Genomic DNA, 144,179 nt, shown 5'->3' with positions numbered 1-144,179 from the left:
CCTTGCATTAATTATTGTATTGTAGTTTTAACAAATTGTATTAATTAATCATTAATAGTGATAGTATTTTCCATTTAATGAAACCTTGCATTAATTATTGTATTGTACTTTTAACAATCGATGTGATGACGTTACACAATTCATCTCCTTCGCGGGAGGAAACTAGCACTTCCTCTTTAAGTGCGTATATTTATTCAATGATCCATTTAATGAAACCTTGCATTAATTATTGTACTAATTATATCATATAACAATAGTGTTAAATGGATAATATTCCCTGTTTGTTGTGCAAGGCCACATTGAATAGATGGAGTCATTTTCGTAATGAGTTGTTTTTACAGCGATATGGGAAACGAATAGTATGGGAAAATTATGAGCGCAGGAACGTCATGTAATTACAACAATTAAATGAAAATAAGCCCACAATCTAGTTAAATGATTAAAAAAAACTGAATGTGATGCACTGCGAACGCTCTACCAATTGAGCTACTCCCTCAGTTATTAAATGAGCACACGAAACAGACATGTTAAACAGCATTCTTTGAATCTCTGGAACTGTCTCATCCTTTTGCATAGATGGCTTGTGTTCATGTAACTAATTATAGATTTTGATTAATGTTTATCGTATTGGCAATTGAGGTGGTGATGAATCATGACATGTAAATTTCCAATTTGGCAGTTGTCTTTATGGTCGGCCACAGAATTTGAACCCATGACCTCAATGCGAGTCTCAAACTCTCTCGATTCTGCATCACTGTTTGTGTAAATAAAATAAATTAAGATGAAATTAGGCACATAAATATTATTTTAAGAAACATGGGAAACGAATAGTATGGGTAAATTATGAGTGCAGGAACGTCATGTAATTACAACAATTAAATGAAAATAAGTCCACAATCTAGTTAAATGATTGAAAAACTGAATGTGATGAACTGATTAATGTAATTAATGATGTGCACTTTGATAAGAATCATGGTTAGATTTAGGCCTATGCATCACATTATTAATAACGCTATCGTGATAATCACAACAATGAAATAATAACAGTAAAGTAACATTTGTTAGAGCAAGAGCAACCGCGGATCATAAAAAAAAATTATTAAAAAATGAATGTCACGTTTTTAAAAAAAACTGAATGTGATGCACTGATTAATGTAATTAATGATGTACATTTTGATAAGAATCATGCGTTAGATCTATGCATCACGACGTGTAATTATAAATGTAAACACCATTTATTTTTTGGAAAAGGATTTATGATTATTATTATTATTATTTTTTATTTTTATTATTATTATTAAATTTTCTGAGGAAGGAGTAAGGTGAAAGATTTTACTTCCTCTGACTGGTTATGTGTCAATCTATCTTCAAAAGTCCAAGTCTTTTTATGTATATCCCTTTGTACTTTAACAACTGATGTGAGAAATTACAGTCCGCTCCGCGAATGTCTGGAATCAGGTAAAAGATATTTACTTCCAGCCATAGATAGAGTATAAATCATGCTATTTATGCCTCTTTAAATACAGCAACCAGGTGACTGTTGAAGTGAGTTTTCTTCATTGTTATTATGCTGTACATTTTATTCACTTCTAGTAATCATAGGTAATTTTTGAAGTGAGAATTGAGTTTTCTCCACATATTTGAGTAATTTTATTTATTTCTACTCACCATTCCGCTATTTCATCTTTTTGAATTCGATTTGATGCATTGTTTTACTTCCACCAAGGTGATACACTTTCTCTTTCAACTGCGGTGAACTGGTTGGGTCCTGCTTCAGACAGCTGCGTCCAGTCAATGTCATATAGTCGAGGACTCACTTTCACTTCCACGTGCGGGATTCACCTCTCACACAGATGGCTAAACCGACTGCGTAATACATACTCATACATATTTCACAACAGAAAATTATTTTCAACTGGCCAGGGAACAGGCGGTGGTCGAAAAAAAATAATACAAGTGTCAAATAAGACCTACAGGAACATGTGTATTCGAAACATCCACGCATATCGAGTGATTTACCTTGGCTCTTACGTAACAAGAGCTTTCATAACAAACAATGGACCTTGAAACTTATGTAACACAGCTTTCACTTCATTTCAACATTCTCTCCATGCTCATTCGTCAATCGCTTTCCCACACCACTGGCTTGCAAATACCCATTCACCAATCACAAACCAGCTCCCCTTATCCCTCCTTTGACCATGCCCCCTTTCCCCTATCCCTCTTTTGGCCACACCCCGTTTCCCCTATCCCTCATTTGGTCACGCCCCGTTTCCCCACCCCTCATTTGGCCACGCCCCTTCCCCCACCCCTCCTTTGGCCACGCCCCCTCCCAGCCTCCCAGCCTGTCACGTGAGCATCATTTCCTTACTACTATCTTGCTAACATTTGTGGACAGTGTAATGGATATGGAACCATGTTTCGTCCAGGTAAATAACGGGCTACTACATCAGAGCGTTCTATTAGATATTTCCTTTTATCTTTACATTTTTTGAATGCAAAACCCATGGATAGTATGAGTTTTCTTGCACCCTTTAAAACCTAGCCCTCTCTTACAAAATTTATGCAACTTTCCTAATGTTTGAAGCTCTTTGTAGATACTATAACATTTATGAACTTCTCTTGTGATACATTTGTCCATGTCGTCTAATTCAACCTTATTTGCAGGAGGTCATCTATCTCTATTTGGTGTCGATGTTAAAATGTTATGTTTTATTTAACGACGCTCGCAACTGCAGAGGTTATATCAGCGTCGCCGGATGTGCCGGAATTTTGTCCCGCAGGAGTTCTTTTACATGCCAGTAAATCTACTGACATGAGCCTGTCGCATTTAAGCACACTTAAATGCTATCGACCTGGCCCGGGATCGAACCCGCAACCTTGGGCATAGAAGGCCAGCGCTATACCAACTCGCCAACCAGGTCGACTTTTGGTGTCGATATTTCTACATTCTTTACTTTCCTTTCTAATCCTACTAATTGTTTCTTTATTTAACTTCACATTAGGTGCAGCACGCTCTGTTGTCTTCGATAGAGGTAGGAATAAACTTCATCACAAAACTTTATAAATAACGCTCCGCGCTTGGCTACGAAACACACGTCTCCCTACATGCGGCATTACGACCAGATTGAAACACTAGGTATTGGATGTGACGACACTCCAGCAGTAAACATACGCAGCGAGCACGGAGTTCCTCATTCTGCCACGACGGGACCCGCCTTGGTCGCGTAGTACTATTTAAGTGATGACAGTTACATGTTTATTTATAACCAAATTTAAGAAGACTACAATGAAGGCAAAGTGAGATTTAATTACTCGAAAACTGTTATATCTCAACATGTAACACTCCTTTTAAACAATCAATGCAACATGAATAGACTTTTACAGCGGAAGACAGTTGTATCTCTTCATGTAACAGTCACCTGGGATAAGGAATATAAAAATGAACTTATCCAAAACCGAAGACCGTTGTAACTCTACATGTAACACCATTAACCACCTCACAACCATGAAAACTAGCAAAGCATCGAGTTATTCCGAAATGTAACACTAGTCGCTCTTCCGTCAATTCCCCAATAAAAAACCGAAGAGCGTTACATGCGCTTTCTAGCGCCTATTTGACGAACTAGAGTTACAACGTTAATTCAGATGGTAGAATACGTTTTTCTGCATACGAAAATGGTGTTATCTCAAAATCGACAATTTCATAGATGTAACACTCTTCTGATAATATTATGCATTTTCTGTTCTTTTATTTTGTGTGTTTTTGGAAAATATAATGTCAGTTAATGTTAATATAATTAATTGTAACTAAAACCTTGTGCATCCCTCGTGTTCATCGTACGGCTCGACCTCCCCCCACGTTACCTGCACTTTGTTTACGTTTTCATTGTGCCTAAACGAGACGCTCTACTGTACACGTAAACACTGTGACAAACAACCTCGAACAACTGTTCACTATGACTGCGCACAGTACTCTGCTGGCTTAGGTTCGGTTCCTACAGCGCGCAACGGGACGGCTGACAGGTCATTTTGCGTTCTTAACAAAATGTACCTACGAGAGTAATGTCACATGTCTAAGCTCCGTTGTGAATCAACCTATTCTACGTAAAGGTATCCCAAGCCCGTCGTCTAGTTGTTAAAAAGTAACAAATATCATTGAAATTAATGCAGGTCTAACTGCCAAACAAATTGAGTAATAAGATCGATTATTAAACGGCTTTGCAATATGTTAAGAATAGATTTAGTCTGTTGTCTGAATATAAAAAAGGCTATGAGTGCCAAGGAGAAAAATCCTAGAAAACAGGGCTATCTTGTGCAACTAATAGTGTCATACATTTTGTACATCTATGGGAAAAGCTAAGTTCTAAGTAAAATTACAATGGAACTTATCCTCTTTTCTTACTGAATTGAGCCAGGGACATATATATATATATATTAATTTTCGAAGATATTGGCACTTACAACATCTTTTAAGTTCAATTTTCTATTGTGTGTATTGACTTCACCACAGAGAGCAAAGCGAGCCTCATTTATACTCAGTATTAGATGTAATCTTTCTAGTTCGCTTTCCATCTGACAAGCAAACATTCTGATGGGGGGCAGATAAAAAGGTTAATTTTTTCACTATGTTAAAATGTCAAAGAATTGCTCATACAAATTTTGGCTATTCGACCGCAATTACGAGACCGTCCAGAAAGTGATTTTCCCTGGGGCCGTTTACAAAAAAGGCACAATTGCATTGAAAGATATGTTGAAACAGATACGGCAATTGTTGCGCTGTGAACATATTCCCCACTGGAATTGAGACATTTGTCATACTATGGGATCAACTTTTGTATCCTTGTGTCGTAGAAGTCAGCCGCCTGGGATCGGAACCAGAGTTTGACAGTCATCTGCACCTCTCTGTCGATCCCACGGCCTAACAAATGTCTCAATTCCGGTGGGAAATGTGTTGAAAAATAGCTCAACAATTGTTGTATCTGTTCCAATAAATTTTTCCAATGACATTGTGTTTTCTTTCTGTTAACGGCCCCTGGCGAACTTATTTTTTATGGCCCTCGAGTGGCCAAAATTTGTATAAGCACTTCTTTTGACATTATTAACATGGTGAAAGAAAAAAATTAACTTTTTTTTTATCTGTCCCCATTAGAATGTTTGCTTGTGAGCTAATACACGTAATAAAAAGTTGTATGCATTTTAATAATCAACGCCATTCAATTCAAACATCATTTGCAGTTTGTAAGATATTTTTCAAAAATGTGAGTAACATTTTCCAAACAGTGTTGTACCCCTGTACGTCACTTGCAAGCGTTTTCTTAACACATTAGCACTTCTAACTGATGGGTTTGCTCTTGATAGGTTTTGCCTTTCATGGAGAACCTCTGAAATCTGAATATCAGTAATTCTTGCTCTTCCCGATTTCATTTTATCATGAACTGAACCAGTTTCTTAAGACTTCTTAATTAATGCACGATAGAAAACATGGTACAAAGACCATCTATGAGATTATTTTGTCCGAAATCTTTTTAATCCGACAGTGAAGTTTCTACCACATCCATAGGCCTAATAACTTCATAATTTATCAAATCAATTCTTTTTTTAACATTTAAAGTTATTTTTTTTTCAAACATTAAAAATATGTATAATAATTAAATAAGCAAACTGGCTAAGAAACTTGTGTATTTTTCAAAGCTTCATTCTTGCATCATGACTAAGCTTAGTATTCCTGCTACCAAAAGACTAAGTTGCGGGTAAATGGTAGGTGGAACACAGGTGATGCAGCAGAGAAAGAGACAGACAAACGTGTTCTTACTGCATGTTCGTAGAGTACATCCAACCTGAAATAAAAGTAGAACAACTACGGACTTTATAATCTAACGGCGCAATAGCCCGAAGTTGGCCAAGGCCTACCTGCGTAACAAATATTTTTTCTTTATAAAGTATGGGTACAAAGTGCTGACGGAGTTGGGGCTCACTTGAAATATGTTCCTTCGTGTACTTTTCTAGAAATTCTTTAAAGTGTTTATTGTTCAATTTATTAAGCGGTATATTGGCATTGACCATCATGGCACATAGATCCCTGCAAAACATGGATTTCTTATCGTACTCTCTCTCAGAGTTTGATGGTACTGTTTGTTTTGAGTTACTTTCAACCATATTTCTATGCCTTTTTGTATTGCAGTGTCTTTCAATGCACTGTTTTCTTGTAACTTTTATATCTACTTTGCACAACTTACATGTAATGTAAATTATTATTGGCTCCGAACTCCTGAATTAAGTCCTCCAGCCTTTCATACTTCGAACTTTTTGTCTTCGGCATTTTGCCTCGTCACAAATACAAATGTTACGTTAAGTAAATAATACGACTTTTACATTTCGCTGGTTTAAAGCACTCGCTATGACCGTGTTCCGGCTTCAACACAAACTAGAATGAGCGTGAGTAAGATGCGGTTCTATGTTGTATCAGACGGGACGTATCCCTGGGCTGTGACGTCAGGTACAGTATGAGAATAGGCAACTGTATTCCAGCTTAGACGTAGCTGAAATACTAAGCTTAATCATGACAATGGAAGCAATCATTTTAGAACGGAATAACTAAATCCCGTTCTTGACACTTTCCATACCATTTTTATAGTCACCAGCGCAGCTCGATTGGCTGTGGCAATTGCCTGCCGATCCAAGGTTGCGCTCGGGCGTGGGTTCGATTTCCGTTTGGGTTAATTACCTGGTTGGATTTTTTCCGAGGTTCTCTCAACCGTGCAAGGCAAATGTCAGGTCATCTACGGCGAATCCTCGACCAAATCTTTTCAAATATCATCTCACTATCATTAATTCCATCGACGCTAAATAGTCCAGTAGTTGATACAGTTCGTTAAAGAAGCAAGTAAAAAATCATCTTTATTACTGAATTGATTTATAAATTATATAAATTTCAACTATGTTAGTTTCTTTGTATTAGCTGTATATTTTTAAATTTAATTTTTTTAAATGCCTTGTATTTGTTGACATTTATATGCCTTCGTCTGACAATATCTTTCAACTTCACATCATAGCCGGCATTCTAAATAATTGAACATGTTTATTCTCCCAAGAATTCTTATTACCAGTGGCGAAGCCAGTTTTTAAAGAGTGGGTAGGCAGAAAGTCTTACCTTAAATTTTCTGTACAATAGTTCCAAACGGCGAGTTTTCTTGGTGGCAAAATTGTCAATGACACGATCCTTGAACTTCTGGTCACTCATCAGTTTTTTCACTAGCTTTTTCTCAATGGCAATGGTACTGAGACAGCTGAGTCTTTCATTGATCAAAATTACGCAAGTATGTTTTTATTCTTTTCAAAGTACTCATACTCCTTTCAGAAAACTGTGGTCACAGGAAACATAAAAAACAAACGAACTAATTTGAACACTTCCACATATACACTTTCCAGGCCATTTAGGACAATATAATCTAAAAGTCTTTGAAGGGAAAATAATACAAAAATGATCTTCACTCACTCATTATTTCGGGCACATTCTAGTAAACTCACACTTAATTCTAACAACAAAAATGGTCTTGAGTAACTTTTGCGCCGACTAAATCAAAAGGAGCATTTCCCACTAAAGCAGCGTTGCCAACAGTGTTTGTGATATAAAGTCCTTAAACAGCAGTAAAAATTCACTATAAATATGCTATCAATGGAGAAAATTTGTACTCTTGTCGCTAAGAGGGCTTTAAAAACTCGCTAAATTAACAAAAAAATAATACAATACAAAATTTTCATCTATGTTGCCGCTGAAAATTAGTTAAAAATAGCTAGATCTAGCTACCATAAATTGGCAACACTATAACTGCAAGCGAGAAAAAGTCTGAATATTCTTTGTTGGTCACTGTGGTTGGTCGTGAGACATGCCTCCTTGCGACGTGGAGGGGGTTGTTAGTAATTCAAACAACCTCGTTTTTTTCCGTCACCTCCAATCCCTGCCGTAAAGCCAAAGCCTATTGAAGTAGCAGAAGAGGCAAGCGAGAAATTGTCTCACTCGCAGATGCCCATCACCCTAGCCGAGCACAACAGATTTTGTAGTTGACATGTGCCGATGAGCGAAGAATCCTGTATAAACTGCTGATTTTCTCAATCACAACAATTATTACGGTCGAGAAATTTATGTTAGTAGGCTTGTTTGTAATTCTTTATCTTGAGGTTTTTTCTGGGTAGGCATTGCCTCAATTGCCTCCACGTAGCTTCGCCACTGCTTATTACAGTTTTACTTCTTAAGGGTTGTCCAAAGAGGATGGTTTGTTTTAAGAAAAAAATTTCAAAGAGCACTGTTCAAAATTTGTTTCTGTTTTTAAGAGTATAATTTATCTTCTGAATTAGGTATAATAAATTACCCTATTTAAGTTGATTGTTATTTTGTAATTTGTCTCAGATATGCATAGTTGGATAGGGCTCTTACTACTCGCATATTTACAGAGTGGGCGGAAAGTAACTCTTTATTAGAAATAACTAATAACTTTCTTAATAATTTGTCTATTGTAATGAAACAAGATCTGTTGTGGAGTGTAAAATGGTAGAAATAATCTGCAATAAAAATTGAAACTCTACATATACCAGCATTTTTCACCAGTGTTTCTGATCTCTTGGAGATAACCTCGACTGATTTCAGCAGGAACTGTTGTGGTACGTTAGTGAGGACATGGCGATTGCGAGCCTCCAGTTCATCCAAAGTTCTTGGGTTGGTGCGGTATACCTCTTCCTTTGACCAACTCCACAGGATGAAGTCACATGGAGTAGGGTCGGGACTCCGTGCTGGTCACTCATGCGGACCACAACGACCCAACCAACGTCCTGGAAAATGTTGATCAAGCCAGGCACGGACGTCGAGTACAAAATGAGAGGGCACCATCTTGCATGAAAATCAGGTCATTGATGTCATCCCAGGTGGACAAAATATGACAAATTAATTTTACAGCATGGCTAGGTACCGTTCTGCGTCCATGGTGTTTCGAAGAATGAATGGACCCAAAACCTGGTTGTTATGCCACACTGCACTGTAACTTTTGGACGACTTTGTGACTTCTCAATCGTGGCCCCCGGATTCTCTCGTGCGAAGTAGTGACAGTTGTAAACCCTCCCACATGAAAAACGGCTTCGTCGCTTCAAATGATGATGGTGAACAAATGGGGCCAGTCTTCGTACCAACCAAGCATGATCTCACCATACTCCTTCCGATGGTCACAATTTTCCGCCGATAGATCTTGACAGTAATGCGGCTTCCACGGACGAAAATTTAATTCGTGTGCCTTCTTGGTATCACTTGTGAGGTTCACACCTGTCTTCGGACTGTTGCAGTAGCGGCTCGCCGTAAAAAGAATAGGTGAAGTGCTGTTCACATACACAAATGCATGAACAGTTTTACCAATATAATGAGTGGGCCCACTCTTCGTAAACTGCATACAGTTTTAATAGTTCTAGAACACATGCAAATAGAAAAATTAATTTATTTCAGGACTCACCCAATTTCTTGCATACCAAGTCAATCCTCCTACATTTTAAAGCAGCAAACCTGTCGATGATGTCTTCATAAAATGTCTGACTTTAACAGAGGGTGGACAGTATATCTCTATGCAAAGCTATGGGGCTAATGAGGAAAATCTCTCCTGTGATGTAGCATTCCGAGTGAAATTTTCTGCTGGTTGAGTGGAAGAGAAGGCCTTACGGCCTTAACTCTGCCAGCTAAAATAAATCATTATTATTATTATTATTATTATTATTATTATTATTATTATTATTATTATTATTATTTTCAAACAGAAAAGCTTCTTTCATCGGAAGAATTTTTAAAGTTATTTTATACAACTTCTGTACTTTCTTAGCACTTTTTAAAACAAATAACAAATGGAACTGTAGGTCGTCCAGAATTTAAAACATCTTTTTTATCCTCATATTTAACTCTACAAAACGACATTTCTAATACATTACAAACCGTGTCATTTTCGGGATACATATTTCGCACTCATTAATCAACATTTTCTACGTACTGGTACCTAATTATTTGTGTAATAGCACTATGATGTAGGATTAATACACTATGTACACTTATCACTAATATATTCTAAATATATTAAATAATAAGTTAATATATACGTACACAATATTAAACTACATGCGTATATTTACGCGCGCGTTAAACTTTCAAATGCAAGAGTTGGAACAAAACTGACAAGATCACGAGCTCATGAGAAAAAATAATACACACGGCGGAAAACTACTTTTAAACTTTGCGAATGTATGTGGGGTGTATTCCTGATAAAATAACATAGAGCTAGCTAATTTACCACTGCAGGGGTGGATGCTTGGAAACAAGAAATGAGGATACTATTCTCGAGTCAGGTCAAGTCCCCATACTGCCGGCTGCGCAGAAGATAGGACTGGACCCAAATTGAAGCGATCGCTCGCCGCCATCTTGGGGCCGTGACGATAGCGGACGGAAAGCAATGCTGATAGAACGCAATCGTAAAACAAACTAAGATTTATTACTATACAACATAAAAACAACCAAACATGAGCCTAAGAGTAACAAGGATAAAGACAAATATAAATAGTAAAACGTAATTACCTGCATTGTTGTGGTATAACATCAAATAATCAAAGATATTAATCCTGCAACTGTCAGTCAATAATCTTCGTCGTCTTTATGAATTGGGCGTATTTATATTTACATAATTCATCATATCCGTAGGATGGGCTTCCTGAAATATATTTCAATAACCGAGTGAGAACATTAACTTAATCTTGCACATTGTGTGCATCTTGCGGTCGTGAAAATAGCGGACGAAAAGTAATCTCCCAAATCAACATACCCAACAAATTCCTTACCATTCCACTCAATGCACTTTTTAATTGACATCTCATCAAACATGAGGACAACCCATATTTGATGAGAAGAAAGCTTAGCACGTTCCTCTAATGCAAGGAAAGCTTCCTGAGTAAAACCAGGATCCCCTCTTACTGTATTGTACTATGTGCGTAAGGTATTGACATGTGGTAAAGAATTATTTAGATTCTGCCTGAGATATTCATATGCAGCTGGTGAATAAAAGTGCATTGTTATGGCAAACTTCTTAAGTATATCAGAATATTCACCCTTCTGTTCACCAGCTGCTCTAGAAATGATATCTAACATCACATCCGAAAAATTATCCTGCATGACTGATAGTGTGTGCTCAGTGGCAAGATTTTTTCCTTTCAATTCTTTTACTGCTACTTTCAATTTGTTGATTGAACCCTCTTGTTTGTAAATTTTCTTTCTGTATGTGGAATTTAGACATCTTAAATTTTCAATTTGTTCATTCTTTCTTTCCAGCTCTTTTTCCATTAATTTACATTTTTTTTCTGGGACTAAGAGCATAGTTGTGCTCTGTTACGACCTGATCAGTATTTATTAAAATAGTACCACTGTTACTCTCTTCATTTGTTTCATGTTTGTCTGATTCTAATGATCTCTTTAATACTCTACGGGGTGGTTGTTCAATCTGAAATAAATTTTAGAAGTGGTAAGAATTCTGAATGTGGACATACGTGTTCCAACACATAAAAAACATTAACTTATGAGCATCTTAATTATGATTTGCAAAATATAGACATGGATCTATGTTATAAGTAACTTTCAGTACCGTACTTCAATATAAGTTACAAATAAATGAACATAAAAAAACATTATTTTAAAGGTCAAAAATCTAACTAGGCTATGGCCTTTTAAACTTATTTTGTGATTACCTTTGTGAGATGAGCTGGAAAATTAAAAACTGATGGAACTGCGTCAGGTTTCAGTAATTTATTACCATTAGTCTTCCAGAAACAAGATTCTATGAAATGAACTGAACAAAGCCTGTGGTGAATTGATGGTATAAATTTATCGCGTTTAACAGCAGATAACCATTTACTGAGAAGCTCAGGCTTTTGCAATGGAAACCTAAAAAGAAAGTTTGGGCTTACTCCTATAAAACATTCTCTTCTATTAACACAATAAATATGTACTAATGTTCTCAGTCATTTTACAATATCCTAATACAATATATGTAACTAACTTACTTGTGAAAAGAAATTTCCGAATCCTTCTTACGTTGATTCATACAGTTGTATGCAGCACAACTATACACCATGATTCCACTTGCGGAATTTATATAGGAGTACGATGAAAATAAACGATAAAAGAACACTCTTTGTACAGTTGTATGCAGCACAAGAGCACACGATGGTTTCACTCATAACATGATTAAAATACTATATAAACACTATATGTATAGGCCTCAAATGTAGCAAAATAGTAGGCCTACACTGTGATTTCACGTATATCACAGGAGAACGATTCATTTAAACTATATAAACACTATATACACACACACTATTGATTAAATTAATACGCACTTACTCCTAACACATTCAATAATACTGAATAACCTTCTATGTTATTTCAAATTAAGCAGAATTGTGATGTAAACATATTGTAATCACATGGTTCTCTGCCCCAAGATGGCTATGCGCGAAAGTGTTCAATTTTTGGTCGAGGAACAGCGTTCGTAGTGAGTCTAGGTTAAACTATAAAACGTCTTTGAGTCAGGTAGTACATACTGTAAAATTTCACAGCCCTTAAACAATAGCCCCAGGCCTTGGAGACGAGTAGCAACCCTTCTCTATTATTTGTACCGTTAGATCTGCAAACTGGTTACTCCACCTATAAGTCTGACAGTTCTCCGTAACTGAAAGACTCAGAAATGCACTTCATTCATACAATCTTTCTTTACTGCGTGACGTCACGTTACCATGGAAACCAAGTGCTGTATGAGAATGGGAGCCCAAATAATTTCACCTGTACAGTATTGTAAGTTCCAATAGTCACCGCTCGGCGCTCGTAACAGTTGACATTATTCTATTCAGCGGACGGTTACAGGCACTATTTATACAACTAAACACTGTTTATAACGACAGAAAAGAAAACGTTTTCTTATTTTAGAAATACGGTATCGGTAATAACTGGAATTAATTATTAATATGAGATAAAATTGTGTTTTACATGTAAATACGTGGAGTGACACTTCACCTACTTCACCTGAATAACCGCCCCTGGACTGTTGACTAAACGACAAGAACTTCAAAACATTTCGGATTGTGTAGCAGATAAGACCACTTTCACGAGCTGCTCGTTATGTTGATTTTTGCGGCCTTCTGGTGAACATATCCCTCACCATTTGCAATGTTGCCTCTGTCACGAATGTCGAAGGACGACCACGTCTGCGAATATCCACTACAAATCTTGTGTCTATGAGTTTGTAATGGCAATTCTTGATGGTTTTGGGACCCAATGAAGCGCGAGGTCCGTGGACTATTCATCACCATCTCTGCACCAGTACAACGGAAGCCACACTTCATAACAGATTGCCACCTGAGTCTCTTCCTGCAGTGTCATGCGAAGTGCCATTATGGATCACTTTCTACCCCTGTACAGAAACTACGTAGGACCTACTTACTTACTTACAGGCTTTTAAGGAACCCGGAGGTTCATTACCGCCCTCACATAAGCCCGCCATTGGTCCCTATCCTGAGCAAGATTAATCCAGTCTCTATCATCATATCCCACCTCCCTCAAATCCATTTTAATATTATCTTCCCATCTACGTCTCGGCCTCCCCAAAGGTCTTTTTCCCCTCCCAACTAACACACTATATGGATTTCTGGATTTGCCCATACGTGCTACATACCCTGCCCATCTCAAAGTCTAGATTTAATGTTCCTAATTATGTCAGGTGAAAAATACAATGCTTGCAGTTCTGTGTTGTGTAACTTTCTCCATTCTCCTCTAACTTCATCCCTTTTAGTCCCAAATATTTTCCTAAGCACCTTATTCTCAAACACCCTTAACCTATGTTCCTTTCTCAAAGTGAGAATCCAAGTTTCACAACCATAAAGAACAACCGGTAATATAACTGTTTTATAAATTCTAACTTTCAGAATTTTTGACAGCAGACTGGATGATAAAAGCTTCTCAACCGAATAATAACAGGCATTTCCAATATTTATTCTGTGGTCAATCTCCTCCCGAGTATCATTTATATTTGTTACTGTTGCTAGAAACTATGTTCTACGTTTCATAAAAGAAAGATTAATATATAGACTACAAACATTATAAGCATTTTACAATAAGGAGTTACTTTCCGTTCACTCTATATATCATAAAATACTTAACATACTATTACTGTAATGTTTGTTTTCCATTACTCAGTGTAATTGTAATATTGATTCAACAATAATATTGTTTTCTTTCTATGATTTCCCCATTTCTATTGACGAACTTGCCTGGAGCTGCAGGAGAAGTTCGCTGTTACAAAATTGTAATAATAGCGTTCTGGAAATTTCGACAAATATTACATTACAAATTACAGTTTCAGTATCTCAATGGTTTGATCAGAACTTCTCAGGATTTAATATGTAATAAAACTTAATTAACAGCGAATAACAAGCACAGATCATCTTCATCTTCCATTATTTTCGATAGCAGTCTGTCACAATTCTGCCAATAGCATAATTTGACGGCGGAACTCTCTTTTTTTTTTTTTTTTTTTTTACTTTGGAGACTAGAAACAGCTGGAATGACATTTGGACCTTATCAAAATTGTATCGTCCAGGCGGAAAATAAAACACAGACGGAAATAAACTGTGCACGAAAAGTGGACTATGAACTGGATACGGAAGAACTTCAATGCCTTATTTAAAATGTGGTTGATAGGCTGGAGAGTTGTAAAGCTGCTAAAGATATCGCTTTCGGACGGATAGCGATTATGCAAAACTCTGTGAACACTAGAATACGGTTCGGCAACAACTACTCAAGCATCCGGAGTTGAAGTACATGCATGCGTTCAACGTTAGTCTTGTTCCGAAAGCTGATTTACCGTATCACGCCTTGCGCTTGTTGGTAATTGAGTATACCTACTGTTTTTTCTTGTCTAAACTGCGTGAAGGATCCACTTTTCCTGACATACGACAATCCTCTTTCAAAGTTAGTCGCCTAAAGAATTTTGAATTAGCTGACGAGTGACGATAGACCTCAATTCGTCATTGGTTTACGTATTTATCAATTGATTTTCACGTGGCTACTTACTCGAAAACTAAAGTTTATATGACTGACGGAGAACGGTTGATTCTTACGAAAGGCCAGATGCATTGACAGTTCTTTAGTGCTCTACAGTGGTTTTTATTTTGATGCTGTTTACAGAGTCACAACATGGACGAAAAATTTTCTCCGGCACCGAGATTTGAACCCGGGTTTTCAGCTCTACGTGCTGATGCTTTATCCACTAAGCCACACCGGATACCCATCCCGGTGTCGGACAGAATCGTCTCAGTTTAAGTTCCAACTCTTGGGTTCCCTCTAGTGGCCGCCCTCTGCATTACGTCATAGAGTCTATGAACGTAGGACTGAAGTCCACACATGTGCTGAGGTGCACTCGTTATGAGTGACTAGTTGGCCGGGATCCGTCGGAATAAGCGTCGTCTTAAATCACGAAGTGATTTATGCATATCATATATATTATTTTAATGTAATGCAGATATTCTGCGTCATCATACGATGAAAGAGTAATGGAACGGAGAAAAATTCTCTCCGGCACCGGGATTTGAATCCGGGTTTTCAGCTCTACGTGCTGATGCTTTATCCACTAAGCCATAACGGATACCCGTTCCATTACTCTTTCATCGTATGATGACGCAGAATATCTGCATGGAAATATCAGATGTACTTCGGTACATTGAAATAATATATAAGGTTTGTTAAGTTGGCATCACCTTAATTTAAAATAATGAATAAAATAGATGCAGTAATTCTATGCACTTCTCTCTCAATTACAAATTCGTGAATTTATTTCGCAGCTACTCTTACATCACATTGGTGAATAGTATGCGAATCGCTATTTTTGGTCACAATTGTGAGCTTAATAACATCATAACACATAATTTTATTATAACAAAAAATTCGTACTGGCATAACAGTAAAAGAATACATTCAAATAACAGTCATAATAATAATAATAATAATAATAATAATAATAATAATAAAAATAATAATAATAATAATAATAATAATAATAATAATAATAATTTAATTCAATTTATTTATATCGAAAATTTATATGGTTATGACGGATTAGATGCATTCCAATTTTTAATCCATCATTCCCAATAACAAATACAAACACAATTTACATTCCATTGTGATCCTACTTCCATTCTTAAATACAGGGTGGAAGGTAAGATAGTACATTAATTGACAGGAGCCATAGAACTCATTATTTAGAGTAAATTTTGTCAAATAAAAAATATTATAGCACTTACGGATAGTGAGATAATTAAAAGTGTTTCGAAAGCGCTGACGGCAATTGCAAGAAATCTCAACGCCGCATAAGTAGCACCCCACACCCCAAGCGGCCAGCGACTTGAAGGGGGTGGGTTAAGTTCAACTACTTTTCACCGTGTATCTTGCAGCAGGTGAGGGGAGGACGGCTGCAATACTTCACGAACTAATCTGGGGATAAATCTTCGCACAAAAGTGACCTACGTAAACTCCGGATAGGGGCGTAACTGTTATTTGTTTAGTTTGTGTAATTTAATGTCAGGAAATGTAAATTAATAACCCGAATGAACAAAATAGCTCGTGTCCGGGCGCAGTTCAACAATGAATGCAGAATTATCAACTTACAATGCCATACACTAACAACGATTCAATACTAAGTATGACGTAATAATTTTAATGTAAGGAAGAAATACGTACAGCAATAACAAGAAATAACGTGAAAATCAGGAAATTATGTCCAAATTAGTGAAAACACGTAGGATTGAAGTTTCAGTTACAATTAATGAAAAAATAAAACTGATATAACTTTGTGAACAAGATGTAATTAACATTACAGTTTGTTGTTTTACGAATCACTAATTCTGGGCGTTAATAATTAAATAAAGAGTAATAAACTCCGTAAACCACATTCCACTCACATCTTACAGGCACTGTTCAAAATGTCCACCATCAGCGTGCATGCAGATTTCACATCTTCTAATTCATTTATGACGAACTCTGGCCAGTAGTTCTTCACTGTTCCGAATTTATTCCGCGGTCTGGATCATGTCTAAGCACTCACAATTTGTAAACTCTGGCATCTCGTAGTTTTGAAATAAACTGAACTGTATCGCTGTACATCCAACTGCAACACTAATGCAATGTAAACATCACAACAGCTGATCAATTGCGAGTACTAGGCGAACTGTCTGCCATCCGGACAGCGATGCCAAATTGTGTACGTGACCCGACAATCAATGTTTCCAATGTTTCTTTAATCGATTAATTTGAAATCTGTGAATTTTCTAATTAAAATACTGCTGCAACGTGAACATAATAAACTTTCTCTTCGGTGTTATACAAGAAATTAAACCGTATTTTAAACAGTATTCGTAAAAATCGCGATCGAAATGTCGGCATAAAAGTATTATTTCTTCAAAAACCTCGCAAAAACGAGCAATATGGTATTATACTTTTTGTTAGTTATATTTCAAGGAATCACATCCTACAATTAATATACTACCTTACTTTCCACCCTGAATATAATGAAAGTATAAATTCACTACATTACAATACCGGTAACTGACTTATCTTTATCTCTGATTTTCATGCAGAATTTCCTTTTCTTTTAACATTATATTCACTTTCAATTCAAAATTCCTCTATTCCTCTATTCAAACGTTCACTTATTTCGTAAACGGTTCGGTGCTAGTTCACACAAACAATATTCACCCAAATTAAATTTGACCCATGGACGATTGACGAATCGGAGAATGCACCCAAATAAATGGACCCAAGAGAAAATTAGAACAAAGAAAATTCACATGTATTTATTTTTTATTTTCTTTTATTGATAATGCAATAATTTAGGTGAAACGAAGTTTTGATTGGTTTACGTATCTCCTGAAAAACTTTAGGCCTATTTTATTGCAGAAATCGAGTCTTGGATGGATTTCTTCAGATTTGAATGTTATAACCACAGGCACCACGACACGTCCTTCGTCTTTGAATTCATCATACCTTTGTAAAATATTTTGCAGCCTTATATTTAAGCTTTCATATTTTCGATGAAAGAGTAATGGAACAGAGAAAAATTCTCTCCGGCACCGGGATTTGAACCCGGGTTTTCAGCTCTACGTGCTGATGCTTTGTCCACTAAGCCACACCGGATACCCATCCCGGTGTCGGACAGAATCGTCTCAGTTTAAGTTCCAACTCTTGGGTTCCCTCTAGTGGCCGCCCTCTGCACTACGTCATAGATGTCTATAAACGTAGGGCTGAAGTCCACATATATGCTGAGGTGCACTCGTTATGAGTGACTAGTTGGCCGGGATCCGACGGAATAAGCGCCGTCTTAAATCACGAAATGGAAATGGAAATATCATATGTACTTCGGTACATTAAAATAATATATATTTCATATTTTCGTTTTTGTGGTTCTTTTACTTCTGTCTTTGTCCCACGTATCTGCTGTCTCTTATCTTTCACGTTTTACGCAACATGTGTCAACACTGTACTGCCCCCAGCACTCTATTGACTTAGGACATATGCCTTCTTAGTCTGAAACCGCTATAGTGTCTATTGAGCTATATTGGAGAGAGAGAGTGACGAGAATTACTACTAAACACCAGGAGAAGACCTCTACCAAGCTGCCATTTCTGCAACAAAATTCATCAGCTCTATAATAGGGTTGTTATATTAGTGATGGGATGGTAATAGTGACGGTGACGACGTAATGATGATTAATTACGATATCTTCTCCATGATAGCTAATGGTTGTTACATGCATCCTATAGTGAAAGTGCAGTATTGTATATCTCTCTGGCTCAAATTCGCTGTTACACTTACAGTTCGCTTTCGCTTTACTTATTTTTTAATTTATAGTTATTCACAATGTAGAGTTATAGCTGTTATTCACAATGTGATGCTGGAAAAATGAATTTATATTTTTTTATTAAAATGCTCGTTTTCAATATCTACACGTCTAGTACTGATTGTTTAGTGATGTTTTCTACCTGTCCATCCTGGCCTTTTCTCATAAATTGTTGGACTTACAGTACATTAATCTTGGAATGTAGGCTTTCACGGCCGGCGTTGATAGGATGCATTACAGTACATTGTTCACACTCAGTATCTTCAGTCAATTCAACCACCACAATATGTTATCATTCTGATCAACGATTGTATTACCGCCCTTAAATATTGATACATTATATTAAACCATGCTCTTAGTCTGCGGTAGCTGAGTGATCCAGACCTTCGGCCTATCACGCAAGGGGTTCGAGTTCGAGTCCCAGTCAACTCTGGGAATCTTAATTGAAAAATCCATAGTGATAATTCAAGCTGTGAGATCAATAAGCATTCAAGTTCACGCCATTCATTTTTTGCAAATTTGAAATTAAATTTTGGATATTTCTACAAGTGTTACGACTTTAAAAGTTAGTATACTACTTTGTCTTGATCTCGAAAACAACCAGAAATATTAGGCTCTGTGCAAAAAATAATAATTAGGTAAGAAATTAAACATTTTTTTTTGCATTTTTCTTGAAACGTGTGTAAATGAACTTGAATGGTTATTGATCTCACCGCTTCAATTTTAGCAGACAAGGACGCATTTGGGATTTTCCCCTAGTTTCTTTTGTTTCCCACATTAGGCATCAACATCATTCCGTCCGATTTCTAATAACAGCAAAGAAGAAATGATTAATACAGGGAAATTAATTTATAATCTATGTCGTTAGTATACATTCCTGCATATACACCAGAGCTTTGTTACGTTAGTGTAGGCCAGTGATGTCAAAGCAAGCGCATTTTTCTGACCTTGAAGTCGTGCGCGGGCAGCAAGCGCTAAGTATGGAAAGAGGAAGGGTTGTGTATATGAATAAGCAACCTGCTGGATTAAGAAAACAGTGGTGCACAAACTTCAAACGGAATGTGAAATTTTATGTCGTTTTTTATATGGCTTCCTTCTGTTTAATATTATCTATATTGTCTGTAAAACAAAAGTACTAACACTGATTTCTTAATATTCCACTTGTGTTTTAAATCTTAATAACATAATAGAGAGTTAAGAAGGAATATTCACTTAAATGCCATAGTAGTATAATATTAAACTGTATTAAGTGGATGAAACACGTCATTCATAAAGTAAGTGATATTCCAAAGAAAGAGATTGAGTATGACATGATAAGTTGGAATTTATATTGATGGTATCTTTAGCCTTACAAAAGTAATCAATAAACTAATCAAAACAATATTACAGTACAAAGCAAAGTTACCTAGGTACTGTATCTGTTTTAAGTGTAACTAATATTACATAACAAAACTCTTATCGCATTATGCTTTTAAGGTGATATTTGTGAGCAACTTCCTATCATCAGAATATTAAATTATTTTCTCGAAAGCTGCTGAAGCTATAGAGCTGACATTTTTATAGCACATGGGCACGTATCTTTTGCTTATGATGTAACAGTAGTTGCTTTGTTAATTCATTTCCTTACAAACAATTTCCATACGAATATTTTCAAAATTTTCAATACACTATCTTCAGTAATACGTATATACGGTATATTAGATTTACGAAAACATTCTGTAAGGCTACTAAATAAATAGGCCTATACCTGAAAATTTCACTTTTCTATACGAAAAGTTGAAAAAATATTTCTTTTGAATAAAAAAATCAAACTTGTGAAAAATGAGCATTAAAATTAAAACTTACATTCTTATAATGCACTTATACTTCTCAGGCAAATCTAAAAATTAACATGGATACAGTTTTAATAAGTTCTCTTCCCTTTATCTATTGAATCAGTGCTGGCCATCCCTGAATATAGCTCGACCAAGCAGCATATACCACCTCTTTCGTCTGTCTCTTTCCTTTCCGCTGTAAAGCGCTCAGACTCTCCTGGTCTCTAAAGCGCGCGCTTGCTCCTGTGGGCATCAATTGACATGCCTGGTGTAGGCGATTCATTCTCTCTTTAAACTTACTTTTTGCGTAAGGGGAAGAAGAAAGTGGACTGAGAAGCTTCCTTCTCTCGCTATGCTACCACTTGCAGCTAGCCAAGGCGTACTTACAAAGTACGGCGTGAGCTAGCTAACTCACTTAGCCCATGTCACTTAGCAACGACTAAATAAACAAAATACCGTTTACTGCAAGGCAACTTGCAAAATGTGTGTTGCGGTTCGCAAAATTTGAAAGCGTAACAACAGTTCAACGTCGTTTTAAACATGAGCATGTTGTTCGGAGAGCTCTGAATTACAAAACGATAAGGTTATGGCACCGCATGTCTGAAAAAAAATGGATTTATTTATTTCAGTAGGTTATTTTACGACGCTGTTTCAACATCTCAGGTTATTTAGCGTCTGAATGAGGTGAAGGTGATAATGCCGGTGAAATGAGTCCGGGGTCCAGCACCGAAAGTTACCCAGCATTTGCTCAAATTGGGTTGAGGGAAAACCCCGGAAAAAACCTCAACCAGGTAACGTGTCCCAACCGGGATTCAAACCTGGGCCACCTGTTTTCGCGGCCAGACGCGCTAACCGTTACTCCACAGGTGTGGACAAGAAAGTGGATCTGTTAACACTTCGTACACTGGTGCCATAGGCTTGCTCTCGAAATCGAAGTTGTTGTTAGCACTGTATGACAGAAAGTCCTAAGAAGAGTCTTAAACGACTGTCCGGAGAGACAGCTATGCCATATACAACTCATTAACGTTACCTGAACTTTACCTTTACCCCACGCAACGTGTTCAAGCATTACTCAGTGTGAATCTCCAGACATGGATGAAATTTGCTTATCATACCACAAGAAAACAACATAGATGTGATGTTCCAACAGGATGGCTCATCACCTTGTTGAGGAAAAGAAGTTCGTGAACAATATTCAACATCAACAATGAGTCGTGGTGGTCAGTTACATAGCGTCCAGTTTCTCCAGAGCTGACGCCACGCGATTTCTTTGTTTGGGATTTAGTGAAGAATGGTGTGTGTATGTACAGCGACTCAGATATCTCGAAGCAAAAATCGTCTCAGCTTTTGGAAAAAAAAAAAAAAATACCCCTGAGATATTACATTTCGGAGAAATAATCTTTACGATGCAATGGTGGCTCGTTGAGGTCTAAATGTGGTCAAACTGCTACCTTTCTGGAATGTACTAGTATTTACAGATTTGCTGAAAAATAAATAGCAACAGTTCTCATGTTATAGCGTTTTTATTTTGTTTTCCCAAACGAATCATCCTGTGTTTCAACATATAAGCACACCTAGTATATACAGTCACGAAGCTTGAGTTGATGAGGGTACTAGGAACAATAGACTGTGCCGGTACTATTTCACATTGTATGTGATGAGGCGATAGTAGCGATCCTAGTGGTTAGCAACTATCTATGGATGCATATTCTGTAAGTATTGAGCTTCGTGACTATATATACTAGATTGTGATATAAGCTTAAACACCAACAAAACACTACCAAACGAGCGAGGTGGCTCAGACCGTACGTTTGACATTCCCGGGTTGAAACCCCGTGGCCAGTAATCTGAGAGAGATTTTCATGGTTTCCTTCAGTCACAAAGGCAAATGATCGGATTGTAAATTTATATATCATGATTTAGCATCATCTCAATCACCAATATCTTAAGCACTAAAGCAAAATATAAATCAGTTATACATCTTGATTACAACAACAACAACACACATACACAACACATCCAACCACCCCACACAACACAAACAAGCTGCATTCCCAACAATGGTACACAGACTACTCAACATACCAATGGACCAACAGGATTACAACGAAGAGCTAAACACAATCAAATACATAGCACAAGAAAACGGATACAACCCCAACATAATAGACAACATAATACGTAAGACAAAACAAAACCACAAAAAACAGAAGAATACAACACAAACACAAGAACACAAAAAATACATCACACTAACATACGAAAACAAAAACACACATAAAATTCCAACCTCATTCAAGAAATTAAATTACAACATCGCATACAGAACAAGTAACACCCTACAAAAACATCTCAACACACAAACAAACAAATACAACCACACAGGCGTATACAAACTCAAATGTAACACCTGCAACAACTTCTACGTAGGACAGACAGGCAGATCATTTCAAACACGTTACAACACAGCCATAACAAAATTACAAAACACCTCACATATGCAGAACACATCACAAATGCCAACCACACCTACAGAGACATCAACACAGACATGGAAATACTGCACATCCAACCAAAAAGCCAGAAACTCAACACACTAGAACAATATGAAATATACAGACACACGAAAACATACCCCAGCGATATTCTCAACACACAACTTAATTTCAAAACACATACACTTTTTGACTCTACACTACGAACACACCCTCACAGGAAACAAGAGGCGCCAACACCAACAACGACCAGTTCTGAAGATGACCCAAAATAGGTCGAAACATGTTAACAAGGTACGTAAAATTTAACACAAGAAAGTTCTTATCATACATAGGCCTATTCCGAAATAAATCAGTTACATGAACACAAGTCATCTATGACACAAGACAATAGAAAAGAAATTCAACAATAGTCAACGGCCTACTGATATAGGCCTATCCAAAGATTCTACCCACGCGATATGACCATAGATGTTTCTTTTTTACTAATGGCGGGTCCTTGACTTACGTCATTCACCCATATGAAGCCAGTTATAGACCAATTTTCCATATAGTCGTTTCCCAGGATGCGCCATAGGACGCTGGTCTACGCTACACCAGCAATGGGATAAGATGATGGAGATTTGTTGGGATGCCACAGGGAAACCGGAGCTCCCGGAGGAAACTCGTGTTACCTGGATCGCGGGCGTGCCCAATACAAATTATAAATTGGGGGGTAAACCGAGGATCGAATTCGGGTCCTAAGGATTATAAGCCCAGTGCTCTAGCCACTAGGCCAGTGGTTGTCAAACACCACGAAATTGTGACGTAATAGAAGTGCAACCCGCACACCACTATCGCAGAGAGAGGGATGGAGTGGGTATCTCCTCAGGTAATGAATAACAGTGCAGAGAAGGACTGTAACCGAAAAACGAAAGCAATATAATATTCTTCTACTTATTAACTATATACACACTTTTTTCCAGGTTAATTTTTTATCCTCCTATTAATTATTTTTATTATTAATAAAATAACATAAATTTATTTCCTTATTTAACATAGAAAGAACGTGTACTTTACATCAGCAGTAATTTGAAATTAGAAAAAACGTACCAAGCTGGTCACGAAGTTGTAAATTACGCTACATACTTCAAAAAAAAAAAAAAAAGTTGAAGTATTTTACTCCGATTAAGACATAGAAGCCGATATTTTTTACTGTTTATTTATTAATTAAATATTCAAATTACACTCATATGTAAAAAAAACGTGGAAGTATTTTACACCGATTAAAACATAAAAGCCAATACTTTTTATTGTTTATTTAGTAATGAAATATACAAATTACACTATATACGTCGAAAAAAAACGTAGAAGTATTTTACCCCGATTAAGACATAAAAGCCGTTACTTTTTATTGTTCGTTTATTATTCAAGCTACAGGTAAGGGCGTGGTAGTCTTCATAACAAGAAAAATAATGACAACGTACATTGTTCTTTTATACTTCATTTAAAATTTTACAACAAATTAAGTATCTTATATTTTTGCCATCTGCACAAAATAAATACTTTTAATTCCATGCTCCTTAAAATTAAGTTTTTACTATCTGTTTTCGAAAATACATGCAAACATATTATCCTACACACTTGTAATATTACATGTGTACGTCCGCTGCAGATAAATTTCTTTACTTATAACGAAGTGATGGCTGTAAACAGAGGGTGGAGGTATGATGCCATGGTTACGCTTGGGTGGAGACAGGGGCATGTGACGCGACACAGCTTTTGGCGATCACTGCACTAGGCCACCGTGGCGCTCTGAAGCGTGTATAAATAATTTCATTGAAATAACATCACACCACAAAATCTAATATTTCAACGAGTTTTATTCTTAGAAGGATTCCAGATGGTTTCCTGGTGCAAAAACATTTTAATGTTTCGTTATCTAGCAACGTCATCTGTTACAGTACCGGCTAAATGCGGTTTATTGAGGATTACAGTCATCCGTGAGGTCAATACGTCACCATTTATGTTTAGCATGTTATATACATTTGTTTGGGTTTGTTACGACAGAATCCCGCCAGGTTTAACGTTCTATTTATAGGCGGGGATTAAGGGTCAATATACAGCGTTACAATTGAAGACTATTTTTTTTACTTCCTTCTTTGAATATAATTGCTGCCTTGAATTTATCAGTACACGGTATTATGTTAAATTTTTAAGTGTGTTTGGTCCATTAGTAATAAGTGAGAATTTCGTTTTCTTGGTCTTAATGTTTAAACCCATATTTCTACTACGCTTTTCTACAAGGTTCAGAAGTTGTTGGGGATTACTATACCAGCAATTAGCACTGTATCATTATAGGTCTCGCAAGCACGGAATACCGACGGAAGGGATGCGAATCAAACACTGCGATAAGGAAGAGCGGGCGACAGGAAAGGTCACGAGATAACTTCAATGATATTCAAGATTACAGTCGGAAGAGAAATGACATCGATAGAATCAGTCTTGCATTGTGATAGTTACATTACGACTTTAGTTTGTTCCATTGCATGTGAATACATATCTTGTATCGCACGGTATTATTATTTCATTCGTAAACAGATGTTGCGCGTTTAATTAGCTTCGAATTTTTCTCTTGCTACGTTCTTTATTTCCACAGCGATGTCCTTATTTGTTCATCTTCTTGGAAGAGACAGTACTTCCATCGGCTCGCACCTCTCCCCCCTCTGCGTGCCTACATACACACGTCAAAACGGGCAGCAACACCACCATTGCTTTTCGGTAATCGTTTCTTGCGCGAGCTATAGCATATCGAATATTATTAATTCATATCCTGCTTACCTTCATGTCCTTTTCAATACCTTCAAGCGTTTCTTGGAAAATCACTCGGAATAAATATTGTGCTACGTTTACACAGCGAGAGTTTAGAGAAGAGAGCTAGAGATTATAGTTGAGTATCATCGTATCATCATCGGTTTTGAGAATAGATATCTCGTTGACTCTAATATCTAAATAGAAAGACTAAATAGAGCGGCCTTGAAAACTGTTCTCGCCGTGTAAACATCCTGGACAGAGAACCCGCATATACTGTCAACTCTCATTATAGCTACTCTAAATTATTCACCTGAGTTGAAGATTTTCATTAACTCTCGCGACAGAAGTAGTGGAAATGGTGCCAAGAAACAATAGTATATATTTATTTCACCTGGTAGAGATAAGGCCATCAGGCCTTCTCTTCCCCTGTACCAGGGGATTACAACTACAATATTAAGAATACAATTACAATTATTGGAAACTGTAGTGTGGAAGAGACGAAGAGATTGACTGAAGCATATTAATTGGAAAGTTGTTTGTGGAATGTGTTGGACAATTATTACAAAAATCGGGCATTGTCAAAACTAGCTGAGACTGTTCAGGCGTCTGTGGAGAAGGTACAGCGAAAGCTCCTTAATCTCCGGTTAAATACGAACTATTGTTATTATTATTATTATTATTATTATTATTATTATTATTATTATTATTATCATTATTACTTATCACTATTATTGTTATTATCATAATTCATTTGATGTGGAATATTTTCTATATTCCTTTAATATTGTTGATAATATTGTTGATATTTAATGATAATAACCCTCAACTGATACATTACAAAAATCACATAATTGGTACAATGGGGTCTGTATCGGTAGACCTATCTTAACAACAATATAGTTATAATTTCACAATAAGAAATAGACTCAACTATTATACTGTTAATAGAACCATTATAAACACAATATAATGAAAGAAGGTGAACAATGTTATGTGAAAAATTATGGTTAAACACTTGGTCTCTTTTGAGTAGCTTAAACACAATCACTCATTTTCACCGCAAATTCTGTATACTTTTTTGAGAAACATTGGAGACAAATTGGACGCTACCTCTTGTAGCAAGGATATTTTGTTTCCTCTTCAATTTGGGGGGGGGGGGCACAACGCACATGTTCTTCTTCTTAAGAACCGCTTCTTCAGCTGCATCCGTTGCCTCTCTTTCATCAGGAAGCCTCAATATCATCCTTATATTTAGTCTCAATTATAGAGGTAAGGGTACTTGCTAGTCTTTGTTTCATGTGGTGCTCAGAGACGTTGCTATGATTTTCATTAAATGTACATATAGCTTGTAACTATTAACAGAATCACGATAGCTCTTGAATAGTACATAAGCATTTATAGTACTTATGTCAAGAATAGCGAAAAAGATCGCCATTGGCCATCTTATTGTGCGCCGAATGAGCTATAATTTGCACATTTTTTATCAAGACTATCAACTCCGCCCTTCGTACCATTATAATATTCTATACGAAGAAATGAAAATGATTCACCCAATAATATTATAGGTTAACAACTGCCAAAACTCCGTTGTAGGAGGTTACTAAACCTTACCGCTGCGTTGGAGGCGGAGTCTTCCTCCATTAATCTGAACCACTGTCGCACTGATTGATAAGTCATCTGATGCATCACTGCTATCACTTAAACTTCTAACGAAATTATTCTGTCAGTTTCACTGTCTAATACATTAGCACTACAAAAATATTGTTCTTAGTTAATTTTAACGTGATCATCACATTTCTGCCACTTGTCTTTTCCATATTCTTCGAAAAGGCGGCGACAGAATCGTTCATTTACGTTAAGTGGGATTTTTGTAACAAAAATCCAATTGAAAATACTTTAGTCTGGTCCTTAAGTAAATGAAACCAATTAAAACAATAAATGCTTATTTTTAAAGCACTGTTGGGTTTTGGAGATAAATAATGTTTATGTACGCGCGCGCTATGTGACGGACCGCGAACACTTAGACATAAACCTTTAACAAGTCATAATATCTTGTAGAATCATTCTAGTAACATGGAGTTTTTTCAATATAAGTATAATGTATGTAGACGATTTCACACACTGCAACTACTCACTTAGACACAGTGCAAGGACATTGAGTATAATAAGATGCAACAATTGTAATTATTAGAAAAAATTGATATAAATCATAGTTAGAAATAAATTAGAATAAAAGTGAGGTGAAAGTTGGAAAGTAATGTAGATATAGAGCAGTCTTGCGATGGTGACTAATATTTGCGGGCGAGAGGTATTTTCTGCCCGAAGCGCGCGCGCGGAGCTCTTTTACCTGTAAACATTGCTAAAGGATGTACAGATCTTACAACACAGCGCATCATGACGGAACAAAAGCACTCATACAATAAAGTTTCAAGGAAGAGTGGAAGATACAATATTTATGCTTCGAACATGGTGATGAAGTCCAGTGTTTGTGTAAAAAAATTATTTGCAAAAAAAAAACAACATAAAACGGCATTATGAGACGCAACATTAAAAAAAATATAGGCATTATTCAGGAGAAGAGAGAAATAAATTGATTTCGGAATTGACATCGAAGATAAATTAATTTACATTTGGGTCAGTAGATTGTATCTAGATTCCTTTCATTTCTTTATTTTAAATGTATTGTTTATGTTTTATTTGTTGCTTCCTTCTGGATATTTACTTTTATTAGACTACGTGTTTCTTTAATTTAGAAATAATATTTTATCTTTGATTGCACTTTAACTTATACTATTACTAAGCTCAAAAAGCCAATTCACTTTTATTCCAATAACTATTTTCAAGATTTTGAGCAAATATGAACTAAACATTTTGAAAACTTTGATGCAAGGAGCTTTTTTAGTAACGTCAATATAAAATATACTTAAAAATATAATTTCAAAACTATTAGACCTAATTGCACCAAATTTTGTACCGTACAGTTATTATTATAGATCTGTTTATATAGTTTAAATTTCACAAATTTTTGGCTGAAAAGTGTGGAAGTTTTAAGTCATACATATCCCCTTAAATAATTGACCCCAAAAATTACGATGGCTCTCAATATCTTAATTTAATCAATTTGTTTGTTTTTTTTTTTTTTTTGTGTTACGTGCATCTCACAAATCACTCTAAGAAAACTCATTACATAATCACGACTGGAGAGTAAGGACTACATTTTCACAATCATACAATCAATATTGTCGTTATTATTTTTTCAACAATACTCAAAAGTACACGTCGAGCAGGTAGACTCTATTAGTTTCTCCTACCCAATGAAGTGAAGTATTTACATAATAAATAATTGCTTTTAACAAGAAAATGGTTTACATACAATTAACTTTTCCTATTTCTCTTTTTGTTCCTAAAACACCATTCCCATTGCGATTTGTTTATATATGTACATGTATATTAAATAACTGAGTAATTAGCCCTATTACATAGCCAGAAATTTAGTAACGCAAGTTATTGTAATAATTGCTGCCTTTATTCGCTGCATGTGCATGTACATCCCTGTTGTCTACGTTACAGTGGATGCGCTATGCGCCCGTGATCAAGGTCGAGCTCTTCTACCGTGATTGGGAGCTAATATCGTCTCATCCCTGATATAGAGGCTCGCAAAACTCTAGAATACAGGTCGCTCATACTTCTTTATTTGGAGTGCCAATAACTATAGAATGTTCGGTCGAGGGCCATGTGTTACATGAAAGATTGATTGATGGTGTTAGATAATTCCTCGAAATACAAATACATGTATACCTATATAATAATTTTGATCCTGCCTCAGCATTTTGTTTATGCATATGTCTCCACTATGGCCCACAGTATCCTCATGCATGCAGCAGATCTTATGGAATGTTTTATTTTCGTGCAAAAATGACCTATATTACTCACTCTCTCCAATATAGTTCAATAGACACTATAGCGATTTGAGGAACTATTGAATCCACTGGAGAAAGCAGCTTGGCAAGCATTCGAAAAAGTTACTCACAGTTTATTGAGAAATCGAAAGGCAGGAAATTACCGTTATATTGTCCACGATCTTATAAACATTTGGGTTGTAATATGTCCTTAAAAGTGCCTACGCTTCCTGCATTCGCATCTAGATTTCTTCCCGGAAAATCGTGGTGCAGTGAGCGATTAGCACTGGGAATACTTTCATCAGGAGATTTCAGCTATAGAAAAAAGGTATCAAGGCAAATGGAATCCTAATATGCTGGCCGATTATTGTTGGACCATCAAGAGGGATGCTCCACAGGCGAAATATAGCAGAAAATCTTCATTTCTTACTTTCGAGGTGAGTCAGAATGTTTGAATATATACTGAATATAATACGAAATATACAAACACACAAAAACACATCCAAATGAAATTCTCAACACACAACTCAATTTCAGAACATACACACTCTTTGATCTACATTACACTACATAAACACACTCCCACAGGAAACAAAACAAAAGCCGCCAAGACCAGCAACAACCAGTTCTGATGATGGCCAATAGCAGGCCGAAACATGTTAACAAAGTAACATAAAATTTAACACGTGAAATATATAATACGTTTTCCAAATGATATAGTGTTAAAAGTTGTGTAATCAAGATGTATAATATTGTATAGTTAAGAATGTAGAAAATATTGAAGTGTTTGAAATTATAAACGCCTGTCTCTCGGAAACCTTGCGTGATGGGGAAAAACCGATATCACATTTGAATTCAGGAGAAAAATACTATGAGAATAACATATTTTTCTTTCTGAGACAAAAAAAAAAATATTTTTTGTTCCTCGGTGTAATAAGCATTATTTACTCAAATTCTGATATACGGGTGTTTCCGGGCTGGTGTTACTAACTTTAAGGGATGATGGGGAAGGACACATGTATCAATTTGAGATAAGGAACCCTGGTCCGGAAATGACTGAGTCGAAAGTTATAACCAAAAATAGTTGTGTGGAAATGAAATTGTAATTTGGCACCATGTGCCCTCTTTCCCTTAACCCTTGGAACAGTCGTGGAAAGATGGTATGGGTCGGATGTCCCCTACGTGGGTACTTGCCCGATACAATTGCGAGCTTGTTTACTGTTCCCATTGCTCATCCATATTCGAAAAACATGTCTGCATATTCCGCTCTCGTGTACTCCTTCATTTCACTAGGACTGATCGACTGGACACTGCAACACACACACACTGCTGTCGACAGCCGTGCATATCAGGACCGACCATATCCTTTACACATTACGCCATCTGCATTGCTTTAGTGTAGTTTCCTGCCCCCACCTCTGACAGCGCACTGAACGGAATACTGTAGGTAGACAACGCAGTGGCGGCTCGTGACCAAATTATTTAGTGGGGCACAACTTATAACACTAATATTGAATTAACTGAACCCATAGGTTCCTCACTACACGAACATAGGCTTGCCATATGGAATAATTGCTGAAAATTTTAATAGCAAAATGTAAATATAAAGAATGCATTATAAACTAACCTTTCTATTTATAGATGAAGTCCATTCTTCGATCCTTAGCTCGAACAAATACTTCGATAACTCGCTGATTGAAGTCGGGTATCAAACGCACCATTTTACCCTCAATTGAAAGCACTGCTAATGCTGTCAGTCTTTCTTGGCTCATTGCGTTCCTGAAGAAGGTTTTTATTCGACTTAAAGTAGAGAAGCACCTTTCACTTTCACAGTTGACATAGGTATTGTAACAATGATGTTTAGTAATCGAACACACTCGTGAAATGTTTCTTGCATATTGTTGCGCAAAAAGAGTTGCAAAAGTGCTGCAGACTGCCTCCGTGGTCTGTTGGTCAGCATGCTGACTTACAGATCGGGAGGTCCCGGGTTCGATTCCCGGGCTCGACTCTCGGTGAATTTTTCTTGAAGAAGAATAATTCCCTGGGTGTCTAGAGTCTGGAAATTTGTATGAATGTGAGTGTGCCCGGTTAATATTAACCAATCATCACAAATATTTAAAAAAAAAAAAAAGAAAACATCAAGACTGTCGCTGGGCAGTAACCTGAACACACGTTTCAGCGTCACATTGTTGACAAGTAACTCCATCTGTTAGCACAACCATAGATGCTATAGAGTTACCAACAATGAAAAACAAAAAAAAAAGTGCTGTAGCTCCTTCGGCCGCACGCAAGCCTACCCTGGAATATAGCACTTCAAGCTCGGTTCTGAGCGTAGATTTATTCACTTTTGAATATGTGTTGACAGTTGCCGCAAAATATTTCTCTGGGAACCGATTACAATATTCTTGAAAACTAGATACACGGAAAAGTTTGGCAGCCGCCAAGTGGCCTGTGAAACGAAATCGTTCTTCTGCTTGCGACACAATAATATCACACGTTTTTAATGCACTGACTCGTTCATGTTGATCGACATTTCGATTTCGTTTAGTAGGGACCGGATTGTCATCATTATGTTCTCCTAAATCAGAACGAATCCTTCTGATGTTGCGTTCTTCTCTTCGCATCCACACAACCATTTCGCTTTATCATACATAGAGCTATTAAATTTTCTGTTGAAATTTCTGTTTTTGCCTTCAGTCTGCTGTATAATGACCATATCGATCCGGGGTGTGCCTAAATTCTTGGCGCGAACTCTGCTGTCGAAATCTAATTGCTTTCCAATAAATTAGTTCACTAACTTTATTCATATTGAAACGAACACTAATGTAACTAACTTCACTACTTCACACTTAAAATAAAAGGAAGAGAATTATTAACACCACTCAGAATGTTATTATTGCCGCTACGAATACAAACGCTGTAATCGAGACATGTATTTCGTACGGTTTCAATGTTGCCAACACTCTTAATAAAAAAGCAGCCTACCATAATTTGGAATATAGGTAAACTACAATTTTAACAATGTTAAACAATTTAATTTTAGTAGCTAAATTAATCAGAAAACATAGTTAAGCATTGCCTCTGATATGAAGAAGGCCTATAGCAGTTATAGTAACTAATCTAAAAAAGATAGATCTAGCTACAGAATAGCTAAGATGGCAACTCAATTGATTCTTCGGGCCATGGCAGTGTTACCATTGTACTTCTATATTATGTAACGGTAGCTTCCTTCTCGTCCGCATAGCGTTCTACACGTTGTTAAAACCATTTGCTCATGTGCAAAGAATGACCACGCGAATTTCTGTGCCCTGGCCCACGCTTCCCCTCTCTTCTTCTCGCCCCGCATCCATCGCATCACATCGCTCTCCACGCACTTGAAACTCGAGTTATTTGTGCGCATGTGCAAAGGATGGGCACTAGAACTACGGAGCCCGAGAGGTGAAATCATTCACATTTCACAGTATGTTTATACCTCTTAAGTCATTACGTTTTGAACAGATAATTTTAAACAAAAATTACTTTATTTTTTTGTGGGAAAATAAAACGAATGGGGTAGGGGGGGGGCACGTGCTCATGTGCCCCAGGCAACGTAAACACCAAACAACGTCAGATGAATAGAGTATGTGTAAGATGTACAGATAAATACACATAAATAAGGTGTACAGAGGAATAAAATTATTTTATTTCCACACAACTATTTTTGCTTATAACTTTCCACACAGTCATTTCTGGACCAGGGTTCCTTATCTCAAATTGTTACATATGCCCTTCCCCATCATCCCTGAAAGTTAGTAACACCAGCCCGGAATGTAGGGTAAAATAATAATTAGGCAAAAGAATAAATTAATGATACCCACAAGAGTTTCACTTATTTCTTGCCAACAGTTGGTTTTCCTGGTTGTCTCTCTATAATAAAATTTGAGGTTGTCATAGATAGGGATATTTTTGTATTTCTTTAATCTTTCCTCCCTTGGTCTGCCTTCCATGATAATTAGTAAACAGAAACAATAAAGGAATTATTAAAGTAGGCCTATGCAAAATTTACACGGGACAGTCTGCTAGATGCCTCCAACAACTGATTATGCGCATGCGCAAAGCTAGCTACAACTACGAATATTGCCTCCTAGGCGATCTATGAAACTTCGCTTAGCTTATCTTGACTTAGCATAGCGCTCTGTGCGTGCCATTCCATACACCTAAGAGTACAATAGAGTTACTTTTTTTTTTCCTTAGCTTGTGTAGCTTAGCTTTCTGTGTGTGGTTGCCTTAAGACCTCGAATTACGAAATAGTTTTTAAATATGAAGGGAAACTAAATATACAACAATTAACTAAGTAACAATGAAAAAAAAATTTTTTTAATTATCATCGATTCATTTCTGGAGCTTTGTGCTGAATACTGAAAAATTTGTCTTCGTTACTTGATTAGTTTTGATAGTGTGGCGTAGCGTGAGTTTTTTTTTTTTATTAAGAGAAGCTGTCAAGTTATGACTAATTTATGATTATTCGTAAAATTAACACAGTAATTTAAAATTATTAATGCACAAGCTTACCCTACTTCTTGTAGACTAGATCAATTCTCTGGTTCTTGGTGGCGAAACTATCGATAATGTCTTCCTCCGATATTGGTTTATATCCCAGCTTCTGCAGGAGTGACTTCTTTAAGTTTAACAGTGCAAGAGATGAAAGCCTATCTCGTCCCAAGAGTTTCGCAGATCATTTTTAATTACCTTTAATGCCAAGAATGAGCGTTCTTCCACTGCACTTGTTGCTGGGATGGTCAGCATTAGCTCACACAATTTATAAGTTTCTGGGAAAACATTTGTTAATTCTAATGACCTTATGTACTGGTACAGGCTAAACACACTCTCCTTTTCCATGTCTGGATCAGAGTAAACAACATTCAGTTCACCATTTAGACATAATTATGATTACATCATATCGTAGTTTTCCTTCAAGCAAGAAAATGGCAAGTCTGGAAATGTTTCCGTATATTGTACGAAGTATTTGCTTTCAAAAAGGTTCAAAAACTTAAGTTTCTATATATTACAGGATCTGATGGAAATGTCTATAATTTCATAAAACAGACGTCTATATAAGGAATTCCTATCTTCGTCAGTAACTGAATCAATACGGAAACTAAAATCTGTAGACGTCTCTTCTACTTTAGACCATAACTGGTCTTAAATTGCCTCTAAGCTTCTATAAATGAGCTTTAAATTCAATTTTTTTTTTTTTGCTGAAGCAAATATCTGTAATATTTGGCTAAGACTTCGAAATGGGTATTGGAAAAAGGAAATATTGATGAAAATACCTCCAGCAAGAAATTGAACTATGGGATAAATGCCATAGGCAGAAGAAATTGTGTCTACATCCCACTCATCCAGCATTTCAATAATTGAACCAAGAAGGCACTGAATATCAGATTTTTCGGCATGAACAATCTCTACTAATCGGCTTTGATATTGCCATCTAGTCAGTGCAACAATTGGAAACTTCTTTTCACCTGTGAATCTAAAGCCTCAGTTCTTTTTGTGGAAAAAAAAATTTCCAAAAGCAGGCAGAGAAACAAAAACGACTAACTAGTTTGATGAAAACCGGCGGACTGAGATAGAACCAAATTTGGTTTGTGCACAAAAATGGCTTGCTTGTACTGGCTAAAAATCTTTGCTTGAAGACCTGCATGCTCTCCTGCTATAACGGCAACGCCATCATAAGTCTTGACTACAAGTTTGGAACCACAGTTGAAGTAATTCAGTAGGTATTGAAACAGAATGTTGATAGAGGGAACTAGCTGATCTATCTGAACTTACATCTGTGAAGTGAAAAATCGTTCCTATATGTTATCAGTCTTACTTACATAACTAAGAACTGAAGATAATCTACAGTTCTTGGATATATCAGAAGTTTCGTCCAGTAGTAAGGCAACAAATCTTGCTTCTGATATTTCTGTTTCACGGGTCATCATCTCAGAGACACAGACTATTAAGTCATTCTGTATATCAGGCGAAAAACCATGAAAAATTGTCGAGTTTTCAAGTGCGTCCGAAGCTGATTGTCATAACGTGCCAACATGTTCAAAACCTCAACATAATCACCTCGGTTCAATAACACTGGTCAACAAAATTTAAACTTTTGTCTGTTAAATGGGAAACAATGGGTGATTCTAAATGACTTTTTTTGTGCTGATTTCAAATCTTTTTACAGAACTTTTCCATCATCCAGGATTTTAGAGTAATCACATGAAAAACATTTTTCGTATCTATACATTTTAGTATTACGATATCTTAGCTGAAATTACATTTATTGACCTAAAATGTATGTGAAGCATATTTTCGGCTGTACTTTGCTTGAGGAACATCTCTTTTCAGTATCCAACATATTTGGACACCATTTACCATGGTAGCGCCTTTCCATTTCCACGATGTCCTGGTGGAAACACTCCCGTGTTCGTTGCTCACAGCCCTTAGGTTTTCAGGAAAGAAATCGAGATGGGATGTAGAAAGTGTATTTTTTAAGACATATTACATCCCATGATCTTGTAGTTCTCAATTATCTCACTGAAAGTTCTCTATAGTTCCCAGAACTGAAGTTTCCTAAAAAGTTCGTGACAACATTTTTGAAATACACCCATGCAGCTGCTTCTTGCATATTTAACTGGTTTTCAAATTGCGTATCTTTCATCACTTCCCTTATTTGAGATCAACAAAAATTCCTTCTTTCAATTTAGCTTCAGTGATTCTTGGGAACTTATTTTTCAGGAAGAGAAATGCACTGCCATCACGATCCATTGCTTTCTCAAAATTCTTAATCAAGCCTAGTTTGATATGCAGTGGAGGCAATAAGATTTTTTCAGAACTTACAAGTGGTTGGTGAAGAACATTATCTTGTCCTGGATTAAAATGATTCTCTCATTGGCCAGTTCTTTTTTATATAATGATTACTTTTGACTCTGCTATCCAACTTGCAGAAGTATAGCCAAGCTGTAACCCAAGTAAGATAGCTATTACTTTCAAATCCCCACATATCTGCCAAGAAAAATTGTCACACTTGATAGTGGTTGGTAAGAGCTTCACATTCTCATTATTTTCCTTCATACCAACTGCATGGGCTAAAGGAATGGATGGATATTTGTTTCCATTATGTAGCAACGCTCCTTTCAAACTGTTTTCGAGGAGTCTATGAACAAACGCCAATCCTCAGGTTTATGCTCAACACCCAGTGACTCGAACAAATTCTCAACATCACTGCAGATAACTAGGTCCTCCTCTTTAGAAAACAAATGCTCAAATTCCTTTTGGCGTTGGCAAAAGAAACTTACTTTGGTGTTACCTGCAGCAGCTTCCAGCCTTTCAATCTTGAGGCAAGTAATTCTGCCTTGCTTTTACTTAAACCAAGATCCCGAACCAAATCATTTAAATCCTCCTGTGTTAGAAAGTGAAGTTCATTTATAGTATCATCTTCCACAAAATCTGGATCATTTTATAATTCATTCTGAACATCAGGAACACTTTGAATTACTTCAATCAATGTTATGTCATCTGGTGGAGTTGGTATGGGAAGTACTGGCCTATGAAGCAAAGGCCGAATTGCAGAAACTAAATATTGATATTTAACAGTGTCTGGACTTCGAATTTATTCCAGATATATTTGTCAAGCAGAAATAACAGTCTGTCAAATGATCCTTAGTTCGCGCCACATCATAGGGAATGCAAAAGGCTTATGACGGGATCCTTTTAACCAGCCAGTTAATAGTGTCATACATTTGGCATAACAGATTTTCGGGGCCCATGTCTTGTTCTGGTCAATTTTGTTGTTAAAATAACAGCCATAAGCTCTTCTAACTAGAGGAATAATATTTGGCCTCTGTCATTTTAAAGTGAGCTCACCACATACTTAACAGAAGTTGTTTCTATCAATAATACATTTTCAAGACATGTTTCTTTTACATTATATATTTATACACTACTCCTTACAATGCACTATTAGGTACGGTATTATATACCTCTATCATAATTCAATTGACAACGGAAGAGAGCACATGATTAGCTTCTTTCTTTAAAGAAAGCTTCTATTCATCTGGGAAATTTACCTTAAAATCACAGTTTTGTGAGGGAAATGTCATTGTTATTATTCGTGAATTCACAGGTAATAATACCAAACGTTATAAGTCACAATGTAATGAAATATAAATGTAAAATACGCCTTCCAATCAGCATGTTATACACCACAAATGCTAATAAACAGGAACAAATTTATTTTCAAAATTAAAAAAAAATGGTGGGTGATGGAAAATTTCTGACTTCATTTTTGGAATCAGCAGATGTCAATCCATAAGAAACACCCGAAATTATTTATTTAACAAAATCATTGTGTAATAGACTGTTTTCATACTGGCCCCTAAAAGAGAGTCCCTGAGAGCATAAAAAGCAAACTGCTGTTATCAGGTGACACATAATAATTTGTGTTCTGTTTAACAGTTTCACTGAACTTTTTCACCGGAATTTTATGCTGCTCACTTAAACAAAATTCAATTAGCTACGTAAATATTAATTTTTTGGTCCTACAGAATACATCTGTTACTGTAACAATTAATATTAGCGGAGAAAAATTCGCTCTGGTGCCGGGAATCGAACCAGGTCCTTGGTTCTACGTACCAAGCGCTCTAACCATTGACCTATGCCGAAGTTCAATCCACAGCACCAGATCGAATCCCTCTCCTCCACTGTTTTTCCCTTTGTGGCCCGACTCCAAATTCGGCCGGAGCAAATTTTTCTCCTCTAATATTGTTACAGTAACAGACGTATTCTGTAGGACCAAAAAATTAATCTTTACGTAGATTCTTCGCCCAACAGTGCATATTACTGTGTAATCCCGGCCACAAAGTCACTCAACTGAGTGCGCTCCTTGTATAATGGCAGTTGACTTAATATAAAAATGTCAACATGCATGTCGAACTTGGAGCCAGGCCAAAAAGAGAAAAACACTGGAGAGGGATTCGACCCGGTGCTGTGGATTGAACTTCGGCGTAGCTCAATGGTTAGAGCGCTTGGTACGTAGAACCAAGGACCCGAGTTCGATCCCTGGCGCCAGAGCGAATTTTTCTCCTCTAATATTAAAACTCAATTAGGCCTAGTCTGTTTTTACCAAACAACTGGAGCTATTGTAGACAAACAATATGATTGAAGGAACACTTCTATGTCGTTTGTCTGCTTTATAAATATTATGTAAGTCATCATATCCATGAATGTTCCACGTGTTCTTTTTTTTTTTTTTTTTTTTTAGAAAATAAGATACAGCGCCAGCAATACAATCAATTTATTTCAGGCATGCCAGAAATGAGGCATTGATTGTGCATTTATGTGCGCTGATCGCTGGTCTGTGTGGACTGCATCATTCAGGCATTGCTCTTTCCCGTTCTTAGCTGGATGTAGTACAATAATCTATTCGGCACTTCTAGTGTTGGATTAAATAGGCATTTGGACATCATAAACACACTTAGCAGAAGGAAAAAAAACAGTTATTATCAGTGTCTACATTTGATACTTGTAATACAAGTAGGCTTACTCAATTATACTTTATAAAGTAGTGGTTTGTAAAGCATAATTTATTAACATGATTTTTATATAGTATTTGAAGAAAAAAAATATTGCAGTAATTTAGATACAAAAAAGAACAAGTATTTCATTTTACGTAGTAGGTACTAATTATTTTAAAGTAACAGACCATACTCTTTCATTGTTCCTCAAGCTTTATTATTTTTTGGGATCATTGGTACACACATGTTGAAGAACATATTATACTTCCAATTAATTACATGCAGTAGAACATTGTGAAGTTTTGACACTGAAATCATTTCCTTGCTGTATGTCAATATAAATTAACAATAATATTAATAAATAATATAAATTAAGCTTAGAATTTAAATTCACAAGTTGGAAGCATTACTGAAAGAAATTAAAAGTGTAGTTCACAATCTGTGACGCGATGACATTCTCTTTATGTCAGGTTTAAAGATTTATTAATGTTAAGTATATTAACACAATATAGATGGAAAATTTGTCATTATATATTTTTCCAGAAAATTTTTCCGCCTTGCAAATAGTTGCTTTCTTCGCTCCTTACAACCTCAAGAGCCTCACATGTATTCCTCACTATATTCTCATCACTTAGCAGCTTATGAAATGAAAGTCGTAAGTTGTCTAATCTTTGATGGCTGTGTTAGTACACACTCCAAAACAACGCCATTGTCAAGTAAGTTTTGCCGTGAGAGTACTGATTAAGAAATAAGCACTGGCAATATCATATTTTGAGAACTTTACTCATCTGATCTAAACAGTCACAAGGCTCTTATCTCGACATGGGCTGATGAAAGCCTTTCATTTTAAAATAATTATTGCTGGCTGAGGAAAACATAACAATTATGTTATATGATTCGTGATTCCTCTTCTTCGTTATATCTGTGGACTCCTCACTTTATTTTTCATAACGCATTCACAGTCACAGTTCAATCAGCACCCATACTGATCTGTGTTACTGAAACAAAAGCTGGTCTGCTGTTGCAGATACTGTATAGCCCTGACGCGCACCCCTCCAACCTGATTCACTCCCTCCAGGTAGGGGAATAGGAACTGCACATTGCACAGAGACAACTGCACAATATGCAGGGTTTTGGCATGCCTGATTTATTTGATTGTTTGCAACTGATTAAGAAATAAGCACTGGCATAGAGTCACAAATGCGCTCGTTAAAATGTCGAGTAAATGATTTGGTTTTTGTTTTTAGACAAAGAATTGGCTTTGGTGGGCCATTTTTTTAAATTTTCAATTTTTGTTCGAAAGGTAACAAAGAGAAAGAGTCTTTACGTAGTTTTTCAAATCAACAGTTACAACCACTTTCTGTATCCACTGCAAGCAACATATGTCACACTTACATCACTTTTGTCTGCTGTAAAGTCATCCACGCTGGGTTTGGGATGTGAGATTCAGTTCATATACATGCACACTATATACACTGTATGTTAATGTTGATTGTAACATTCCACTTGAACATGTGCTGAAATTGAAGTATGCCGCCATCATGTCTGTTGATGTACAACATTTTTTTTTCTGCTTATAAACAGATTTACACCGACAAGCACTAAAATTTTTCTCTAAAAAACTTAGAGAAGGTTTTAGTGATTTATTGCGAAGCCAACTATGATTTGTACATATTACTGACAAATGATATTAAATTGTATAAAGAAATCAAAACTATATCAGATTGTAAGCTACTTAAAAAAGATATTACAAACTTACATATTTGGAGTATTAATAATAAATTGTACAGCCAGTATTAAGCTATGGTAGTGAAGCATGGACTGTGAAGAATAAAGATGTCAGTAGAATAACAGCAAGTGAGATGAGGTTCATGAGAGCAACAGCTGGATATACTCGCTGGGATCATAAAAAAATGAGGACATAATACAAGAACTTCAAATAGAACACATTATGCAGTTCATCAGCAAATATCAACTTCAGTGGAAGGGTCATCTCGAACGAATGGATCGTTGCAGAATTCCAAAACACTGTTTCATTACCATCTGCATGGCAAAAGATCTCTAGGTCGTCCGAAGAGATGGACTGAAAATTCTAGTTTGAGACCATAACAGGCCACTTGGCCTAATACTTGTTAGGAAGACGACGAATAATAAATTGTTATCTAATATTAATAATTGTATATATATGACCTTTTCTAGATTGAAAAATAAAATTAAATTTTATATAAAATAGAGGCAAAGTTTTTACCAGCAGAAAATGAAAAAGATTTAGGTATATTATTTAGCAGTAATTTTACTTTCATAGTCATATTAATAATATTATAAATTTGTCCTATAAAAGTTTAGATTTTGTTATGAGAAATTCTTTTAAATTTAAACTCAAAACTTTAATAATTTTGTATAATTCCATTGTTCGATCTAAATTAGAGTATACTGCGGTTATCTGGAACCCAGTTACTAATAAATATATTGTTACTAGAAGAAATTCAAAATAAATTTCTAAAATGAATATATTATGAAATGAAATGAAATGAAATGAAATGAAATAGCCCAATATGTCCCATGAAGGGCAAAGGCCTCCTACCCTTGGGTAGGGTTAGCTCAGTTTTCCTAACTTGGCGTTAGGTATAATGTTGTTTGGCACTACACTTTTCACCGTTCACTATTAAACTTCCCTCAAACAATGATGCTTGCATGTTGCTGTTCTAGTCGTTGCTCAGTTGTCTGCCTAGCGACTTCCACTCTTCTCTGTCCCTTGCTATCCGTGTCCATTGGTGCCCTGCGTGATCTTTGAAGATGTCCTCCCATCTGCGTCTTGGTCTGCCTTGCGTCCTTTGCCCAATCCGTGTGTCCCAAACAGTACTTTTGTAGGTCCATCTGTTGTCTTGTAGTCTGGCAATGTGTCCTCCCCACTTCCATTTGCTTTGTGTGGCTGTTTGTGCGACGTCTGTTGTCTGTGCTAGTTGTTGGATTGTGGTGTTTGGTATCCTGTCTCACAGGGACATTCCTAAGATTTTGCGCTGCATTTTACGTTGACATATTTGAAGTTTGTTCTTTTGCTGTGATCTTAGCGACCATGTTTGACATCCGTATAATAGCACAGGATATACACATGTTTCTAGGGTGTGAAATTTTATTTTCCGGCTTATCTTTCTGTCTAGGAGTATGAACTTGAGGCCCCAGAACGCTTTCCAGGCTAGGCAGATTCTCCGTCTCAGCTCCTTTTCCATTTTGTCTTGAAATGAAATCAGTTGCCCCAGATATGTATATTCGTTTACATATGCTAGTGTCTCTCCATCTATTAGTATGGCTGTTTGTGGACCATTTGACATTAGTTTGGTTTTTGTTTTGTTTAGTGTGAGACCGGCTTTTTACTTTGTTCATGTAGTTGTTCGAGCATTGTTTGTAATTCTCCTGGAGTTTTACTGAATAGGACCACATCATCAGCGAATCGTAAGTTTGTTAGATAGCTTCCGTTTATGTCTTCGTTCCAGTTCAGTTTCTGGAATCTATGTTCCATCACGCTCGTAAACAACTTGGGTGATATTGGGTCCCCTTGACGAACTCTCCTTTCCAGCTTGAATGGCTTTCCTTCTATTTCAGTTTTGACTTTGGCGCGGCTTTGGTTGTAAATCCTTTGTAGTATTCGCACATATTTTGCTTCAATTCCTTGTGTTGTTAGTGCTTGTACTATGCTCGAATGTTCCACAGAATCAAAGGCTTTACTATAGTCAATAAAGGCAAGATAAATGTTCATGTTGAATTCTTCTGCTTTCTCGATCAATTGAGTTATTGTTTGTAGGTGGTCTACTGTGCTGAACCATCTGCGAAAGCCTGCCTGTTCTGGTGGTTGTTTTTAATCCAACACTTTTGTCAATCTTCTGGTAATTATTTTCGTGAACAGTTTGTATAGGTTCGACATAGGGCTTATAGGCCTGTAGTTATTTATGTCATCCCTAGTACCTTTTTTGTGGAGCAATATTATCGTGCTTGTGTTCCATTGGTCTGGGATATCCTCTGACTCTAGGATTTTGGTGAATAGATGGGAGATTATGGGTGTAATGTGTGGTTCTGCTATTTTTAATACTTCGTTTTGTATCCCGTCCTCCCCCCGGCATTTTTCCTTTTTCAGTTCATTGATGGCAGTTCGTACTTCACTATGCAGGATAGGTAGGATTTGGATTATATATTATAGGATTTATAATAATATATTATCCTACTTATGAGAGTTATGCTACAATGCTTCAACATTTCCATTTTACTAGCTTGCAAATTAGACGAAATTGTCAATCTTTAAAAGTTCTTTGTAAAATTATTAACAACAAGTTGGACTGCATTGGTTTATTTTATTATATAACATTATACGCGCCTAAGCTTAATACAAAATTTCGAAATTTATTTTTCATACCAAGGGCAAATACTTAATCGCACAAAAATTCTCCAGTTTTCCAAATGTTACAATTATACAATAAATTACATCCCCATTCGAATGTTGATATTTTCAATATGACCTTTTCTAAATACAGAATTATTTGTTATATTTTACAGAATATTGTTGTTAATTAATTTCAAGCTACTTTCACACCTTATTTTCAATTTCACTTTTTTTTTCTTTCTTTTCTATTTTGTTTCAAGCCTAAATAAGAGTATGTTTCCTTTTCTTTGTTTATGTTTTATAAATTACTTTGTCAGTCTTGAACACTGTAATAAAATTTGGCTTTGCCTGTTATGTTAAAAAATAAATAAATAAATAAATAAATAAACAAATAAATAAATAAACAAACAAACAAACAAACAAACAAATAAATAAATAAATAAACAGTTGAAACAATTGTTTTGGAGTTTTAAATGCATTAATGTATGTAGGCCTACATATCATTTTAAATGACAGTACCGGGCACCTTTGACAAAGTTTAATCTTACATATACACAGTTTGGACACTCGGGTACTATTTCCTATAGTTTACAGCTTTACGTGTAAGTATAATATTGGTTTCTTTGTCTTTGTTAATAAGTCTGCTAATTTGGTAACATACCGGTAGTACTAATTTTTTAAATATCTATACTGTTTTTCTATCCTATACTTTTAGGGCCTATTTTATGTTTTATGAAGCCTAAATCAGATACTGAAAGAGCTTATTTTTTGTACCTAAAACACATTTTTAGGGTGTAAAATCCGCGGTCTACTTATTAGTAACGGGTTTGAAAACTAGAAAAAAGCAACTCAACATTTTCAAGAACATAAACATTCCTCTCATCTGAGCTCCTTGCAACCATAGGCGGAGTTGGAATAACTCTTCTCGGCTTCTCAGCCAGGTGAGTTGGAGATTAGCTTCCAAGCTTTCGATGGCTAGCTCTGCCATCTTCTTCAGGGACGAAGAAGAAGGCAGATGGCAGAGCTTGCCGTCGAAAGCTTGGAAGCTAATCTCCAACTCACTTGGCTGAGAACCCGAGAAGAGTTATTCTATATCAAACGCCGGGAAAGCCTCAAGTCATACATAGGCGGAGTTATTGAGGGGGGGTAGCATTGCCCCCCCAAACTTGTCTGAATTTTATTTTCTACTAACATCAGAAAATATTGAATTCAAAAGATTTTTTTTTGCTTTTGTGTACGATTAAATTTCTGTTCTTCAATTTATGAATTAATATCTTCAGATCATGTGTCTGGACTATAATATTTATTTTAAATTTCTGAATATATAAAAATTTCTATACCTATTTTGAGGAATGGAAGCACTGTATTGTTTCTTTTGTAACAGCTTGTACAAGTCTGCAGGCATTCAGCCACTTGGAGAAATATGAATAACATACTGCACAATAATGCAAACTTAAAGACGAGATTAAATAAAATAATTGAGGCATGTAGTTGCAAAATCAGATACCTACATCACTTTTTTTTCGAAAATGAGTTAATGTTATATTTCATATCTTCATATGATTCTACAACTGCTATAGTACTGTTATGCTCCAAAGCCAGATACATCACATGGATTTGTATGATTAAAGAATAGTACTGGTTGCAAATCTTTGGTTCCTTGTGAACTTTTTCCTTCATACTGAAAAGTTATGTTTTAGTGAAGTATCTGATTTTGCAACTAAACGCCTCAATTAGAGTTTGAATTTCATAATTATGATATCTTCAGGACGGTAAACTTTATATAAAAAAAATTCTGTTAGCACTGTTACATAGTTTTATTGATGTATGCATGTATTTCTGTACGAAAGACAAAAAGAGGGAGATTGTTTTAAGTTATGCCCTATTATAAGTTGTAGTAAACCTACAATTCAAGCCTAACTCGGTCTGAGACATCGCGGATATGGATGTAACACTGTAAGAAACATCCCCTCGAAAATACCTTTATTAATTAATCATTTTCCGATATACTGTACCACGGTCAAGCTATAACAGGGGGGGGGGAGATAAATGATGTCCCCCATAACTTCGTTATATGGGGATTCTATGGTTTAGCTTTGCCCCCCCCCCAAGGAAATTGTTCTCCTTCCATCTATGCTTGCAACGCTGGCAAAAAGGTTTTAAAATATAAATAAAGGGTAGCAGAAAGGAGTACTTTCCACCACAAAGGTGAGAAAAGCGCAAGTATCTCAAGATTTTGTTTGAAACATTACTTTTTCTTATTAAACAAGGTTTAGCATTAACAGACCATAAAGAAGAATCCTCAGATAACCAGGGTAACTTTGAATTCATTGGTAATGGTTGCACATCGTCATTGCTGTAGTCATTTTGTTCCTGGCTTTCGGTATGGTTGGCAATGTCAGATCATGTCTGTTGTTCTCTAGTAACGAGATCATCGTCAACTTCTACGAAGTCATTGAAGTCGACGCCAACACTTTCCTGCAACATTCTCTCCTGATATTGACACTTTTTGAAGTGAAGTCACTACTCTTGATGCTACGTATTTAAATCTCATTAATTGAAGTCATAAACAACAGCAAATTTCGTTGGCAAAGAGCGCTACCTACATACAACAAAAATCTTTGTCCAGGATCGAAGAAATAGAATGCTTTAAGTGGGAAAGAATCAAAAGTGGAAGCCTTAAACGCGGAATATTTTAACATTACTTCTTATGAGAAGGCTCAAAGGACCATTAATAAATGAATGTTAAAGGCGGGAAATTTTTATAAGTTGGAGCACTATATCGTACAGAGTTGTTCTCGTTTGTAGTGGGGACTATTCTTGCAGTATGTATATTGATGAAACAGAAGTTGTGAAAGAATTGAAACTTTCACAAGGAACACCGCATCACAAGCTCGACTTTTGTCTATGATTAACATTTCTGTTTGAAAGAGACGGATTATATGCAAGGATTTTTATAAGAATTAAACGCTTAATATTGTATTTATTGATATATTATATCGATGGCTAAGAAGTGATACCTCGTGTTTGTAAATTTGCAGGTGAATTAAACAACATTTTAATTTTTATCTAAAAACAGATCAAATTTTTACATATGTTTCTGTTTTGCAAGACAAAATATTAGTTAACTGTCCAATTTCGTGAACATAACAATAAATACCGGTAGTTCATATAAATAATAGTGCAGTTAAACTAAATTACCTTTTTTTTGCAGGTACGAGATACCACTTCGTAGCTATCGATATATTACTATATTATGCTTTATTAATTTCGTGTGAATGCCACTACGGTGGTCTAGTGACTAGAATACTGATCTCCTGCGGACACGGATTCGATCTTTCGTGAATCTTCGATTTATAACTTCTGTTGGGAAAGCCCATGGTCCAGTTAACACAGGACAGTTCCTTTTTTTATATTAAAAGTCTATCAGTTTATTTGCAAATATCTTTTGTCTTGGTAACTTCACATTTGGGACTAATTTGCAGTGAGTTGTGTATTTAATACCGATATCTTATCAATTTTTGAAATGACTATTACACTTTTACTACGTTATACTACTTTTGACCAATAAAACGGTAAAGCCCGATCGCAAACTCGTGGCACCAACATTCACCAGCTTCTTTCTGAGGCTTCAGAGTGGGGGGGGGGGAGAGGTTCTGTGTGCGCAGGCAACTGCTTACTCATAGAGCGTACTGTTCAAACACCCCACCAGCAAGTCTCTTGGGCGAGTCCATGTAAGTGGATGCCAGTTCGTCTTTCACACAGGTGCCACAAGTTTGTGATCGGGCTCTACGAAAGGACAGGTTTCAACCAATCATCGCTGTTTATTGCTACAATTTTATCACTTCCCTAGTATTTGTTTCTTTGTTTGCCACCATTTCAAACTGCAAATTATTTACGGGACTATAAAACATGCTTTGTGATTGACATTTGTTTCCTGCAAAGGTCAATTGAAAATGGCGGTTCCATTCAAACATTTTGGTGAAACTAACATGAGTGAAATAGAATTTTGGTGAGTCAATTAATACCTATTTTATTGTATTAGAGTACTTTATGTCTTATAATCTTATATATTTTCTTCTAATCGTGTAATAGTCAATTAAATCCCACTTCAGTTTTGATTTTCTCTAGATAAATCAAAACCTCTAGGTACTGAGATTACTGTTGATAGAAATTCTTAACATTGTTTCCTTTGCAATAATCCTGTCCTCAAATGGGAGAATTTCGGACAATTTACTGTCTGTTCTTAGCATACATCAAAATTCAACTGTGCTAATAGTCTTTGTTTATCACCATATCACCAACAAGGGAACCGTCCCAGGTCATGGTGCTTGAATTATTTCAATGAAAATGCATATTTAAGCTAATTTTCGTTCGTTAAGAAACATGGTGATAGTCTTTCATTTCGCTTTTTTCTCGTTTACGAAATATATTGACTTGAAAATCGATGTTATTTATGCTGCATCTTGCGCACATTCCAATCCACGTAATTCCGCGACTCAGTATCACAGCTCTTGTATTAATGCTCTAGTTTATTTTCTTTATCTCTTAACTTACATTAATACAGTACTCTTGCTGAAATACAAAGTCAATTTGGATTTTAATATGTATTAATTTTGTGACTCAACTTAAATATGAAGAGTCCACTGCAAGAATGATGGATGTCACTTTCTTGTCAAAAATGAACCAAGACTGTCAATGCATAGCTTAAGACATATAGAATGTACATAGCAGTAGCGGCCGGTGATCGAAATCCTCGGTGAGGCCAGATGCAACTAGTTTAAGTGCCTCCGATAGGAAATGTTTATTTATGATATTAATCATTGTTATATTATTAATATCATGATTACTGTATTATTATTATTATTATTATTATTATTAGTCTATTATTATTAGCCTACTATTGATGAAAAATAATGTCACTCACCAAATAAGCTGTTATGCTGTGAGTTTCAGTGATTGTTTCAGTGTGATGAAGCAACCCATATTATGTGTTGAAAATTCCCTCCTTTCTGTTCTTTTCATTTTTTCCCTTGACAGCAACGAACAAGGCCAACAGAGAAGTTTATTTTGCATCGCATTACCACTTAACCATTTATGTTGCCCATACCAGGATGCAATAGAAACTCACGTTTTAAGATTATCTGTCAGAAAAATTGTCAGCGATGTCGTAGGTATCTCCGTAGACTCTCTCTTTATTTAAAACTTCCTTTCTTTCAATATTATTTCTTCTTGAAAAAAGGACTCTTTAACAATGAATTAACTACACCAGCATTATTTCTCGCATTTATTTCTGTTTATATTTTCCCGAAACATATAACAACACTGGCCTAGATTCACTACTGTACTACGAATTACAATAGTACAACACCCTCGCTTAAGTCATAAAGTGAGACATAAGGGGAGGGAATAGTGTGGGTCTCTGCCTGCCAAAAAGCTGGAATTTGTGTTATTTATGGCCTATTTAGGAAGACAAGTCACCATTGCTATTCCCACCCCACTCTACCCTTGAGGCCGGCCCATGGATGTGAGGAGTGAAACCTGACCAGGCCACGAGGCCAGACGAATTGTGCCTCAGCTACAACGTTTTAAGCGCAAGCTCAAACCCCGCGAAAATACAGGAAATTCAGAAGACAGACCCGGCGCGAACGATTCTGGCCTCAGGAACAAATTTTACTGCAAAACAGGTCTATATACATCACAACCAGACCCGGCACGAGCAATTCTGGCCTCAGGAGTAAATTTTACTGCAAAACAGGTCTATATACATCACAAAGTTTTAAAATGCTTCTACAGCGATACTTCATTCAAATAACTAATACGTTATATAAAAACACAAAATTTGATTTCTGTTAAGCCAAGTGACTGAGGCCCGGCCTCACTTGCCTCAGTCAATCAGCCACCACTGGTACATAGAGAATTATATGGCATTAACAATGATAGTCATTGTCCAGTAATGATCGGAAAATCACAGTTAAGCTTTGAGCGCTAAGCATTTCAAACTTTCAATTGCTTCTCCTGAAAAATGTATTCCAAACAACATCCATCATTCACACTCTTCTGTAACACACACAAATTGTTTACAACATGCAACAATGTTGCAAGAAAGTTATCAAACTTTCTCACGTGTTTCTCCATCACATATCCACACCTCTGCCACATGTATATTAGCACGTCTTTGAGAACAGATGAATGAAAGTGTTAATACAAAATGGAATGTAATGTCATTATGAAGCCCTTATCGTGGAATTTGTCTCTAATGTTTTCATAGATAATTTTATGTCTGAAATACTCATCTTCCCTTCGAATTACAATTTTATATTGTCTAAAAAAAATACACATTCAAGGGCTGCACAAATCTTGTAGTTTTTGGAGAGAATTTTTTGTTTTAATTGTCTTACCATGTAAAGTATTATTCACTTCATCAGCATATATAAATCCCACAAGGGTAGCTGCCTTCAGTAAGGGTTACCAAAAGACACAGCATACTAAACAAATAAAAATAAAAATAAACATTTGTGTTATGATTATTATTTTCAAATGGAAGCTACCCTTGGGAAAGTACATTTATTCAATAATTACACTAGAGAACAACTGTTCCGCAGTAAAAAAGAAAGTCGGTAATTCATATGGAAACCGATGCCCTGAGTCCGAAAATGATTTCATTTTTTATGTATCACGTCTAGTTTTGTCGCAATTTCAATTTTTCGATATTTATTGCCGCGCAATATTCACTATACATTAAGCCGAGGTGCCCCCTAGCTGATGGCACTAAATTTCCACAACTGAATATTTTTATTCTAATATTGATCTCAGAATGATGTTTCATCATCCCATCCCCTATCACCCCATCCCCTTTCTCACTTTGCCGGGAAGTTGTTCTTTACAGAAAACCCTAATATACAGTTCTTAAATCTTGTCAGTTGAGCAGCTGGCTTAGTTCTGTGAACAAGTGTGAATTTTGTTACAGTGAAGTCCCTAGAATCGTAGTGCAAAAGCGTGATTTAAAAAATTGAATATGGCGAGTACATCAGGATTGCGTAGGAGACAGTGTATACAAAATCCTTTGAAGTTTTGCTATATTTGTGGGTGTTATATGTTCGATGGAAAAGTTCGTAAAATAGATTCGTTTGTAAAGAAGCTATATTTTGCTTACTTCAAAGTAAAAGTTGGTGACATGATAAATCATTTGCACCTCAAAGTGCCTGTAACAATTGTGTAGAAGGTTTGCGTTGCTGGTATGCAGGAAAATGGAAAGCAATGCCATTTGCTATACCAATGGCATGGGATGGGCAGAGGAATCACTATGAGAACTTATTTTTGTATGTGTAATGTTACTGGTTACAACAAGGAAAACAAGAAATCAATTAAGTATCCAAATCTTCAGTCAGCTTTGAGGCCTGTTTCTCATGGACTTACCTGTACCTACACCACCAGCAAACTGGGATGACAGTGAATCTGAAAGCAGTTCCCCGAATGCAGATACTGAAATGTCTTCTGATCCAGATGAATTTGACAATTCACCAAAAAAATTTACCCAACCTGAACTGAATGAGTTGGTAAGGCAATTAGGACTCACCAAAAAGAAAAGTGAATTACTAGGCACTAGACTGCATGAGAAGAACATGTTGGCACCTGGAGTTACATTTTCGTGTTACAGGAATCGTGAAAAACTTTTCCGGTAATACTGTACACAGGAAGATAAGTGGTATATTGTACAGTTCTAAGAAATCTACTAAAACAGTTGGGAGAGGAGGTATATGAGCCCAAAAGTTGGAGGGTTTTATTGATTCTTCGAAAAGTAGCCTTAAGGCAGTATTGCTTCTTAATGGCAATAAATTAGCGTCCATACCATTTCCACATTCTACAGTCCTAGTGGAATCATATGAAACATTAAGGTTGGTTCTCGAAAAAAATTAAATATCATGAACATGAGTGGCAAATATGCAGTGACCTGAAGGTTGTTGGTTTACTATTCGGACAACAGGGAGGATACACAAAATTTCCATGCTTCCTGTGCGAGCAGATAACAGGGCCAGGAACAAACATTGAAACATTGTATACTGGCCTGAAAGAAAGCAACTAACGCCAGCAGACAAAAATATTAGCAATGTAAGTCTCGTTGCTCATAAGAAAATAAATACTTCCCCAGTTAACTTACATATAAAACGGAGTCATGAAGCAATTTGTCAAGGCACTAGACAAAATACTTTCTTGCTTCCAGTACTTATGTACGAACTCTTCTTCATTGTTACACGCTGAAATCAGGGAGTGAATATTTGATGGCCCACAAATTCGAAAACTGATGATGGACCATAATTTCACCAGTACTTACAATGAAAGAAACAGAAGAAAGTGCATGGAACGCATTCAAAGAAGTTGTGAAGACATTTCTTGGTGACGTGAAGGATCCATGGTACAAAGAAACTGTTGAAAAATGTTGGACAAGTTCAAAGTGCTCGGTTGTAACATGAACCTAAAGCTCCACTTTCTAATGGACCATATAGATTACTTTCAGGCGAATTTAGGAGCCCTCAGTGAAGAGCAAGGTGAAAGCTTCCACAGGACCTAAAAGAGGTAGAGCAACGCTACCAGGGACGTTGAGATGTAAATATGATTGCCGATTACTGTTGGAGTATTGAAGAGAATACTCGAGGACTTCACACACACTAAGATTCCATGGAAAGAGAAAAAGCGAAACCGAGGACGTCTAACATAGGCTACATTCTGAAGGTGAGCTCTCTGCTCTTATAATTTAGTTTAGTAAAATGTTTTGCTTGTACAGTATATAGGCTTAATGTTCCTGTGAATTCTTAACTGTTTATTTTATTGTTATACATCGTAGAAAAAAATAGATGAACGTGTTAACGAATCAGATACATAAAATAATTATATAATTTCTATGAACACGCTGTAACTTATAATTTTATTTTGTGGCAAAATAACGTTTTGCTACATTGCCAAAAAACCTGACGTGGTACGGCAAAACAAAATGCATTTTTGAATTCAGCAGGCCGAAATTAGTAAAAGTTGCACATTTATATTTATACCGCAGAAAAAAAAGTTCTCATTTGTTCCCTAGTGTTATTAGCAGGGAAAGGATTTATATGTAAATACATATTTACTTATAAAGCTAATATAATTTATATTTTGCATTATCTTTATGTTTCACAATGTGTAGGGTTGAAAAATCCTACTTTTATTTTCCATATTTTCCATATTTTAGAGTTTAGTACATATTTTCGTTAATTTCCATATATTTTCCATATTTCATATAAAACAGTCCATATTATATTAGGTTTAACAATAAAACAAAACAAAATTCCATTAACTTTTAAAAATACATTTCAACAATAGAGATTTAAACACATGTTCAGTAATCCCTTTAACATCAGAGTTATTTGAAAATTAGCAGTCCTATCGACAATGGGAAAGTAAGTTACAAAACTGTATTAATTTAATTTAAAATTTTTAACAGACTTCAGTTGTGCAGCTCAACAGTTAAATGCCAGTCAGAGTACACATAGGTTCAGTTTTGTAAATCATACTATAAAGACGGTAAATATGCCAAAAGTACGTCATTCAGTCAATTTAAAATCAAAACTAACAAGTTACATTTCAGAATTTAAAGAAGATGGTTTATCAACTGACAATAAAATATTATTTTGTAATTTGTGTCAGTGTGCAGTATCATCTACACAAAAGTTCCTGGTGCAACAACACATTACAACTAGTAAACATCAGGCCAACAAACAACTAAATTCCAAGCAGAGACAATTGTTTTTAACACAACCAACAACATCGAATGTAAGATCTGAGTTTAACATCGACCTGTGCCGTTCTCTCATCTCTGCTGATATTCCTCTCTACAAACTAAAGAATAAGGTCTTCAGGGAATTCCTTGAAAAATATACTCAACATACAATCCCGGATGAGTCAACACTTAGGAAGACGTATGCTCCATCCATCTACGATGAGACAATACAGAAGATAAGAGATGAAATTAAAGATAGTTCAATTTGGGTTTCCATTGATGAGACTCCCGACAAAGAAGGTAGACTTGTTGGTAATGTAGTTATCGGTTTGTTAAGTGAACAATATTCTGAACGAATTCTTTTACATTGTGATGTTCTAGAAAAGTGCAATAACAAAACTATAGTTAAACTGTTCAACGAAGCTATGGGTATCCTGTGGCCAAAGGGTATTATGTACGATAATGTGTTATTCTTTATTAGCGATGCTGCCCCTTATATGGTCAAAGCTGGACAAGCATTATCTGTTGTATATCCTAAATTGACTCATTTTACTTGTGTGGCGCATGCATTTCATCGTGTGGCAGAAGTGGTCAGAGACAATTTCCCTAAAGTAGATTTGTTGATTTCATCAGTGAAAAAAGTATTTCTCAAAGCTCCCAGTAGAGTTAACGTGTTGAAAGAAATGTACCCTGAAATTCCATTGCCACCAAAGCCAATTTTAACTAGATGGGGTACATGGCTAGAAGCAGTTGAATATTATGCCGAACATATAGACTCTATTAACAATGTTCTCCTTGCATTGGACTCTGAAGATGCAGTCTCAATTGATACTGCGAAAACAGTTACCTGTGACATAAGTGTGAAGAATGACTTAGCTCACATTCAGCATACATTTTCATGCATCATAAAAACGCTCAAAAGTCTCCAAAATAGGCACCTTTCACTATCTGAAAGTTTTGAAATTATAAATAGTACTGTGGAACAACTGAATCGTGGTAGAGGTAAAGTTGCAGATGCAGTAAGAGCTAAGGTGGACACTGTACTTTCAAAAAACCCTGGATATGAAGAACTACAAAAGGTTGTTGCTGTGATGAGTGGTGAATCAACAGTGAAGATTAACTTGGACTTATCCCCAGCAGACATTGTGAAATTGAATTATGTACCAGTTACTTCTTGTGACGTCGAACGCTCTTTTAGTCAGTATAAATCTATCCTCAGAGACAATAGAAGAAGATTCACTTTTCAGCACTTGAAAGAAATGTTTGTAACCTATTGTTATGGTAACAGACAATAAAAATTGTGTTTTGTTGAAACTACATTGGAAGATAAGGTACGTCCATTATATTTTTTGTTTAGTTTGATTAAAATGTACCAATATTTAACGTACATAGTCATTTTTTTATAATTTTAAGTCCATATTTAATTCCATATTTTGGTAAAAATCCATATTTAATTCCATATTTTGGTAAAAATAACTACATATGTATTTACATATTTCATATATTTTTAGTCCATATAAATCCGTTCCCTGGTTATTAGTAATCAGATAGAATATAAAGAAATTTAGGTGTACAGATGATTGCGTAAAATCTGAACAGAATATTTCGTCTTTTCTTCATTATACATCTTGATAACACAACTTTTAACACTATATCACTTCGGCAAACTTATGTGTCTTTCACATGTTAAACATGTTAACAGGTAATAAAATTTAACACGTGAAAGACATATTATACGTTTTCCGAAGAATATTTCATTACGTCTACAGCAATAATTTTCACAATTTTTAAAGGAATTCCAAAAGACTTAAAACATTCAACTGAGAATTTTGGAATTGTTCCCCTTGCTTCGAACAATAACCCAAATACTTCAATCTGTCCTTGCATATGATAATAATCCCTAAAGTATTAAATTGTATGGTCATAAATGGTCTTTCCTTCATCTACTGCTATGGGTTGTTCAACTGCAGTTTCAAAATGCATGGTGATATCATTTATCTGACCACTCCGGAATTCAGAAGTAGTAGTGTGTCTTTCTTAACATCCAGAAGAAATACATCTCTTACCCATCTCCTCACGTGATTTTTGTCAGTTTACAGGAAGTACTTGCATCGACCACGACATCAAATGGCTTATCTTTGTCTCTAAAAGTTGTTTTACTTTAGGTCCAAATTCTTAAAAGCATATGTACAGTCGTGTTCCAAGACTTCCAGCTGCATACTTGTGTACGAATGAGCAACATGCCGTGGATTGCACTACTACTGCATTAATGTGAATTAAGAGACAAAAATTGACTAGAGCATTCATGCGAGAGCTGTGATACGGTGTTGTGGACGCAAGAACGACTTGTAACAACGACTTTCAAGTCAATATATTTCATAAACGAGGAAAAAGCAAAACAACCGAATATCACCACGCTTTTTAACGAACGAAAATTAGCTTAAATTTGCATTTTCATTAAATTCAATCATCATGATCTGGGTGGTTCCCTTGTAAGACTGGTGAAGAATATTTGTATAATGTTGAGATAATATTTAAACAGTGAAGTGACGGAGTAAGAAATAGTCAAGATGAGGGTTGATGATGATTAGGAAGCAAGGAATAAGAAGGAGAAGGCTAGGGGAGGGGGACAGGGAAATAATATAATAAATTGAAATATACAGGAAGAGTAAATCATTTAAGAGTTAGTAATTGTAAATGATAGAAATAAAATAGAAAATGGAGAAAGAATTAAATAGAGAATAAAATGGATAGGAAAGAAAACCATGAGTAGGAAAAGAAGGTGAAAATATGATGGAGACATAGAATATATAGAAGGTGACTGGTAGAAGAAATGATATGAAAGTGAGAGGACATAGTAGATTAGTCTGTGAATAAGAGAAAATAGGAGCAGTTTTGGTCACGTAACGTGTAAAAATGTTAAAGTACTGTAATGAAAGGATATGCTGGCCCATATACGATAATGTGAAGGGCCAGCAGAACCGAATAATATGTTATGGGACAATAAATCATATATCTTATCATAGCCTAGCCTATCCCATTGTATCGTATCGAATCAAATCTCGTGTATATATATATATATATATATATATATATATATATATATATATGTATATATCATATCGTCGGTCCAATGCCAAAACCACGAATGTGCAAAATCTTACTTTTGAGATAAACGCATTTTAATATTCAAAGAGCTCGGAAAAATCAGGTTTTATAGTTACATTTATGTTTTCACTGCCAACATGTGTAACTAGTTATGCTATTTCTTAGGACATACAAATTACCTCATTTGTTTCATATGTTAAGGACATTTTAAGGGTTTAGGTACAGCTTGCAGCAGTAAAATTTTGGAAATATTCAGTTTTTTTTCTCCTCCATTACTGTATTTTGTAAAATACTGAAAATTAGTATGTGTAAAACACTGTCCTTCTGTTATATGAAAAAAAAAATATTTTTACGATTTAAAAAAATTATTTACATTTTTTTTTTTCAAAATTCAGTTCACTGTGCAGTGATGAAGCATTTCCCACATAACTAAAAAACTATCCAACATTCTGTAATAAATTTTTTGTGTGTATTTATGCATGTCATATCTACAATATGATGCAAGATCACTTCTCTACCTTTGATAGATTGTCTGATAAAAATAAATTCATTTTAAAAAATGGTCAAATATCAGTACAAAACAAAAAAAGTTATATTATTTATTAAGGAGTGTAGTTGAAGGAGCATGACATTGTAAACATGAGTTTCAGTAATAAAATAAAAGAGAGAAAATATGAAAAAGTTGTCCCGCACTGTGGCGTCGCGGTCTAAGGCAGGATTCCTAGGATTCGCGTTACAGAATGCGCTCTGGTTCGAGTCCTCATGGGGGAAGAAATTTTTTCATGAAATTTCGGCCAGTGTATGGGACCGGTGCCCACCCAGCATCGTGATGCACTTGGGGAGCTACAATAGGTAGCGAAATCCGGTTGTGAATGCCAGCTATAACGGCTGGGGGATCATTGTGCTAACCACACGATAACTCCATTCTGGTTGGATGATCGTCCACTTCTGCTTCGGCATGTGGGCGTGAGGCCAGCAGCCGGCTGGTCGGTCTAAGTATACATGGGCTCTGGCGCCAAGGATATGGAAAAGTTACAAATTTATGAGTTATGAGGGAAACTCTTCATCACTGCACAGTAAACTGTCACCATTTTGAATTTTGAAAAAAAAATATATAAATAATTTTTTTAAATCGTAATTTTTTTTTTTTTCATGTAACAGAAGGACAGTGTTTTACACATACCAATTTTCATTATTGTACAAGATACAGTAATGGAGGAAAAAAATGTTGAATATTTCCAAACATTTTACTGCTGTAAGCTGTACTTAACCCCTTAAATAATTGTTCGTATTAGTTTTTTCTTCGCATGGCAGAATTTCAGAATGTTTCAAGTGCTGTTTGCAGACGTAATAAACTAATTGTGAAATTAACAAAATCTGAAACTTCCAAACCTGTACTAAAAGCGCTGGCATTAGAAGCTGTGAACAATAGATACCCACCAGAAGAATGGTTACATATCTACACAGATGGGTCTATTATCGATAACAACTCAGGATCAGGAATTACGTGTGCGTTATTCTCATTTTATCAACCAGCAGGACGTCATACAACAAATTTTGATGCGGAAATAATGGCTATTCATATCTCACTCCAACACCTACTATACAGAATAGATAAATTTCAAAATCCTGTCATTCTCTCTGATTCTAAAGCAGCATTATATGCAATAAATTCATATAAAATTATGTCAATCCAAATTAAAGAATGTCACAAAATGATCCAACAACTTCAAAAACTACAGAAAATAATTCAATTGCAATGGATACCTGCACATTGCGGAATTGCTGGAAATGAAACTGCTGACTTTCTTGCCAAAAAAGGATCCAATTTAATTCAGAATACAAATACAAGCCTCCCTTTTACATCCATCAAAAGACTAATTAAAAATAAATATAAAATCAAGCAAAACCAAGCACTATGTACCAAAGTCAAAGATAAAAATTGGAGCATTTTAATAAAAAAACCAGAAATTATTCCAGAAATCCCACGTAAATCTGCAGTAGCAAAATTCAGACTGCTTACAGAACACGATTATTTGGCCAAACACTTGAATAAAATAGGAATTTACACAAATCCAAATTGCCCTCTATGCAACAAAGAAGAAGAAATGACTGAAGATCATCTCATAACCTGTGAAGTTCTACCTGATGGATCCACCACAGAGAAATATTGGAGAGCAAGAACGCTAATGGCTTCGTTGCCAAAGCCCGGCATTAGATAACAACAACAACAATTGTGAAATTAATGGTTTTCAAGTATTTTCAAGGATAATGGGAGGACTTATTTATGATTACAAAATTAATTTTATAGAAATTTTTCTCTTCATTCTTACTTTCTAAAGAATTCTGTTATTGCTACATACACCGGAAAATACTCATTTGTTCAAGAAAATATAAATCATTATTAAATACGATAATATTCTTCTTGTAAAGAGACAAACTCATAGTACTGAAAATATTGAGAAATATGAGAGAACACAATCACTATTCATACTTAGAGTCCTCATCTGCATAAAGTTCAGGTAAATCATCACGAATGTTTCTGTTGTATTTCAATGAGTTGCAAGATCCATGGTACTCCCTCAGTATAGGCAAGATCCTCACACATTATTTTGAGATCCTGGAATTTGGCTTCAGCAATGGACAGATCTGCACTGTAGACTTTTTGGGAGTGGACCCTCACTTGGCCTGCCTCTTGGTCTCTTCAGATTGACTTGATGGAAATCAGATCTGGATTTATCTTTAAAAAATATTTGTCTTGGTTCCGTTCTTAGATACTGCAACCAACGAACATTTCTTCATAGAATGTTGTTTTAAAGTCTTTCTTACGAAAATGACTAAGCTATCAAAGTCATCATGAAGAAGAAGAAGAAGAAGAAGAAGAAGAAGAAACGGTGAAGGTTTTTTTGGATAATACAAATCAATTTTGCCCATCCGTTAGGACAGGACTAAACTGGAACTTGTTTGATTTCTTATCTATCTTGGAATGTATAGAATCACATTCAATTTCGATATATCCATCTGAAAAAATCTGTGATCTTTGGTTTGTAAAGGAGAGTGCTAGTTCAGGAAAAGAATGCACATACCAATGAAGATAGAATTATTTTGTTGTTTCCTATGACTGTCTGACATCATGATTACTGTGTGAGACATCACATAGTTATAAACACAGGGAGAAATTTCTACTGTCCCACTTTTACGTTGAGTCTTATCCTTGATGTAACACTTTGTACCGTGATTTCCAAATTGTATATTCCCAGATTATAAACAGGCAATTTATGGGGGTAAAATATTGGATCTGCCTGTCCCTTTGGTGTATGTAAGACTGTTTGTAGTTCAAAATTGAAGAACAATATTTCCGATCTAGACAAGATAATGCCTTGTATTCATTCCTAGCGTCTTGTGCAGAGTTCCTTTTTCCATGTGAAATTTATAATCGACATTATACATGTATTTTTTTTAAAGATAGAGTAACATTGTAATCATTGATAACCTGACTGTATTTCTTAATACCAACGAAGGTCTAAATCACACATTTTGCATCTCTCCTTAACTCCATTTTGAGCCTTATTAGTCAAACGACTTGTACTAAAATGTAAAAAATAATGGTATATTTGTTGGAAATACGTGCAACAATACTTATGACATAATTACGGAATCAACATAGCACCACACACATTGTTTCTGATATTAATAAAATGTAAAAATAAATAAATGAATGTGTGTGCTCCATTGTTACAAGTCCAATGCCAAAATCACGAATGTAGCACATTCGTTAATGCTGTCTTATTAGTTTGTTATGGTGTCCAGTGCCAAAATCACGAATGCGCCACATTCGCTGCTTTGGCATTGTACATTTTGATCTGGAAGTACATAAGTGTTTTAAGAATTGCGAATAACTCGGAATTGAATGATCATTCACTTATGTGACTTTGGCATAAGAATCTACACACCACACAGACTCAGAAAGTGCACTTAGGTGAAAATGCAAAATTTTGCACATTCGTGGTTTTGGCATTGGACCAACGATATCATTTATCATATCACTAAGACCACAGAATTTCACCTTATGCTTGTCCCCATCTCAGAAACGAATTTGAACACTGCCAAACTAGCAGACACCTACGCAAATTAAAAACTCAACATTTTTCTCCGAAAATTTTGGAACAAGGAATCTCTGCATTATGTCTTCTCGACTACTACGTTCCTAGTCCCAAGTATGAACCGAAGATTCTCTCTTCTTTTTTATTCTACAATTAGACCATGGAGGTCTGTTGCAATATAACTTACGATTTATTTCATATAATTTTTAAGCAGGTACCCGATAATGTGTACTGCTTTACATAATCTAAGGATTGAATTAATAGTCAAAATTATGTTGATAGACATTTACAAATAAAAACAGAATAAAATGTGTTAGTAAATTATACCCTTATATTATACATAGTGCATATTTTTAAAACTAGTACAAAATTGTATCAACAGACGTGTAACACATTTTAACATTTTACATTATACAGATCTACCTGTGTGAAACCCTAGATCATATATATCCAGATTGCTCAGCCTTATAGCCTTCGACGGTAATAACTTTTGTCAGGTTTACTATTCTGCCATCTAATTGTTACATAGGAGTCACGTCATAACTCCCATTTGAATTGCATTACTCAGAGACATAACAAATTCAAACAAATACCTCCGTCTTTGACGGTCTTATTAATCAATTTTCTTTAATTATCTATTTATATTTCAATTTGTATAATCATATTTTTGTAAAAGGCCAGGGTCCAAGAGATCTGGTACTTTTAATAAAAAACATCTTAAAACTCAACTTTTGAATTGCATTAGCGACTGTACTGCCATCTCGTGTTCATTTACGTCGGACAGGTGGCGATCCTGGCAGTTGTTCTCTTCAAAGTGCTGCCGATTTTAACATAGGGATGAGCAATCTGTTACATATATGATCTAGGGTGAAACTAACATTGTTTCTAATATCAAAACATTTTGTATAAATACAATAAGCAAATGTAGCTTCATTGCGAATATTACACAGTGTAAGAAAACTGTAATAATGAATGTTAAATTCTTATGTAAGCAAGTTTAATTTATTTTCCAGGTGATATAATGGATTATAAATAAACAAAGCTGTAAGTTGTGATAAAATATGACAAATTTATTACAGATACCAGTACCTTTGACTGTGATTATACAAAGGTCAATTCAGAGAACAGCTCCACGAAACATCTCACAAACATTACAGTACCAATATGTACTGGTACCAGTATAGTACGAATTTCTACAAGTTTTATTAAAGTGTTTCCAGCATTTCAATCTTTTTTTAAACTTGAATTTGTTACACTTGGTTCATAGATCTCTATACATTTCTTGGTAATAAACGCACTGCGTCCAGCACGTCTGTTACAATCTTTATTATGTGGGAATTTTAAGATGTGAATTATGGGTACAATAAATAATTTGAATACTGAATCACTGAGTTAAATTACTGAAATTAAGCTACCAATATATGAAAAGATGTAACTTAAAATGTCAATAATTTGAAATTAAAATTGTTCATAACAATTAAGAACTTTGAATTTAAAAAAAAAAACTGAAAACTTTAAAGTACCGGTACACTGTGTGCCATTTTCTGTGTATACTTACAGTACTAGTATACAGGATAAGTCATAACTATGTTTGAAAAACGCGTGAGAGTGCTCCTGGATCAAAAATAAGAACAATTCGTTATATGAAAATTTGATGGAAAATGCTTATTTATTGGAAAAAATAGTAATAGTGGCTTTTGTTTTCATAAGTCTGTTCATATTATTGTATTGCTTTTGTTTTGATTTTGTACCATATTACTGTGTTTTTGTTTTGATTGGTCGCAGTGGTCCAGTGCCTTGGCCACCCAGATCACCCGACCTCACCTCATTAGAGTTTTACCTTTGGAGTCACTTGAAGGCTGTCGTCTATGCTACACCAGTGAATGATGCAGAAGAGCTATTGCAACGTGTTGAAAATGCATGCCAATTGATCCGTGATGACAACATGGTGTTTGAGCAAACTCGCCAGACATGTGTACGTCGTGCTCAGGAATGTGTAAACAGCAGAGGGGGACACATTGAGCACCTTTTGTAAACGTTAAATGACACGTTTCCAAACATGTACTTGTGACACAACAATAAGGGAACAAAACATTTCTCCAATAAATAAGCATTTTCTGTCAAATTTTCATATAAGAAATTGTTCTTATTTTTTATCCAGGAGCACGCTCACGCGTTTTCCAAACATACTATACACCCTGTATAAAAATCCAATGAAAAATTGAAGTGTCTATGACGTCTTCAAACTTATAGGCTGTTCATAAAAACTTCGTTGCAAAAATCAAACATTATTAGAAATAGTAGTTTTAAGTATTTTTAAAATTTACTCAGTTGTATTCACAATAAAAATAGCATTACTTAAAATAGTAAGTTGCCGTAAAATGGGGTGAACAGGAATGCTGTCCTATTCACCCCAATTTATGGCAACTTACTATCAATCAAGTACGGAATCCGGTATTTGTAATGTATTTTCTAACAGATCCATTAATGGAGGGGAAGTTAACGAGTGACTTTCAGTTATATTACCACAGAATTGTTTAAGCTACAGCATTTGTTGTACTACCTCTTTGAGGCAGAAGTTTTGGAGACTTCAGAGACTGTTGCTGTGCTGGCGAACGATGAGTTTCAGCCTGCAAAGTAATAATAATAACAATAATAATAATAATAATAATAATAATAATACAGATAAAGGTAAAGGTATCCCCGTGACATGCCATGAAGGCACTTGGGGGGCATGGAGGTAGAGCCCCATGCTTTCCATGACCTCGGCACTAGAATGAGGTGGTGTGGTCGGCACCACGCTCTGACCGCCTTTTACCCCCGGGAAAGACCCGGTGCTCAATTTTATAGAAAGCTGAGTGAACCTTGGGGCCATTCTGAAAGTTTGGCAACGAGAAAAAATTCTGTCACCACCTGGGATCGAACCTCGGACCTTCCAGTCCGTAGCCAGCTGCTCTACCAACTGAGCTACCCGGCCGCCAATACGATAATACTAATAAGTAGTAGTACCAATAATAACAAAAGTAGCATTTACTGTATATAGCAGCCTTTTTTCAACCTTTCTCAACATGTGGCAAACTAAAAGTTGTAATTTAAAATCCTGTGGAACAATCTAAACCAGTTATTCATAACTACAGATTTATTATCATAAAAAAAGTAAAATCACATTTTTAAGCTTGGTCTTTGTGGCGAAAAAGGTTGGGGTTTATCTTGGAATTCTCCATTTTCTCCATATTAGGTTTCTATATTAACGTAGTATCGAATTTTTTTTTAACTGAAGGTGGCTAGTGCGGAAAAGTTGCGACTTATGGCAAGAAGACTGCAGGAGAAAGAAAATTAAATTTAGTCAATATCTTATGTCTCCGCATCAATATTGAAGATTCGAATTTATAATGCACACGACAGTCTGCATACCTATACAGCTAACCCCGTCAACCAGATCTTTTAAAAGTGAGCTAATAGAGTACAGAAGGGAAGCGTCTGGCCCAGTATGTTCTTGCTGCCAATAGGGTTAAGTGAGACAAGAGAGGGATGCTGGCAGTCAGGGTAGTGTCTGCCCAGTAGTCGTATTTGGTAAGCTACACTGGCCAGGTTTGTATCGCTGTTGTTCCTGTGAAATCGTGCATCATATCAGTGGTTTAGTGTAGATGTAATAGCTTTTATGCCCGCGTTGTCATGAGTGGAAAAAAAAATAATTCTGTACTCGCCGTGTTGATGAGAGTACTTTCTTCGCTACACCAGGACCGATAAGATAGTCACAACTTCCAATCTCTTATAAGGATGTGGTAACACATTTTCTTTGGATCAGAGAGTTAAAGACAAATGAACTAGGTGGAAAACACCCTTCAATAAAAGACATCGCTCATGAAACTTGAGACGGTTCCTCGTATAGGATGAGATTTTCATTAGATTAGTATTTCGTGTTAATATTCTTATATGGATAGTAAGAAGCATGGACGTGTAAGTTAGTTTCAAAATCTGAGACGGAAGTAACAGGTGGACAGGAAGGCCGAAAGGAAGCCAGGCTGACAGGAAACATGTGTCCAGGCGTGGAGTTGACTGATGAGGGAATGTATGGACTTTGCCTGCGGGTGGTCAGTAAGATGACGCCAAGCCAGGTTCCACAAGAGATGATCTGGTATATGTCAGAGAATTGGCAGGACGCCGGAAGTAGGGGGATGTTCTAGTTAACGAACAATTTTTGAAGAACGCGTCTTAAGTGACGTAAGTGTAATCATGGCCAATCAGGATTCTTAATAGAGACACGTGATATATAGATAGGAGGGCAAAATTCTATGTTTGGTGGTTGAAAGTAGGGGATAGATTTGGCAGATAGACAGAAGGCAGAGAGAAGGCAGATAGACAGTGTTCGGAGAGGTCGAACTCCACATATTCTCGGCAAACCTAACTCGGAAGTATAACAATTTACGGACTTAGAATTTTTTTAGTGGGTGTAGTAAGAAGTCGTGTGTTGCATTATTATTATAAGTCTGAATTCTTTCCTCTCATCACGTTATCAACTGTCCGTTACATTACTGGTGTTTTATAGTACAAAATATATAATTACGTGAACTCAGAAATTAGTATACCAACTTGCGGGAAGTGAGAGCGAGATATTATACACTTGGACGCGCATTTCTGCTAATCTGAAACGAACACATAGTAATAATAAACGCTTTCATAGTTCTTACCAACAACTTCTGGTGTGCGCCTACATCATTTCAACCTACGAGCACGTCTCCCAAACCCCATGTCCCGACCGTTTTGCAGCTGACCTGGGAACCTCATCCTCTACCGGAGTAATCTCGAGGAGGCTGGCGCCCAAATTAATCAGTGTACGTAGTTAATTATTGACATCGACGTGTCATCCTCGAGATATTTTCCATATTTCGGAGCTGGCAGCCGAGGGCGACGACGACCAACAACAACGACGGCGACCCGCATCAAATTTGGCGTCCCAACGTGGGGCACGAGATGGCAACAATGACCACGGCGGGGATCGACGTGAGAGCCGACAGCCGACGCAGGGTTAATGCGGCTGATGGCAACAATGATCGCGGCGGGGATCGACGTGAGAGCCGACAGCCGACGCAGGGTTAATGCGGCTGATGGCAACAATGATCGCAGCGGGGATCGACGCGAGGGCCGACAGCCGACGCAGTGTTAGTAGAGCAGCTTGCAGTATCATGCAGTGTCAACGACCGACAGCCACAACACCATGCAGACCCCAAACAGCTGAGAACAATGATGGACGGTGGGGGAGACGATCACCCAGGCGTAACCTAGAAGACGTCGATACGTAAGCATAAAGGGTTTCATTTCAATTGTTGTGTCCATATATATGTACATGTGTGTAATTCATTTTGGTAGGGTTTATTTTGTTTTTTTTGAGTTTAAGGGGAATTGTTGAGGATATATTATATATTACATGTTGCTAAGGAGCCAAACTAAAAGTGGAAAAATGGAGACTACAGCAGGGACGAGTACTAGCCAAGATAAAGAAAGTTCGCTAGGTTCGGACAATGTCATGTCGAATAATGTGTTAGAGCGGATATTGGAGCAGATGAATCAGATGAGGAACGAAATGATAGAAACTAGTAATAATTTGAAGAGTGAGATGGCTGAGAATAGTAGCAGGCTAGAGAGCCAGTTCGTTAATTTGAGAAATGAAGTAGCCGAGAATTATAGGAAATTGGAATCTATGCTGGTCTGGAATTGTAGTGAATTGAATATTAAGATAGCCGAGAATAGTAATGAAGTGGAAAGTAAATTAATTGAGAATACTAATGGATTGAATAATAAGGTAGCCGAGAATAGTAATAAAGTGGAAATTAAATTAATTGAGGATATTAGTGAATTGAATAATAAGGTAGACGAGGATAGTAATGAAGTGGAAAGTAAATTAATTGAGGATATTAGTGAATTGAATAATAAGGTAGCCGAGAATAGTAATGAAGTGGAAAGTAAATTAATTGTGGATACTAGTGAATTGGATAATAAGATAGCCGAGAATAGTAATGGAGTGGAACGTAAATTAATTGTGGATATTAGTGAATTGAATAATAAGATAGCTGAGAATAGTAATGAAGTGGAAAGTAAATTGATTGAGGATATTAGTGAATTGAATAATGAGGTAGCCGAGAATAGTAATGAAGTGGAAAGTAAATTGATTGAGGATATTAGTGAATTGAATAATAAGGTAGCCGAGAATAGTAATGAAGTGGAAAGTAAATTGATTGAGGATATTAGTGAATTGAATAATAAGGTAGCCGAGAATAGTAATGAGGTGGAAAGTAAATTAATTGAGGATATTAGTGAATTGAATAATAAGATAGCCCAGAATAATAAAGAAGTGGAAAGTAAATTGATTGAGGATATTGGTGAATTGAATAATAAGAGAGCCGAGAATAGTAATGAAGTGGAAAGTAAATTAATTGTGGATACTAGTGAATTGGATAGTAAGATAACTGAGAATAGTAATGATGTGGGCAGTAAATTAGCTGTGGATATTGATGAATTGGGAGATAATCTAGATGAAAATTGTAATGTATTGGATAATAAATTAGAAGAGAATATTGATGAATTGAATAATATGGTAGCCGAGAATAGTAATGAAGTGGAAATTAAATTAGCTGTGAATATTAATGAATTGAAAGAGAAACTGGATGAAAATAGTACTGAACTGAAAGATAAGTTAGCTGAGAATATTAGTGAATTGAGTAATGAACTAGCTGAGAATAGTAACGAAGTGGAATTTGAATTAGCTGTGAATATCAATGAGTTGAAAGAGAAACAAGATGAAAATAGTACTGAACTGAAAGATAAGTTAGCCGAGAATATTAATGGATTGAATAATAAGATAGCAGGGAATAGTAATGAAGTGGAGAGTAAATTAGCTGAGGGTATTAATGAGAATATTGAGGAATTGAATATTAAGGTAGCCGAAAATAATAATGAGGTGGAAAGTAAAATAAATATGGATATTAATGGATTGGACGATAATATCGATGAGAATAATAATGAATTGGAGTATAGGTTAACCGAGAATAGTATCAGTCTAGAGAGCCAGGTGTTAGAAAGTTATGGAGCATTCAAGGAGCAAGTAAATAGAGTAATCGAAAAGTTTGATGAGTTTGGGAGCTATAGTGGACTTGAGAAAGAGAATGCGGAAACCATCACAAACATGGGGCGGAGGGCAGAAGAAGCCTTCCCACCCCACAGAGGGTACAAAAGCAATGACCATAATGACGGTTGGAGCAGGGATCGGCCACACAGTGCTGGCGGTCATGGTTTACAACCCTACAATAATGACACGCGGTATTTTGTGAACCGATTTTCTAACAATAGGAAGCGGTACTGCAACGATCAAAGAAGTGAATATAGGAAGGGCTATTGGAGGCCTCATTTTTCTGCAGGAGGAGAAAAAGTTAAGTGGAAGCATGCTGGTAGATTTAATGTGAGGAGAAGTGTGTCTCCACGTGTAAACTGTCAATTTAAGAATGGCACAATGACATACTATGAGGAAGGCCGCAGACGATCCCATTCGGAGAATGACGATCCGATTCATGATAGACATCCAGGCGACGTACCAGGTTAATAAACGAGAATTTGTGTAAAGTTGAAAATAATATGATTTTAATTATAAAAAAAAAAATAATAATAAGAATGTGTTTGCTTTGTGCATGTAGTATTTGAGCGGTATAAGCAACTAGAACCAAGAACTGATTTCAGTACTGAAAATGTTTCCTTGGGAAAAATTTTTGTTACTTTTGTTTTCTTTTTGCCACCTTCAGAATTAGTTGTTTTTGTGTGTTTTCTTATAAGATCACGCGATAAGTAGTATTCCCTGTGGCCATAATTTAAAGATGATATTAATAAGAATTAATAATGATTAATGATAATGATAGAATATTTTTTTTTAATTAACTTAATTTATGTTCATTCATCTGCAGAGGTTGAATGATTCGATTTGAATATGTATCCATTTTTTAGAATCAATATTAAGTGCCAAACCCTCATTTTTAGTTCGAGACATAAAGTTGTCCTCTATATTGAGGGGACGTTATTCGAGATGTGTATTCAAGGTTGCAGCTAGTGTATGAGATATGATAAATAGAGGCAGTTAGTATTTCAGAAGTATTATGTATCGTTTGGTATAATTTTGATTCTGGGTAATAATTATTTCGGTTTTATGAATGTAAATGTGTTTTCAAGGCTGAAGCTAATGTATGAAGTATGATATAAAGGGTTAATTGGTATTTTAAAATGTATTGTGTATTATTTAGCGTATTTTTTTATTGTGGTTCATAATTCTTATTTCTATGTTATAAGTATAAGTATGTATCAAGGAACCGATCATGAATGTGAGTGAGAGAGCGCCATTGTATTCGGATGTGTCCTGAATGTTACGATTGGATGCTGTATATATGTCAGGTAGAGGTCAGTTAAACTGACGTGTGAGATGTAAGCAGGCGTGAGGTGTGTATATAGATTAATACATGTGAATAGTTGTAAATATGTAATAATTGTAAGTGTAAATTTGTACATTGTTTACAAGCTTAGCAAAAGGTGTATCCAAGTGTGACTAATTAGGGGACACCGGAGACTAGTAGCGAAGGTATTTTTTTGGGGCGTCTCATAACAACAAATATTCCCTTGGGAATATTCTTTGTTATGAGAGGGCATTTGAGACGGTTCCTCGTATAGGATGAGATTTTCATTAGATTAGTATTTCGTGTTAATATTCTTATATGGATAGTAAGAAGCATGGACGTGTAAGTTAGTTTCAAAATCTGAGACGGAAGTAACAGGTGGACAGGAAGGCCGAAAGGAAGCCAGGCTGACAGGAAACATGTGTCCAGGCGTGGAGTTGACTGATGAGGGAATGTATGGACTTTGCCTGCGGGTGGTCAGTAAGATGACGCCAAGCCAGGTTCCACAAGAGATGATCTGGTATATGTCAGAGAATTGGCAGGACGCCGGAAGTAGGGGGATGTTCTAGTTAACGAACAATTTTTGAAGAACGCGTCTTAAGTGACGTAAGTGTAATCATGGCCAATCAGGATTCTTAATAGAGACACGTGATATATAGATAGGAGGGCAAAATTCTATGTTTGGTGGTTGAAAGTAGGGGATAGATTTGGCAGATAGACAGAAGGCAGAGAGAAGGCAGATAGACAGTGTTCGGAGAGGTCGAACTCCACATATTCTCGGCAAACCTAACTCGGAAGTATAACAATTTACGGACTTAGAATTTTTTTAGTGGGTGTAGTAAGAAGTCGTGTGTTGCATTATTATTATAAGTCTGAATTCTTTCCTCTCATCACGTTATCAACTGTCCGTTATATTACTGGTGTTTTATAGTACAAAATATATAATTACGTGAACTCAGAAATTAGTATACCAACTTGCGGGAAGTGAGAGCGAGATATTATACACTTGGACGCGCATTTCTGCTAATCTGAAACGAACACATAGTAATAATAAACGCTTTCATAGTTCTTACCAACAACTTCTGGTGTGCGCCTACATCATTTCAACCTACGAGCACGTCTCCCAAACCCCATGTCCCGACCGTTTTGCAGCTGACCTGGGAACCTCATCCTCTACCGGAGTAATCTCGAGGAGGCTGGCGCCCAAATTAATCAGTGTACGTAGTTAATTATTGACATCGACGTGTCATCCTCGAGATATTTTCCATATTTCGGAGCTGGCAGCCGAGGGCGACGACGACCAACAACAACGACGTCGACCCGCATCAAACTGCTGTCAAACTTACCGAGGTTTAAACAGCAGCTTGTCTTCCTGCCATCAGCAAGCGTAGAGTAGTGCAAATGATAAAATTATCCAACCAAAAAGGCAGAAACTCAACACACTAGAACAATATGAAATATACAGACACACAAAAACACATCCCAACGAAATTCTCAGCACACAACTCAACTTCAAAACACACACACTCTTTGACTCTACACTATACCACAGGAACACACCCTCACAGGAAACAGAACAAGTGGTGCCAAGGCCAACAACGACCAGTTCTGAAGATGGCCCATAAATAGGTCGAAACATGTAAACGAGGTACGTTGAAATTTAACACAGGAAAGTCCTACCATACATATTCCGAAGTGATACAGTGTTAAAAGTTGTGTAATCAAGATGTATGGATAAAATTATACCATAGTAAATATCAGAATATTCTCAAATCATACAAACGAAGTGGGTCAACCCCAAGGGCGCATGAGCAGGATTTTATTAATAAAACTCGAAATCTGTTTGATTTATGCACTTGTAAATATTCGGACTCGGGAAGCCTCTGTGAATGTGGGTGAAGTAGGAAAGTTCCATCGATAGAACTATCCTTTTTAATAGAAATGAACAAAATATGATAATTGACAATATCAGCATTATGACGACCAAGACACTACTTCAGAGGAAAGAAAGAAAAGGGAAGAGGCTCATTCGCCAACGATCTGAAGAAATGAGACTTCGATTCCGAGGAAGAGAAAAACAGATGTCGGTTACAAGCTCTGAGTCTTCACCTTCGGCCACTCGGAACAGCAGTGAAGCAGTGCGGATTCTGACTTCAAATCGAAGACTTCTGCTGCTTAGGCTCGCTTGTCTCTACCAAAATTACCTTCAGGACAGGCGTGTTGAGGAGAAACGTGGCTTTAATTGCGAAAGCCGTAATACCTGGGGCAGAAGTTACAGATCTGTCATGTCACACTCAGGTCGTTGAAAGATGTGTAAAAGTTGTAACTGATGCAAGTAAATCGATGTTTGGACAAGAAGCTACAGATCGATACACTCGAGGAAGACTGCGATCAAGAAAAGAAATTCCATGCTTCGAAACGAAATCTGACTATGCAGTATGAAACTAACATTTTACACCGCAGTAAACTGCTAAGGGTGGGTGGAAGGAATGGAGCTGGAAGTGCAGTCAGTGTTGCCACGACCTACTCACGAAAATCAGGAGAAAATCATCGAAAAAAACAGGAGATTACAGTAGATTAATAAACATGAATTTCCTCTTTGTGTTATATTATTAATTACAAAACCGTGTACTGTAAGAAAGATATGTTATATTACTATATAGCACATCCCTAACCAATGAAATGGAACAATTTTGCTAAATATAGGGCTAATTACTGTCATCTCTACTCAGCGCATGCTATTTTGTTTTTACGTAGCAATGTCTTATTGACAATGTTTCGCATTAAAATGTATGAATCAGGAGTTTTTCGTATATTCACAAACGATTTTCGATAGAACAAGATTTATTTTAAAGGTGATATTAAATACAGTACTGCATTAGCTGCAACTGTAACAGACAAAAAATTATCCCTTTTCTTGCTTTTGCATAACTACCCTTAAACTGTTCATCGTTTTCCCACTCTGATTTATAATATTCTGGGAGTATTTACTTTTCTTTCTTGCTGGGACACTTTCACTCATTTTAAAAGATCACTGTGCAAGATATGTAACACAATTACCTACACTTCACTCTCTCACTATTTCACGTGCATACAATCAGAAACAAATTTCACTACTGAATAAATTTCGGTTTTCTTCTGTTCCCTTGTTCTCCAAAACAATAATGAAATAACTTATATCACATGCTTATGTTACATGAAGATTATATACCTGAGTGTGTGTGTTTGGAGGAGGGTGTGCATCCTTTCGTGGTAAAGCTTCAAACATTCGTTCTCTAATATCATTTTGTAATTATGTTTAAACTATCGAGTGGATTGGAGAGGGACATAACTCTGAGCCAAGTGTATAAAACATGTGCCTTGTGCTGATATAATCTGCCGCTGGACTCCAACCGAGAAGCGACACCTTGCTTCTTGTAAGCATCATTGTGGCGACGCTAACGAGTTAGGAGCAGGGAGACAAATGCAAACATTGTTTGACTTGTGTATAAGATGCAAAAATAAGACATGGTGGCATGGTTTGTGTACTAAACTAATGAATTGAAAATCCGGGTGTAGAACTAGGTGACTGCAACTTGCCAAAAAGACAGGAAAAATTCGGACTTTTGACAAAAAAAATCAGTAGAGCAGTAGATTCAATGGAAAAACAGGAAATCTCCTGCTAAATCAGTAGGTATGGCAACACTGAGTGCAGTCACCTCCTCATGGTGAGCGTTGGGTTATTTCTGAGTGTAAATTTAGAGATAAAAATGAAGAGCTGCAAAAAAAAAAAAAAAAACGAAAACACACAGAGCATTAGGCTCGCGAAACTTTAGAGCTGATGCGGAGACACAGGATATTGTCGAATTACTATTTTCTTTTTTTCTGCTGTCTTTCTGTCACAAGTTACAACTTTTCCGCACTAGCCACTTTCACTTTTCGAAAAAAAGAAAAATTCGATACACCCTATTCTACATCATTCCATCAACATTTCTCCATTCCGTCGTCATTCATAGAATTTCCCGAACGCCAGCTGGCGACGCATGGGGTGGGGGGGCTAGCCTAGGAACGAGTGGGATTGTCTGCTCAGAACCTGGGCACGCAGCGAACCTTATTGTGGTCAACCAGTGTGTGTTTGGGAATGTGTTTAGCTTGAGGATCAGCACAATAGATCTAATAAGGTCGCTGTACTGGATCGTAGTGTCCCTTCCCTCAAATTCAAATTCAATTCAAGGTTGGTACGATATTCTAAGTTTACTGAACTGGAAACCCTGGCAGTGCGTCAGTCATTCTCTTCTCTGCCAATCGCACACCTACACTACGTGTAGTCAATGTTTACTTGTGCCGTGTTCATTGAAAGTTAACTTTGTGTTTTTTTTTTTTTTTTTTTTTTTTTTTTTTTTTTGCTACGACAACCTTTACCATTTTCATTTTCTCGCGGAACACCGGTTGTAAATGGCTGGTAGGCTTATGTAACAGGAAAGTATGTACTTATTAATTCACCATGAGTCTTAAGTGTAAGTGGTGAATTCTTTCAGAAACAAGAGAGTAATAGAGCAGTTAATTTTTACAGTCGTGCCAGTATTTGATATTATAATAAGTAAAATCTAAGCCACTTTTCGATGTGCCACAGATTCTTAAAAAAAAAGCAAAGAGAAAGATGCTAATTGGAATAAAAAAAGATACAAAAAATTCGACAAATTTATACAGCAGTGATTCAGTACAAATACCTGCACTAACACCATGTGACAGTAACAATAACTCATCATGAACGAATGAAATGATAGTTTTAATTGAAGACCTGAGAATGATCAGTGGATAAAGACCAAGACAGTAGTTTTGAAATAATCGAGAAAAACCATTTTCTTCATTTTTTTTCAAAATTCAATAAATTTTTTAATAGTCACTGAACAGTTTCGGACATCTTTTAACATTTTATACCATTAAAGTAAACATTAATTGAATCTCCAATGAACAATTAATAAAAAAAAGGACAATGGAGTTATCCAGTTCTCACTCTCAATGAAAATTCTAATTTCTTTCAATACAAAATGACAAAAATGCGAAATTAAACACTAGCTACATGAATAACTCCACTTAAAATATGTTTTAACATTATAAGAGTAATCATTTTATGCCATTATAGTAAAAATAAAATAATTCCCTTTATATTATTTTCAACAAATATAAGAATAAACGTATCCAGTTCTCATACTCCAAGGAAGAATTCAAATTATTTCAAGACAAAATGTGTATGTAAATGTAAATACTATTTGCCAAAATAATAATGTCTGCAGTTGGTTAAAAGAATAGGAAACATATATTTATATGCTAGTATTTTGACTGTGTCCATATCTATGTCCTTTTTATTAATATAAACACCTACTCACGAATATTATACCATAATTTATACACTGAAGGAATGAACTTCTCAAGCTTCAAAATATCATGCATTTTTTTTCTGATTTCTTGGTAATGACGATTCGTACAGATTTCCAGCTAAATCCAAATTAATTTCAGCCACATGCACTCATTTCTTCATAGCAAAAAAAGTATCGGATACGAGCATGTTGCGTCTCAGACACTGCAATATTTTCACCTGAATATACAAAGATTTTACATATTCTAAACTCTAATAGTAGAAAAAATTATAAATTATATTTTATTTAACGACGTTCGTAACTGCCGTGGTTATATCAGCATAGCCGATGTGTCTGAATTTTGTCCTGCAGGACTTCTTTTACATGCCAGTAAATCTAGTGACAAGAGCCTGTCGCATTTAAGCACACTTAAATGCCATAAACCTGGGCCGGGATCGAACCCGCAACCTCGGGCACAGAAGGCCAGCACTCTACTGACTGCGCCATCCAGGCCGACTCAGATAGTAGAAGTGCATAACATTATATCATACCTTGCCTTAGCATTGAACTCATACCTAACAAGTATGCATCTTGTACATTTAGTCTTTTAAGTCATTAAAACTGTCAAGAATACTCTTCTTTATATCTACAGGAAACTTTTGTGTACATTGCCACTTGCATTTGCAGCAGTCCTCAGAGTTACGTTTTGGAACTAATTTTCCACTGGTGGACATGCATGCTTGTCCACTATTGATGGTAAGTTTTCCTTTAATTTTCCATTTTCCATAGTTTTAGATCGCTTCTTGAACTTTACAAGAGATTCCTGAACAACATTATCATTATCACTTGAGTCTGTCACAACATAACTTGAATCATCAACAAGGTCATCCGAAAAATCACGAAATTTCAGAGAAATTGCCATACATTAGACATGCCTGTTGTAGGTACATATCACGCTACTCTGCTGTCACATTGAGAGTGAGAACAGGATAAGTCTGGTCTTTGTCCACTTCTCCTTCTCAACAAAAGTAGAAATCTAGAAAATGATAACATTCAGAGCCATGTAGTTCTCTTTGTCAAAGTATTTGACAATCATTTCACGCCAGTAGATGGAGTAAGGGCTATACTGGGTGTTCATTTCAAAGTGTGTCATGACGTCACTGTTGAGAGTCAGCGATCTGAAACGAGTTTCAGCTTTTATGTCAGAGAAGTTGCTTATTAATCAAGGCGTTCAATCTGAACTTGAGAACGTGTACGGTATAACTTGAACGTCGTAGCAACAGATGGCGGTCTGTACGGTCTGTGTGCTACCATAATCTCTTTCGAACTGTGTTTTGCGCGGGCAAGTCGTACGCAGGGTATTTGTTATCATCGGTTGCATACGGCAACATTCCACAACACAAATCAAATGCTCAGTGTCCATGTGGTCCGTCGAAGTTAATGTCAACAAATATGTAAGTAAGGGTACGTACATGTTGGAGATAAAAGAAGCAGCGCTGCTATATCAGAGAGAAGTGAAGCATGCATTGTCATTGAGGTGTGCATATTGGAGTAACAATAAAAGCGAAGATACACGATAAAAGCGACGAAAAAGAAAAGTTTAATTTTCTTCGCTCTTGTCGTTCATATGATCTCTGATTAAGATAATATTAATCTGTATAATTACCGGTAGTTATCAATATATCCGAATATTAATCGATGTATTATTATTTCGGCATATTAAATTAATTATTGTAGATATTGGCAAATTGATCAGTTGTGTATTTATTCGTCATATGTTATGTGATCACAAGAACCAATCACAACACAACGAATTTATACTATATTTGAGATGAGAAACGGATTTAATTTTGTACGTATTTAAGTTATATTAACCTTGAACTTAGCAGCTGGTATTTCCTATAATCTTCTTTCATTAAGTGGATGCATAGAATATTTTCTATTGATAAATCAAAATGTTCGCTTCCCGCGTCCTCGTTGCTCCGATATGAACACTTGATTCTTTGATAATACCAAAGAGCCGCTATGTAGTTTCTTTTATCGTTTATCATTGCTCCAACGTGTATGTACCCTAATCGTCTTAACTCTCTCCCTATATCCCGACAGTAAGAAAAAACCCACCTCAGTACATGTTTCCAAACAGTTCACATTCCTGCCACTACCGGCGTTACCGCACATATTCTTCAGAATGAACGCCGTACTTGCTAGGTAACTTCTCTGACACATAGGTTATACACCTCTGCGGAAGTGTAGGAAGATTGAATTCTCTAGGCTCATCGACTAGCCAGATGACGGCATACAGCGAGCCATGACACACTTTGAACTGAACACTCAGTAGTTGCGTTTTGCATTAAAATCTCAATTTCATAAAAAATGGTCTTTATCCACTTTTCATTCTCAGGTCTTCAATTTCAATGTCATTTAGATCAGTTGTCATTTAAAACTTATGAATTAATAAGTTAGTTTGATTTATCAGCAATTTATTTTAAATGTAATTCTGCACAACTTCAATTCTGCACCAACAACTGGAAGTATGCGGAAGACAAACTGATACAGACAATAGCGAGTAATTGGCTTATTCATGCAATATAATGTTCATGCAAAAACTTGTATCACAAATTTACCTTCAGTAATTCTTCTTCTTCTTCTTCAGAAGAAGAAGACTGATCGAATAATGTGGAAAGGGCTCGAGGAGATATGTAAGGTGGCCGAATAACTGATCCTTGACCATGTTGGTACAAGTCACTATCAGATGAGCTTGTAGAAGAGAATGCAGACCCATTATTTAGAACGCATTTCAACTTTGAAAGCGTTTTCGAAGTCTCTTTTGCCGATTCCTGAAAGCAGTTAGTATCAGATGATGTAAACAACAATAATAATAATAATAATAAATAATAATAATAATAAATTATAAGGGTTGTTTCCGATCTCTGATAACGAATTTGAATGACATGTGCGTCAGGAGTCACACGACAGCTGAACTGTGACGCAAGATGACAGACCAGTAGTGAGTTATATCATAGAGTGCACGGCAACTCACAGCAGAAATTTTGGAAGTGGTACATTACGACCCTTTCCAATGCCAAGTACAGTTAAGTGAAAATAAAAGAAGCCTGCAATCAGTGGCGGCTCGTGATAAAATATTATGTGTGTTCACAATTTTGTGTTCCAAAATCGAAGAGAATTTTAAATTGTACGTTTAGCCTAATATAAAATGTCATGATTCCAATGTTTGACTATCGAAAAAACCGTATATAAATTCAAAAGAACATATAATAATAATAATAATAATAATTATAATTATAATTATAATTATAATGATGATGATGATGATGATGATGAAACCCAGTCTTTTTATTTCCAATTTTTTTCTGGTAAGCCAGTTTACCCAGTTCATTACTGCTCCAAATTACTTGAACAGAGTTCATTGTTTACGTTTGTTAAAAATGAATACTGTACATACCACAATGCTGTTATTTACAAAAGCGTGTGTTCAGTAATATATTTTGGTTCACAACACACTGATACACTATAGCCTATACCAGTACTGTAATCCCATTTACATAGATTGATTACTATAAATACATGCCAGTAAATATTATTCGTAAATATTATTCTTAAATATTATACACTACCATACAGGTACTTAAATTCATACCACCAGTACATTCAGTCAACACGTGTTTGAAAGCTAAACTATGCTATTATGCTGACACTGAAGTATAGTAATTCACAAACTACACTCTCGCAGCAGCACTGTACACACATCCACATAAAGTAAACGTTCCGACAGTGACATGCTGACACCAACCGGCTAGAATACATACTATTAAATTTCTTCCTCGAGATATAGCACGTGAACAACAGCATCTATGCACCTAACATCTGTAGGATAGATTCACTGTTCACTTAACAATTTGTGCTCTTGACGAGTCATTAGCGAGCGAAAGACAATTTTCTCCTGCGCATGCGTGAAATTCCTGTAACCTTCTTGGAAAGAGCACGGCTTGTACGTGAACGGATGTTGCCAAGTTTACATAAGAAGTTTATTCAAACTGCAGGAAGTTTAAAATACTCGATTCTGATATTATACATTCCCACTATTTCAATACAGTATTAAGTAATAAAACTAGTCGTGCATTAATGGAAACAAGGTGTTCACGTGCTTTTGTGCTCTTATTGGCGCACCGCCACTGCCTGCAATAAACGAGGTTTCGTTATTTCCAAGAAAGGCATCGTGTCCTTAATAAGATTGGTAAAGCTCGAATGCAATTTTATTAATTTGTATCATCTCTTGGGGTGCGGTGACTTGTGACAGGGGGTGGATTTGCTTGCTTTTTCCACTCTGGAATTAATCCCACCCGAGCTTTGCCAGTCTTATTTGGTACACACAAGATGCCTTTCTTGGAAATAACGGAATCACGTTTTTTATAGGCTCATATGATTTTCACGTAACTGTATGTATCGGAAAGAGTTGTTATGTACCCCTCTCAAAAAAAAACTTGATTTTCTTGGGCATTGCTACTGTGATACACTGTGCACTCTAATTATATTATCAAATCACTCACTACCGGTACTGGTCTGTCATCTCTCGTCACAATTCAGGTGTCAGTGTGATTCCTGATGCACATGTCATTCAAATTCGTTATCAGAGATCGGAAACAACCCTGTATGATCCCAGCTCATGCCACTGTTGGAATCTTTACACAGAACACATGTTTGTGAGGAAAGAACAGAGAGTCAATGAAGATGCTCTGCTAGAAGATCGTAGACTGTTCCTATGCGGAATGCTGCTACAGATTCCTTCCTTGTTTGGTTGGCAATAGTGTCTTTGCTTCGGTTAATAAGATCTTGATGCACCTCTTTAAATTTTCTATTGATAAGCAGCTTCACATTGTGGAATGCTTGGGGCTGCTTAGGTGTAGCTATTATCTGAACACCCTTTTTGCTAGTTGATCAGCTAATTCACTCCCCTCAATTCCACAGTGTGGGGGGATCCCCTGAAGTGTAGGCCTATATTCTTTTTATACTTTGCAACTCTGCTATTAAGGATGATGATGATGATAATGATGATAAAAAATAATGATGACAATAACAATAAAAATGATATTAATGTAACAACATTAACATATTATCAACAATAATAATCTTGATAATCCATGTTGAATCTTTCGTACACTACTATTAACACTTTAATATAAATAATTGATTAAATGGCGATCTTACTCGTTTTAATTATATAAGCATGTGTGGCTTACAGCTGTTTCGGTGCTACTTGACACCATCCTCACAGCCTACTATTATAGATCACTGTGCTATCTCAACTTCGCTGCCTGTTGTGTCAAATAGTGTGTGTGTTCTGAAATTGATCTGTGTGTTAAGAATTTGATTAGGGTGTGTTTTAGTGTGTCTGTATATTTCATATTGCCACACATGCTTACATAATTAACACGAGTAAGATCGCCATTTAATCTATTATTAATAATAATCTTATTTTCGACGTTTCAGAAGATTATATATCAACAATAATAATCTTATTTTCGACGTTTCAGAAGATTATGGCATTTATTCAGACAAAAAAAAACTTTCGTAGCCTATTACATAATCACTCTAGAGTCTAGAGGGAATCTAGAGTCTAGAGGGAACAATGCACAATTATGGATTCAAGGAAAACGAAAAATTGACCCCACCTCATCAAGAACTTTTTTTTAATGCTGTCTTTCGATATAATAATTATATTAAAATGGAATTAAGCGTGCATTTTTCCTGTACAGTTACATAGTAAATGTGTTATTTCTATACGTATATCTATAACCACCATATCGTTCATACAGTAAACGTCAATTCTAATTAAATCCTATGCTCTTTCATCAGTGTAATTTTTTTTGTACCGGTAGTAGGAGTTCTTGCATGATGATTGAGGTGAATGCAGGAAAGGCGTGAGTGAAGCTTACGCCTTTTTTGCCTAAAAGAGGTAAAATTAATCCTTACAACAAGGATTATTTCAAACCAATATCGCGAAAAATGAGTGCAAGATACAGTTGACAACACTACAGACTAAACACTGCATTGACAATAATACACGATTAGCCTATCTCGCCATTGTGACGTTGGTCTTTTTCTTTTTTATATCACTAACTACTATTGCCCAATGCATCTCTTAAGTATTGTTTTCATTGTAAGAAAGTAGATGCTACTCCCATGCTGTTACAACAAAATGGAGATAATGGAGCAATAGTTAAATGAATATATTGTGGGATATCTAAATACGTTCAGATCACCTGTCCAATTTCTTAATCATAATAAATTTTAGCAAGACTAAGCTTCATCTGTTCAGGAATAATTCATTACGATTTTAGAAAATAATCTACGATGACTTGCTTTATTCAGTTTCTTGACTCATTTACAAACATATTCTTAATGATGTTAAATCTAGCATCACCTTGTTGACAAACTAATGAAAGCATAATTAATGAGAATGTTAATTATCTGTCTCGAGTATTATGGAAATAATGCTAAAGAATTATTGAAAGTATTAAAAATGAAGAAATATTTCCAAGTGTTTTACATTCCCTATAATGTTAATTATAAAATAAGTTACTCCTGATTCATTTTTAAGAAATGATTTAATATTACCAACCTAACAAGTAACTGCAATGTTGAAAAAAAAATTCATTTCTGAAGGATTCAAAATCCAGACTTAGGTACGGCACCTAGTGAAAGTTTGAGGTTTCAATGACTCTGAAGCTACAAATTGTTATTAAATTGGATGTTTCCATCGTATATTTCAGACAGCTATCACACAAAAAAGCTGTTTAATCTCTTCTTTGAAAACTATGTTGTTCGTTACAAATAGAAATGTATACATGTATAAGAACTGTCTATCTTTTAAATTCTTTTTGTGATAAGTGGAGATATTACAGGTATGTACTAACCTTCACTTCAGCCTCTTGCTTATGTAACATATATTTCATTTCGCGTTCACCCTTTTCTACCTCCGCTAGAAACTTCTTCTTGTATTTTTGTGTTAATACTTTGGTATCCAACTGCTGCTGATATATTTGCATATTTATTTCTGCAAGCTGAAATAGCAAACAAGGTACAAGTGTAATGTGAAGTTTTTGGAGTTTTACTCTGTATGATACATTATGGAACTCAACGTTTCAGAGCTAGGGTGTATTTCTGGCACAAATTTCAGGGGAAGCAATGAAATTGGGAGCTGTATTACGTATGTTTGGTATCCAGTCCTAGAGACTAGCTCTTGGAATTTGACTAACAGACAGAGTAAAATTGGCAAAATTCATTCATTTTATTATGAGAGTTGTGACAGATTTTAAAATTTGTTTGTCTGCATTTCCGAAGAAATAATCTGTTATTCTTTGTTCGACTTTATCTTTCATCAAAGTCACGAGTTTAAATGTTTTATGAACGGATGTGAAACGAAATAAATTATTTTAGTAAAAATGAAAATATAAGCTGTACGGTAAAATCTGGAGAAAAAACAAAACTTAGGGACCTGACAACTCTGAAGGAAAGTAGTATAAACTTTACCATTTATAGTATCCTGCAGTTAGCGTTTATATCATCAATACGAGTTTGATCTAATGATGTAATTAAAAACAAAGACAACTTAAATAATCTCGAAATTCGTATGAACGAACCAACGATGTCTACCCTTAACAATGGAAATAACAATATAGTTTAGACATGTTTGGACTGTTTCCTACTATGGAATAAAATTAAGAGTGTCTTGTCCCTTTTATAGAACATGCATTAGTGTTCGATCATGTGTGTACAAAAATGTGAAAGTGAATGTGCTGGCATTGAATGAAGAGTATTAGTTTGCTATGAACGACAAATTAATAAGAGCAGTACACTTCCTGCCTGGGATCTGCAAGCACGAGTGACGTCATGCGACGGGTAGAAGCAGTACTATAGGTATATGCTCGAGCATGCGTACTCTCTGTTTTACATACGAAGCTAACAGCCGCAATGCTTTCAGATTCCAGGCGACTAGAGTTGACAGCAATTTGGAAGACGGTCGTCTGCTAGCGTTTGCATTGAGAGAGACAGACAGCGAGAGCAAGGCAGTGTACAACATTGCCACATCGTACTTCACGTGCACGTGCAATAAAATAGTGCAGGAAAGAATTTAAATTATCGAAAGACAATAATGACCTTAGCCATTGATTACTGTAAGCATGACACCAGAAAAATCCTCTTTCACTAACAATATTCTTTGCACAATTCTCAATTCCACACCACACGATTCTGCAGTCGTTTGTTGCACGTTGGCAACATTGCAGCCATCATCATTATGGCAGGCAGTGTTCTGCTCGTCAATGTTTTTAAAATAATTATACACTTTAAACACTATTTCCCGCACCTGTCTTTGCAATACTTGTCTTTTTACAGTTTCTTCATCCATTTTATCTTACACACACTCAGTAAATGTTAGTTTTGTTAGTTTTAATGATTCAATGTACTGAAACACTCACACGTGAACAAACGAACTTGGAAAGTACTTGTTAGATTGATTCCGATAGGTTATACTGTACAAGCTTGTGACGTCACATACCAGAAATACTATGGCTCACATAGCAGCCGACCGCCTTCCAAAATGCCGTCGACTAGTGTACAAATCTTGTAATATGAAGCATTTAGAAGAAGTTATAAATAGCGATATATTACTTATTTGTGCGTGTATCTGTGTTCAAGAAGCCTTACTTGCAGTTTTCAATCCATTCTTTACAAATCATTCCACATTTTTCTTTGTGTACACAGAGAGAAGCCTTACCTTTTGTTCCGTAGCTTTTATATCCTCGTTCTGTTCTTTGATGGTCTGCCGCAGCTCCTGAATGCGTGAATCCATTCTGCTCAGTTTCAATTCCAGATTAATCCTCTAGAAACACATATCTCAATCACCAGCTGCACTTAACGTACCTACAGTCTCGCTATCATAATTTATAAGAATTAAGAATAAAGCGTTGTTTAATGCTATTCCATTTATGTCTACTAAAAACAAGATCTGAACGAATGTCACAATCATTCTATATGCAGGGTTGGGCAAAATACTGACATCCAAGTATTTCAAATACAAATACAAAATACTTCAAAGAATAGCATTTGAATTACAAATACAAAATAACTTATATTATATTAACATTAGAAGTATTTTTATCTCGAAGTTTTATAAACACTGTAACTGAAAATCAAGATTTCAGGTATAACTCCCTGTAAAGTTGATTTGAATAATTTAGAGGGAAAAATTGTTCCGGAGCCGGGTATCGAACCCGGGACCTTTGGTTTAACGTACCAACGCTCTACCACTGAGCTACTCGGGAACTCTAACCGACACCGATCCAATTTTTCCCTCTATATCCACAGACCTCAAAGTGGGCTGACAACCGTCAAGCAACCAACTTCGAGTGCACACTAACTCCGTGTGACTTAAATTGTGGTTTTCTGTTTCTGTTTCTGTGACGTGTATTATGCAAATCAAGATTTCAGGTATAACTCCCTGTAAAGTTGATTTGAATAATTTCGAGGGAAATTAACAGAATTCGTTAACAGAAAACCACAATTTAAGTCACACGGAGTTAGTGTGCACTCGAAGTTGGTTGCTTGACGGTTGTCAGCCCACTTTGAGGTCTGTGGATATAGAGGGAAAAATTGGATCAGTGTTGGTTAGAGTTCCCGGGTAGCTCAGTGGTAGAGCGTTGGTACGTTAAACCAAAGGTCCCGGGTTCGATACCCTGCTCCGGAACAATTTTTCCCTCGAAATTATTCAAATCAACTTTACAGGGAGTTATACCTGAAATCTTGATTTGCATAATACGTCACTGTTCGTTAACAGAAAACCACAATTTAAGTCACACGGAGTTAGTGTGCACTCGAAGTTGGTTGCTTGACGGCTGTCAGCCCACTTTGAGGTCTGTGGATATAGAGGGAAAAATTGGATCGGTGTCGGTTAGAGTTCCCGAGTAGCTCAGTGGTAGAGCGTTGGTACGTTAAACCAAAGGTCCCGGGTTCGATACCCGGCTTCGGAACAATTTTTCCCTCGAAATTATTTACTGTAACTGAACATTCTTCCTTTTCCCAGTCAGCAATCAAATTATGCTACATATGAATAATTACTGCTCCCTTTTTAAAAAAAAAACAGTTTCTCAAAACCTTCATCAGTTAAGGATCCCCTTGCTGGTGAATGAATAAATCCTGCAAAATAGAACAGTCTTTCTACAGAGGAACACAAACTTGTATTATACGGTACTTTATAAAAGCAAGAGTGCACAGAGTTGTCCCTTTGCCATTGAAGAATTGTGTGAGCTCATACTCCGTAGTAGAAAAGTTCTTTTCTTTTTTATTTTCAAAGTCTGTTGTACTTGAGTTGAAAACATAAAAATTGTTTTCATCGTCTTCATCATCTGAACTGACCAAAAGTGTAGCAAAGAACTGCTCAGCTGATTTCACACACATATTCTGTATCCTCTTCTTATCATTTGGTGAGGTAGTGTCAGGTAGCCATTTCATCTTAAATGATGGGTGGAAGCAAGCTGCCAAAATAGCTCAATTTGCTTCTGGGGTCAGATCAAACATCACTTTAAATCTTGATGAAAGCGAACTTTAGGATTGGAGTTACTTTGGATAGAAGAACAGAATATGTAATCTGTTTTTGAGGAAAATTAATGTGGAGGAAAGTTGGCCATAATAGCACGTCTTCTCATTTTGCATTAAATCAAGGGCTATGGCAATGGGTTTCAGAACTGCACAATATCCTTCAAGGTACTGAAACTCAACATCTTTGAAGGTTGGCAATCCCGGTTTTTCACATACCGGTACACTGCTGAATTGCAATATTTGAGAGATTGAGTCAAAGAGAATTCCATCGAGTTGGGCAAGGAAACTTTAATGAATATTTCAAGACAGCTGATATAATTTCTGAGGATTTGGGTATCCTAACGCATTCCATAATGCTGAACATTTAGCAATTGGATGATGGATCCTTGATGCTGTTAGAGATCTCTTTAGGGCATTAAGGAAATCAGTTGTAGCAAGAAAACTAAGTGTATGGGCTAGCACATCTGAAATGGGTAGGCAAATAAGACTAAAGTTCATTCTTAAAATCCAAATCCAAAACTTGAAGGACAAGAAGAAAAAGAAAGTATTTTGAGTATTTTAAATACAAAATACATCAAATTTATGTAGGTATTTAAATACAAAATACTTTCGAAAATCCTTACAAATTACAAAATACAAATGTATTTCAAATATTGCCCAGCCCTGTCTATATGCACTTATTTCTATTTCTTTTTGTGCAACATCCATGTTTCATTCCATTAATTAAACACGAGTTCATTGCTCATATAGGTTAACATTTAGACAACACTTGGTTTCAAGCGCCTTACTTTCATCAACCACCTTCACACACGTAATTAGAGAAAAAAAAGAAAAGTGGAAATAAAAATTACCTTTTTCTTTTCATGGTAATAAGTATCTTTCAAATTGGCACTCTCTTGCAGAATTAAAGTGTTTTCTTCCATTAACAACTTCAACCGATCACTGAATTCTTTCTCTGCAATTAGATTAATGGAAGGACCATAAATATATTATTTACCGATTCATTTAAAATTATTCTACATTTTAAAATACAGCAAATTTGTTAATATAACAGTGCCCAATCCTACCCTCAAAAGGTGCAACAAGCAAAAATTACGGAAATTTGTAAGCTATGAAAGACAATCGTAAAAATTATATTAAACAGTTACTGATGAGGACAGAGTAAAACAACTTTTGAAGAATTAAAAATTTTACCCACGTCTTCTATATACATTATAGAAACAGTGTATTTCACTCAAAAATAAATCAAAATTCAAATTCAATTTAAACTACCAGTACCACACGTATCAAACAAGAACATCACATAATTGCCATTTGTCCACTCACAGAATTACGACAAGTCTTAAAGCATAATAAAATTCCAAGCTCCATTATAAGCAGTAAACTAAAACATTTGAAAAACAGTCATTAAGTTGTTGTTGTTGCATCACATACCAGATTTTGTAGACGAATTCGTTTACTTTTTATTATTGTTATTATTTTATTATTTATTATTATCGATCTATCTTTGTTGTAATACCACCTCCAAGGTGGTATAATAATAAACAAATTATTAAACAACCGACATGTTGTTTTAAGATTTCACTACTTAATGACCCAAGTATTCGGTGGCTCTATGAGAAGAGAATAGTTAATTTGCTAAATACAGAAATAGGAAGTAATATTGAGGAAGAATGGAGTAATTTGAAGTCTATTATAACTACAGCGGTAAAGGAAAGTCTAGGAACTAAAAAGAAATGGAACAGAAACGTGGTTTAAGGAAATGGGACGATAATGTAGCCAAAATTATTACTGATAAGAGGAAAGAATTAAAAAAATTTCTATCAACTGGTACACTTGTTGATGAAATGGAATATAGGAAGAAAAGAGCATTAGCAAAGAGGGAAGTTAGGAAAAATCATAGAAAATGTTGGAATGACTTTGTTGTTCAGTTGGAAACAGATATTACTAGACCAGACCCAAAAACATTTAAAATTTTGAAACAATTGAATGGAGAGGTACAAGAAAGAGTTAAAATTAATACAATCCATTTGGAGGCATGGGCTCATTATTTTCAAGATTTATGGCAGCAAAAGAATGCAATTTTATGCTCTTCAAATTCTTATAATGATGACATGGAAAATTTTACTTTGAATGAACTACAAATAATGCTATCACAATATAAAAATAATAAGGCACCTGGGGAAGATGGTATCAATTTGGAATTATTCAAGTATGCAGGAGATGCTTTTAATAATAGATTTTTACTTTTCTTGAACAGAATATTTAATGATGAGAATCCTCCACCAGAAAGTTGGCAAAGAGCAATAGTAATTCCAGTACACAAAAAAGATGTTATAAGCAACTGTGATAACTTTAGAGGAATAAGCCTTCTCAATTCTAGCTACAAAATTTATACCAAATTACTAAAAATTAAATTGAACCAATTTTATGACACTACACTGGATGAAGCACAAAATGGATTCCGAAAAGGCAGATCATGTGCAGATGGATATTTTACACTGAAGCTTTTGATCGAAAAACAGAGACTTTAATATTGAAACCCACCTGGCATTTATTGATATGAAGAAAGACTTCGACAGAGTAGATAGAAACAAATTATTGAATATTTTAGCACGTGATGGTATTCCAAATCAATTAATAACAGCTATTTACAATATTTATAATAATAATCATATACAGGTTAGGATTGAAAACAAATATTCAGAATGGAAACGAATAAATCAAGGAGTGAGACAGGGTTGTAGTTTATCTCCTCTATTATTTATAATATACATGAATCACATTATTAAGGAATGGAGATTGAAGCCACATGGAAGTATACCGATAAGTTGTTTGTCCCAAATAGATACTTTATTATTTGCTGATGATATTGTGTTTATGGCAACTTCAGAAGATAATTTACAACGTTTTGGTTTACAACTTTAATCAAATGGCAGAAAGTCTCAATATGGAAATTTCAACTGACAAATCTAAAGTGATGGCTTTTTTAGGAAAGTAACCAGTCTGTAGCAAAATATGCATCAATAATAAGATCGAACAAGTCAAAAATTTTAGTTATCTCGGTTACCAAATTTCATATGAAGAAGAAAAGGATTTGAATGAGAAAATTATTAAATTCAACAGAGCAATGGGGATAATTAATCAGATATTCAAACCAACCTTAGTACAAAAACACACGCGCACCAGAATTTATAAAACATTGGCCAGACCTATCCTCTTTTTTGGTAGTGAAGCTTGGATGATTCGTAATATTGGTTCACAAAGATTAACGGCGGCAGAAATGAGATTTATGCATCGTACAGTGGGATACACGAGAATGGATCACATTAAAATTTTTGACATTATGAAACAACTGCAGATTGAACTGATTACGGAATACCTACAGAAATACAGTCAAAACTAGAAATCACATGTCATCTGAATGCCTTGTTCTAGAATTCCACGCCAAATTTTAAATTACCATCCTGTAGGCAAGAGATCCTTGGGCAGACCATTCAAGCGTTGGCAAGAGACTGAAATGGGCCTAGGCCCAATACATGCAAGGACGATGATGATGCTGATGACTAAGAAATTAATATACAGTAGTTCTAATGTAAACAAAATTAGATTTAGTTCTAATATGAATTATAATTAGCTTCAGTTCTCCAATATTAATTGAAATTAATCTAATTTGCTATGACATTAATTATAATTGATTTAGTTCTTTTTAATTTTTGAGGACAATGACAAAATCAATGTACACATTACTGTATCAGAAAGTGAATAATAAAGTAAGCAAACATTGTAGAAATAAAATTAAAGATTCCTGAAAGTAATAAACATAAATATGCTGGTAGACATGCAATATAGCTACCAGTAGAATGAATATGACGAATAATGTACCGGTATACCCTATACTTGGAAAGGGGTACCGGTAATCGAAATGTTCCAAATCACGAGTCAACAATTTTAAGTATTCTAAGACGAAGTAAGACGCAAAACCTGCACTACACAAAATTAAAATCCCAACTAAACATCACCGTTTCCAACCTAGCAGCTGTTATAATCAGAAGACATTTACTTTATAATGGTGGAGATTAAAGTAGACTTTCAAATTTTAAATTATTGATTATTTGGACATAAATTGAATGATCAAAAAATAATTAAAATTACTGAATCTTATCTTCGTGATTGCATATATAAAATATACTATTATGAATCAGTGAGTAAATACCAAATAGTAAATTGCTCGCGTCCATTGTCAGCAAAGACTAGTGCGTGCTTTTATAGGGAAGTTTGTAATTATTAACAAATTCAGATATGGAATTCCTCCCCAGTAAGGTCCCACTGACTGGATCTAAAATAAAAAGATATAGTGCATTTTACCGGCATTTTTTTGATAGTATTAAACATATGAAAGAACATTGTCTATAAGGTCGTAAGATGTACAAGTATGAAGATTCTTAAACAAAAACATTTCTGCTGCGAAGTGAAAATGTTTGCCTGCAACATCTGTTATTTGCATTTTTGTTTTGGTTTGAACACAAAAATATGGGTGTCACCACTCTCCTGGCAATCTCAAAAGCTCCACTATCTGTAAGTTTGAAATGATCTACCATAAATCACCTGTCATAAACCTATATAGACAAAAGTTTCTTTTACTTTATTCCGTTGACAATTGAACATGCTTTCTCAATAGGGATTATTCTTAGTTAAGTGATTTGCGGATGTGAATATACTCAAATCCTCATACTTAGTTACAAATGTTTTTTAAGGAACCAGGAGGTTCATTGTCGCCCTCACATAAGCCCATCATCGGTCCCTATCCTGAGCAAAATTAATCCAGTCCCTAACATCATATTCCACCTCCCTCAAATCCATTTTAATTAGTGTTGTGGGATTTAATTGATTGTCCACGAAGATTATATATTACAGTATTAGCGAACATATATTAAACAAATATTAGAACACGAGTTCAGAAGTTGTTGTTCTTGTTATGGTTGTACAGTATATTCATTATTCAACAGTCGATGGTGTCACTTGTGACCTTAACTTGTAACTATAAGGTTACAACCAGTCTTCGGACTCTCGACTAAACATACATATTTTCATGTTATTTGTGGATTCCGAAAAGACATTTAATGAAGTACTACGTAATAAGTTGTGGTCAATAATGATAAATAGTGGAGTTCCTAGCTACATGATGAAGCAAGCCAAAGCCTTTTACCAAAATATGCTAGAATAAGTATAGACAATGGACTAAAGAGGGGTAATATGGTAGTAAACAAACCACGAGTAAAACAAGAATGTCTCCGCTGAGTCCTGCTTCCAGGGGAACTCATCCTAAATGACATATCATTAAAAAAACTGTTCTTGATACTGTGTTTCTTTATAATTAAAATATGTCTTTATAGTTTTTTATACATAAAATATTATTAATTGATTAGCTAGCGGACTTACTCATGTTAATTATGTAAGATTTGTCCGGCTTACAGCTGTTTCAGTGCTTCACGCACCATCTTCAGAGCCTACTAGATCTCGGCGTCATCTCGAACTTCTCTGCCTATTATGTGGGTGTGTTTGATTGTTTAAAGGTGTTGAAGAGTGGAGTCAAATAGTGTGTGTGTACTGAAATTGATCTGTGTGCTGAGAATTTGATCGGGGTGTGTTTTAGTGTGTTTGTATATTTCGTATTTTCTAGTGTGTTGAGTTTTTGGTTCTTGGGTTGTATGTGTAGGATTTCAATGTCCGCATTTATGTTTTATGTTATTATATGTTTGGGGCTACGATAATGTAAACCAACCTGGAATAATGATCATGGACCTCCTAAATACTACAACCGCAGAACTTGTCTACAGAAAAGAAGATTCCCCTACTTTCATTCATTATTCTGGTTCTAGTACAAATCCAGACTTATTACTAGTAACATCAGATATCCATCACGAAATCAAGAAAAAAATAATTGAAGACCCTGGATCTGGCCATAGAGTCATCATTGCTTCTATCCATCTCCACCAAAACCGAAGACAGGCACCCTACAATAACAAAACAACATGGAACTTTAAGAAAGCGAATTGGAAACTATTTACAACAGAACTCGACGAACATCTCAAGGTCAACACACCACTAATGGAAAATACAAACTCAGATTGAACAAATATTTCTGTGAATCTGTTCTTAAAATTGCAAAAAAGCACATTCCACGAGGCAAACCAAAAAAATACACCCCATTCTGGACAGAAAACCTGAATTTATTGAAACAAGATAGAGATAAAGCAAGAACCAAAGCAGAACATAGCAAAACACCAGAAGATACTCAAGATTGGAGGAAGAAGACTGCCATTCTTAAAAAAGCAATCATAACAGCAAAAAAGAACAGTTTCAATAAATTTATTGAAAATATTATTTACAGAACCGATAGCGCTAAAACATATAAATTTCTGAAGAATATTTCCAATACACAGGAAAATACTAGCCAACCTATTATTCATAATAACAAAACACTAACAGATAGTAGAGATATAGCAAACGCATTTAATAAACACTTCTCAAACTCTCACAGATTACATCCCAATATCAAAAAAACTGACAAATTTATCAAAAGAGAATTACATAAAAATAATAAAAACAATATTACTAGTACAAAACCCGAAATATTTCATAAAAATTTTACTTCCAAAGAATTAACTCTAGCTATACAAAATTTAAAAACCAAGAAATCTCCTGGCCCCGACAACATTCATTCCGAATTTTTTAAACATCTGGGGGAAAAAGCCAAGTCTGTACTTTTATCCATTTTCAATTTATCATGGAACACCTCAATTCCTGCAGCTTAGAAAAAAGCAATCATTGTACCAATTCACAAAAAAGGGAAACCTGCTCATGATAATAGTTATCGACCAATAGCACTATTAAGCATGATAGCAAAAACCATGGAGTCCATGATCTCCAACAGATTAACTTGGTATTTGGAATCCCAAAATCTTTTATCACCAAGACAAGCCGGTTTTCGACAACTACACTCTACCAATGAACAAGTCATACACCTCGGCCAAGAAATAAAAGACAGTTTTAACAAGAAAGAAGATACCTTGGCAATATTCATTGACTTTCAGTTAGCATATGACTCTGTTTGGAGAAATAAATTATTACTAAAACTCCAGAAATTAGGTATCTCCAGCAATATATTCAGATGGATATCAGAATTCCTTAGTCAAAGATTCATTGCCACTAAATTCAATAACTCACTTTCTAGTTACAGACAAACATATTAAGGTCTACCACAGGGCGCTGTCCTCAGCACAACTTTATTCAATATTTATATAAATGACTTACACTCCCTATTAGAGGAATCAAACATGAAAACAGCACTATTTGCAGATGATATAGTTTTGTGGACTTCCGGATCTTACAGACATAGAGACAAAATTCAAAATTCTGCTCTTAAAGCTCTAAATCAACTACATGAATGGAATACATCAAATTTGATGACACTCAATTTAAGCAAAAGTAACTACCAAATATTTTCACTCGGTAAAAAAGAAAGAGAATTCAATATCCTATACAATGGCCAACACCTTCCTAGGATTTATGAATCCAAATATTTTGGAGTTATTTTCGATAGTAAGTTAACATGGAGCAACCATTTGAAATACATTTCTGAAAAAGCTCGTAAAAGATTCTCCCTTCTAAAAAGACTAGCAGGAAAGAAATGGGGATGCTCTAGGAATACTTTGAACACTACATACAAAATATTTATACAGCCAGTGCTGACATACTGCGGAGAAATTTTAATTACTTCACCTTTCATAAACGACATAGAATATGTTCAAAACCAAGCTCTCAGGCTCATTACTGGTGGAATCAAAACAACGCCAATAGATTCTATGAGATTCCTCACTAATATTAACAGCATCAAAATGACAATAGGAGAAAAAGCACTGATTCAGTATGAAAAACTTATCAAATTACCAGGTAACAATTGGCATTCATACAGTCCTCTCTGTAGATTGAAAACTCAAAAGAGTTTCATATCCATTGTTCAAGAATTAAAACAGAAAATCAATATCCCGAATTTAAAAGAAAACTTACAAATTAAACCAAACCCTTTAACTCTATTAAATATAGAATATAATCTAAATTTGACAGAAGAAATACTGAAATCAGAAGTAAACACTGAAAAGCTGAAACAATTGTCTTTAGAGACAATTAATATTAGGTACCCTCCACAAAACTGGCTTCATTTATATACTGACGGATCCTTGATCTCCAGAGAACAAGGTGCCGGTGCAGGTGTTACGTGCTGTCTCTTCTCACTTTATAGATCTCTTGGATATGGAACAAGTTTTGATGGTGAAATCATTGCAATAAGTGAAAGTCTCAGGAATCTTCTATGCCACATCAATAACTTTAAGAATGGAGTTATATTGTCAGACTCCAAAGCAGCTATTCTATCAATCGTCTCTAAACACACACCTTCATCTCAAACAGCAGAAATAACTAAAATGCTCTCTCAATTAATATCACTCAATAAAAGAATTGTATTCCAATGGATACCATCCCATTGTGGAATCCTGGGAAACGAGAATGCGGATGCTTTAGCAAAGAAGGGCAGCACTGCTACTTACAGACCTGTTACTAAATCTATGTATTACTCTGTGAAGAGATTTATTAAATCTACATACTTAGACTTCAACAAACAAAATTTGATAACTCAATCCCAAGGGAAAAAATGGAACTCTCTGCATCAAAATCCACAGTTAATTCCCGATTTACCACGAAAATCGTGTGTAGCTGCATTTAGATTGGCAACAGGCCATGATTGTTTGGCCAAACACCTGCATAGAATTGGAATATATCAGTCCCCTAACTGCCCCTTGTAAAACCTAGTTTGGAAGAAGTTACAGGAGCTAGAGAGGATGCTGTTAGGGGAAGTGTACCACAGGCTACCAGGGAGGGTAGTCCGAGGAGCTCGAGTGGATGTATAGCAAGAAGGAGCGGTTTTGGAGCAACTAATGAGGTCAGTGCAAGTGAAGATCTGGTGACACAGTCTGGTGGAAGTTCGTGGTGCTTGAGAGGAAGTGAAACGTCTACTGTAAGGAGAAGCGTTGCTGGAGCAAACAATGAGGTCGATGCAGGTGACGAACATTTTCTCAGAGGTAAAATGACACATAGGAACTTTAATAGAAATAGATATGAACAATCTAATTCGAACAAGGATATAGTTAATGAAAGAATTTACTCGCTAAGAGATAGGCAGCAACAACGAATAAACTTTCCTGCTATTAGAAAAATTAATAATTAATTAAGTAAGAATGGTAGACATATTTAAAAAAAATAAATAAGATTTATTAGTGTCGAAGTTTTAATAAATAAAATTGAAACTAATACTTTTATGAATTCATTAAGTAATAACGGTGTAAATTATTATAGATGATAAAAGTGATAAAAAGATTAAGACGTTATAATTTGGTAAATATTATTCTTTAATTTGACAGGATGGTACTAAGTTATAAATGTTTAGAAACATAATAGCAATGAATGTAAATGAGTGCATGCGATTGAATTGATTAAAGTGGAATTTATGTTATCATGTAATTAGTTTGACAAATAATGTGTTTAAACAAGTAAGCTGACAGCTGTAATGAGGTTACGTGGAGGATTTTGCTGACAAGCGTAAGCACGAGGTTAGACACTGCCCTACATATTCACATAGAATGTACTGATTCAGCTATTCTGTTTGTTCACATATTGTCTGCATCTGCTAACCTCTATGCGATATTTATTACATGAAATAGTTAAGTATTGTGTAAACGAGGAACTGAAATTTAAATATAAATATGACTGTGGTAAAAGATAATTAGATGAATATAGCAGCAAGGACGATTTATATACACTTGTTTATTATAGAAAAAAAAAATGAGAATTTCTATCTTAGCATGTAAACAAGTTTTGAATGTGTAAAAAATAAATGCGATAGGGTGAAAACTTGCACTAAAACCAGAAGTGTAAGTTAAACCAACATAAGTTGAATAATTATATGATAGAAAATTTGTTATTAAATTGTGTAAATATTGTGTATTATCATTATTTGTGAATGTATCAGTTTTAAGATTAAGTTTATGTACTTTTGAACTATTAATAAATAATATCAATATCAACTGCCCCTTGTGCAACTCCAACCAAGAAATGGATTCGGAACACCTCAAAATCTCTGCTTCAGTGCCTAGTCATGATAATATCTTTGAAAAATATTGGAGTGCAAGAGGTCAAATGACTTTATTGTCAAATGCCTGGCATTAGAAAACAACAACATGTTATTGTATGTATATGGTTAGCATTGGTTATGTGATCGGCGTATGCAGATGTATTATGTCCTCTGGTTATTGCTTTAATGTGTTCTTTGTAGCGTGTTTGGAATGATCTGCCTGTCTGTCCTATGTAGAACTTATCGCAACTATTACATGTGAGTTTGTATACACCTATGTGGTCGTATTTATTTGTTTGTGTTTTTTGTGTGTTGAGATGTCTTTGTAGTGTGTTTCTGTTCTGTATGTTATGTTGTATTTCTGATTTCTGAATGAAGATGCGATCTTATGTGTGCTTTTGTTTTCATATGTTAGTGTGATGTATTTCTTGTGTTCTTGTGTTTGTGTTGTGTTTTGCGTGTTTTTGTGTTAAGTTTTTGTTTTGTCTTTCTTATGATGTTGTCTATTATGTTTGGATTGTATCCGTTTTCTTGTGCTATGTCTTTGATTGTGTTCACTTCTTCATTGTAGTGTTAATGGCTCATGGGTATGTTGAGTAATTTGTGTACCATTGTCCTTAATGCAGCATGTTTGTGTTGTATGGGGTGGTTAGATGTGTTGTGTATGTGTGTGGTGGTGGTGGTGGTTGTTGGTTTTCTGTATATTTTGTAGGTGTGTTTGTTGTCAATTTTTGTTATGATGATGTCTAGGAAATTTATGGAGTTGTTTGTTTTCAAGTTCTAGTGTGTATTGAAGTTTTGGGTGTAATTTGTTTATGTATTGGTGTAGTTTGTGTATTTGTCTTTTGTTTCCTTTGTATAGTATGAGTACCGGTATGTCGTCTACATACGCCGATCACATAACCAATGCTAACCATACATACAATAACATAAATGCGGACATGGAAATCCTACACATACAACCTAAGAACCAAAAACTCAACACACTAGAACAATACGAAGTATACAAACACACTAAAACACACCCCGATCAAATTCTCAACACACAGATTAATTTCAGTATACACACACTATTTGACTCCACTCTTCAACACCTTTCAACAATCAAACACACCCACATAACAGGCAGGGAAGTTAGAGATGACGCCGAGATCTAGTAGGCTCTGAAGATGGTGCGTGAAGCACTGAAACAGCTGTAAGCCGCACAAATCTTACATAATTAACACGAGTAAGTGCACTAGCTAATCAATTAATTATATTCACGTGTTAAAAGTAGTGTACGCAAGATTCAAAATGGATAAAAATATTACACCACATTATTTTTACTATGTCGTAGTTAAAAATAAAATATTTTAAATTGTTGTCATTATACAGCTTTTTTTTTTTAAATTACAGCATGTCATTTTATCGGTAATAATTGAGTAAAATTAAAAGTGAGATATCGAATGTTTTCACTTTATTTCACTTGCATATATTAACCCAGGGACTCAACTTCATAAGCTTCAACAACTAACACTGTACGGTATGTAAGCCTTGAAAGTTGTTACTTTAAGGAATTTTAATGTTTCATCATATTTAATATACTGTATACAAAAATGTAACTTGATAGTTGTATTTTATAATTTTATATAATACATTTTTCTGCTTGTTGAAAGAATTCGTAATAGTGTGTATTTTTAGTATTTTAAGAAATTTAGCATAAAAATTAGCACCTTCGAGATATTTATGACATATTCCTCTAAGAATTACTGTAGTAGAGCGTCAATATGAAATAGAAACAAGAAAAGTGACCGTTCAAAACTTTCGAACTATTAGGTACAGGAGTAATTTTAATCCCATTTGTTAACCAATATGGACTTCAAGTATTGCTATAAACAATTATCCAATATGGACCTCAAGTATTGCTGTAAACAAATGTAAGATACCGTACTCCATTGCACTCATCAGTTAATTTTAAGATGAACATATAAGCTTAATTAAGTATAAAAAACTTTAAGTTTTAAAAATGGTCACATTCAATGCAGCATTGCTTAAAATATTTTATGAAGTCAGAATTAGATAAAACATCATATAAAATAATTCAATAATCTTTACCTTTGGATTCAGAGTTGTTCTTCACCGATTGATACTGAGTTCTCCTTAATTCCAGAAAATTTAACAAATCAGGAATCAAATTATTATTTGCTGGATCTTCCATTTCTAAAGAAGGGAAGACTGCATCCACACTGAAATGTACAAAAAATTAAATTACAGGACTTAATGAAACAACACAAATTGATGATTTGAAGTGATCATAGTGGTTTTATTGTAGTCATTGTTATATAATTTTCGAAGTTATTGATTCCTTCTTAAGCAGAAATTGATATAAGAATCGAGTCAGTTAACAATATCGTCAATAACATGTTTAAAGAAAAAGCAACTCATTTAAGCCCTCCTTTTAAAGAGGAAAAAAACATATAGGTACAATTTGTACCCTTAAAACATTTTCTTTGCAATGACTGTAATACTCGTATCTTCTGATATGTGCTTAAAACTGTACTAAGCTAGTCTTCATTAATTTTATAATCATTTATGTTAAATTTATTCCTCTATTGTAATAAACAGTGTTTGAAAATGTACCTGCACTCTTCATCAGTGCTCCTTTCTTGTATGTGTTGATTTACCTTTCGCAATTCCTCCACATGCATCTGAAATATTACAAACTATTTGCATCAATTGCAACATTAGGAAATTTATCTGAATTGACTCGCAAGGGTGTCAACAGGGAGAAGGGACCGGCAAGGGGCAGCTGTCCTCCTAGACAATTTAATGATTAAAAAAAAAAAAAAAAAGGAAAAACAAAAATGGAGAACGATTTATTGCTTCAGGATAAGCATAATGACGAGAGAATGCTGAAAAATGCATGCCATTCACGAATAGGTACGGGAGACCAATCACTGAAAAAAAAACATGTTTAACATGGGAAGAAAAATGCCACTTCAGATTCAGAATGAAATCGTTTCTTTATGTGGTACTACTATAAAGGAGAGATCATCGTCATTAAGATGAAATATGTGTGTATGTATAGCTTATTAGCAGATGAAACCGCAGATATTTCGGGAAAGAAGCAATTATCCGTAGGGTTGCGATATTTTGACAAAGAGGCTGATGAAATCAAAGAGGAATTTGTTGGCTTTCTTGAACTGGAAGTGCTTGACGCAAAAACAATTTGTCACAAACTAAGAACTGGATCCCGAGAAATGCGTGGGCTCGGGTTTTGATGGCTGTTCTACGATGTATGGCAAAGAATGTGGGGGTCCAACAATATTGCGGGAAAACTATTAAAACTCATTGTTCTTTCATTGCTCTTCACACAAACTAAATCTGGTCGTAAATGATCTGAACACAATACCGGAAATCTGCAATACTGTAGGAACCCTAAAGGACATTATTACGTTTTCCGCGAGTCGGTATTGAGAAGAAAATTGATACCAAACATCCCACACCTATGCAGGACCAGATTGTTTGAAAAAGAAGTGCATTCAGACAGTAGTGGCTGGTGACCGAAATCCTCGGAGAGGCCTGTAGTAAGTAGTTCAAGCAGGCTGCCTTCTGTATAAAATGTTTATTATGGATGACACTATTATGATTGACATTATTACTATATTATCATCATCATCATCATCATCATCATCATCATCATCATCATCATCATCATCATTATTGAAAAATAATATGTCAATCTTCAAATAAGTGGCTATGCTGTGAGTTGATTTCAGTAGACTTAACTATTTAATTTTTATAAAGCAACGAATATTATGCTCAACTAAAGAAGTATGTGTTGAAATTTCCCTGAAAATATTTTTCAGATTGCTGAAGTATCAGTACACACATTGTTCTCTCTTTTTTTGTTTGTTTTCGTTTTGTTTTTTGACAGCAACAAGCACGACCAACAGAAAAGTTTATTTCTCACCACATTACCAAAGACCCATTTATGTTACTCACACCAGGATGCATTAAAAGCTCGCGTTTTAAGATTATCTTTCTGAAAAATTGTCAGTGATGGCGTAGGTCTGTCTTAATTTAAAATTTTCCTTTTTTCAATATTATTTCTTATCAATAACAATACTCTAACAATGAATTTATTACAATTATAATCATTATTTCTCGCATATCTTTCGATTTCTCTTTTCTCGAAACACATAACCACAGTGGATCACACGACGATTCACCACTGTTATTCTCATCCCAACCGACACTTGAAACCAGCATTGATAAAAGACCGGGTTCTGAATGGGAAAAGTGAAGGCTGATGGGTGGGGGAATATCTGCTAGGCCACGAGGCCACAAGAAATGTGCCTCAGTTTCAGCTTTCCGAGTGTAACCTTAAAACCTGTGGAAACATACAAAATGCAGAAGTCAGACCCGGCATGAGCGATTCTGGTCTCAGGAACAAATTTTACTGCAAGACAGGTTTATATACATCACAAAGTTTTCTACTTCTATAACTCTATATGCTTCAGTGAAATAACTAATATAATATGTTATATACGACTAAACACCACTAAAATTTTGAGTTTAAGGAAGCAAAGTGGCTGAGGCCCGGCCTCACTTGCCTCAGCCAATCAGTCGCCACTGGCATCAGAGTGTTTAAGAAGCACTTGGTACAAATAATGCAGGCGTTAGAAACCCTTTCCATCGAAGAAAATGCCGCCACAAGAAAAAGCGCCTTTCAGTTACATTCAGTGGCTTGTAAGTCGTTATTCATCATGGCTGTCATTTTGATCGCGAAGTACTCTACAGTGTTAGAACTAGTAGTGAATACTTTCCAATCCAAGACCTTGGATATCGTCAAAACCTGCAGCACATTCGACGCATTGTGGAAATTGTTAGGCACTATCGCGAGGATCAAGAAGAAAATCGCCAATGAAGAGTTAAAAGAATGCAATCAAATCGTCGAGCAACTGGGACTTGATCTGAATATACCACGAATTTTCGGTAGGCAGCAGCACCGCAGCAACATGAATTCTATTATTTCTTCTTTAGAATTACGGTTTTCTACTGACAATACACCTGCCTTTGCACCGACATATATATATATATATATATATATATATATATATATATATATATATATATATATATCCATCCTTCACACATGTTACTCATGAAAAGATAGCTTCATTCTATAGCTTTTACCATTTGGAAGGCCTAGAAGCAGAATTGGAACTTTTGTACAAAATATAGAAAGACAAGGAAACTGAATAGTGAAGAACTAAAAGACCTTGTCATCTCCCAAGTCTTAAAGGAGACGGCCTTTCTTTCTGGCGACGAAAAAGGCTCTGATGATATTCTCGCCCAGTCATATACCACCAGTACAGTAGAGCGTTCTTTCAGCAGTCTGTGAAGAATCAAGACATGGCTACGAAGCAATATGGGAGAGGACCAATTAAATGGACTGGCTGTGATGAGTGTATTTACAAATTTGTGTTTGAAAACTACGATTACTCTATTCAAATAATAGTTGAAAAAATTTGCCATGAACCCAACAAAATTACTTTTTCAATAATTATAAATTATTTGCAACTCTTCCATATAGTGAATTTTTCGTTTAATATTGTATTGTATTTCCTATTCTATTAATAAAATAAAAATTAATTAAATATCAATTATTTTCTTATCAATACAAATGTTTATAGTTTATTATGTCTGCATCTTTTCCTGTAAGCTCTTTAAAATCTTAATCTGCCCCACTCTCACCTTGGAAGCTGGCGATGTTCCTGCTGACTTGTATATTACAATGGACATCAACACACATCGCGAATGGAGATTTTCATATTTCAAGTATCGATAATCGTATTGATATTCCACAGAACAAAATCTCTGTGGTAATTACATATTTGTAATACTTACTTACTGGATGGCTTTTAAGGAACCCGAAGGTTCATTGCCGCCCTCACATAAGCCCGCCACTGGTCCCTATCCTGAGCAAGATTAATCCAGTCTCTACCATCATATCCCACCTCCCTCAAATCCATTTTAATATTATCTTCCCACCTACTTCTCGGCCTCCCCAAAGGTCTTTTTCCCTCCGGCCTCCCAACTAACACTCTATATGCATTTCTGGATACGCCCATACGTGCTACATGTCCTGCCCATCTCAAACGTCTGGATTTTATGTTCCTAATTATGTCAGGTGAAGAATACAATGCGTGCAGCTCTGCGTTGTGTAACTTTCTCCATTCTCCTGTAACTTCATCCCTCTTAGCCCCAAATATTTTCCTAAGAACCTTATTCTCAAACACCCTTAATCTCTGTTCCTCTCTCACAGTGAGAATCCAAGTTTCACAACCATACAGAACAACCGGTAATATAACATATTTGTAATATCCTTATTAATGTAGAGACTTCAATAATTCTGAGAAATCACCAGTGAAAAGTAGTAGCGTTTCTTTTACTAAAAGAGGGACATTATTTCGAATGCAGGGTAAGAAACCTGACATTGTTACAGCTCAAACACAAGTGCATAATACTGGTACTTCAATGCTGAAGAGAAAATAATGTGAAAATAAATATTCACTTGCTCTGTTTCGTTCGCACAATGATTTACTCTTAAGAATTAAGCAGAAGAGTGGTCGCTGTGTTGTATTAATCGCAAACAGAACAGTTTGTATAGGTAAAAAAATTTAAATACAATGGAATTAGGAGAAAAGACAATCATGACTAGAGGGCGGATCTGTGTGCGTTGTCCCTGAAGTTGAGTATGGATGGACTGTGTTGCTACTGATCGCGACACGTCTAACCTGTTTAGTTTTTATATTTATTTTAGTTTTATTATTTTTGTGAAATTTGGTATGAAATTAGGTCAGTTATAATTGTGATAATTAATGGTAACAATAGAAATAATAACAATAACTGTTGTTTTACTATTTTATTATTAGTAGTATCCTTTTGTTTTCCTTGAAAATGCAAACTGTGCATAGTTACAGCACGAATGGCCATATAGGCTCGTGCAAAGGATCTTGTGTACATGAGTTTGTATAATTGTGTATCAATAAATGCACTTCCTTCATTCATTCATTCATTCATTCATTCATTCATTCATTCATTCATTCATTGTTTCTTTTCTAACCGCACACAGATCCGCCCTCTAATAATGACCAATGCACAACAAACACAGTTTCATTTTAGGCAAGGTCAGTGGACGGTCTGTCGCTATCGCTCTCACAGGTCCCTTCGTAACAGCCTTAAAGAGAAAGTGAAGGTGCTGTAAATCTGTGACGTCACCACGGGAACACACTCCACTCTCATCCCCTTGGCTTGTGCTGCTTTTATTAGTAATTGCTAGAATTTAGAAAACGTGGAGTGTGTTTGTGATTTTGGTATAGACTTTGCTAGTGTGCTACTTATAATAGGCCTATATTGTTACTATTATAGCATGAAAAATGCCAAATTGTGTGGTGAGCGAGTGTCAGGAAAATTAAAGGCTCGAGTGTTATTTATCATAAGTTTCCCTCTGATCCAAAGCTGCGAAAGATTTAGAGATTAAGTGTTACCGAAAGGACAAATTTAATCTTGAAACTGCACATAGTTGTTCCGAACATTTCACATCTGATTTCTATGAGCTTGATTTGAATGCCGAGCTTTTGAACATACCAGCAAAGAAAGAAATGAATTTAAATGCCCAACCGTCGCTGATTTTACGAGTGTGCTATGTGAAAAACAGTGAGATAAACAGTGCTGGAAGTAAACGTGTAGAAGAGAGAACTTGCAGAAAAAGGTTTTGTCTGAGGTAAGTGAACAATAATTAGATGCAAAGACAATAGTGCGTCAGGACGATCCATTGGGTGTGTTATATTTCATCTGTTCATTAGAAAATGAGGAGCTGAATCTCAAAAGAAGAAAATGAAGAACTAAGTAAAGAAAATGAAAAACTTAAATTAGACATTGAAAAGTTAGAGTCTAAATTAGAAACATAATTTGACAAAGAAAGTGTTTAAATCACTTAGTAAATGGAAAAGTAAAACATTTATTAGCTAAAGTGTTCACTCCAAGGCAAATAAAAATGCTTATTAGTGGGAAAAAGAAGCAAAGATGGGAAGAACAATACATGATCTCTGCATTAGCCTTACAATCCTCTACCAAGCGTTGCTACCCTAAAGTGTTGGACAAAAAAATTGCCCTTTTCTCCCGGTATTCTTACACAGTTACTGAAAATTTTAAAAGAACAGGGGTTGTCTTTGAGTGAAATGGATAAGTTATCAATGTTACTGTTTGATGAGATGAATGTCAATGGTGTCATTTGTTACAATCGCGAGGGTCCTCACAGAAGTGCTTAAATTGTAATGATCCGAGGATTGACAGGTGAGTGGAAGCAGCCCATCTATTATGATTTCGATAAAACAATGAACATAGAGCTATTGTTCGATATTATATCAGAAATTGAAGCGTCAGTTTTCAGAGCAAATTTCTGATCTGGGTGGCGGCAATGGAAGACTGTGGAATAAGTTACAAATAAATGTAAATCAAACCTGCTTTTCAAATCCTGCTTGAGACAAAAATATTTGGGTTTTTGCAGATTTGCCCCTCCTGATTAAGTTGTTAAGGAACCATTTTATTAACAGTGGGTTTCAATTGAATGGCAAATGGCAATGTAGTAGAAAAAATGTAATTGGACGGATTATTAAATCCAATTCTTCAGAGTTGCAACTATTCCCGAAGTTACATTGGGGTCACATTACTGTGCAAGAGAATGATAGCCAAAGAGTTGCACCTGCCATGGAATTTTTTTCACATTACACTGCTGCTCTGATTAAATATTTGATACCCGAATGTGAAGAAGTACATGAATTTTTTCAACTCATAAATGACTTCACAGATGTAATGAACTCGGGAATTCCGAAAGATCCTATACACAATAAACTGAAATGTGTCTTCGGGATTAACCACAAAGAACAAGTAGAGATATTAGATAGAATGGAGGAAACAATAAAAGAACTGAGAGTCAGAAGCAAAAATACTCTTCTACCTTTTCAGAATGGCTTCCTTACCTCTAGCAAGAGCTTGAAAGTGTTCTTGGTCTATAGCGATTTAAAAGAAAAAGGAATTGATTACATAATGACCAGGAAACTCAATCAGGACGCCCTGGAAAACCTGTTTTTCCAAATTCGTGGGATAGGACTTTTTATAATAACCCTCTGCACGTCGAAGTGAAAAATCGCTTGCGCCTATTAATATTACGATGTCGCCTTCCCCACCCTACAAGTGCCCCAGTAGAAGATTCAGGTGGAGTAATAATAACAGGATGGATAGAGATCGTTTTACGTGGTGGGCTAGTTTATCCCTCTTCTCAGTGGATGGCAACAATTTTATTGAAGAGTGTAAAGTTATAATTAGAAAATTTCATAAAAAATCAGTCAAAAGAAAAAAGAATGTAATAGGCCGTTTATTAGACTTTTGAGGAAAAAGCTTCTAAATGAAGATCCGGAATTATTGAAGTTAATCAGTAGAGCACGAACATTTTTTAGAATTCGTTACCTAAATAGAAGGAAACAGGACATCGCGTCCTTCACAAGACTAGGTCAGTCAGTTTAAATTTTGTGAAACATTCTTGAAAGAAATTGTTCTATTTGTAAAATCAGTATTAAAATTGGGATATTTTCATTCCCCGCTGGTATTGAAATCCCTCCTCAACCACTTCACTGAAAGGGTTAATTTACAAAATATTTATTTACAATTCTGTATAAAATTAATTATTATTAATTAGTTTTAGTGCACACTCTACTCCAGTGTTATTAAGGGAAATTTAATACATTTTGCATGCGTAATGTAAATTCTGTCGTTCACATGTGTAGTTTTTATTTACTGAATACTACTTTAATATAGACCTAACTAATATTTTGAGGCTCGGAAACAGAAATTTAAGTGTAAAATAAATTAAATATATTGTACAATGCGTATTCGTCAATAACTTTCTTTAAAATTGGACTGAAATATTCTACAAAGGTTAGAGATAGAAAAGCAAGTACAATGAAGCATTCATAATAGTTTTTATATTGCTAAGAATTTGGAAAGTAAACCATCATTGAATTTAAAAAAAATGAGATATTGTAGTGGGAGTTATACCCTTAAGCCTTTACTCCTCCAGTGTGTATGTGACCCTAACAGATATATAAATATAGATGTTTAAATCACTTGGTTATCGCTAGAAAGTGCAAGCAGAGGATTGAAAATGAGTATAGCGTTCCCGTGGTGATGTCACAGATTTACAACCCTCTTGACTGTCCCTTTAAACACTGTTATGAAGGGACCTGTAAGAACGACAGTGACCGACTGTCCACAGACCTTGCATTTTAGGCCTTCTCTAGGTTTTTTATCTTTTATTCTACCTTAAGGTATATGTACACCTTTGCATACAAAAAAATTTTGTTTTGCCTAATTTTGCTCTGTAAAATGTTTATACAATTGAGAATGGTACCAGAAAGAGGATGAAGTAAACAGATCCCTTGAAATTATGTCTAAATTGTTTATAAAAATTATTTCGTTCATAATTATGACATACAACTTGAAACATGATAGCTCATATAGTTTTTAAGATAGAGCCACAGTTTCTTCACAGTTTTATAGCTAAAACTATTCTTTAGTGCCTGACATATAGCTATTTTTTATTTTCATTTACATTAATTAAATATTACCATATATGTAACTTAATACTAATATTTTATGTTGCATAAATCATGTAAAAATCCATAGATAATTATTAACTATATTAATGTTATTTTACTCATTGTCAGGCACTAGGGGGACATTTCAAGCTTCAAAATGACACCAATATCTTCTTGATATCACCATATTTGGCTGAGATGTCATGTTTAAAAGAATTAAATATTCTAAAATTACTATTTGCAAGAAATGAGCCACAAACTTTCAGAGCCTAGAAGACTCCATCGTCATAAATGTCACCCCTTAAGCAGCTTCATGTCGGTCCAGTTTCAGCTTCTTTCTGTCTCTCAAATACCTCCTCCTTGTTTTAACTTCAAGTGTTGAATATTTTTTTTACATTTTTGTCCTTATTTTCCATTGATGCAACAAACCCTGCAATGGCGTTTGTCCCAGGGTTTATGCCCATCCTCCTCAGAATTTTAATTTATACTTTTGGACTCTTATTAAAATGACGTAAAACATCACTGACACACAAATTTACAGTTTTATGACTAACAGTAAAAGATTATAAATTACTTCATTATGTGAAAACGTGTTTTCAATCTAATGATCATGCCCTGATATCTATACATCTATTTTGGAACTAGAAAGAAGTTTATTTTACAAGCAATGCTGGACGAGGGGATTGACAGCTACGAGGATCACTCCAAAAGTAATCCACAATATTTATTTAAAAATTACATTCCTATTCTACAGCTTTGCTATTTTCATAGAATGTAGATACATCCTTCAGAAACAATGTCACTTTTCCACATAATTCCCGCACCTTTCAAATGACCTCCATAAATTGTAAAGATTTAGAATAAAAAATAAATTAAAAAAAACGTGCATTGCTTTTGGAGTGATCTTCATGGAAGTGACTGTGCCTGATGACTCAGAATTTTGGAAAATGGGAAACTATAAGGCATAAATAGAAAATTATTATATCAAATTAAAGGGGAGAAAATTCTCTATTAAAATAGTTATATTTTGAAAATTCTAATTTTTCATCATTTCTTTGCGTTTTGTGGGTGTACATATACCTTAAATTGATTTTTAAAGCTTTCTTTCGTTAGACCACATATTAGAAATAGTGAAGCAGATCTACAGAACGCATGTCGCAGTGACATTTAAAATTTCAACTATTAAGATTTCAACTATCATCCCACTGCAATGAATAGGAAGTCAACCCAATAAGGAATCAGTCTTTTATAACTACTTATAATCAATATCCCTGTACTTCATTGGAACTGGCCCATTTGAGTGTCATCATGCTTCCAATTGTGACTGGTTGGGATCTTATTTTTTTATAGATACTTGTCTGATATATATATATGGGATGTTTCAGAATTCAATTGAAGAAATTTATCTCGTTATAAGAGGGGTTATAGACAAGCAATTTGAGGTAGGAAATCCAGAGTCTCCGACGAAAAATAGAAAAATTTCCGAGTTATCAAATTACCAGCTGTTAAAGTACTTTACATATTTTAAAATAGTAAGTTAACATGGAGCAACCATTTGAAATACATTTCTGAAAAAGCTCGTAAAAGATTCTCCCTTCTAAAAAGACTAGCAGGAAAGAAATGGGGATGCTCTAGGAATACTTTGAACACTACATACAAAATGTTTATACAACCAGTGCTGACATACTGCGGAGAAATTTTAATTACTTCACCTTTCATAAACGACATAGAATATGTTCAAAACCAAGCTCTCAGGCTCATTACTGGTGGAATCAAAACAACGCCAATAGATTCTATGAGATTCCTCACTAATATTAACAGCATCAAAATGACAATAGAAGAAAAAGCACTGATTCAGTATGAAAAACTTACCAGATTACCAGGTAACAATTGGCATTCATACAGTCCTCTTTGTAGATTGAAAACTCAAAAAAGTTTCATATCCATTGTTCAAGAATTAAAACAGAAAATCAATACCCCGAATTTAAAAGAAAACTTACAAATTAAACCAAACCCTTTAACTCTATTAAATATAGAATATAATCTAAATTTAACAGAAGAAATACTGAAATCAGAAGTAAACACTGAAATGCTGAAACAATCGTCTTTAGAGACAATTAATATTAGGTACCCTCCACAAAACTGGCTTCATTTATACACAGACGGATCCTTGATCTCCAGAGAACAAGGTGCCGGTGCAGGTGTTACGTGCTGTCTCTTCTCACTTTATAGATCTCTTGGATATGGAACAACAAGTTTTGATAGTGAAATCATTTCAATAAGTGAATGTCTCGGGAATCTTCTATGCCACATCAATAAATTTAGGAATGCAGTTATATTGTCGGACTCCAAAGCAGCTATTCTATCAATCGTCTCTAAACACACACCTTCATCTCAAACAGCAGAAATAACTAAAATGATCTCTCAATTATTATCACTCAATAAAAGAGTTGTATTGCAATGGATACCATCCCATTGTGGAATCCTGGGAAACGAGAATGCGGATGCTTTAGCAAAGAAGGGCAGCACTACTACTTACAGACTTGTTACTAAATCTACGTATTACTCTGTGAAGAGATTTATTAAAATCTACATACTTAGACTTCAACAAACAAAATTTGATAACTCAATCCCAAGGGAAAAAATGGAACTCTCTGCATCAAAATCCACAGTTAATTCCCGATTTACCACGAAAATCGTGTGTAGCTGCATTTATATTGGCAACAGGCCATGATTGTTTGGCCAAACACCTGCATAGAATTGGAATATATCAGTCCCCTAACTGCCCGTTGTGCAACTCAAACCAAGAAATGGATTCGGAACACCTCAAAATCTGTGCTTCAGTGGCTAGTCATGATAATATCTTTGAAAAATATTGGAGTGCAAGAGGTCAAATGACTTTATTGTCAAATGCCTGGCATTAGAAAACAACAAACAACAACATATTTTAAAAATCATAATCCAGTACATATTATAATGAAATAGGAATATGGAATGGTTTCGGAATTTATTAGGAATTAGATGAAGACCAACTGTTAAGAACTAACTAACCATGTTTCCAAATTAAGCTTTTACAGAATCTGTAAAACTGCAGGTAAATAATGGGACAGTACCGGTACACCACTGCACTGTTTTTTGTTTCACCCTCATTTAATTTCGTTACTGTGCCTATTTTAAAGAGAATTATCGGCGTGAAGCTGTGGTATATGGATAAAGAGTCTGTTCTCAGACCAAAAGGTACCGTAGTGTGTTCTAGTCCTACCGTCATAATATAGTTTTCTTTTAATCCCAATACCTCTTTCCAAGGGGAAAGGAACTGGCCACCTTACCCCATTACCTCCTGGCCTAGTTTCCTCATGATGATGCCTTATTGGTGTTACTTATAAGGTTCAAACCTGTCTGCGGACAGTTGACTAAACAACAACAACAACCTCTTACCAGTATTTCATTGCTTACTTCCTCTAAGAAAGACGAAAAGAGACATTTTTTTCTTTTCTCGTTTATCCATTTTGTTGTTATATTTTCTATTAAACTTGTAACTGATACCGTTATGCACAATTACAAGTTAATTGATAAACATACTGAAACTTGTCTAGTGTAATGGATATGAATTTCTCTAACTACATTCTTTCCTTACTCTTCTAAACAAAATTATTGTCATTACATTACAAAATAACTATAGAGGGCATTTTAATGTTACGATACAAGTTTTAAGTTACATACCTTAAGTAAAAAAAAAAAAAAAGTACATGCTGAAGTTTGAACGTTCGGCCTCAGAAACAATTTACAGTGTTCACCGATTGTGCCACAGGGACATAGCAATATTGTATCCAACACATTTCCAAATCTACCGCCATGCCACATGCAGATTCAATCAGTGGCATACTACCCCAAAAAATACTTCACGCCATTACATGCAAGTTCGAACCGGCAGACCCTGGTTTCCTATCTCAAAATACTTGCCTAGGACCCCTCCACAATCCCCTAAATTTCTTCGGTAGAATTATGAAAGACCTTGTATAATCTGAGACTATTTTGGTTGGTTAGTAAAGTTTACGCAAAATGTATAATCATGTTGAATCTTTCGTTTAACACTTGAATATAAATAATTGATTAAATGGTGATCTTACGCGTGTTAATTATGTAAGCATGTGTGGCTTACCGTTATTTCGGTGTTACTTGACACCATCCTCAGAGCCTACTAGATCTCGGTGCTATCTCAACTTTGCTGCCTGCTGTGAGGGTGCGTTCGTGTGATGAAGAGTTGTGTCAAATAGTGTGTGTGTTCTGAAATTGATCTGTGTGTTGAGAATTTGATCAGGATGTGTTTTAGTGTGTCTGTATATTTCATATTGTTCTAGTGTGTTGAGTTTTTGGTTTTTGGGTTGTATGTGCAGAATTTCCATGTCTGTATTTATGTTATTGTATGTGTGGTTAGCATTAGTTATGTGTTCGGCATATGTAGATGTATTGTGTCCTCTGGTTATTGCTTTAATGTGTTCTTTGTATAGAGTTTGGAATGATCTGCCTGTCTGTCCAATGTAGAAACTGTCGCAACTACCGTATTGCATGTGAGTTTGTATATGCCTGTGTGGTTGTATTTGTTTGTGTTGTTTGCGTGTTGAGATGTCTTTGTAGTGTGTTTTCTGTTCTGTATGCTATGTTGTATTTGTTTTCTGAATGAAGATGCGATCCTAATCAAATTCTCAACACACAGATCAATTTCAGAACACACACACTATTTGACACAACTCTTCATCACACGAACGCACCCACACAACAGGCAGCGAAGTTGAGATAGCACTGAGATCTAGTAAGCTCTGAGGATGGTGTCAGGTAACACCAAAACAGCTGTAAGCCACACATGCTTACATAATTAACACGAGTAAGATCGCCATTTAATCAATTATTTAAATGTATATTCCTTAATTATAGGACAGAATAATATCAAGAAAAATTGTACGCATGGTTGCTTTAGAGACAGCACATTGTTATGAGAAATTAACAAAAAAAAATGGCTTACTTGATTATCTTTCCTTCTGCCCACTGGCAAATTCAGGTTATGCTTTGCAGAGTCCACCTGCTGTGTAACTTGCACTTCTTTGGTTACATCTGCAAACTTCATGACATGCTGAAACCAACCACCGATATCTTAAAAACAATGAAAGTATTTCCAGTAAATCAGAGTCAGTATAAAAATATAAAAAATGCAATTAAAATTTATTTAAAAGTTAGTTATAGAACTACAGCAATAATTCCCGAACTGCTTATGTTTACAGGCATTTTCTATTAAAGCCAACACAGAGACTAAGAGATCGAGCTAGTAACTTGAATTAATATGAAATGAAAGGATAAATCACAGGTCTACATGGTTCCAGGGAGGAAGAGGATGAGCTGATGAACTCATTTTATGAAGAATTCCAGTCTCAGCAGACTTGGCTGCCTGTACCCGTCAAAATCCTTATTTGAGTTTGGACTGAAGTAATACTGATAATGAAGAAACTAGTCTACAGGAAGGCAACCCAAAAATAAAGTCTTCAAGCTTATGTGAGCTTTGGATCAGAATCCCAATCAGTAGCTGCTGCTCTTAAGATTTTTGTTTGGTAGGGCTGGACTAGAAATTTCAGTCTATAAAATTATTATCAAATATCACAGAGCAATTTACCTCTATTGAAGTTAAAACTATAACGAATCTTTGGTGCAGTTTTTATTTGTGCTGATACTGTTGAAGATTATATATATTTTTATACTAAAGTTACGAAACGCTATACCAGCATTTTTCAACCTCTTTCAACACGTGGTACACTAAAGTTGTAATTTAAAATTCCGCAGCAAGCCCATAAATCTAAACATGAATGGTTCATAAAAACATGTAAAATACGATATTTTTTAAGTTGGTTCATAGTGATCTCACGGTGGAAAGGCTGCAGTTTGGGTTTTTCTCGGGGTTCTCCTATTTCCCCATATTAGGCATCTATATCATTCCGTCAACATCTCTCCATTGTCATAATTCCCCAAATGCCGGCTGGTGACGTAAGGAGGGGATTGGCCTAGGGAAGAATGGGGTTGCCTGCTCGAAACCTGGATAAGCAGCAAACCTTAGTGTGGTCAGCTGGTGGGGGTTGGAAATACACATAGCTTGAGGATCAACTCAATAGATTTAATCAGATTGCAGCAATGGATCGTTGTCCCCCTCCCTTAAATTAAAATTCAATTCAAGGTTGGTATGATATACTAACATTATTGATTTGGCAACCCTGGCTGCACGTCAGTCATTCTCATCTTTGCCGCGTGCACACCTACTCTGTGTACTGAATGTTGCCTGTGTCACGTTCACAGAAAGCTAACTCTTGTTGGCTCACTTTTACTTACTATTCTTTTCACTTTTATTTTCTAATTTTTACTATGACAACCATCACTATTTCATCCTCTGCCAGCACACCAGAGGATCATTGGCGGCACACGGTTGAAAATGGCTACACTATACAAACAATTCTGCTGCAGACATGTGTACTGAAAGCTACTTCTGCCTGTTAATGATATACACTCCTATTTTGTAAAGTTAAGACACTGCAAGTCTCCTTTCATTTTCTTCACAAGAGGAAAATTCATGTTGATGGTTGATGAAAGAAAGTGTTTCATTCTTTCCCGATCTCCCTCAAGAAATGTAGACACTAGTGGAGTTGGCATTACGATGCTGCTGCTGGTTGTCTAAAATATCCAAACGAGACATGATCTGATATTCTGTGACACAGTACATGAGGGTAGGCCACCAAATGGGAACAGAGAGGTAGAACTTAAACTGAGACGGATTCAATCCGGCATTGGAGTTTGAATCCAGTGTGGCTTAGTGGATAAAGCGTCAGTAGGCCTACGTAGAGCTGAAAACCCAGGTTCGAATCCCAGTGCCGGGAGAATTTTTCTCCGTTCTACCTATTCTTTACCATATGGTAATGCAAAATTCCTGCACGGAAACATCATATTTTTATGTACTTCGGTACATCACAGTAAAATTATGGAAAAATGCTAGCCAAAATTGGAAGTCCTGGTTGTCCAACACACGTAGAATCCCTGTAACTACTTGCAAAGTGGAATGACCTGCAATTTGAAGTTTTTAAAGCATTCTATGAGGCCTAAGATTTCCTTTATTTTAAAAAATATTAATTACTCTGCTAAGGTGAATTGGACGATCCCAGAATGAGATATTTGCGTCTTTACAACGAGATAATTAACACGATAGTTAGCTAAATGGAAAACAGATTTCATGACTTAGAAGAACTAAAATTTATCAAACTAATTGATTCGAAAAAGTTTTGAATCTTTCAAAACCAGATTTCTCGAAATTTTGTTTACGTCCCTAAAATCAGGCTACAAAAATTGGTTTCATTTCGAGAATTTGCGAAGTGAGTTAGTGGCTGTTTATAGGTTGTCAGACTTTTCAGGCAGGACAGTGACTGAGATAGCAAAGTTTTTTAAAGACACCGAGTTAGCAGAAGAAGCATTTCCAGAAGTTCATAAAATATGCTGCCTAAAAGCTACAATTCCAGTGAGCACCTCCACAGTGGAAAGTACTTTTTCCTGTTTAAAACGCGTAAAGAGTTATGTACGAAACACTCAGTGTGAAGACAGGCTTTTGTGATACTTTTTCCTGTTTAAAACGCGTAAAGAGTTATGTACGAAACACTCAGTGTGAAGACAGGCTTTTGTGACTTTCACTGTTATCAATCGAAAAGGCTCCATTGAACAAAATTCAAAGCCAAAGACATTTTTACAATGTTGTCATAGAAAAATTCTCCCCGAAAAGGAGGTGGATTCCATTGATGTACAGATGAAGGTGGTAACTGATAAGCCTTATTTTCATTGTAATACGTACTAGCTAACATATTTTTTGTATTTCTCCTGTTTATTGTTAAACAGTGTCATGACAGTTCCATTACTGCTGGTCACCCCTGAAAAATGTCACCATTAGCCACTACACTAAATGGACACTCTGTCTTAGGAGATAGATCAAATGTGAAATGCATTTAAATCTATAGGAAAATTATGGAGCATTGGCAGAGCCTTGACTTACGATGACTACAGACCCAAGTACAAATCCCGGCATATGCAGAGTCGTATTTATGATAAACAAAGCCAAAATTCCTAAGTGCTTTTCTCGGGGCTCTCCCATTTCCATAACTCCACTGTCACTGTCCATTAGGCCTACTATATAATGCTGTATATTGAATTTATTAACATAGAGTTATATTTACTCTGTAATTTGGCAATTATAGCTACATTTTACATTTTTGGCTATGATATCTGAAGGGTACACGGGAATAACGAACAATGTCCATTCAGAATAATTTTGAGATAAATGAAATTTAAAGTTTGAGGACTTGAAACGTATATTACTGTTATTTTTTACCACACAAGAATGTACCATTATAAAGTAAATATGTGACAAAATATTGTTTTGATTTTATGAATTACAACAATACAAAACTGCAAAAAGTCTACTTTGCTACGTTTTATAAACGGGAAGAACGAACAATGTCACAATTTAATTCAATATTTGTTGGGAATAGAATCAGGCATAATATTTTCAAACAATGTAGCACATGTTTACTTTCGTGTAGGGTATCCTTTTTAAAGGTTATAAATATTGTTGACCCATTATAAATATTTTTATCTTTGAGTGTTCATTGTTCCAAACAATTATTGAAAAACAAATCTACAAACTAATCTAATTGCACTGAATTTTCCATTGTGAATGAATAGATTGAACTATAAAATCGCCTCATTCACTGTTATTGACTTCTTGTGACTCGTCATTGGTGGGAGAAAGACTGAAATATTCTCTAGCAGTTGGAGAACAAACATTTTTCAAAATTTGTAATTCCTTGTACATTGCCTTGTAGCTGTTTACAGTTTACAATGATGAATGGTTTGGTTTCCTCCTAGAATTCGCAATCTCTTGCCTTCTGTCATCGGGTACTTCACACCTTGCTCTCTGATTGACAAGTCCCATGTTTTTGTCACATCCCATGTACGAGTGACCTCGAGTGGGAAATGTGATCCACTGAGCATCAAACCTCTTCTTAATATGTACTACATAATGACAAAATCTAAATACCGTAAAGTTCCTATTTTGTCCGGAACAAGAATCGTAGAAGATACGGAGTTCACCAACGCAGCTTGGTACAATATTCATACAGTGGTGCTATAACATAGAGCAAACTTCCTCAGAGCCTTTACTTTAAATATTTTGCTCATACATGTCTTCCTGTTGACAGCGTGTGTATGTTACAAGAATAAAAGGGCAGCTGTCGACGATAATAGCCCTCAATAGTTGAAAAGTTTGGAACTGATAATTCTTTTGGAAATCCATGCAGATAGCCTCTTTATACTCTGACTTCCTGGATTTTAGACGTGCAGCCTGTTTTACTTCATAGAACTTATGTCCTTTTCTCTTGTGCAATTCATTCTTTCAAATCAAATTTTGTTTCTCCTTCTCAAAATTATCTAATTTACTTGCATCTTTTTCATTGGAAATTTCTGATTTAATGTGTGAAATGTCAGCTAATGTTGTATTTAGTGACACAAATTACTCTGTATTGCTCGTAAGACACAGGGTTCGCAAGAAAATTTTCTAAGTGTAACTTAAGCAGCTTAGAAATATTCAAGTCCTCTGGAAGATACTACCTTCGGCTATCGTGACGAGATTAGTGGACTTTCTGACCTCTAAGTGACTGAATGAGCTGACAAATTTTAGATAAAATCTCTCCTTTCATTTGGTGAGCCCTGTTTCCATGTTTAACTCTTGTTTCTGTATGGGCTTTTCCAGTAGTAGCCAATGACGTTTTCAAAGTGACTAAACGTCTGCCTGTTACTCCATGTAGAACAATTGCTTTATAAACGGGAACATCAGTATTTTGCCCATCTTTGTTTATTCGCATTTTATATATATAAGAAAAATTACGAAAATCAGCTTCGGCTTGTGTTTTTCTGGATCTTCTTCTTTGCACAGGAAGTACTGAAATTAGTCCTGAAAGGTGAGCATTTTGAGTGTCATACGATGCTAATTCATTGAAATGTTTAATAAGATCGCTTCTTTCACTTTGGCTTATTTTCTGAAAACACGGAAAACGAGAACATTTACAGTCTTCTCCCATAATATGACTCATAGCACGAATTTTTTATGCATCTGTAACACGTCCTGTAACTTTTCTCTTCCTTGAATTTACAGAACATGGAATGGGTCCGGATAATTCATTTTCTCTAACGTCAGACATTATAAAAATAAATTGCACTAACCACAAACACTACAATATGTACCATAAAAGTGTAATAAAGGAAATAATCAATACCCTACCACAGACATCTGAACACTGGAATAGTACAGCTGTTTGTATTATGCTCACAAGTTCTAATGAAAATTAATAGAATTTATTGTCACATGGAATAACAGCTAAACACCATACAGTCATTTAATAATATTATTATTGTATAATACAGATTGTATTGGCATATGTAAAAAAAAAAAAAAAACTAACCAGCAATGTACTATGACTCTAAGATCAAGTTTGTAAAAGCTGTCTGCATTAGTTTCTGTGTTTAAAATTGACATTGTTCGTTCTTTCTTGGGATGGATGTGACATTGTTCATTCTTCCAAAGTATACAGAAACTTTAACGCAGAATACTGAGGACAATTCTCGTTCTTACATAAAACCAATGCAGCCACATGAAAGTACTCCCCCTCTACTATCAGATGGCACTATTAACTCAATTTCGATTTTTGATGGACATTGTTCGTTATTCCCGTGTACCCTTCATCTATACTTAACTATTTTTAATTTATTTTTATTTGGTATTTTTCATTTATATCTATATCTATGTCTTTTATTTAGGTAGTATCTATTTGTTTTTTTTTTTCATTTTTAATTTGTAATTACACCTTGTATCTGTTTTATCTCTTTTTTCATGTTATGTATATGCAATTCTATGTTTTTTAAACAAATATCTGTACTGTCTATTGTAATTGGGGCTTTGCCTTGTTATAGACATAAATAAATCTATACTAATAATAAATCTGTAGCCGAAATTTTTCTGGTAATTTTTTATTTTCCAAAAATAATTGGTCCTAACATATATAATTAACCACCCTGAAACCGAAAATCGCTTTTTTGAAATTTTTGTTTGTATGTCTGTCTGTCTGTCTGTCTGGATGTTTGTTACCTTTTCACGTGATAATGGCTGAACCGATTTATATGAAAATTGGAATATAAATTAAGCTCGTTGTATTTTAGAATTTAGGCTATATGGCATTCAAAATATTTTATTTAAAAGGGGGGTTATAAGGGGGCCTGAATTAAATAAATCGAAATATCTCGCTTATTATTGCTTTTTGTGAAAAATGTTACATAACAAAAGTTTCTTTAAAAATGAGTTCCGATAAGTTTTACTCTACGAAAAATTTTGATTGGACTGATATTTAAGGATATACAAAGCTTTTAAAATAACAATATAATACATTTTCACCACCGCCTCAGATTATAGTGTTGTTGTTCCTGCAGTAACTCCTATATGCAAAATATAAAATTTTTGAGTAGGAAGAAAAAACACATTTATTCATTCCATGGCAATGGTACATAGGAGATCGTGAATTCTTACATTTTCGAAAGAAAGAAATATAATTACATATCACTATATATGCTGTATCACTAAGTTATTTGAAGGGTTCAGAACCATAGAGGGCCAAGCGCCATTTACTGAATACGTAGAAAACAAGGGTTAAAATTAAGTTATTACCATAATTCAATGGAAACATATAGCAAGTAACATAAAGCTTACACATTAAAACTAAATGATATGTCAATCTTCATTAAACTATGGTTACATGTAATAACAAATAAGAAACATGTTCAAGGAATTGTCATTGCACCAAATGAGTGCTCTCTGTACCAAAATGACCGCATTTTAATTATTTAAATACAATTTAAATTAAGTAACATATTATCCTTCTATCAAACAGGAATGTTCCCTGGATCAAACTTCCTTTTTCAATTATGTGATTACTTTATATTTATTTCTAATGGGTGCAGCAGAGCGCACGGGTATGGCTAGTAACTAAATAAATAAATAAACAAATAAATAAATAACTAAATAAATAAATAATTAAATAAATAAATAACTAAATAACTAAATAAATAACTAAATAAATAAATAAAAAATAAATAATCCTTTCAATAGCATCTAGTATTGTCGTTAGTATACAGATGCCGTCGACTGACGAGGCATAGTACTCTACTTGGGACGCTTAGAGGGACTTCACTCGACCCTGAGTCTACATGGCTAAACTTAACCCATGGCATTACATAACTGATTCACGATACCTGCAGGAAAGTGACTATTCAGACTTAAACAATCATTCTCACAAATCGGAGTGATAAACAAGCCTCAGGTCCTCCTCCATTAAAAAAATGATAAGAATATGTACAGTACTTACTATTGTCTCATCAAAATCATCAGCAGTAGGATTCACGCAAATAAGAGCATGAATTTGACTCTTTCCTTCGAAGTAGTTTTTGAGAAGATAAGTAAGTTTTGAGTCACGGTAAGGTACTAATTTCCTTGTTCCTTGTAACTGGTTTTCCCGTAGTATTTCTAGACAGGATTTCAGTGTCATTAGAGAGTTGTTGATATTTCCTGGAGGAAAAAAAGAAATTGTTACAATTACTGCTAACCACATAATTTTAAAATGCAAGCAAACAATTTAGCATTATGGTAGCTAAAAATTTATTCGTAACTCCCTTTACAACTGAAAAATAAAGTTGCTTTTCTCCCCAAATAGCTAAATAAATAGATATATCACAGAGTTACTGGTTCATTGGAGAGCATGACTCATAACTGAATGTTTAAACTTTTACTGCTTTGAAGTTATTATGATATCTACTACAAGTTCATGTATTTATCAATAGGGCCTATATGTTGTACGGAATTTGGATTATGTGGATTCATTAGTTCTGAAGTTATTAGCATTTATTACTTTTAATTACCGTATGTGTTGATACAAAAATTCCCTTTGTAACAGTTTTAATAGGACTGAGCTAAAATCTTTAAGAAACAAACTAGCGCTGAGTTACTTCCGGTGATTTCAGAAATAAAATCGTTGAATTTTTAAGGAATTTTTTGTGGAGATGCAGTTGATCGTATATGCAAGGCATAACAAAAATGTCTAAACTAACCAAACCTAACTTGTTACAGATTCATATAATGCAAGGTGTAATAGCGGAGTAAGAAGAGAAATACCTCAGTCCTAGGTCAGCTAAAATATACCTTACACTTATGTAAATAAATTATTCGACTTTTAATATCTTATGTATATTTTATTGTCCACAAATTTGTAAACTTTTCTTTTTATTATTTTGATATTACATTATTTACTGTAATTCAACCTACAAAAATTTATAATAAAACTCAATGGACATGAGAATCTATAGAAAGTTTTAATACTTATATTTCTAGTAAAACATGCTTAGACATTTTCACCTGACCTGGATAATAACTGTTGTAAAGAGCATTTAAAACACATTGAAATTCTGAAACATTTCGAAATAGAGAAAATAGCGAAGGAGACAAATCTTTAAATGCAATGCGCATATATTTTAAAAATGTCCGTCAAGGCACTTAAAAAAATAGGTCAGGTAAATTGATACCATTTTCTGATGGAAGAATTTTATCGTTTTTAATAGAAAAAGCTGAAAACTATTTTTTATAGACAGTATTCAAATTTCCATAATTAACCATCATTTATGTTCATTATAAAATATAACTTGTATCGTAAACTGTCTGTTGCATTTTTAATAATTTTTTCAATGATAGCCTACCTGACTAGGGTTTCTATTGTTTTCAAAACAAAAAAGAACTCAAATGTAAATTATTCATTGAGAATTGATTAGAAGGCCTATTATAAACCCTGCTTGGGACGGCTATCAAGTTTATCTATTTTTAATAACCCTTTTAGGTAATGTGAGGTTTATAGTGCTATGACAGAATAAAAGTAGCAATGGAAGGCGAATTATTAGAAAAAAATCTTGCTTGCAATCACTTTTGTTCAGTAACAAGTCTCATGTATAGACGCTCAAGTGACAGTCCTATTGGCGAGAAACCATAAACTAACCTACCTACTTAAAAAAAAGATGAAATTAAATTTTATCACTACTTGTATTTGTTTAATCTAATTGGATTATTTCTTACAATTTGATGTACGAATAGATAGCTCTATAGTAGGTGGATTTTAATAGTAGTTGTAACAATAAATAGCAATAAGAAACGAAAAGTGAAAAATTGATTTAGTGTGCGAGATGTTACCGAGTTATGAAATGAACCTTGCTACTAAATAAAAAAAAAAAAAAAATATATATATATATATATATATATATCAAAGGAAAAAAATCTTATTTATAATTGATAAAGTAAAGAACAATATATTTGGATATTTGCAATAGGAAAGGTGTGAGAGAATATTTAGGAACCTAAATAGAATTTATTACTGTGAGATGATAGTAAGATAATTTAAAGTAAATATATCGGTATTCCGTACTAGTATGATCTTTGCAATATGTGAAGATAGCAGCCAACATCCAAACATTTTCACTTTTCTTACACAAAATTACCTGACTCCATTAGTCTCTGCCCACAATTCTTAGTGCGGTTAGATCTCTCACTGCCTGCCAAGTCAACCAAGCAAAGCTGACTTACGTGAATAATTTGTTTATCTTGAATCGGAAACTCTCCATATCGATCCAATGGGGCCTGCAATTGAATATGTTTAATTTAATTGGATTATTTCTTACAATTTGATATATTTAGTAGGTGAATTTTAATGGTTACTGTAATCTCTGTTATCAATTTTTTGTATAATTTCATTCCATGAGTAATTTCTTGTTTACAATCTTTGTTGTTACCAATTTTTTTTTTGTGTAATTTCAATCTAGCTATACTTCACTCACACTGTAATCTCTTATTTCCAATTAGTTATATAATTTCAATCTATACAGAGTGTTTCCGAGTTTGTGTTACAAACTTTCAGGGATGATGGCGAAGGGCTCATGTATCAATTTGAGATAAGGAACCCTGGTCTGGAAATGAGAGAGTCTAAAGTTACAAGCAAAAATAGTTCTGTGGAAATGAAATAATTTTATTCCTCTGTACATCTTGTTTATGTGTATTTATCTGTACATCTTACACATACTGTATTCATCTGACGTTGTTTACGTTGTCTACTTACAGTATTCCATTCAGTGCGCTGTCTGAGGGGTGGGGACAGGAAACTACACTAAAGCAATGCAGATAGCGTAATGTGTAACAGACATGGTCGGTCCTGATATGCACGTCTGTAGACAGCAGTGTATGTGTACAAGTTGCAGTGTCCAGTCGATCAGTCCTAGTGAAATGGAGGAGTACACGAGAGCGGAATATGCAGACATGATTTTCGAATCCGGATGAGCCAATGGGAACAGTAGACAAGCTCACAGATTATATTAGGCTAAGTACCCACGTAGGAGACATCCGGCCCGTACCATTTTCCCACGACTGTTCCAAAAGTTAAGGGAAGAAGGGCACGTGGTGCCAAATTACAATTCCATTTCCACACAACTATTTTTGCTTATAACTTTCGACTCAGTCATTTCTGGATCATGGTTCCTCATCTCAGATTGATACATGTGCCCTTCGCCATCATCCCTGAAAGTTTGTAACACCTCGGAAACATCCTGTATATAACTTACCCATATTTATGTCCAACTTTTTATTCGTTTATCACAAGTAATTGAATTAACATAACAGGATCAAAGTAGCATGAACTAATAGTCCAGTCATTAGGATTGCTTAAAATTTCACCAATATTAAAATTCGATGTAAGCATCAGCATTTGCTGCACATTTTTCCAGACATGGCTGAATGTTCTGTACTGCTCTCAAGCATTTCATTTGGCATCCGGTCACCTGACCATAGAATGTGTCGCAAAAGGTTAGGTTACTCTTGAATCCATGCTAGTAGAGACTCCACAAACTCCATTCTGATGTCACAGTCCTCATATGACAGAGCTTGCATAAACCATGGCCAATTCATTTCCTTTAGCAACCGCTGCACGGACCCATGGGATACACCAGATTCCCGCTGATACTGTCGAATGGATTTCTTAGGACTTCTCTGAAAGGTCTTAGTAGCGGCTGCTTTGACCCCATCTGTGATCACTGTTTTTGGTCGTCCAGCACCCTTCTATTGCGTAATTGAGCCAGTGCGAATCAAGTTGGCGTGAAGTCTCTTGATGGTCTTGTAGTCAAGTGTCGCATTTCTTCTTTTCACCATTCTCCACCATCTCTGCACCATAATTGGGGACTGTCACACCTCCATTCGAGCAGCAATTCCTATTCGATCGTACACAGTCTTATGGCCATGGTTAATATTTTAACATTTACACTACTTTTTCTGATTACATTAAACGTTTCGGATCATACCAAGAACACAATAAAGTAAAATCAAATGACAGCTTCTTTTGTGCTTTTAATGGTATGGAACACGGTACATTTAAGCGGTGGAATGGGTCACTTAACCTGATCGATTTCGCTACTACAGTGTAATAAAAAGTTGGTCATCCTGTACATAGTTCACTATAATTGTTATTCTTACTTATAATAGTATGTTGCGCTATTATGTTTCGAAAAATTTGTTTCTTTCAGGAGGCTTTATTTATTAAAACAATTATTTTAAATGTTTCAGAAGCTGCACACCTAATAACACATCATTTTAATATCTACACAATTAATAGTACGGTAATTTCAAATACAAGACACACATTGTATTTGAAAATACATTTTATACAATCCTAGCATTAAAAACCGCTAGTTATGACAATATAAATCGTGCAAAATTGGCCCAAATCTGGCACTGGTGCCAGAAAAGGTTAGGTATCTAGCAATTGACGTCATCACCGCCTTCACAACACAATTTTATACAGGGTGTCCATAAAATAAGGAACTATTTTCATGAAAACGATATAGTTCATGATATTTATATTCATAAGACGATTGTACACTACAAAGACGACAGGGATAGACGAAACTCCAAAATATTCAGGAGTCAGCAAATTTTACCAACGCATGCAATGAGAATATATTCGACCTAAAATAAATAATATATAAAGGGATTAGAGACAGGGACAGACGAAACTCCAAAATATTCAGGAGTCAGCATATTTTACCCACACATGCAATGAGAAAATATTTGACCTAAGATAAATATAAAAAGGGATAAGAATGAGATAGTCCAAAGCCCCAATTTCAACAAAAATGGTTTTTTTGTGAGAGTTAATTTCTTACACATATGGGAAACTATTAATAAAATATTATAAAAATTACTCAATGACGTAAGTATACGCCAAAGAAATTAATAATACTGCACCTAATAGCATTGGACCCTAAGGGTGCTATTCATAGACATTTCGCAGCACGCGCTACGAGCGTACTAAGCTAGCCCCGGCTATCGACTGGTTACTTGTACAGAATTCAAATCACATCCTATCGCTAACACTGGTTTATGAATACGAAAAACGCTGATCATCCACCGGAAACCCGCGCTAAAAATGTCTATGAATACGACCCCACACCTTTAATATGCTCTCCTGTGAAATTTTGTCTGTGTGGTTTAGGACTTTATCATTCTTACTTACTTACAAATGGCCTTTAAGGAACCCGAAGGTTCATTGCCGCCCTCACATAAGCCCGCCAGCGGTCCCTATCCTGAGCAAGATTAATCCAGTCTCTATCATCATACCCCACCTCCCTCAAATCCATTTTAATATTATCCTCCCATCTACGTCTCGGCCTCCCTAAAGGTCTTTTTCCCTCCGGTCTCCCAACTAACACTCTATATGCATTTCTGGATTCGCCCATACGTGCTACATGCCCTGCCCATCTCAAACGTCTGGATTTAATGTTCCTAATTATGTCAGGTGAAGAATACAATGCGTGCAGTTCTGTGTTGTGTAACTTTCTCCATTCTCCTGTAACTTCATCCCGCTTAGCCCCAAATATTTTCCTAAGCACCTTATTCTCAAACACCCTTAACCTATGTTCCTCTCTCAGAGTGAGAGTCCAAGTTTCACAACCATACAGAAGAACCGGTAATATAACTGTTTTATAAATTCTAACTTTCAGATTTTTCGACAGCAGACTGGATGATAAGAGCTTCTCAACCGAATAATAACACGCATTTCCCATATTTATTCTGCGTTTAATTTCCTCCCGAGTGTCATTTATATTTGTTACTGTTGCTCCAAGATATTTGAATTTTTCCACCTCTTCGAAGGATAAATCTCCAATTTTTATATTTCCATTTCGTACAATATTCTGGTCACGAGACATAATCATATACTTTGTCTTTTCGGGATTTACTTCCAAACCGATCGCTCTACTTGCTTCAAATAAAATTTCCGTGTTTTCCCTAATCGTTTGTGTATTTTCTCCTAATATATTCACGTCATCTGCATAGACAAGAAGCTGATGTAACCCGTTCAATTCCAAACCCTGCCTGTTATCCTGAACTTTCCTAATGGCATATTCTAAAGCGAAGTTAAAAAGTAAAGGTGATAGTGCATCTCCCTGCTTTAGCCCGCAGTGAATTGGAAAAGCATCAGATAGAAACTGACCTATACGGACTCAGCTGTATGTTTCACTGAGACACATTTTACTTAATCGAACTAGTTTCTTGGGAATACCAAATTCAATAAGAATATCATATAATACTTCCCTCTTAACCGAGTCATATGCCTTTTTGAAATCTATGAATAACTGATGTACTGTACCCTTATACTCCCATTTTTTCTCCATTATCTGTCGAATACAAAAAATCTGATCAATAGTCGATCTATTAAGCCGAAAACCGCACTGATGATCCCCAATAATTTCATCTACGTACGGAGTTAATCTTCTCAAAAGAATATTGGACAAAATTTTGTACGACGTCAACAAAAGTGATATTCCTCGAAAGTTACCACAGTTGGTTTTGTCCCCCTTTTTAAAAATAGGTACAATTATGGACTCCTTCCATTGTTCTGGTACAATTTCCTTTTCCCAAATAGCAAGTACAAGTTTATAAATTTCGCTATATAATGCGCTTCCGCCCTCTTGTATTAATTCTGCTGGAATTTGATCGATACCTGGAGACTTGTACTTTTTCAGATTTTCTATCGCAATTTCGACTTCTGAAAGCGTGGGTTCGGGTATAAATGGCTCAGCAGTTTGTATTTCAATTTCGTCCCGATCATTTCTATTTGGCCTATGTACATTTAGTAGTTGCGCAAAATAGTTTTTCCATCTGTTTAGGATTGATGGAGAGTCTGCAAGCAAGTCACCATTCTCATCCTTGATCACGTTTACCCTTGGCTGATATCCGTTCTTAAATTCCTTTATACCCTTATATAAATCTCGAATGTTTTTATTCTTACTATTTGTTTCTACCTCATTCAGTTTTTCCTTCAAGTAACCTCTCTTTTTATTCCTAAGTGTACGACTTGCTTCCCGTCTTTCATTGAAATAATTATCTCTCTTCTCCTCGACTGGATCCTGTAAGAATTTCAATTTTGCCTGTTTCCTTCTTTCTACTACCATGCAACAATCTTCATCAAACCACGGTTTCTTTTTCTTAGTTTCATAATAACCTATGCTCTGCTCAGCTGCAATTTTGATACTATCTCTGATATTTTCCCACACGCTATTAACATCTAATTCTTTCTCAACTTCGTCGCAACTTTCTAAAGTGGCAAACCTATTCCAAATTTCGACCTGATAATTTTGCTTAGCTTCCTCGTCCTTTAATTTCAAAATATTGAATTTAGTAATATTAACTTATTGCTCTACTCGCTTGGCTACTGATAATCTTTCTCTTAATTCTCCAATCACCAAATAATGGTCAGAATTACAGTCTGCACCCCTGAAAGTTCGAATATCTACTATATTATAGTATAGAATTCTTTAGTTGGCAGAGAAATTTAGACAGAGAAAGATATATTTCTTACCTCTCACTCACTCAGTGGCTGACCGGAACTCTGCGGGGGGGATGGTGGCAAGAGACAGACACCCTCCATGAAACTGTTTGTATGTGCAGTGGCGGATTCTTCTACTTCTACTTCCATGTTGTCGTCACCGTCATCGTCGTCACTATCAGAGTCCAAACTTATTACGAAACGATCCACCGCCTTGTCAATCATTCCATCCCTTTCCCAGTAAAAATCCTCTTCCTTTTTAATATGTTCACACGCATTTTTCCAATTCTCTGGCGTAACCTTGGACAACGCTTCTTCAAATAATTTTATAACTTCACTGGATTTGAAAGATACATTGTGTTTAGCGACATCATTTTTCACTTGAGCCCAGATGAACTCAATGGCACTAAAATTGCAGTGGTATGGTGGCAGTCGTACTACGGTATGCCGGTGTGGTTCACTTTGAGCTAATGTATCCAGTTCGTACCTTACCATTTTTTCCTTTTTCAATTTTATTATGTCGTACAGTACGATTTTTGTCGCCTTTGGGTCGTACTCTATGTTGTTCTGACGTAACCAAGACTGCATGTCTGATTTAGAAGATGCAGAAGTGGGAGCTTTATTTAACTGTACAGAATGGTAAGAGGCGTTATCCATTACTATAATGCTGTTTTGTGGAATGTTCGGAAGGAGTTTGTTTTCGAACCAATGTTTGAAATTAACGGCGTTCATTTCCTCATGAGGATCGTTGGTAGATTTGGACTTAAAACTGTGATAGGCTCCTGGTATAAATCCAGAAGAAGATCCAGCATGCACAATAATAAATCGTCCTCCTTTTCCTAGGGGCACGTTCAGAGGGATGTCACCATCTTCACAAATCCAAATTTTGCTCTTCGTGTGATTGATGTTTATCCATGTTTCGTCTAGGTAAACGATAGGGCGGCCGGTTATTCTTAAGTCGCGCATCCTCCTTAAGAAATGGAATCGCTTAGCAATTATGTCGGGGTTCTCTAGCAGAAGCTTCCGTCCGAAGTTATTCTTAGCGTAACGGAAATTAAGTTTTTTTAATAATTCCCGGACCGACCATTTACTGCCAGAAAATAAGCCAGACTTATCGAGAGCATCACGAATATCTTCCACACTCGGAATGAAATCAGCCTTATACAAAGAATAAATCTGCCTCTTGATGGCGGCAGCAGTGAATGAGTCTATATTGGTTTTCGTGGGCGTTCTTTGCGGCCGCTTTTTGCCCGGAGTTGAAACTCTTCTTCCTGATTCATCTGCTTCTCTCTTTTCATTTAGGATACGGTAAACAGTGCGTTCAGATACTCCACACGCAACAGCAGTTCGCTTTGCTACTTCGACTACGCTTATTGTAGGATTTCCGACTTTCAATGCATCGTACTCCTCTACGAAAAACTTATGTACATTGCACACTATTTCCCTGGCGTCAGACTGCAGTGGCTTTCCTCTTGTTCCTACACCAAGAATCACAAACACTAGGACAAGTAGGCCTAATATAAAGCACAATACTTCTAACATTTTAATTATAAAATGATTATAGGCACCTTCTCAAACTACACTGAAAAATGTTAACACACAGTTGTAATAACATCCACCACTGACAACGTCTCCAGATGGACTGGTTTGGTGAGAGAGAGGGAGGAAAGAAAGAGGAAATACTGTTATACAAGTGTCTGTGTCCCAGGATTAGTTCAACTCACCCTCCCTGACCCTTCCCAAGGCATCAGGTAGCTCTGCCAACATAGACCTTCCCAAGTATAGTATGTCTCCGTTTATCTATCAAGATGTGATCTATTTGGTTGTGTGTCAATCCATCTGGAGAAGTCCAAGTATATTTATGTATATCCTTATGGGGGAATGTTGTACTTTTGACAATTAAATTTTTCGATGTGGCAAAGTTGACTAATCTAACTCCATTGTCACTACTAATTGCGTGTAGGCTCTCTTTTCCAATAGTTGGTCTAAAAATATCCTCCCGTTCTACTTTAGCATTGAAATCCCCCAATAAAATTTTCATGTGATATCTAGGGAAATGATCAAAAGTATGTTCCAATTCCTCATAGAAGCTATTCTTTATATGGTCGTCTTTCTCTTCTGTAGGGGCGTGAGCATTTATAACTATGATGTCGCACCATCTACCCTTAAGTACTAAATATGATAACCTGTCACTGATAAATTCGACCTTTTTTACTGCTGATTTTATTCTTTTATGAACAAAGAATCCTGTTCCTAATTGGTGATTATTGTTTCCTTCCCCATAATACAACAAGTAATCTCCTATTTGTGATATGCCATTCCCATCTAACCTAACCTCTTGTACTCCCACGAAGTCTATTCTATATCTAGCTAGTTCTTTAGCTACTAATGTTACCCCTCCTGTTCTATAAAGACTAGTTACGTTCCAAGTGCCAAATCTCAAAACCTTATTCCTTTGCTGTGGTCGTGCCAGAGAATCAGTCCTATTCCGAGGCTTATTATAGGGATACTTAACAAGCTGTTTTTTACGGTGATGGGTTGTTAGCCCTTCGCCCAACCCCCAAGCTGGAGGACCACCCCTTACCGGCTGTCCACGACTGCTTATTCAATATATTCGCAGCTACCCTCCATATCTGGAGGCCGTCTCCTCTATCCGCAACCTGAGGACGCGCCATGCCGTGGTGATAGGGACCCATCATTCTATTTACTGAAATACTGTATATTAAACAATATTAAATATATTGTTATGTAATGCAAACCACGCTCTCAGGGACACTCTGTGCTCTTCACTGAAGCTATATAGTGACAATTATCTTGAGATGCGCAAGAAAATATAACAACTTATTAATCTAAAAAGCACACTCGAACTTCGTCCTGCGATCACTTTTGTAAACATTATGACATCAGTCGCAGCAACATAAAAGGAATCAAAGTCTTAAAGACTTAAACAATTCTGACTCTGTAAAAAACTTAGGCGCCATGGCAACCTGGCGGCCAGGATTTGTCCATCCCTTTGCACATATTTCTTTAAAAAATCTACAAGTATAAAGATAAGTCAACAAACTTCATTTACACTTAAAAAAAGTAATTTTAAGGGGAATGAAATTCCTCACCAACCTGAACGAGACGAATGGTAAAGACTGCATGTCCGCGACTGGAGCCAGAATTGAGCAAGGTAACTGCAACGCGCTTCCTGCGCATGCCACTGTATAACACCTCACATGCTTCCTTACTAGACTTCCCCTCAACCTCCACCACTCCGTGGACGTACATGTTGTGAGCGCTATCCTCCCGAACTATTTTTGCCTGTAGGTTTCTGTAAGCAAAAATTACTTATGTACTAATTAAAAAAGGGGATTTTTTTTCAATTTCTAATGTTCTTTAACTACACTGTATCAGCTGCGTAGTTGTTTGGAGTTGATATCAAAATTATATTTTGCGAGATGATTGAAGAAATCACCATGGGATTACCTGAAATTTGTCTTACAATTGGGAAAAACCTCGGAAAATATCCAATAAGGTAATCAGTCCAAGCGGGATTCGAACCCATGTCAATGTGCAGTGCCACGTTAGTGAGAAAACACACTACCGCATGAGCTATATCAGTCGCTCATTAGGCTATACAATAATGTATTTGTTTTGTAATATTATAAAATGAATTACTGGTACTGCATTCAAGGGCACCGTTGAAAAGTTAAAAGAAAAATAATGACATTTGATCAACACCTGTTCCCTACACATCGCCAACAAACCATGGATTAATTTCATACAAAAATAGTTTTGTGCAATCTTCGTCCAGTTCATAACTGAACTTCATTATTAGAGTACAGGGAGAAATGTTACAGGCTACTGTCCTACGATGTAAATATTGCTCCCTCACCTAGATCTGCCTGCATCATCTATGTTACTATCCAACAAGTCATAGACGGTATTCTTGTAAATTTCTATGTAACTGACAAAAACTGCGTAACTGGTGTCTTCATCCACATCTTCGAGCTGTATGTATTCTGGAATATTCTTGAATTCATCTATATCATCCTTCCTGAAACAAAAACAATATGCGTACGCGCGCACACACACACACACACATATACACACACATATACACAAACACACACATACACAAACACACACATACACACACACACACACACACAAAACCTGTGTGCGCGCGCACAGTGGTGAGATTTACTAAAACAGATGGAAAAATGTATTCTGTCCTATAATTTTTTTATTACCCAAACTGAAAATTTAACAAGAAACTAATATGATCTTCTAATACTCACTTCTTCGGAGTTTTTTGTGGTCTGGCAGATTTCAAATATGTTTGTAACTCACGGTGACGGTCCTTCGAGGCGTCTCTATCACTCTGTATCTCAAATCCATTCATTTTGTCAGGCTTGAAAACATATTTATCTGCCTGGAATCCCCTGTCATAGTGTAGGTCTTCCCACTTCCAGTAATTCCGTATGCAAACAGAAGACCATTCCTACCGCTGAAGAGATTCTTGATGAGAGGTAGAGCCTCTTGTTTGAAAACAGTCTGCTGGCTGTCATCTCCTTTGAACACTTGTTGAAAAGTACAGTGTAATTCCTTGGGTCCTGCTCGGGAACTAGCAGCATTATGTGATGTAAGAGAAACTTCTTTGTCAGATAAAATTCTTAGACAAGAAGTGTAATTTTCATCTTGTGGTGATCTAATTCGACAAAACACTTTCACCACATCTTTCTCTTCTGCTTGTCGGAGATGTTCAACATTTTTCATGTCAGGAGTCTTTCTACTGGAATAAATTGAAATGTGTATTAGGTTTGTTCTATTGCTTGCATGAAGCATTTTTTTTCCTAACCTTTAATTCATTCATTCATTTATTTTATTCCATAGATCTTACATGAGCAATGAAGCTTTAAGATGTGGAACATGTCAACATTTTACAATATTACAATTACAATTTTTACCAATTTTTATAGTTTTGCAATTTAGTAATTTTCTACAATTTTTACAATTTTGTACAATTTTTTTACATTTTTTTACATTTTGGCGAGATGTAGTGAGATGAGATGAGGTCAGAGGATTCGCCAAAATATTACCCGGCATTTGCCTTTTCGGTGGGGGAAACCTCGGAAAAACCCAACCAGGTAATCAAATCAAAGGGGGTAATCAAATCAAAGGGGTTGATGCCAAGGACTCGCCATAGACCATCCGGCTTCAGTCCCACGGCTGGGGAAAACCTCCGAAGAAACCAAAGTCCAAAGGGGGATCCAACCCAAGCCCGAACGCAGCTCCGGATCAGCAGCCCAGCGAGTCTGTCGACTGATCTACATCGATGGCTCTACTGAAAGTATACAATACATAGCCAATCAGATTATTAAATTTACAAACGCAAACGATCATTCATAAGTTGAGCTATATTATAATACAAAACAATTTAATTAAATTTAAGGCATAAACAATTCAACCAGTTGTGATATACAGAAATTGATAATACATATCATGCAAACTACTTCAAATTACAAACACAAACAATTTATCAGTAGAGCTATATAGATTACTATTCAATTTAAAGCATATACAATTCATCGGCCAAAATTATACAAATATATACAATACAAAGTAGCATACTTTCATTAAGCTATACAAATTTGTGCAATTAATATCAAGTAGATTAATTCAATTTATAATCATAAACAATTCATCAGTTGAGCTATACATATTACCATTCAATTTACAGTAGGTCTATATACAATTCATCAGTAGAGCTACACAGACTAGTAATCATTTTAAGAACATATACAATTCATCAGCCAAACTATACAAACATATACAATCAAATTAGTTCAATTTACAAACTTATTTTCGTTAAGCTATACAATTCATATGAAGTAGATTAATTCAATTTACAAGCTTAAACAATTCATCAGTTGACCTATACAGTATACTATTCAATTTACAGTACATACAATTCATCAGTTATGCTAAACAAAAAATACAATACATAGTAAACAGATTAAGTCAATATAAAAACATATTTTAGTTGAGCTATATAAAATTGTACATGTCATTTAAGTAGAATAATTCAATTCACAAGCATAAATAATTCATCAATTGTGTAGAAGGTATGAGTATGTAGAAATTTGGTTAATTCTTTTCTGAACCTTTTCTCGTGGTTCTTCAAATCTTTAAGATAATTAGGCAGTGCATTGAAGACTGTTACACATGAATAGCGAACTCCTTTTTTAAAACAGCTTAGACTAACAGAGGGTAGATGAAGATCTGATTTATGTCTTGTATTAAAATGATGTTTGTCTATGATCATGTGTATTGTACTGCTAACACATAGTTCATAATCTACAATTCATTATATTCTGTTTTATTGCATGCAGGCATGAAATAAGGTTGCTCTAAGTTAGAAGCTAGAGCTTAGAATATTGCTTAAGCAAAAGTATTTGTGATGGATATTGTATATTCCCATGAGTAATACCGAGTAATGCAGTACCCTAACTTGATCATTAGGCTTCGTATGCCAGCTACCTAAAGACTGAAGTTGAAGACACATTGGGTATATAGTACGCCGAACACAGATGATCCAACGGATGATATAAAAAAAAACTCGTCGCTGCGTGTTCGTGAGGTACAGTCAACTCCCGACATTCTGAAGCTATACTAGTAAATACATGCTTGAGCTGTGATGTTCATTTTCGTCGTGATCTTTACAGTGAATAGGCCTAATAACGTGCATTCGTAAGTTACGGAACTTGAACATATGCGGATGTTACTTGAAATAATTTTGTATCGCAAGAAATTCTTTCAATAGCACCTGACGTTATTGGTGCATGATGTAGTACAAGATATTCCTATTGTATGATATTTTTCCGTGTTTCATTAGGATATTGCATCTCGCTCATCGCTGAATTTTCTATGTACTTTTCTAGAAATTCCCTAAAATGGAGATTATTTAATTTATTAATTGAGATGTTTTCATTGAACATCGTGGTAGGCTACACAAATCCATGCTAAACGTCGAGTTAATATCTTCATAATTTTTTAGATTTTTATGGTGCTGGTTCTTTTTTATTACGTTCAACACACTTTCTAACACTTCTGGTATTTCAGTGTCTTTCAATGCACTGTTTTTTTGTCACTTTTACGTTTATTTTACACAATTATTCCCCATTATTTATTTTTATTTTATTGGGTTATTTACGACGCTGTATCAACATCTAGGTTATTTAGCGTCTGAATGATATGAAGGTGATAATGCCGGTGAAATGAGTCCGGGGCCCAGTAGCGAAAGTTACCCAGCATTTGCTCGTATTTGGTTGAGGGAAAACCCCGGAAAAAACCTTGACCGGGTAACTTTCCCCGACCGGATTCGAACCCGGGCCATCTGGTTTCGCAGCCAGACGCGCTGACCGTTACTCCACAGGTGTGGACAATTAAGGCCTCCCCAAACAGACGCGATACGGAATGCGTTACGATTTTGCGATAAATGTTTTCATTGCGTTCAATGTTTGTGTTCACACACGCGCGATTATCGCAATATGCGTTATTATCGCAGCAAGTAGAACGCGACGATTTTGCGATCTATTCTCCCGGGGATATAGATCGCGCGAACGCCACGCGTTTATTTTGATGCTGGGTTGAAGTGTGTCTGTCATGGATTCATCTTCAGGGGAGGAGGAGCTTCTGCTTCTAGTCGCGCTAGCTGAGGATGAGGAAGAAAATCGTCGCAGACGCAGGTAAGTCCATGGTAGTCATGGATGGTTAAAATAAACGATATAAAAAGTATAAAGTGATTTGAGCTTCTTTTTTTTTTGCCAAGAACTTGAAAAAAATTAGTCCATTATAAACTTTTTTTTTAATTTGCTCATTTCATTGCAGGAGGTTGTGAATTCACAACATAAATACCACAAGGGAAGAACAAGGCGAATTTTATACCTTAGTACCACAATTAATTAGAGATGAAAAACGTTTTTATATATACTTTCGGATGACAATTCAGTGCTTTGACGAGATTCTGGGTAAAGTAAGGGGAGACATAACGAAGCAGCATACCGATAATCATAAAGGCACGGATTTTCCTTTATGAAATCAATCAGAAGTTCCACGTTCATTTTCAAGCAAAAGAAATCAATCTGTAAGCACAAGTGATGTACGCCTGCTAAAGATAACTGTTCTCTGCGGCTGTGGTTGGAAAACAACAATCCGCGGATGTGTCACCCTCTATGGCAATCTGATTGGCTGGGGACGTTACGATATCGTATATTGCGGACGCGCCAGTTTGGGTACCTCTTCGCGATAGTGCGATATTGCGTTATAACGAAATCGTAACGCTATCGTAACGCATTCCATATCGCGTCTGTTTGGGGGAGCCTTTATTCTCTATATTGACAGTAAAAATATTAGTTCAAATATCCTCAACTATGCCCCGCAATATTACACGCTCTGCAATGAACCTTCAATCAGCCACAAAGGTGTAGTTACTTAAATAGCCCTAATACGATTAGTAAGGGCAGTGATCGATAAGACTACTCACTATAACTGCGTCCCGATTTCGACTTTCTAGAGGAAAAGGGCAGAGGATGTGTAACTATTTTGTATACGAACGTACTTGTATCTGCGCTGTGACGTCACATATACTTTGAATCAGGCAACTTCATTCCAGTTTATACGTAGCTGGAATACGGAGCCTATTGATCATATTAAGTATTTTGTTCGTACAGTACATACAGTGTGTCTGACTCAAGCCGTTCATAAATAATGTTTTAGGCATCATGCACAAGACGACTAGAGTTGGGCACTATACTTTTCGTCGTTGAAATTCTGTAACTCGCAGCGCTTGTATTTAAGTTTAAGTAACGATTGAGAATAGGTAAAATAATAAACAGACATAGGTTCGGTGGGCTAATACATTAATTCATACGATGTGTCTGAGTAAAGAAACAAAGATTTATAATACGCGGATCTCTCGAGGGTAGTTGATGGCCCTTAGCTAGAGTGATATGTTCGTATGAATGTTTCTTCTGCTTGAGAGGGTTTGATATCCGGTTCTTCCTTTTGTACTTTTTAATTTCGAACTTCGATTCCAAGTGGTTCTATAATATTCTAATTAATACTACTTCAAAATGGAAATATGCAATCCATCGCAATATTATATGAACCAGAATGTTCAACAGCAGTAGCTATAAAAGCTCGAATTCTACCGTCGGTAATCATTCACGGTTTGAATATCTAAAGCTCGTAACAGCAAAAGTGAAAGGAGCGAAAAAATAATTAAAAATTATAAGATGTTCCAGCAAGCAAATTACGTCGACAACGTCCATCTAAATGCGGTTGTTATCGATCTCGTATGTCTTAGACCATTGGCCTTTCACAATCTGAAACTTTTTCCCGCAGGTTTTTTACCCAGGTTTCGACGTTCTCATGGTAGTGCCACTAGCCGTGACATTCAATATATATTCAAATAAATTAATAAATCATGTTAAAATTCTGCGCTGCTATTCATTAAAGATACGTTGCTTATTCCGAATGAAACAAAAATTAATTTGAAGGATTGGATATAACTAGAGTATAAGAAAATAATGATATAGGAACCATAGGAGAGCAAATGACTCGATAAAACATTATCCAAGACAGGAATAAACGTTGGAAAGGAAAAAGAAAATTAACATAACAGATTGATAGCACGTGTTTAACATAAAATTATCATACAAAGACTAATATTCGTAACATTCACGTGGTGATGTCGGTAAACGTTATACCCACCCCTGATTCCGCCCACGAAATCATTAAATACCTCCCACATGTCTCGACTGTGATTTGGGATGCCCAAGCAAAAATGAACGGCTTAAGTAGAACACCCTGTGCATTTCGTAACAGACTTTTGAAAAGTTTTTATAGTAAACTAAAAAGTTTAAACAGTTACATTCATAACTGTTGGTACTGAAAACCAATTTAAGGTCAGATTTATACAATAGAACTTTTACCAGGAAATAGGTTTCCTTTCTGGTAAATTCCATCGGTCTTTTACCGTTATACTGCTGAAGAAATATCGGTAATTTGTACATTTCTCCTGCATCGAGCATAGAAAGTGTTGCGCAGTGTGGAAATAAGCTGAAGGAACGTCAAGCTTAGAGCATTAGTATACAGCTGATTTCCATTCAGTACAGTTCCAATTTTTAATTCTGACTTACATTTGTAATACAATAAAATATTGATAAATTTCGATTTATTTAATTCAGACCCGTTAGGTTAGGTTAGGTTAGGTTAGGTAACGGTGGCTAGGGGCGCGTTAGGGACGACCCTTTACACGTCCGCCATACTGAGGCCTATTAAAAATTAAATTATGGTTTATTTAACGACGTTCGCAACTGCCGAGGCTATATCACCGTCGCCGGTGTGCCGGAATGTGCACCCCGAATTTATGGACTGAATGAGGATGAGTTGTACCAGCAAATCGGCCGCATGTGACCCCTCACCCAATGAGGGCCCCCTACCTTCCCCCCGTACTGTGTTCATACCGCCAAAGTGACCAAACAGCACAGGAATCCATTCCAACGGCCCTTCCAAGTTGTCGAAGCGCTCTTGGAAGTGCTCTTGAGGAATCAATCCTGGCAGAGATATTGCTGAAGGCTAGGAACCCAGGGACGGTTGCGGACGGTACGCCCTCCCCGTAAGCAGACGAAGACATGCGTCTTGACCTGAATATGTCTATGGAATGAGATGAAGAGACGAATGATATGAAATCTAAATTCTTTTCCTAAACGGGAGGGGAAGGGAAATGGACCATGACAATGAAAATTCCAACCCGGCATTTGCCTAAGCAACTGTCAAAACCACGAAAAAATCACAATCAAATTGGTCGGTCTGGGAATCGAACCACGAACTTGCCGAATGGGAGTCCCATGCGGAACGTATGAACCATCTCGCTCGATTCAGGCCCCCTTATAACCTCCCTTTAAAGTAAGTATTTTAAATGCCATATAGCCTAAATTCTAAGTGGGACCTAACTTAATTTACATACCAATTTCACAGAAATCTGTTCAGCCATTATCGCGTGAAAAGGTAATAAACATAGACAGACAAACAAACAAAGATTTCAACAATTATTTTCGGTCTCAGGATAGTCAATATATTATACATGTTAACATCAATTACTTTTAAAAGAGCGAAAATTATCAGAAAAATTTTGGTTACAGTTTTATTATTGGTAGGCCTATTCCGTAGATACAGATTTAAAGATAATGTAGGCTAATAGATCATAAACACAATTTAGATTCTAAACCCACACATCTTCGAAAAATTGTTGAACAATTACGGCTGCATGTTAAACATAATCAGGAAAAGACAAAGATCAGCTGATCAGGAAACCCAATGTTAATTTCATAACAGCATTGCCGATAATGAAATTTATTGAAACAACCACTGCCACGCGTCAGACCAGACACTGTAGAAATAAGTTATTTTTTCTTATGTCTGTGAAACACAATCTGAACCGAATGAAAGAACATCTGATACCATTGTTGGATTATGGGTACTTCGACAGATTCCATTCAACTGCAATGCAATAAATATTGTCACTAAATGGAACAATAACTAACATAGAAGTAAACACATGAGGAAAACCCCCGTTTAACGAGCTGGCTTTATTCGCAATATCAATGCTCATTCTATCATGGACTAACAGGAAAGTTGAAAAGTTAACCTATTTAGCCATAAATGAACGTAGTGAGGAATAAAACATTTTAAAAATAATGTACTGTACACTAGACTAATTTTGAATTAAAGTTTTTCCTGAATGACATTTTGTGTAAAAGTCTTGAAACCTGTAGGGGCCTGTTATTTAACATACCTTGTGACTTCTTGATTACACAACTTTTAACACTGTATGACTTCGGAATATGTGTGATAAGACTTTGTGTTAAATTCTAACGTACATTGTTTACATGTTTCGACGTATTTATGGATCATCTTCAGAACTGGTCGTTGTTGATCTTGGCGCCTCTTGTTCTGTATCCTGTGAAATGAAATGTAGAGACACACGAAAACACATTCAACGAAATTCTCAACACACAACTCAATTTCAAAACACACACACTCTTTGAATCTACACTATACCACACGAACGCACCCTCACAGAGGGAACAAGAGGCGCCAAGACGAACAACGACCAGTTCTGAAGATGACCCATAAATAGATCGAAACATGTAAACAAGGTACGTTAGAATTAACGCAAGAAACTCTTATCATACATCTATTCCAAAATATCTTGTGAATATATTAATATTCTTAAAATTATTTATATGAAAGAATTGATTCGACGTTGATCCAGATTGGAGACAAACTGAACTGAATACGACGAAAGTGATTGTTCGGGACAAAAAGAGATATTATAATTTCTCCCTTCACATTTAGATGGAGTGAGTGCTGGACAAGCCACATTTTGTTAGTTTGTAATAGAAGTTAATAAAATTAAATTTGTCTCTTTGTAACTGAATCATTTACATTTTACCTTCTTTTCACTTAAGAACTACCCCACATTTTCTTTAAAAATGTGCTCAGGTAAATAGCTACGAAATTGTTACACATTTTTACTGAAGTCCAACGCATCGATTTTATATTTTTAACAGAGTTGTTAGCTTGGGAACTAGTGACCTAAATAATCGACTTTGACGGTGGATCAAAACATTAGAATATTTATCTAAAATGTCAAACAGTTATTTCTAAATAACTCAAATCATTGATTCTGACGTACGGTTTTGTTTCACATTTTGAGAGCTATTTTTGGAAATTCGGTAGAAAACGTTGGTTAATATGGCGGCATTGGCGGAGAGAGAACCGTTTCCTTGGGGAGGGGGGGGGCAAAGCAAATCTATAGAATCCCGATATAACGAGATTATGTGGGACATCATTTATCTTCTCCCCCCGTTATAGCTTGACCTTGGTACAGTATATCGGAATATGATCATTTAATAAAGATATTGTAAAATAAAGTAAAATTGTAACAAAATATACCTAGACCATTTTACTTCCCCCCCCCTCTTGAAGGCTTGCACGGAGGCTTATTGTGCTTACCACTGCTATTCAGTGAATGATTGGCTAGCCGAACGGCCGTGCTCTTGTACAAGTACAGTACGCCGCATCGTGAACTTAACCCAGGCTTTTGTATGGATGTGAATTAATGATGGCGAAATGAGGTCCAACACCGAAAATTACCCAGCAATCCTGCTGCAATTGGTTGAGGAAAAACCCCAACCAAGTAACTTGTCAAAACCACGGTTATTTGAACATGGGCCCACTCTTTTCATGACCAGACGTGCTAACCAATACTCCACAGCGGTGGGCCAATAAGTTATTTATTTATTTATTTATTTATTTATTTATTTATTTATTTATTTATTTATTTATTTATTTATTTATTTATTTATTTATTTATTTATTAGCAAGATTTCCTACGAAATGTAAATTCTAATTATTTTATTTAATCTCGTCTTTAAGTTTACACATTATACCGGGATTGCTTTTCTTTTTTCTGCATTGTTGTGGAGTATGTTATTCATATTCTCCAAGAGACGGCCTGAACACCTGTAGAGTTCTAACACATCAGTACAGGCTGTTACAAAAGAAACATTATAGTGATTCCATTCCTCAGATGAGGTATAGAAATTCTTATACTTTCAGAAATTTAAAATAAATATTATAGTCCAGGCATATGATCATCAATTTGAGCACAGAAACTTAATCATAAACAAAAGCAAGAAAAATCTTTTGAATTCAATATTTTGTAACGTTAATAGAAAAAAAAAAAAAGAGAGTTCGGCCACGTTTGGGGAGGCAGTGCCCCCATGTCCCCCATAACTCCGAGAATCCGTGATATGTTAGATTTGGTTTGTTCAGGTTTTTGGCACGCCTACCAAAAAACGTAATAGGCATAATATGCAATGCAAACAAAAAAAAAACCTCAACAAACCAACCTAACCTGACCTAACCTGTCACTGATCCTCGATGCCATTGATGTCATATTGACTAAGTTTGGTCAATGTAGAGTATCCACCGCCCACTGAACGAATATTTCACACTTTTATCACTGCCAATGTTGCGCTATAAACCAATTTTCGCAAATCTAATGTAAAAGACTGCCTGCACAAGCAACAAGTTATAACTTACTAAATGTTTAGGATTAGTGTAAAACTGGCCTATGTATCCTATAGTGGGCGGGACATAAGTAACATTCACCCTAAGTTTTCTACCGAATTACCCTATTTTTTTAAAACTGAACACAGTCTTACTTCATTTAAAAAAATTACACCTACCACATAGGACACGTGCACGCAATATTCTCACATACATGCCTTCGCTTTTCAACCCAGGGTTTCATAAATTGTTGTAGTAAGTACCGTGGCGTCGCGGTCTAAGGCATCCCGCCTAGGACTCGCGTTAGGCCTACGGAATGCGCGCTGGTTCGAGTCCTCATGGGGGAAGAAATTTTTTCATGAAATTTCGGCCAGTGTATGGGACCGGTGCCCACCCAGCATCGTGATGCACTTGGGGAGCTACGATAGGTAGCGAAATCCGGTTGCGAATACCAGCTATAACGGCTGGGGGGGGGGGATCATCGTGCTAACATCACGATACCTCCATTCTGGTTAGATGATCGTCCACCTATGCTTCGGCATGTGGGCGTGAGGCCAGCAGCCGGCTGGTCGGTCTAGGCCCTTCACGGGCTGTAGCGCCACGGATTATTAAGTACCTTGGCACAAATGACTCATTGTGCGCATCGTAAACTATAATAGACTCAGGAGAGCACGGTGGTTGACCAACTTAATTTGATTGATTTACTCGGTGTTCTTATTCTTGCGTCGCTTTACTACTGTTGCATTAGTAGGCTTACACGCGCTACTGAATGTACGTACAATACCGGAAAACGAGATAATGTTGGGAAAAGACCCAATGAAGATCCTTCTACCAGCAGTGATGTGTATTTGATAATCCAAACTACTACTGATCCCAATTAGTTCAGATTAACGAGGTTCTACTGTGCATTTAAACTATTTTATTGACAAAATTTGAAGTTTGGTTTGGTTCTTTCCCTGTTGTTTTGATTTTCCCCTATTGTTTAGATTTTCCCTTATTCTGATTTTTCCGTATTGTTTTAAGTTTTTCTAACTGTTCAACCTAGGCCTATATGTTCGCAAACTGGCGCTAATACTTACGTCCGTACGAAATAACGACGATGAAAAGATTTCAAGTTTAATATTTTTATAGCAATCAAGCACTGTAGTTAGGCAAATTAAACAGTAACAAACTGGATTGGATATTGAATATCACTACATCATAACACAAATGTCATACCACTGCAATGAAAGGTAACACTGTTCTGCTCTCCGAAGTTTTTGACAAGGTTAGAGTGGATTTAAATAGAGTTAGCGGTAATTGTGAATTACAAGAACGCCACTTCTTACCTTTTCAAAATCACTGAAATAAACTATAAAACGAAAGTATTCAAACAAAAAAATCGTGTTAGAAGATTGAATTTGTGTATTTTTGGTCCAGGGAGCATCCGCTTTTTGGTGCAAAGATAATTCATTGGGCATGTTTCTTAATTGAAATTATGAAATGGCGTTCCTGTGCTTCACATTTAATCACTTTACCGTATTGAAATCTTCATGAAAACGGAGATTCAGTTCGATCTGAGTCTCAAGGTAGAGACACCTAAAAAGTGGGATCGGATCGTATTCAATACGCTAAGCGCGTGATCGATCGTCATTTGTTTGATGTGTCAGCTGTTTAACCAACAGCGAGGGACATTATGTATGTTGAAAAAGAGTGTTGTAAAACATAATATTTCGTGTTTTCCTAAAAGTCAATATTATCATTATTCATCAACAGCCAGATTATTAAGTTTTCATGCGCCTCATTTGGAAAACACAACATTGTTTATAGCTAATGTCTACAGGGTGACCAACACGCTAATATGTCGATAAGTTAACCAACATAACTACTTTCGAAACTTCAGCTTCCGTATTCAGATCGTTTTTAATACGTATCGAAAATTGCATGAAAACAGGGATCGTATTCAGTACGGATCGTATTCAGATCGAACTGAATACTGCATGAAAACGTAATAAATCTTAATGTCTAAAAATCCGGACGCATGTGAGTAAATGTAGGCCTAGCCTACTCTTAAAAATTCTGCGAGCAGATGCAGGATATCAAAGAAGATGAGAGAAAATTAAACATAGTACATTTATAAAATTAGCATTGCGAAACTTTCCACAACAGACCTATTGATGTATATAACACACATTAAATACAATAAATACTTATTCAAAACGAAACTAAGCCACTTTTAAAACGTCTATTTTATTATAGACTTGCTTCAGTTTCTTTCAATCCAATGCATGCGTTCGAGGGTTTTTTTTAATAATGTTCGTGTTAATATTGTTTTATTGCAATGTTTATTAAATAAGAATTTGTTAAATTTATTTGAATCATTTTATAAATGTATTGAAAAAATAAGCTTACTAATAACACATCAATAGGATGGTTATTACTTTATTAGGATTTTGAAATTCACTATGGACAAGTAGGCCTACTAATGTAAACATTTAGACGTAAAAGTTTTACTCTTTATTTAATAACCTTCCGAAACTCAGGAAGATGTTCAGAATTAGCCAACAGAAATTATGTCCATAAGATTTATATCTGAAAACTGTACAATCAAAATAATATGTTGCACTATTGTTCTTACTTGCATCATTGCTGTCATTACTGGCTTATTACCCGATGTATTCCACACAACGACTGAGAAGCAGAATAATTCCCGCTATCGCCATTGCGCATCTAAAGTATCCGTTTCAAAATGGACTAAGAAGTATTCAATAATTAAGCTCTCCTAACATCCAATAGGGGGCCGAATTTGTTGTCGGCAGAGCAGCTTAAAGCAGACCAGGAGTGAGAGAGTTTTTTACATTGTAGCAAAATCAGGCTTGCCACACGTACATGATCGTATGAGGTTCGACCGAACTCCACGCAATTTTATACAACTATTTACTGAAAGAAATCCATTTATAATTAAATACAGAAAAAGTAATTAAAATTATAAAAAAACGCAATAAACTCGCCACATAAAGTATAATAAAATAAACGAAATGAATAACAAATAGTTAAACCAGTAGAAAAAAATATAACAAGAGTTCTTCAATAATAATTGAATGCAATCACATTCAATTATTATTGACATACCACGCAATAGATTGCCTAGATTACTTAAACACTACACCCCATCAGGCACAAAGATACCAAGGAAGACCATTGAAGAGACTCCTCGACATCTGATTTGAGATCGGATCAGATCAACAGTGGTCCGAAGGCTTACACTGTAGCCTGAGGCTTATTGTGTTTACCACTCCTATTCTGTGAATTATTGGGTAGCCGAACGGACGCGCCACAAAAAAATGTCCTTATATATTTTACAGAAAATAACATCGTATGATTTTTCATGTAATATCCATGGAAATTGCTTAACCCAAGATAACTAGTTGAAAACTACGACACTTTTTCCCTTTCACTTTTATCCTTCGTTGATCCTTGCAGCGATGATGAACATGAGCTGCCTGATCATTAGGGCAATGAAAAGGTTACAGTTAAAGCTAATGATGATACCGAGTATAGCTGCGGCGGGTGACCCCATTCCACCAGCCGCAACTATACTCGGTACCATCACTAGCTTTAACTGCTCCCTTTTCATAGCCCTACTGATCATACTGTGTGTGCGTGCATGTGTGTGCGTGTGTGTGTGTGCAGACCTTTTGGTGTCACTTATGAGGTTCAAACCTGTCTTCAGACAGTTGACTAAACGATAATAATAATTTGTTTTTACAGTCAAATAATTTGTTAATATTATTGAACTATAGTTGTTTAGTGAACTGTCCGAAGACAGGTCTGAATCTCACAAGTGATACCAAGAAGAGACCACTTATGAGGCAACTAGGCCAGGAGATAATGGGGTAGGGTGGTTAGTTTCGTTCCCCTTCATTGCATACATCGCCGACTAGCTACATATTACACTAATCAGACTTCAGATGTATACAAACATTG

General features: G+C 35.7%; 1 protein-coding gene across 1 annotated transcript; it reads right to left on the bottom strand.

Annotated features, from left to right (window-relative positions):
• Positions 1-61,149: 61,149 nt before the first annotated feature.
• On the bottom strand, positions 61,150-130,088 carry LOC138703178 (kinesin-like protein KIF23). The gene is made up of 12 exons (XM_069830851.1): positions 129,964-130,088; positions 129,201-129,399; positions 120,715-120,853; positions 118,545-118,744; positions 111,080-111,187; positions 98,033-98,100; positions 97,508-97,638; positions 86,076-86,179; positions 83,405-83,509; positions 81,543-81,689; positions 77,232-77,444; positions 61,150-63,466 (listed from the first exon to the last, which is right to left on the bottom strand). The coding sequence occupies exons 2-12, from the start codon at positions 129,354-129,356 to the stop codon at positions 63,374-63,376; spliced, it is 1,464 nt and encodes a 487-aa protein (XP_069686952.1). The 5' UTR covers positions 129,357-129,399; positions 129,964-130,088; the 3' UTR covers positions 61,150-63,373.
• Positions 130,089-144,179: the final 14,091 nt, after the last annotated feature.

This window comes from Periplaneta americana, chromosome 7, assembly GCF_040183065.1.
Source record: "Periplaneta americana isolate PAMFEO1 chromosome 7, P.americana_PAMFEO1_priV1, whole genome shotgun sequence".
NCBI lineage: Eukaryota > Metazoa > Arthropoda > Insecta > Blattodea > Blattidae > Periplaneta > Periplaneta americana.
Note: the sequence above shows the minus strand (reverse complement) of the source record. Positions and strands in the feature narration are given on the sequence as shown.

Bases quoted from the DNA above. Each gene is read 5' to 3' on its own strand.
- LOC138703178 (XM_069830851.1), bottom strand. From the start codon at position 129,356: ATGTACGTCCACGGAGTGGTGGAGGTTGAGGGGAAGTCTAGTAAGGAA. The intron at 120,854-129,200 runs GTTGGTGAGGAA...ATTCAATTGCAG, and splicing joins TTACCATTCGTCTCGTTCAG to GCCCCATTGGATCGATATGG. The intron at 86,180-97,507 runs GTAAAGATTATT...ATCTAATTGCAG, and splicing joins GAACAACTCTGAATCCAAAG to AGAAAGAATTCAGTGATCGG.